The 101,999-nt window shown below is 42.5% G+C and overlaps 5 protein-coding genes and 1 pseudogene across 11 annotated transcripts; 3 read left to right on the top strand and 3 right to left on the bottom strand.

The window, feature by feature from the left end:
- Positions 1-5,471: 5,471 nt before the first annotated feature.
- Positions 5,472-16,287, top strand: LOC311500990 (annotated as a pseudogene). Its single transcript, XR_014699997.1, has 12 exons — positions 5,472-5,611; positions 6,944-7,093; positions 7,210-7,361; positions 7,453-7,630; positions 7,717-8,295; positions 8,376-8,642; positions 12,088-12,298; positions 12,360-12,535; positions 14,499-14,648; positions 14,773-15,193; positions 15,281-15,868; positions 15,949-16,287. The product of XR_014699997.1 is annotated as an uncharacterized misc_RNA (transcript).
- A 3,600-nt stretch (positions 16,288-19,887) lies between these two features.
- Positions 19,888-23,938, top strand: LOC311501016 (biotinidase-like). Of its 2 annotated transcripts, XM_084562664.1 has the most exons (7): positions 20,054-20,153; positions 20,215-20,390; positions 21,257-21,406; positions 21,523-21,674; positions 21,766-21,943; positions 22,023-22,601; positions 22,682-23,938. In XM_084562664.1, exons 2-7 carry the CDS (start codon positions 20,337-20,339, stop codon positions 22,952-22,954), a joined length of 1,386 nt encoding a protein of 461 aa, XP_084418790.1. In that variant the 5' UTR covers positions 20,054-20,153; positions 20,215-20,336; the 3' UTR covers positions 22,955-23,938. The 2 variants fall into 2 exon arrangements, with proteins under 2 accessions (XP_084418789.1, XP_084418790.1); XM_084562663.1 differs by having other exon boundaries at positions 19,888-20,390.
- Positions 23,939-24,920: 982 nt separating this feature from the next.
- LOC311501015 (biotinidase-like) lies at positions 24,921-28,991 on the top strand (the record flags this gene model as incomplete). The annotated part of the gene is given in 6 exon segments (XM_084562662.1): positions 24,921-25,422; positions 27,269-27,418; positions 27,543-27,716; positions 27,718-27,963; positions 28,051-28,638; positions 28,719-28,991. Coding segments are annotated over 6 exon segments (1,650 nt in total). The 5' UTR covers positions 24,921-25,203.
- Positions 28,992-29,075: 84 nt separating this feature from the next.
- ankrd28a (ankyrin repeat domain 28a) lies at positions 29,076-48,354 on the bottom strand. 2 transcript variants are annotated; one of them, XM_084562661.1, is made up of 29 exons: positions 47,937-48,354; positions 40,337-40,420; positions 39,413-39,491; positions 38,183-38,253; positions 37,518-37,718; positions 37,355-37,442; positions 37,119-37,261; positions 36,875-36,982; positions 36,683-36,787; positions 36,160-36,238; positions 35,881-35,995; positions 35,551-35,633; positions 35,413-35,476; positions 35,112-35,180; positions 34,845-34,985; positions 34,636-34,747; positions 34,498-34,524; positions 34,077-34,151; positions 33,096-33,297; positions 32,864-32,951; positions 32,599-32,716; positions 32,290-32,509; positions 32,106-32,193; positions 31,941-32,024; positions 31,709-31,857; positions 31,542-31,624; positions 30,601-30,683; positions 30,428-30,519; positions 29,076-30,325 (listed from the first exon to the last, which is right to left on the bottom strand). In XM_084562661.1, the coding sequence occupies exons 1-29, from the start codon at positions 47,961-47,963 to the stop codon at positions 30,027-30,029; spliced, it is 3,177 nt and encodes a 1,058-aa protein (XP_084418787.1). In that variant the 5' UTR covers positions 47,964-48,354; the 3' UTR covers positions 29,076-30,026. The 2 variants fall into 2 exon arrangements, with proteins under 2 accessions (XP_084418787.1, XP_084418786.1); XM_084562660.1 differs by lacking the exon at positions 47,937-48,354 and adding an exon at positions 42,412-43,151.
- A 425-nt stretch (positions 48,355-48,779) lies between these two features.
- Positions 48,780-64,576, bottom strand: fam133b (family with sequence similarity 133 member B). 3 transcript variants are annotated; one of them, XM_084563262.1, is made up of 14 exons: positions 64,253-64,576; positions 63,344-63,441; positions 61,944-62,022; positions 61,263-61,382; positions 61,141-61,173; positions 60,871-60,945; positions 60,364-60,474; positions 60,249-60,287; positions 60,020-60,112; positions 51,282-51,431; positions 50,424-50,723; positions 50,139-50,312; positions 49,387-49,530; positions 48,780-49,224 (listed from the first exon to the last, which is right to left on the bottom strand). In XM_084563262.1, exons 1-14 carry the CDS (start codon positions 64,274-64,276, stop codon positions 49,099-49,101), a joined length of 1,566 nt encoding a protein of 521 aa, XP_084419388.1. In that variant the 5' UTR covers positions 64,277-64,576; the 3' UTR covers positions 48,780-49,098. The 3 variants fall into 3 exon arrangements, with proteins under 3 accessions (XP_084419388.1, XP_084419389.1, XP_084419390.1); XM_084563263.1 differs by lacking the exons at positions 48,780-49,224; positions 49,387-49,530; positions 50,139-50,312; positions 50,424-50,723; positions 51,282-51,431 and adding exons at positions 55,575-56,301; positions 56,470-56,520 and having other exon boundaries at positions 64,253-64,575; XM_084563264.1 differs by lacking the exons at positions 48,780-49,224; positions 49,387-49,530; positions 50,139-50,312; positions 50,424-50,723; positions 51,282-51,431 and adding exons at positions 55,575-56,301; positions 56,470-56,520 and having other exon boundaries at positions 60,023-60,112; positions 64,253-64,572.
- A 2,939-nt stretch (positions 64,577-67,515) lies between these two features.
- On the bottom strand, positions 67,516-101,688 carry cdk6 (cyclin dependent kinase 6). 2 transcript variants are annotated; one of them, XM_084563265.1, is made up of 8 exons: positions 101,525-101,688; positions 100,312-100,656; positions 96,444-96,579; positions 90,522-90,689; positions 76,252-76,361; positions 68,389-68,439; positions 67,934-68,069; positions 67,516-67,806 (listed from the first exon to the last, which is right to left on the bottom strand). In XM_084563265.1, exons 2-8 carry the CDS (start codon positions 100,533-100,535, stop codon positions 67,654-67,656), a joined length of 978 nt encoding a protein of 325 aa, XP_084419391.1. In that variant the 5' UTR covers positions 100,536-100,656; positions 101,525-101,688; the 3' UTR covers positions 67,516-67,653. The 2 variants fall into 2 exon arrangements, with proteins under 2 accessions (XP_084419391.1, XP_084419392.1); XM_084563266.1 differs by having other exon boundaries at positions 100,312-100,842.
- Between the last annotated feature and the right edge of the window lie 311 nt (positions 101,689-101,999).

A 101,999-nucleotide genomic window follows, 5' to 3' on the forward strand; every position in this document is an offset into this window, starting at 1 on the left:
TCTGGAACACAAACTAGGGGTCATCAGAACTCTTCAGCACAGTGCACTGTACCCACAAGACTGGATGGTAAGGAGAAGGAACAGAAACACATCAAACGGACACTCAAGACATGTGGATATCCCAGCTGGGCCTTTCTTGAAGGCTCAAAAAGACATCCCAGAAAGGACAGAGAGGAGGAGAGCAACAAAAGGAAGAACATCGTCATCCCCTACGTGGCTGGGGTATCCGAAAAATTCCAGGATGCAATAATTTTCAGAAATGACGGCATTCCAGTTTATTTCAAACCAGGGAATACACTTAGGCAAAGACTGGTCCACCCTAAAGACAAAACACCCAGGTATAAACAGAGTAAAGTGATGAATGCTGTTCAGTGCAGTGAGGAGTGTACAGACTGGTACATTGGGGAAACCAAACAACTCATCCATAAATGCATGTACCAACACAGGAGAGCTGGCTCATCAGGAAACGATTCAGCGGTCCACCTACACCTGAGGGACAAAGGGCACTCCTTTGAAGACAACAATGTCCAAATCTTAGCCAGAGAAAACCAATGGTTTGAAAGAGGAGTAAAGGAAGCTATCTATGTCAGACTGGAAAAACCTTCACTAAACAGAGGAGGGGGACTGAGATTTAATCTGTCATCTGTTTACATGTACAGTTTTAACTTCTGTCCCAAAAAGTTTCAACCTCATTCACGCCTTGACTCTGGATCCTTTGACAGACAAGGGTCGTTAGAGCACCATTCACGAGGAAGAGGACGGGGACAAAAACAGTCACCCCTCAACGACAGGTAAGTACACAACAGTTAATGGAAATTAGCTGCACCTGTTTCTGGTTGTTGACACAACAATCAAGTTTCAGTAGGAGTTCCTATTTAAATCTCGAACTTCCCACCAGTCCCCTAGAACTGAAGAAGCTACTCGGATGAGAGGTGAAACGTCTTCTCAAAAAAACTCTACGTGTCCAGTTGCCTTTTTTGGAAGCTTTTTTTGGATATACCATGAACTTCACAGACAGACAGACAGACAGACCGACACACACACACACACACCGACAGACAGACACACACACAGACTGACAAGACACACACACAGACCGACACACACACACAGACATAAACACAGCATAACAAAATAAAACAAAAATAATAATAAAAAAAAAACTAAAATAATGTTCAAACTTTGTCCTTTATAATGTTTTGACTTTTGCAATATTGAATATAACGTAAAAACACCTCAACAAATCATCGGTACAAAATTGTTTTTGAGCGACACCGTAGCGAGAGCATGTCTTGATGTTTCTACATCTGGTCGACTCTTGCTCTGTCTTATCATTTCCTGCATATTATTTTCTGACTGTCTGATATATTTTCTGCCCATGCCAATTAAACATATGAAAAGCACCCCCCAAAAGTTTATTTTTGAAAATTTTATACATTAAGAAGTTTCTAACCACACACGGTACACTTAAACAAGAGTTTCTGTTTATACTTGGACCTATTTCTTTGAGTTAATGAACTTACAATTTGCTTATTTTTATTCAAGTCAGTATCTTTGAGTTAAAGCTGGTTAAGGACCACTTGGTTTAGACTGAGGTCAAATGCGTGGTTGCTCCATCAAGGACACCATGTTGTTATGTGCGGTCAAGTGTGCATGAAACCAGGCTACGGACACAATCCTATCACAAGTCTTATCTGTAAGTGGGCCTCTACATGTAATGTTTGGTGGTGTTATGCCATACTTTCACACTCAGCCTTTACTATAAATATTCAATGCTTTGGTTATTCTCCCAAAGTTCCCTTCCAGTTCCCATCTTAAACTGGGCTGGACAAAAAATGGGGAGACACAGGTTAAACATAAAGGTTAAAAAATTTATTTAAATGATAAAGTCAGGTGCTCGCGGTTACCCAAATTGAGTCCTGCCCACTAAGGTACCTGCAGAAAACAGACAAGCAACAAAACAACGGGTGAACACACAAAACAGGTCCTACGGCAGCAGGCGGCCATCACACTGATAACAGGTTTACGGCCGGGCCTCTATCGCATCTCTATTGGTGGTGTTGAACGTACTTGAAAAATCAAAAAAGGTGATTCTCAATCTCCTGCCGGGCTTTTCCAGGTGAGAGAGAGCTCGGTGTAGCAGGAAGATAACGGCGTCGTTTAAAAACATTTATTCTTGAACAGGAGCCAACAACTGTACACAGTGCCACTGTTTATTTCCCACAGTGGTCAATGTTGACAACTAACGTTAGCTGGCCCATAATCGTCTTTACTTGTGACAGCAAGCAACCTGGTTGGCAAACTTAAGCATCAGCAACTGACAAAGTGCATGCTGTCTGGACTATGACAACATTGATAGTAACTGGATGCAGTTACACAACAAGTAAACTCGGTTAACCTTTCGGAAAGAAAGCAGTTAACAGTTGCTTCCCCTTATTCTGCCTTATTTCTTTTTCTGGTACCCCGATTTGTGTTTTTTGGACAGCATGAGGACAGTTAGCCTCTGGGTCATTCAATCTGTGCTCACTGACGTACTTGTCACCGGCCGCTGTCTATGCGCGGATTAAACCATTTTGCGTCTCCAAGAGGGGGCCCCCAGAATGTCCAATATGTTGGGAGGGCTGTGACACAAAGTCCACTCTCTCAGTTGATGTTATCAATATTTTTGAAATACATTATGACACCAATTAATTGGAGCCCCCCCCCCCCCCCCCCCCCCCCACAAAAAAGGGCCCTCTCCCTACTCGGGCCCTGGGTAGTCAGGTCCCCTTTTCCCCCCACTACCACGCCCATGCTGGATGACTGACACGGGTTAATGAGACACTTAATGGAACGCAGCCATCATTAAGGTTATTAATTACACCTGTGCTTTTTCTGCAAACAGGAGTCAAGATTGCCGCCGAGAAAAAGTGGGATTGTGCTGATACCTGCAACTGCTTTAAAAAAAAAAAAAAAAAAAAAAACATTTGTAGTCAAGTTACATGATTTTTTTTCACCCATTTTAATTCAAATATTCCTAATGACGCCAATGTCAACACAAATCAATTCTCAGATTTCTGCTGGCTGTCATGAGCAACAGCCTCTTGATCTCCTTGCCACAACGAAGTCCATGTTTGAGCTATTTACATTTATTTCTGGGGTTTTCTTCTCAAAGAGTCTTCGTCCGCATTTTTCCCACCGGGTCGATTAGGATAACAACCCCCATTGCAGCCAGACCTGAAAGGTAAACAGATGGCAATGGGTAATGTCCAAAACAATGGGGGGTGTCAAAAAAAAAAAAACCCGGGTACAGTTAATTATAACTTACTTGCAGCAAATGTGATTTGTGCCACTGCCCACATGGAGGTAGGTCCGCCTCGAAGAAGAACCGATTTCCGGGCTGTGTTGTACACATAGGCCCCAGACAGAAACAAACCACCGCCGGAGATGAGTCTGCAGCTCCAGCAGTCCTTGAGCTTGCTGGGATTTGACACGGAGGCATCTGCTTTTCTTTTTGGCGTCTCTGGGACTGTTGGCGTCTCTGGGACTGTTGACATTGTCCTCCAGGGTGTGTGCTAATGCTAATGCTTAGCTACAACGAGGGCTGAAAAACATGAAATAACAAAAAACAAAACCCTACTCAGTTTCTTTAATAAGTTCAAGTAAGTCACTCAAACCTTGCAACCTTTATCATATTTTAACATAAGTCCAACTCTTGCCGGTTCTTCTTCTCCTTCTTCTTGTTTGTATGGTAAGGTCGAAATTAGAAAAGTAATTCCGGGTTGTAGAAAAATGCTTCCTGTGTGGTATTTTCAAAATAAAATGTGTGTATGCGCAGGTGACAGTTGTACGACGGAGTATTAGGGCCACACATGAAGAAAAAAATTTTTTTTGCCATGACGAGATTAAACTCGACATTTCGAAAATAAAGTTGAAATTAGTTCAAAATAGTTTGGAGAGAGAGCAACCGCTCCACAGGATACCCGCACTGAATCCAGAATCAGACAATTGGCCGACGATTCAACACAATGCCTTGTGTAGATCAGTGGCCCCCAACCTTTTTTGCGCCACGGACCGGTTTAATGTCAGACAGTATTTTCACGGACCGGAAGGTGTAGCAGATAAAAACAAAATAAAATGATAAGACCGGCATAAAAACTGTAGTATTTTCTCTAAAATAATAATAATAATAATAATAATAAACGTAAATCCACTGTGTATTCATGTGCAACTTTATTAGCAGCGTCCTCATAACGTAACACTAACAACAGAACATGACACGAGTAACATCCTCTCTGGTCGCTATGGTAACGTTAAAACATGCCTTCAAAATAAGACACACCACAAAAACAAAAAGTGCATGAAAATACTAGCTACTCACAATAGCACTGAATCAGTGGTAGCCCTGAGCTTGTTTTGCTGCAACAAGACGGTCCCATCTTGGGGTAATGGGAGACAATGAAACCCGAAGTGTGTTACTTATGACCAGTGTGCTTCGTAATTTTTTTTTGGTTGCTGTCACTGCAGAAAACCCTGCTTCACACACACAAGATGTCGGAAATGGCAACAGCGTTTTCAATGCTGTTGTGGCGATCTCGGGGTATTCTGCCATGACTTTAATCCAGAACACCGGCAGAGTTGTTGTCTCGAACAGACGTTTAAGGCCCCAGTCATTTGCGATCTCGGGACGTATCACATGATCTAGTCTCGCGGCCTTGACATGCGTCAAGAGTGAGTCATAGGCGGATGTAATGGAGAGAATCCGGTCATTTTTCAAAATAAAACATCATTCAGCCTCAGATAATAAATCAAACGGAAATAATGGAAGTTATTTATTATCTCTGTGCGGCCCGGTACAAATAAATGACCCACGGACCGGGTTTGGTCAAACTGTACTTCAGAATCGGGTTTAGCAATAAGGAAATCCTCGCTCTTTTAGCGCAGAACCACAGTGTGGTGATTAGTGTAAGGACGCTGAAAAAGTTGCGCTGAAAACTTCGTCTGTTCAGAAGGAGAAATCATACAAATTTGGAAGAATGCAGAGAAGACATAATGTCGAGATTAAAGTCGACATGATATTTCAACTTTATTCTCGAAATGTCGAGTTTTATGTCGTCATGTGGCGACTTTAAAGTCGACACGTCGAGATTAAAGTCGACATGATATTTCAACTTTATTCTCGAAATATCGAGTTTAATGTCGACATGTCGAGTTTGATCTCGTCATGGCAAAAATATTTTTTTTCTTCATGTGTGGCCCTAATACTCCGTCGTACAGTTGTCACCTGCAACAGTTCACAACCCACATCTAAACAACACAATTTCGCAAGAGCAATTTCTTATCACATCAGTACTTCTGACCTCTCCTGTGCGCTGGTCTTTACCAGTCCGCCTGGGTAAGCTCACACGAAGACATGATGATTTTGTTCGTTGCCACTTTAGTCAGTGTTTATTTAGCCCTAGGTCAAACGGATCATGTTGTGGACTCCTCAACGTATGTTGCTGCCGTGTACGAGCACAGAGTAATTCTGAACCCGGAGCCTAATGTCCCTCTGTCCCGCCAAGATGCTCTAAAACACATGCAGAAAAATCTGGATATCTACGAGGAGCAGGCTGCCCTAGCCGCCCAGCAGGTATTGTTGTGGACTGCATTTTTCCAGACAAAAATAAATAAATAAATAAATAAATAAAACATATATGTAACACTAGTATTTATTCCCTAGAAATTATTCATATTGATCATATTACAAATTTCAAGATCCTTACTGTGCCAAAAACCTTTTAATATTTATGTATGAAATGTATGTTTGTTTTATGGCTTTAATTTTTCATATCACCATTTTACCAAGCTACAACTTGGGACTCCTTAACCCAGAACAGTCTGGTAGTGATGAGTCATGCGAAAAAGAGCCGACTCTAAGATTCGATGCTTGGTAGTGAATCAGAAGAGCCGACTCTCCACTATTTGTATTTATTTTTTTCCTTTTGCTCATTTCATCTGTGCTGAGGACAGGGGAAGAACTTTGTTTTGATGGGCACGTCATGTTGACAGTCCTAGTGTCAATGGGCCAGTTAGTGTGAGGACGTGGGGATCATACCATTATGCAAAAGCAGCAGTGAATAGGGCAAATACTCATGGAGAGAAGAAAGCTTAGGCATCTGATTTTTCTCAACGCCAATATGTGCTACGGACATTTATACCATTTGTTTACTGGTTCTGTTTTTGCTTGTGTGGATTTGATTGCAGTGTTTTGTTCATTTGTTTTCACAATTAAAGTTTTATTGAAATATTAAATAATAGTAAGAATGCTGTTGTAACAGAATAACTGCACAAAATTAGACAAATATTAGGCTTCTCATAAAAACATTGAATGCAAAAGGGCTTATCAACACACAAACCATATGTATTTGCTGTGTTGGACTAAAATACTATAAATGATATAAACTATATTAAATAAAGAGCCGGGAGCCGAAGCAAAAGAGCCGGCTCTCAGAAAAGAGCGGAACTTCCCATCAGTAATGTCAGGTGATTTTCACCACGCGATGGGCATGTGATTTTGATTGCGTGGGTCCTTGGGAAGTTTCAGTCTGCTCACTGACGTTTATTAAACAATTTTTAGTTTATCTTTCCCTCAGTTGTCAGTGATGCAAGGAGACTGTGACTTCACTGGACAAGGCTCACTTGTCCCAGTAATTGGTTTTCATTAACAATTCCCTCACTTTTCAATACTTTAAAGCCTTTTTTATAGGGTCCCCACCTTCTTTTTTTTCATTTTATGAGACACTGAATAGTGGAAAATACAAGAAGAGTCTTAAGTTTGCCAGAGATTGCAGCTATTTACCCAAATTTGGAAGACACGCTCTAAGAATCCATTTCTCACTAAGAAACAAGAACCTTTTACTTGTGATAGCTGGGAGTGTTTCATGTGTTTCCCCTCTGCTCTGCTTTGACGTCTCACATTCAGGGTGCCCAGATTATTGTGTTCCCTGAAGATGGCATTCACGGTTTCAACTTCACTCGTTCATCCATCTTTGGCTACCTGGAATCCATCCCTGACCCCCAACAGGAGACCTGGAACCCTTGCACAGAGCCGGGCAGATACAACAACACAGAGGTTCACGGTTCATTTAGCTCTGATGCACGTTGTTAAAACTTCTATTAGGCTGTTCAGTGCCACAACACGAGTGTGTCTTACAGTAAATCATTCAGCAGTTGGTTTGTGTCTCACAGGTTCTCCAGCGACTCAGCTGTATGGCCCGTCGTAACAACCTCTACCTGGTGGCCAACATGCCTGACGTCCAGACCTGTCCTCTGAAGAGTGACCCCTCCTCCTCCTGTCCCCCTGATGGACGCTGGCAGTTTAACACCAATGTGGTTTTTAGGTCAAGTATCGGTCATAAAGTATAAATCTTGGAAGTGCACAAAAAACTATTTCCCGTGTGAAATATTAAAAGGGTACCTCGTTTTGTACAGGTCAGATGGTCAGCTGGTGGCACGCTACCATAAAAACAACCTCTTCTTTGAAGAGTCCTTTGACACACCTCCACAACCTGAAATCATAACATTTGATACACCTTTTGCCGGGAAGTTCGGCCTCATCATCTGCTTTGACATCCTTTTCCATGAACCTGCAGTTACTCTAGTGGAGAGGGTAAAAAGAATACTCAAAACTCAAGATATGCATCCAACTTTGCTGACTTTCCTCTCTTCAGCATCTCTTTGCATCTTCTTTTTCAGGGTGTCCGTCAGCTGATCTTCCCCACAGCCTGGATGAACGCGCTCCCCCTGCTGGACAGTATCCAGTTTCATCGAGCGTTCAGTCTGGGTGCCAATGTCATACTGTTGGGTGCCAACCTTCGTCATGACAGACTCCTCATGACAGGAAGCGGCATCTACACCCCTTTGTCTGCCACCTACCACCACGCCTATAAAGGTGACCCAGAGGAGGGTAAGCTGCTGGTGGCCAGGGTGCCAGTCTTAGATCCACTGTGGGTGGGACAGAGTGCAGCCACAGAGAAGAAGGGGACAGGAAGTGGTGTGTCCACATCCTCAGTGGCTACAGAGTCTGGATACTGCCACCACGACAGCTGTGATTCTGCAGACCGTCGCTCCAACCCCACCTTCATCTCCTCCATGATGCATGACCCGTTTACATTTGTGCTCTTAAACGAGACCGCGGGGGAACGTCATGTGTGTAATGGCACTTTCTGCTGTCACCTGCATTACAAGTGGTTGCCACAAGCCAACAGTAAAGAGCTTTATGCACTTGGTGCATTTGCAGGATTACACACCGTCGACGGTCGCTACGCCCTGCAGGTAGGAGTGAAAGAGATTTTCAGCATTTTAAACTGCTTTACGACTCTCGTCTCATTTATCAACCAAATCTCTGTCCACAGGTATGCGCACTAGTCCGCTGTGCAGGGCTGGAAACCAGCTCCTGTGGACAGGTGGTGGAAGAAGCAGAGTCTAAAATGGACTTCCTGTTGGAGGGAACATTTCAGACCAGATACGTGTACCCATCAGTTCTAACTAGCCGTATGGTCCTGGAGCAGCCAGGGCATCTGGAGAAAACTGAAAGTGGGAGAGTGACCATGAAACACTGGAACATGACTGCTGGCCTGGTCACCGCCTGTCTGTACGGACGCATGTACGACCTGGACAATGAATGAACAGCTTTGTAACAGTGGTGTGGCAAAGAGAGGAAGCTCAAAGTCACATTATCCTGTCAAATAAAGACTAAAATAAATCAAAAACGATTATTGTTATTCATCTATTACTTAATTCTTTACAAACATTGCACCAAGTAGCATTCATCCTCTGCCTGAAAGTTGCATATTCCTAAAAAGGCAATATTATCGCATTCCTCTTTCTCTCACATACACACACATTCACACACATTCCCACAGTGTCAGTCACTTTCCTCTGTCTCCAGTACAGACCACAGACATCAAGTAGTTACAGCATCGCTAGTTAACTATTCCTTGGGCCACTCGTTCAGGTCGTCAGTCAACTGACTCCAGAAGCAGTACAGTAAATGGGTCTTACATCCACCTGCTGTCAGAATCAAGGATTCACTCTCCACTTTGAATAAATACACAGGATTCAACAACTTTCTCTCCTAGGAATTGAAAAGTGGTTCCTCGTCCTCGGTGCAGCATCACCCATGGTCTTGATTGACAGTCACCCGTGTCTGCTATGATCACTCAAAGAAGAATTTTAATTCAAATATTCCTAGTGACGCCAATGTCAACACAAATCAGTTCTCGGATTTTTGCTGGTTGTCATGAGCAACGGCCTCTTGATCTCCTTGCCACAACGAAGTCCATGTTTGAGCTATTTACATTTATTTCTGGGGTTTTCTTCTCAAAGAGTCTTCGCCCGCATTTTTCCCACCGGGTCGATTAGGACAACAACCCCCATTGCAGCCAGACCTGAAAGGTAAACAGATGGCAATGGGTAATGTCCAAAACAATGGGGGGTGTCAAAAAAAACAAAAAAAAAACGGGTACAGTTTATTATAACTTACTTGCAGCAAATGTGATTTGTGCCACTGCCCACATGGAGGTAGGTCCGCCTCGAAGAAGAACCGATTTCAGGGCTGTGTTGTACACATAGGCCCCAGACAGAAACAAACCACCGCCGGAGATGAGTCTGCAGCTCCAGCAGTCCTTGAGCTTGCTGGGATTTGACAAGGAGGCATCTGCTTTTCTTTTTGGCGTCTCTGGGACTGTTGGTGTCTCTGGGACTGTTGACATTGTCCTACAGGGTGTGTGCTAATGCTTAGCTACAACGAGGGCTGAAAAACAGAAAAAAACCCTACTCAGTTTCTTTAATAAGTTCAAGTAAGTCACTGAAACCTTGCAACCTTTATCATATTTTAACATAAGTCCAACGCTTGCCGGTTCTTCTTCTCCTTCTTCTTGTTTTTTTGTTTTTTTTTTGTTAGTTTTTTTTTCCAGTTTGCCATCTTTTTTTTTTTTTTATTTGCAATTTACAAAATACAAGCAGAGGTAATATTCATACAACAAGAAACAAAAATAATGTTGTCAGATACCGAACAATAATTAAATGATAATAAAATAAATAAAACAGAAAAAAGGGGGGTACGTGAGGTCAGATCCTTCCTTATTTAACATGGTGAAATCAAAAACCAAAAACCGACAGCCAAGGAGCAAAAAACTTAAGGGGAGACATGGATTAAAACAACAAAAAACAAGATATATCATCATAAAGCTTTCTTGCTTTTCCACAGTGCATTTTCTTCAGAGATGAAAAAAAACTATTTAAAGTCATTAATGAAACACATAAAGGAGGGCTTTGTATGTCTCCACTTACAACAATGAATGTGATATTTACCCATAAGTATCACCACATTAATCACATCAGTAACTGCTGGGTTCAGACCATCTAGGTAGAAAAGAATATGGAACATATCAAACGTCGGAATGTCAACAACCTTCAGTAATATCCAATTTCTAATGTCCAACCAAAATTTCTTCACTATAGGGCATGAAAAAAATAAAAAATAAATGTTCCAATGTTTCATCATTAACTCTACAAAAGGTGCAATGGTCCACCTCAAACTTAAATCTTCGTTTGAGAAATTCTGCAACAGGGTAAACCCCATTGATTATTTTAAAGTGAGTCTCTTTAACCTTTGGTGAAATAGTCCATTTTACGAATTTAGAATGTGCTTTAACCATACTGGACTCTTGCAGCTCCTTATTGTAATCATGAAACATAATGGATTTCAGAACAGCACTAATGTATTTGTTAGTACACTTTTTATCATTTAAGTTACAATCATTTATCACTAGATTCGGCAATACAGGACTAACATTTGAATACATTAAAGTGTTTTGAATTAGCTGAATCAGCGGTAAGGGAATTGCTCTATAAACTTTATTATAGTCCTTTTGTGTACATATCAGATTAAATTTGCCTACAAAGGTCATATAATCCATCAGGTTACCATTGCTATCTAATAATCAGTAACAAACAAAATGCCCTTTTAATACCAGTCACATTTAAACATAAATTTTTTTATTTACTATAATCACCCTGTTATTCCACAAAGTTGATCCATGAGGAGTAAAGTTATGAGTAAATATCATCTTCCAGTACTGAAGAATCTGTCTGTGGAAGTTTGACAACTTAACAGGAATCTTGTTGACCTCAAAATCACATTTTAAAAGAAATTCAAGTCCTTCTAATTTTTTAAACAAGGACCTTGGAATATGAAACCACATAGAATTTGGCTGTGACAAATTTGCTTTTAACCAGTTTAACTTAAAGGTTCCAACCACTGATTCAAATTCTAAAGCTTTAATACCACCCTTACCACATTCTTTGACTAGTTGTGATCTTTTAATTAGGGCCGGGACTTTAACGCGTTAATTAAGATTAATTAATTACACAAAAATAACGCGTTAAACATTTTTTACGCATTTTAATCACACTTATTTTTGCACCGCGGAACGTTTCTCATTGGATGAGTTTCGGCGGACCGATTATACTGGAGCACCAACTAGCGTTCATTACTCCAGACAACAACCACAGTGAACATGAACGAAGAAGCTGATGAGACCGCTTTGGTTGGCCCTGTGGATGGGAAATTTCAGTCATTATTCAATGGTATACTAAAAATTCATATGAAAAAAAATTACTTCTCACTGTTCTCAGGTCAAATATTTATATGCGATTAAAATGTGATTAATTTCGATTAATTAATTACAAAGCCTCTAATTAATTAGATACATTTTTTTAATCGAGTCCCGGCCCTACTTTTAATATGAGTTTTGTTTTTCCACAAAAATTGAAAAATAACTGAGTTAGCTTTCTTAATATTATTTGAAGATACATATAAAGACTGACAAGAGATTAATTTAGAAATACCTTCTGCTTTAGATAGAATAACTCTACCAAAAATAGTTAGATCTCTAGTTAGCCAATGACTGAGAGATTTCTTCATAACAGTTACACACTTAGTAATATTAAGGTCTTCCCTTCTAATAATGTTTTTAGATATCACTATTCCTAAATACTTTACTTCAGATTCAACTCTAACTGAGGCTCTTCTTCTTGTTTGTATGGTAAGATCGAAATTAGAAAAGTAATTCCGGGTTATGTACCAAATGCTTCCTGTGTGGTATTTTCAAAATAAAATGTGTGTATGCGCTGCAGGTGACAGTTGTCACCTGCAGCTCAATACACAGCAACAACACACATCTAAAGAACACAATTTCGCAAGAGCAGCTTCTTATCACATCAGTACTACTTCTGACCTCTCCTGTGTGGTTGTCTGATCCAGTCCGCCTTGGTAAGCTCACAAGAAGACATGATGATTTTGTTCGTTGCCACTTTAGTCAGTGTTTTTTTAGCCCTAGGTCGAACGGATCATGTCGTGGACTCCTCAACGTATGTTGCTGCCGTGTATGAACACAGAGTAATTCTGAACCCAGAGCCTAAGGTCCCTCTGTCCCGCCGAGATGCTCTAAAACACATGCAGAAAAATCTGGAAATCTACGAGGAGCAGGCTGCCCTAGCCGCCCAGCAGGTATTGTTGTGGACTGCATTTTTCCAGACAAGTAAATAAATAAAAACATAAATGTAACACTTGTAGGCTATTTATTCCATAGAAATGATTCAAATTGATCATATTACAAATTTCAAGATCCTTGCAATGCCAAAAACGTATTTTTAAATATTTATGTATGAAATGTATGTTTGTTTTATAGCTTTAATTTTTCATATCAAGATTTTACCAAGCTAGAACTTGGGACTCCTTAACCTTAGAACAAATGTCCGGTAGTGATGTGTCATGCGAAAAAGAGCCGGCTCTAAGTGCCGATGCTTGGTAATGAATCAGAAGAGCCGACTCTCCACTATTTTTTATTTTTTTTTTCCTTTTGCTCACTTCATCTGTGCTGAGGACAGGGGAAGAACTTTGTTTTGATGGGCACGCCATGTTGACAGTCCTAGTGTCAATGGGCCAGTTAGTGTGAGGACGTGGGGATCATACCATTATGCGAAAGCAGCAGTGAATACGGCAAAGATAGGCTGAGAAGAAATCTCAGCCTATCAAAGCTTATTCATCTGATTCTTCTCAGTGCCGATAAGGACATTTATACCATTTGTTTACTGGTTCTGTTTTTGCTAGTGTGGATTTGATTGCAGTGTTTTGTTCATTTGTTTAGCCAATTAAAGTTTTATTGAAATATTAAGTAAAAGTAAGAATGCTGTTGTAACAGAATAACTGCACAAAATTAGACATCTTCTCATAAAAACATTAAATGCAAAAGGGCTTATCCATACACACACTAGGCCTATATATATTTGCTGTGTTGGGCTAACATACTAAACTATATAAACCATATTAAATAAAGCATGGGTGCTCATTACTCGATCACGATCTACCGGTAGATCGCGAAGGTAGTGTGGGTAGATCGCGTAACATTGAAAAACTTTTTTTAGATGTTAGTCTAAAACATTTATCTGTTGCACCTCCAAAACAAACAGCAAGACAAACGTTCATCTTTATTTCTTTTTACTTTATAGTTGCAACATGCCCTCAGTTCAGCGGCACACCTTCAGCAAGAGCTCAAAACTACCTTTCTTAAAGAGACAGCGCTATTTTTCTAAAGGTGCAGTGCACCAATTTTTCTTGATGAAAATAAAACCAAAGATGGATAGGGCTTTTAGCACTGTAGCAACAATTAATATGACAATTAATGTGACTATATATATATATGGGTAGATCACTTTGACTTGGTCATTGTAAAAGTAGCTCGCAAGCCAAAAAAGTGTGGGCACCCCTGAAATAAAGAGCCGGGAGCCGAAGCAAAAGAGCCGGCTCTCACAAAAGAGCTGAACTTCCCATCACTAATGTCAGGTGATTTTCACCACGCGATGGTCACGTGATTGTCATTGCGTTGCTGTCTGAGTTGAGTGGGTCCTTGGGAGGCTTCACTCTGCTCTCTGACGTTTATTAAAAAAATTATAGTCCCTCTCTTTCCCTCAGTTGTCAGTGATGCAAGGAGACTGTGACTTCACTGGACAAATCTCATCAATCCCAGGAATTGGTTTTCATTAACAATTCCCTCAATTTTCAATCATTTTAAAGCCTTTTTAAATGGTCCCCCCACGATATCTTCTTTTTTCATTTTATGAGACATTGGGAAATTTCTCTGTTGCAGCAGCAATGTACAGGCATTCAACCATACATAAATATAACAAGAGCTAAAAATCAACAATGAAAAGAATAGAGAATTAAAAAAAAGAACAAAATGTATACACAATATCTTCAAAAATTATAAGATAAGTGAATAAGTGAATAGTAAAAAAGTTAAATTAGAATGCAATGAGGTGTACTGAATTTAGGTAAGATTAAAAATTTACAACCAATAACCATTATAATAATCCATTTCTCACTAAGAAACAAGAGTGTAACCTTTTACTTGTGATAGCTGGGAGTGTTTCATGTGTTTCCCCTCTGCTCTTCTTTGACCTCTCACATTCAGGGAGCCCAGATCCTCGTGTTCCCTGAAGATGGCATTCACGGTTTCAACTTCACTCGTTCATCCATCTCTGGCTACCTGGAATCCATCCCTGACCCCCAGCAGGAGACCTGGAACCCTTGCACAGAGCCGGGCAGATACAACAACACAGAGGTTCACGGTTCATTTAGCTCTGATGTTGGCGAGCGCGTAGTTGAGACTTCTGTTAGGCTGTTCAGTGCCACAACACGAGTGTGTCTTACAGTAAATCATTCAGCAGTTGGTTTGTGTCTCACAGATTCTCCAGCGACTGAGCTGTATGGCCCGTCGTAACAACCTCTACCTGGTGGCCAACATGCCTGACGTGCAGCCCTGTCCTCTGAAGAGTGACCCCTCCTCCTCCTGTCCCCCTGATGGACACTGGCAGTTTAACACCAATGTGGTTTTTAGGTCAAGTATTGGTCATAAAGTATAAATCTTGGAAGTGCACAAAAAACTATTTCCCGTGTGAAATATTAAAAGGGTACCTCCTTTTGTACAGGTCAGATGGTCAGCTGGTGGCACGCTACCATAAAAACAACCTCTACTTTGAAGAGTCCTTTGACACACCTCCACAACCTGAAATCATAACATTTGATACACCTTTTGCCGGGAAGTTCGGCCTCATCATCTGCTTTGACATCCTGTTCCATGACCCTACAGTTACTCTAGTGGAGAGGGTAAAAAGAATACTCAAAACTCAAGATATGCATCCAACTTTGCTGACTTTCCTCTCTTCACCACCTCCTTTGCATCTTCTTTTTCAGGGTGTCCGTCAGCTGATCTTCCCCACAGCCTGGATGAACCAGCTCCCCCTGCTGGACAGTATCCAGTTTAATCGAGCGCTCAGTCTGGGTGCCAATGTCACACTGTTAAGTGCCAACATTCGTCATGACAGGCTCATCATGACAGGAAGCGGCATCTACACCCCTTTGTCTGCCACCTACCACCACGCCTATAAAGGTGACCCAGAGGAGGGTAAGCTGCTGGTGGCCAGGGTGCCAGTCTTAGATCCACTGTGGGTGGGACAGAGTGCAGCCACAGAGAAGAAGGGGACAGGAAGTGGTGTGTCCACATCCTCAGTGGCTACAGAGTCTGGATACTGCCACCAAGACAGCTGTGACTCTACTGATTCTGCAGACCGTCACTCCAACCCCACCTTCATCTCCTCCATGATGTATGACCCGTTTACATTTGTGCTCTTAAACGAGACCGCGGGGGAACGTCATGTGTGTGATGGCACTTTCTGCTGTCACCTGCATTACAAGTGGTTGCCACAAGCCAACAGTAAAGAGCTTTATGCACTTGGTGCATTTGCAGGATTACACACCGTCAACGGTCGCTACGCCCTGCAGGTAGGAGTAAAAGAGATCTTCAGCATTTTAAACTGCTTTACGACTCTCGTCTCATTTATCAACCAAATCTCTGTCCACAGGTATGCGCACTAGTCCGCTGTGCAGGGCTGGAAGCCAGCTCCTGTGGACAGGAGGTGGAAGAAGCGGAGTCTAAAATGGACTTCCTGTTGGAGGGGACGTTTGAGACCAGATACGTGTACCCATCAGTTCTAACTGGCCGTATGGTCCTGGAGCAGCCAGGGCATCTGGAGAAAACTGAAAGTGGGAGAGTGACCATGAAACACTGGAACATGACTGCTGGCCTGGTCACCGCCTGTCTGTACGGACGCATGTACGACCTGGACAATGAATGAACAGCTTTGTAACAGTGGTGTGGCAAAGAGACATTATTATTTGACATTATCCTGTCAAATAAAGACTAAAATAAATCAAAAACGATTATTTTTATTCATCTATTACTTAATTCTTTACAAACATTGCACCAAGTAGCATTCATCCTCTGCCTGAAAGTTGCATATTCCTAAAAAGGCAAAATTATCGCATTCCTCTTTCTCTCACAGACACACACATTCACACAGTGTCAGTCACTTTCCTCTGTCTCCAGTACAGACCACAGACATCAAGTAGTTACAGCATCGCTAGTTAACTATTCCTTGGGCCACTCATTCAGGTCGTCAGTCAACTGACTCCAGAAGCAGTACAGTAAATGGGTCTTACATCCACCTGCTGTCAGAATCAAGGATTCACTCTCCACTTTGAATAAATACACAGGATTCAACAACTTTCTCTCCTAGGAATTGAAAAGTGGTTCCTCGTCCTCGGTGCAGCATCACCCATGGTCTTGATTGACAGTCACCCGTGTCTGCTATGATCACTCAAAGAAGAATTTTAATTCAAATATTCCTAGTGACGCCAATGTCAACACAAACCAATTCTCAGATTTCTGCTGGTTGTCATGAGCAACGGCCTCTTGATCTCCTTGCCACAACAAAGTCCATGTTTGAGCTATTTACATTTATTTCTGGGGTTTTCTTCTCAAAGAGTCTTCATGTCCCCATTTTTCCCACCGGGTCGATTAGGACAACAACCCCCATTGCAGCCAGACCTGAAAGGTAAACAGATGCAGCAAATGTGATTTGTGCCACTGCCCACATGGAGGTAGGTCCGCTTCGAAGAAGAACCGATTCCCGGGCTGTGTTGTACACATAGGCCCCAGACAGAAAAAAAACCCACCGCCGGAGATGAGTCTGCAGCTCCAGCAGTCCTTGAGCTTGCTGGGATTTTACACGGAGGCATCTGCTTTTCTTGTTGGCGTCTCTGGGACTGTTGACATTGTCCTACAGGGTGTGTGCTAATGCTTGGCTACAACGAGGGCTGAAAAACATTAAATAAAAACCCCAAGCCCAAGCAGCTCAGCCTTTTTTGGCACCTCCTTGGCCTTAGACCAACGCAAATGTACTGCCAAGTCCACCAGGTCTGATTTAGCAAACTGACCTAAAGTGCTACGAGATGGTCGCTGGAGGACCTCCGAAACCAGTGTATTACTGTGCTCAGTATTCATGTTAACCATCAACCTAAACCATAACCAGTGCAAACTTCATGGATGTCTTCTAAAAGAGAAAACAACAAGTCACCAGTACACAGCCACAGAGAGATTGAGTGACAAAGGAGCGGCCCTCCTAGCTTTTTAACCCAAACCAAACTAACTGCACCCTAGTCTTCATGTGCGTACTGGCGGCGGGTATTTATGCACCTTAAAACCATCTGTATTGGGGAAGACAACTTCTCTCAGCCAATACTCCAGGGTGCTCCCGAGACAATTGCTGCTAACCGCACGGACAACACACAAAAACAACAAACAGCCCTGCAAAAAAAAAAAAAAAAAACAGAGCAACCCCTCCTTGTGAGAGAACTGCCACTTCAACCTACATGAGGGACAGAACTGCTCCAGCTACAACCTCCCCACAGCACAGAGAGGACCACACCATTTACCCCGCTGGTTAACACTACACACAAAACCAAGCCACTGTGAGCCTCCCAATTTTACTGCCACGCAAGTGCCAAACATTGACACTCCCAAGTTCAAAATCGGACGAGCCCCCACTTGTTACGCCCAGCTCGTTGGAGAGCACAACCAAATGGGGAGAACACACAGCGACCACTTAATTTAATCAGAAATTTATTAAACAAAGAGTCAATAGAACACAACCAAATCAAATAAACAAATCTATGCTGAGGTGCCTGGATGCACCAGCCAGCTGGGAGAGAAAGAAAGCCATCTTGGAAGGGCCATGCCTTTATAGATGGCCACAGGTGAGGTGGATCTCCTTAACGAGGTGGGAGGTAGCAGGCAGAGAACCTGGGAAGGGAGGAGCACAGAAGCCAGCAAAACACAAAATGGCCCAGGGCCATCACAGTTTCTTTAATAAGTTCAAGTAAGTCACGGATTTTTATCATATTTTTGTCATAAATCCAACTCTTGCCGGCTCTTCTTCTCCTTCTTCTTGTTTGTAAGGTCGAAATTAGAAAACTAATTCCAGGTTATGTACCAAATGCTTCCTGTGTGGTATTTTCAAAATAAAATGCGTGTATGCGCAGGTGACAGTTGTTACCTGCAGCTCAACACACAGTTCACAACACACATCTAAACCAGTGTTTTTCAACCGGCACACTACTGTGCCTTGAGAGATCGTCAGGTGTGCCGTGGGAAATTATCCAGTTTCACCTAATTGGTCTAAAAAACATTTTTTGAAAACGAATTAATTATTACCTGCAAATAATGTGCCATTGTCAAGTGTCTGTGTGTATACATATATATGACTTTTTTCTTTGTGTTTATTTGATTTCTTTTCAAGACAATTTGACAAGAATGACTTTATATTATTAATAGGTTACAGAGTTTCATTTTTTGGTTTAACGTTTTTGGTTGGTGGTGTGCCTTGTGATTTTTTCAATGAAAAAAATGTACCTTGGCTCAAGAAAGGTTGAAAAACACTGATCTAAACAACACAATTTCGCAAGAGCAGCTTCCTATCACATCAGTACCTCTGACCTCTCCTGTGTGGTTGTCTGATCCAGTTCGCTTGGTATATTTAGTCTTTTCTATTTTAATAACAAAAAATATTACTGTTATACAAGCAGTGGTTTAACAAATTATGATCAAGACAAGATAAGATAAGACATGTTTATTAATCCCACGTATGGGAAATTTCTTTGTCACAGTAGCATGGAATTTGGCAAAAAGTTACCAAAAAGACACAGATACAAAATTTTGAAAAATATATATACAAAAATTAACAATACTCTGAAGAAATATATAGAGAAAAAATTAGATTAGAAATATAAAGACATTCTGTATATACAGTGTGGTGGTGGAATAAACTTCACAAATAAATAGTTGCTTAAACTTTGAGAAAAACAAAAAAACAAACAATGAGTTGGTGAGGTAGTGGTTCGTGCAAAAAGGCAGTGCAGAAAAAGCAGATTAATTTGTGCAAAAGTACAGTTTTTATTGACTCAGGCTGGTGTTGTACAGCCTGATGGCAGCTGGAATGAAGGACCTGCGGTAGCGTCCCTTCTTGCATCGTGGATGCAGCAGTCTGCTGCTGAAGGAGCTGCTTAGGTCTCCTACAGTCTGATGCAGTGGGTGAGAGGGGTTGTCCATGATTGATGTCAGCTTGGCAAATGTCCTCCTCTCACCCACCTGGCACCTCCTGGATGGAGTCCAAAGAGCAGATCACATGCATTCAGGGGAAACATCAGTGTTATAGACAACACATTTCCACGTTGTTTAGTATGCTTTAATGTATTAACAGATGTAACAGTAATTACAAATTCTTATGTCTTGTGAAATAAGTAATGTTTTCAATTATGCATGTTTCCTTAATTATGTAGAATTATAAACCTTAATAAAAAATAAATGAACGCGTTAGAAAAAACTCCCCCTCCCCCGTACAGTTTTCATGAATATTGAAATAAGGCATTGACACTAAAACCGTTTCTTGTACCAGACTGTAAACATGTTTAATATTGCTGTAAAGTTGGGCATTTTAACATGGGGGTCTATGGGGATTTGCTCCCTTTTGGAGCCAGCCTCAAGCGGTCACTCGATGAACTGCAGTTTTTTGGACTTCCGCGTTTTCTTCAAACCCGGAGGTTGCCGCCTGAGCTCAACACGCAGTTCACAACACACATCTAATAACTAACACAATTTCGCAAGAGCAGCTTGTTATCACATCAATACCTCTGACCTCTCCTGTGTGGTTGTCTGATCCAGTCCGCCTGGGTAAGCTCACAAGAAGACATGATGATTTTGTTCGTTGCCACTTTAGTCAGTGTTTATTTAGCCCTAGGCCAAACGGATCATGTCGTGGACTCCTCAACGTATGTTGCTGCCGTGTACGAGCACAGAGTAATTCTGAACCCGGAGCCTAAGGTCCCTCTGTCCCGCCGAGATGCTCTAAAACACATGCAGAAAAATCTGGATATCTACGAGAAGCAGGCTGCCCTAGCCGCCCAGCAGGTATTGTTGTGGACTGCATTTTTCCAGACAAAAATAAATAAATAAATAAAAACATAAATGTAACAATTCTACAGAAATTATTCAAATTGATCATATTACAAATTTCAAGATCCTTGCTGTGCCAAAAACTTTTTAATGTTTGAAATGTATGTTTGTTTTATGGCTTTCAGTTTTCATATCACCATTTTACCAAGCTAGAACTTGGGACTCTTTAACCTTAGAACACACTAATGTCCGGTAGTGTTGACAGTCCTACTGTGGGCCAGTCAGGTGTGAGGACGTGAGGATCATACCATTATGCAAAAGCAGCAGTGAATAGGGCAAATACTCATGGAGAGAAGAAAGCTTAGGCATCTGATTTTTCTCAACGCCAACGGAAGCGGAACTTCCCATCACTAATGTCAGGTGATGTTTACCACGCGATGGTCACATGATTTTTTATTGCGTTGTTGCTGCAGTTTCAGTCTGCTCACTGACCTTTATTAAAAAAAAAAATTAAAGTCAGCTCCTCATTTCCCCTTTTCAAACAATTTCATTTTTAGTTTATCTTTCCCTCAGTTGTCAGTGATGCAAGGAGACTTCACTGGACAAGGCTCACTTGTCCCAGGAATTGGTTTTCATTAACAATTCCCTAAATTTTCAATAATTTTAAAGCCTTTTTTAAAGGGTCCCCCCACGATACCTTCTTTTTTTCATTTTATGAGACATTGCATATTGGAAAATACAAGAAGAGTCTTCAGTTTGCAAATATTTTGCATTTGCTCTAACAATCCATTTCAAGCTAAGAAACGAGAGTGTAACCTTTTACTTGTGATAGCTGGGAGTGTTTCATGTGTTTCCCCTCTGCTTCAACGTCTCACATTCAGGGTGCCCAGATTATTGTGTTCCCTGAAGATGGCATTCAAGGTTTCAACTTCACTCGTTTATCCATCTCTGGCTACCTGGAATCCATCCCTGACCCCCAACAGGAGACCTGGAACCCTTGCACAGAGCCGGGCAGACACAACAACACAGAGGTTCACAGTTCATTTAGCTCTGATGCACGTTGTTAAAACTTCTATTAGGCTGTTCAGTGCCACAACACGAGTGTGTCTTACAGTAAATCATTCAGCAGTTGGTTTGTGTCTCACAGGTTCTTCAGAGACTCAGCTGTATGGCCCGTCGTAACAACCTCTACCTGGTGGCCAACATGGGTGACGTGCAGCCCTGTCCTCTGAAGAGTGACCCCTCCTCCTCCTGTCCCCCTGATGGACACTGGCAGTTTAACACCAATGTGGTTTTTAGGTCAAGTATCGGCCATACAGTATAAATCTTGGAAGTGCACAAAAAACTATTTCCCGTGTGAAATATTAAAAGCATACCTCCTTTCGTACAGGTCAGATGGTCTGCTGGTGGCACGCTACCATAAAAACAACCTCTACTTTGAAGAGTCCTTTGACACACCTCCACAACCTGAAATCATAACATTTGATACACCTTTTGCCGGGAAGTTTGGCCTCATTATCTGCTTTGACATCCTGTTCCATGACCCTACAGTTACTCTAGTGGAGAAGGTAAAAAGAAACTCCAGATATGCATCCAACTTTGCTGACTTTCCTCTCTTCAGCATCTCCTTTGCATCTTCTTTTTCAGGGTGTCCATCAGCTGATCTTATCCACAGCCTGGATGAACGCGCTCCCCCTGCTGGACAGTATCCAGTTTCAACGAGCGTTCAGTCTGGGTGCCAATGTCACACTGTTGGGTGCCAACATTCGTCATGACAGACTCCGCATGACGGGGAGTGGCATCTACACCCCTTTGTCTGCCACCTACCACCACGCCTATAAAGGTGACCCAGAGGAGGGTAAGCTGCTGGTGGCCAGGGTGCCAGTCTTAGATCCACTGTGGGTGGGACAGAGTGCAGCCACAGAGAAGAAGGGGACAGGAAGTGGTGTGTCCACATCCTCAGTGGCTACAGAGTCTGGATACTGCCACCACGACAGCTGTGATTCTGCAGACCGTCACTCCAACCCCACCTTCATCTCCTCCATGATGCATGACCCGTTTACATTTGTGCTCTTAAACGAGACCGCGGGGGAACGTCATGTGTGTAATGGCACTTTCTGCTGTCACCTGCATTACAAGTGGTTGCCACAAGCCAACAGTAAAGAGCTTTATGCACTTGGTGCATTTGCAGGAATACACACCGTCCACGGTCACTACGGCCTGCAGGTAGGAGTGAAAGAGATCTTCAGCATTTTAAACTGCTTTACGACTCTCGTCTCATTTATCAACCAAATCTCTGTCCACAGGTATGCGCACTAGTCCGCTGTGCAGGGCTGGAAACCAGCTCCTGTGGAAAGGTGGTGCTAGAAGCGGAGTCTAAAATGGACTTCCTGTTGGAGGGGACATTTCAGACCAGATACGTGTACCCATCAGTTCTAACTAGCCGTATGGTCCTGGAGCAGCCAGGGCATCTGGAGAAAACTGAAAGTGGGAGAGTGACCATGAAACACTGGAACATGACTGCTGGCCTGGTCACTGCCTGTCTGTACGGACGCATGTACGACCTGGACCATGAATGAACAGCTTTGAAACAGTGGTGTGGCAAAGAGAGGAAGCTCAAAGTCACATTATCCTGTCAAGTAAAGACTAAAATAGTCTGCCTGGGCACCGGCGCCGGTTGAAGCTGGCAGCTGCTTGCAACAGCTCCTACTCTATCTCTCTTTTTTCCGAATTTAATTCAGTTTTTGCTTCCCTTTTTGTGGACATTACTTTTGTATATACTTTTTTCAGACAGCATTGCACTTTTTTAGTTTTGTTTTTTATTGGGAGTCTTGCCATGGCCAAATATTTTTAACAACATCCAGACCATTACTATGCAGGAAGCTGGCGGCGTAACTATGCGAGAAGCGGCCAGCGTACACATTGGTTACAGGAGGGAGCGGCTGATCGCCCTGCGTGATGCTGTGGTTTTCCCTCGGGATGGACATGGGATCCCTCCGGAGATGCTTCGTGGGACCCGCCGTGGATCCCGAGCAGGAAAACTACATCAAGAAGAGAAGAGACGCTTCACTTTTCAGCGCTGTTTTCTCCGTAACCATGGGCAACGTGAGATCGCTGCCATATAAAACATTCGAACTGGCCGCACTCTGCAGGCTCTGTGGTGGCGTTGGCCATCCTGTGTGGAATGGTCTGGAGCAGTGGGATCGTGGAGAGGGAAAGAAAGAAGCTGGATAAGATCATCAGGAAGTCCAGCTCTGTCCTGGGCTGCCCCTTGGACACGGTGGGGGAGGGGGTGATGGGGGAGTTCTGGCTGAACTGTCCTCCATGCTGGACGATGAGTCCGGCCCCCCTCCATGGTGAACTGAACGGACTGAGGAGCAGCTTCAGTGGCAGACTGCTTCACCCTCGATGTGTGAAGGAAAGATACAGAAGGTCTTTCCTTCCTGCTGCTGTTAGGCTCCATGGCGAGCACTCCTAATATGTCCAATATGTCTATTATCTGTTCTATCACAAACTGCAATTTCTCCATTGTGGGACTATTAAAGGTTTTCTTATTCTTCTTATTATTCTTATTCTTTACAAACATTGCACCAAGTAGCATTCATCCTCTGCCTGAAAGTTGCATATTCCTAAAAAGGCAATATTATCGCATTCCTCTTTCTCTCACAGACACACACATTCACACACATTCACACAGTGTCAGTCACTTTCCTCTGTCTCCAGTACAGACCACAGACATCAAGTAGTTACAGCACCGCTAGTTAACTATTCCTTGGGCCACTCATTCAGGTCGTCAGTCAACTGACTCCAGAAGCAGTACAGTAAATGGGTCTTACATCCACCTGCTGTCAGAATCAAGGATTCACTCTCCACTTTGAATAAATACACAGGATTCAACAACTTTCTCTCCTAGGAATTGAAAAGTGGTTCCTCGTCCTCGGTGCAGCATCACCCATGGTCTTGATTGACAGTCACCCGTGTCTGCTATGATCACTCAAAGAAGAATTTTAATTCAAATATTCCTAGTGACGCCAATGTCAACACAAATCAATTCTCTGGTTGTCATGAGCAACGGCCTCTTGATCTCCTTGCTACAACGAAGTCCATGTTTGAGCTATTTACATTTATTTCTGGGGTTTTCTTCTCAAAGAGTCTTCACGTCCGCATTTTTCCCACCGGGTCGATTAGGACAACAACCCCCATTGCAGCCAGACCTGAAAGGTAAACAGATGGTAATGGGTAATGTCCAAAACAGTGGGGGGTGTCAAAAAACGCATAGGCCCCAGACAGAAACAAACCACCGCTGGAGATGAGTCTGCAGCTCCAGCAGTCCTTGAGCTTGCTGGGATTTGACAAGGAGGCATCTGCTTTTCTTGTTGACGTCTCTGGGACTGTTGACATTGTCCTACAGGGTGTGTGCTAATGCTTAGCTACAACGAGGGCTGAAAAACATGAAATAAAAACCCCAAGTCCGTTTCTTTAATAAGTTCAAGTAAGTCACTCAAACCTCACACGGGTTTTTAATCATATTTTTGTCATAAGTCCAACTGCTGCCGCTTCTTCTTCTCCTTCTTCTTGTTTGTATGGTAAGGTCGAAATCAGAAAAGTAATTCAGGGTTATGTACTAAAATGCTTCCTGTGTGGTATTTTCAAAATAAAATGTGTGTATGCGAAGGTGACAACTTGTCACCTGCAGCTCAATACACAGTTCACAACCCACATCTAAAGAACACAATTTCGCAAGAGCAGCTTCTTATCACATCAGTACTTCTGACCTCTCCTGTGTGGTTGTCTGATCCAGTCCGCCTGGGTAAGCTCACACGAAGACATGATGATTTTGTTCGTTGCCACTTTAGTCAGTGTTTTTTTAGCCCTAGGTCAAACGGATCATGTCGTGGACTCCTCAACGTATGTTGCTGCCGTGTACGAGCACAGAGTAATTCTGAACCCAGAGCCTAAGGTCCCTCTGTCCCGCCGAGATGCTCTGCAACACATGCAGAAAAATCTGGAAATCTACGAGGAGCAGGCTGCCCTAGCCGCCCAGCAGGTATTGATGTGGACTGCATTCTTCCAGACAAGTAAATAAATAAAAAATAAAAACATAAATGTAACACTTGTATTTATTCCATAGAAATGATTCAAATTGATCATATTACAAATTTCAAGATCCTTGCAGTGCCAAAAACGTATTTTTAAATATTTATCTATGATCATAGATAAATGTATGTTTTTTTTTATAGCTTTAACGTTTCATATCAAGATTTTACCAAGCTAGAACTTGGGACTCCTTAACCTTAGAACAAATGTCGGGTAGTGATGTGTCATGCGAAAAAGAGCCGGCTCTAAGTGCCGATGCTTGGTAATGAATCAGAAGAGCCGACTCTCCACTGCTTTTTTTTGTTTGGTTTTCCTTTTGCTCATTCATCTGTGCTGAGGACAGGGGCAGAACCTTGTTTTGATGGGCACGCCATGTTGACAGTCCTAGTGTCAATGGGCCAATCAGTGTGAGGACGTGGGGATCATACCATTATATGAAAGCAGCAGTGAATAGGGAAGATACTCATGGAGAGAAGAAATCACATCAGCATATCAAAGCTTATTCATCTGATTCTTCTCAGCGCCAATATGTAAGGACATTTATACCGTTTGTTTACTGCTATTGCTAGTGTGGATTTGATTGCAGTGTTTTGTTCATTTGTTTAGCCAATTAAAGTTTTATTGAAATATTAAGTAAAAGTAAGAATGCTGTTGTAACAGAATAACTGCACAAAATTACACATAGGCTTCTCATAAAAACATTCAATGCAAAAGGGCTTATCCACACACAAACTATATTTGCTGTGTTGGGCTAACATACTAAACGATATAAACCATATTAAATAAAGCAGGGGTGCTCATTACTCGATCACGATCTACCGGTAGATCGCGAAGGTAGTGTGGGTAGATCGCGTTCCATTGAAAAACTTTTTTTAGATGTTAGTCTAAAACATTTATCTGTTGCACCTCCAAAACAAACAGCAAGACAATCGTCCATCTTTATTTATTTTTACTTTATAGTTGCAACATGCCCTCAGTTCAGCGGCACACCTTCAGCAAGAGCTCAAAACTACCTTTCTTAAAGAGACAGCGCTATTTTTCTAAAGGTGCAGTGCACCAATTTTTCTTGATAAAAATAAAACCAAAGATGGATAGGGCTTTTAGCACTCTAGCAACAATTAATATGACAATTAATGTGACTATATATATATATATATATATATATATATATATGGGTAGATCACTTTGACTTGGTCATTGTAAAAGTAGCTCGCAAGCCAAAAAAGTGTGGGCACCCCTGAAATAAAGAGCCGGGAGCCGAAGCAAAAGAGCCGACTCTCACAAAAGAGCTGAACTTCCCATCACTAATGTCAGGTGATTTTCACCACGCGATGGTCACGTGATTGTCATTGCGTTGCTGTCTGAGTTGAGTGGGTCCTTGGGAGGCTTCACTCTGCTCTCTGACGTTTATTAAAAAAATTATAGTCCCCTCTTTTTCCCTCAGTTGTCAGTGATGCAGGGAGACTGTGACTTCACTGGACAAGTCTCATCAATCCCAGGAATTGGTTTTCATTAACAATTCCCTCAATTTTCAATCATTTTAAAGCCTTTTTAAAGGGTCCCCCCATGATATCTTCTTTTTTCATTTTATGAGACATTGAATATATTCAATGTCTCATAAAATGAAAAAAGACAATACAATAGTGGAAAATACAAGAAGAGTCTTCAGTTTGCCAGAAATTGCAAATATTTATCCAAGTTTGGATGACAAGCTCTAATAGATAGATAGATAGATAGATAGCTGGGAGTGTTTCATGTGTTTCCCCATATGCTCTGCTTCGACGTCTCACATTCAGGGTGCCCAGATCCTCGTGTTCCCTGAAGATGGCATTCACGGTTTCAACTTCACTCGTTCATCCATCTCTGGCTACCTGGAATCCATCCCTGACCCCCAACAGGAGACCTGGAACCCTTGCACAGAGCCGGGCAGACACAACAACACAGAGGTTCACAGTTCATTTAGCCCTGATGTTGGCAAGCGCGTAGTTGAGACTTCTATTAGGCTGTTCAGTGCCACAACACAAGTGTGTCTTACAGTAAATCATTCAGCTGTTGGTTTGTGTCTCACAGGTTCTCCAGAGACTCAGCTGTATGGCCCGTCGTAACAACCTCTACCTGGTGGCCAACATGCCTGACGTGCAGCCCTGTCCTCTGAAGAGTGACCCCTCCTCCTCCTGTCCCCCTGATGGACGCTGGCAGTTTAACACCAATGTGGTTTTTAGGTCAAGTATCGGTCATAAAGTATAAATCTTGGAAGTGCACAAAAAACTATTTCCCGTGTGAAATATTAAAAGAGTATCTCCTTTCGTACAGGTCAGATGGTCAGCTGGTGGCACGCTACCATAAAAACAACCTCTACTTTGAAGAGTTCTTTGACACACCTCCACAACCTGAAATCATAACATTTGAGACACCTTTTGCCGGGAAGTTTGGCCTCATCATCTGCTTTGACATCCTGTTCCATGAACCTACAGTTACTCTAGTGGAGAGGGTAAAAAGAATACTCAAAACTCAAGATATGCATCCAACTTTGCTGACTTTCCTCTCTTCACCACCTCCTTTGCATCTTCTTTTTCAGGGTGTCCGTCAGCTGATCTTCCCCACAGCCTGGATGAACCAGCTCCCCCTGCTGGACAGTATCCAGTTTAATCGCGCGCTCAGTCTGGGTGCCAATGTCACACTGTTAAGTGCCAACATTCGTCATGACAGGCTCATCATGACAGGGAGCGGCATCTACACCCCTTTGTCTGCCACCTACCACCACGCCTGTGAAGGTGACCCAGAGGAGGGTAAGCTGCTGGTGGCCAGGGTGCCAGTCTTAGATCCACTGTGGGTGGGACAGAGTGCAGCCGCAAAGAAGAAGGGGACAGGAAGTGGTGTGTCCACATCCTCAGTGGCTACAGAGTCTGGATACTGCCATCAAGACAGCTGTGACTCTACTGATTCTGCAGACCGTCACTCCAACCCCACCTTCATCTCCTCCATGATGTGTGACCCGTTTACATTTGTGCTCTTAAACGAGACCGCGGGGGAACGTCATGTGTGTGATGGCACTTTCTGCTGTCACCTGCATTACAAGTGGTTGCCACAAGCCAACAGTAAAGAGCTTTATGCACTTGGTGCATTTGCAGGATTACACACCGTCAACGGTCGCTACGCCCTGCAGGTAGGAGTAAAAGAGATTTTCAGCATTTTAAACTGCTTTACGACTCTCGTCTCATTTATCAACCAAATCTCTGCCCACAGGTATGCGCACTAGTCCGCTGTGCAGGGCTGGAAGCCAGCTCCTGTGGACAGGAGGTGGAAGAAGCGGAGTCTAAAATGGACTTCCTGTTGGAGGGGACGTTTCAGACCAGATACGTGTACCCATCAGTTCTAACTAGCCGTATGGTCCTGGAGCAGCCAGGGCATCTGGAGAAAACTGAAAGTGGGAGAGTGACCATGAAACACTGGAACATGACTGCTGGCCTGGTCACCGCCTGTCTGTACGGACGCATGTACGACCTGGACCATGAATGAACAGCTTTGTAACAGTGGTGTGGCAAAGAGAGGAAGCTCAAAGTCACATTATCCTGTCAAATAAAGACTAAAATAAATCAAAAACAATTATTTTTATTCATCTATTACTTAATTCTTTACAAACATTGCACCAAGTAGCATTCATCCTCTGCCTGAAAGTTGCATATTCCTAAAAAGGCAATATTATCGCATTCCTCTTTCTCTCACAGACACACACATTCACACACATTCACACAGTGTCAGTCACTTTCCTCTGTCTCCAGTACAGACCACAGACATCAAGTAGTTACAGCATCGCTAGTTAACTATTCCTTGGGCCACTCATTCAGGTCGTCAGTCAACTGACTCCAGAAGCAGTACAGTAAATGGGTCTTACATCCACCTGCTGTCAGAATCAAGGATTCACTCTCCACTTTGAATAAATACACAGGATTCAACAACTTTCTCTCCTAGGAATTGAAAAGTGGTTCCTCGTCCTCGGTGCAGCATCACCCATGGTCTTGATTGACAGTCACCCGTGTCTGCTATGATCACTCAAAGAAGAACTCTGAATAAAAACTTCAAGTACAGAAGGGAAAACACTTAATCACCTGGTCCCGTAAGATTCACCCTTCCGTTTTGGGCTTTTCTCCAGTAGATGTTTTTCTAGTAAATACGAGGGAAAATCTTTGAAAATGCTTTAAACCATTCCAGCAAGTATCAGCTAACAGGAGTATAATTTAAAAAGGAAAAACAACACTGCTTCAAATTTAAAAAGACACTAACCAGTGGTCAGGTTACTGACCTTACAGTGATAATGAAATCTGATCTGAAAAAAATGTGGTGTATTCATTTACATTTTAGTTCATTATATTTTACCACATGGGTATGCACCTTAAGGAAACAAGCATCTGGTTTATTTTTAGAGTTGAAGAGGCTCACCTAAAAATAATCTGCCCTATTTTTTTTTCTTTCTGAGTCTCTTGTCAGTGATCTATTAAGGCTCCTGAGTGGCTGGCTAGCCTGCCAGTGTTGTGGGGTTCTGTCCAATAGTCCTCAGTACGTCTCTGAATCCGAGTCATTCAGTTCATCGTCCGCAGAGACAGAGGACAGCGGGCGCTCTGGCCTGCAGTAGGAGGCATGGTCAGGTCTCAGCGGGGGTGGAGTATCAAAGGCCACACCTTTGGAGATGTGGTTGGAGGTGGGGTGGTGGTTGATGACTGTTTGAGTAAGAGAGAGGGCGGGCAGAGTTGCTATGGTGACCATGGGTGAGGTGGGCATCATGGAGTTGAGGATGAGGGCCAAGCAGTCGGCTACATCACGATTGGGAGCGCAGGCCAGAGCTGGAGTGTAACCTGGGGATAAAAGGAGCGTGGGAGAAATAATACGTTTATATTTCACCCTAGTAGTACATCTCAACAGTGAGTACATGCTAAACCAGCGAGATGAATGCTGACCGTTCTCGTCCACCGCCAGCACACTGGCTCCTTTCCCCAGCAGCTCCTGGACCACCACTGTCAGTCCCTTCCTGGCTGCTACGTGCAGGGGTCTGCAAGCAGAGGGAGAGACACTTAGAATAAGTCCGGTCTGAGCTCCACTGGTCACAACTTCGGAGAACTACTGTACATACGTCTGGAGAGCAGCGTTGGTGCAGTTGATGAGGTTCCTGTCGCTCATTTTCTCCAGAATCAACAAGGCACTCGTCTCATGACCCTGACAGGAGCCGAGAGAGACGAAGTGATGGACAATGAACACAAAGAAACTCATAGATGCCTCGAATAAACACAGCAGAGCTGCTGCATCGTAACCACTTTAAATTTAAAACTGACATTAATCTGTTCATATGTTCTAGTAGTACTGTTTATAGTGATAGAGCTGTAGTATAGTAGTGCCTTCTAATACAGTCTCCATCGTACTCACAAGAGGAGTCCATATGAACTTATATTCACAACCTTTTAAGTGGAAATTTCTGAAAACTCCCAAGTTCAGAAGTTGTGGCGTGTTTGCTGATATTTGAGACATTTTTGATAAATAATGTTCATTGTTCTTTCTTTCCATTTTCCTACATATGTTAATGCTAGTAAGTTTGTTAAATTGCCAAGTCTCTGTTGTTCTTTTTTAGGACAACTTGTGGAAAGCCTTCATTAAAGTATCACAAGATTATTTGGATGAATTGTTCCATAAACCAAAGGAGTTTTAACATTAAAGATGTGGCAGATGGTTCGTACTTGTCAGGTTATCGGCTGAATCATTTGTCTTGACAACAACAACAACCTGTAGTCTGAGGCGCCCTGAAAAGCTAGCAAGCTGCCAGTTCAGCTGGTTATGTAGATAGCGTGTTGGTAGAAGCTTACACCATCTTTGTAAGCGACTGAGGTCACATTTAAAAATCGCCTGAAGCTTATAGTCTTTCATCACAAGACGCTGAGTGATTCAGTGCCACACCTCATTGGATCAGCAACAAACGCATAGCTTGAAGCCTGGCAAGATGGACTGTCATGTGACAAATCTCACAGGACTCCAGCTGCCTGGCAAGGTAAACATGAAACACAGTCTCTGAATAGTCGTTACCTTGCTGCAAGCCAGATGTAAAGCTGTGTTCCTGCTTGTGTCCTGCAGTGCCAAATCTGCTTTGGCGCTGCTCACCAGCACCTCTGCAACACATAATTGAAGATGATCAGATGCTAGAAACTAAGGCTAATAGTTTATCTATGTATGGGCAAGCACTGTACACTGACCCACAGCGTTGGTCTGTCCGTTCAGAGCTGCCATCATCAGTGGCGTCATGTGCGTATGTGTGTCTGCAACATTTGCCTGGGCTCCATGGCTCAGAAGAAGGGAAACACACTCCACATGGTCAGAAAAAGCTGCAGCATGAAGGGGGGTCCTGCATCAAAACCAACACGGTCAATGAAAAACAAGCTTCTGGTTAAAAATGAACAAAACTGACAGCAGGTTTCATCCCCTCACCTGCCCTTGGAGTCAGTGGCGTTGACAATGTTTGCACCCAGGGAGTCGATCAACATCTCAGCCACTCCCTCGTTATCATTCATCCTGAAAGACACAACACACCCTGTCAGAAACCTTTGGAACACATCTTTCCTCAGGTAAACATTCATGTAAACAGTGTCTTACACGGCACAGTGGAGCGGGCTGAACGAGTTGCCTTTTATCTTCCTGAACACATCTTGATCTAACAACACCTCCACACAAGCATCATACCCTGGACAATCAGCACACAGGTAGAGAGAGAGAGAATCAGATACAGAACAGAGATGTCGACACGTTTGTGAAGCATGTCGTCGTTGTGTTGCAGTACCGTTGTAGCAAGCCCAGTGTAGCGGTGTGTAACCCTGGCCGTCAGTGAGGTGTGCCTGGGTTTGTGAGGTGCTGTTGGCTTGCAGCAAGGCACCCAGGACACCCACACGGCCGCAAGCAGACGCCAGGTGCAGTGGGGAGCGGCCCCTGATGTCCTTCACGCACACACTGGCCCCCCGCTGCAGTAGAGCCTCCACACAATCCTCCTGGCCTGTCACAGCCTATGGGAAATAATTGGTAAACATTAAGAATTATAAAAAAATCTGTGTTATAATGTATTAAATAATTAGATGTAGATGTGGTTTCTCACCCCTCGGTGTAGTGCTGTCCTTCCCCAGCGGTCCTGATTCTCTACACTGGCTCCTTGACTGAGCAGAGAGTACACACACTCTGTGTGCCCACTGAGCACTGCCAGCATCAGAGGAGTCCTGAACACGGTGTACAAATATGGCAGTAAGACTGTTTATTTTTCATTTCAGCTGAAACCAGTTAACATCAAACTAAGTGGGATAACACTCTCACAGAAAAGCCTCCAACATAAGTCATTTTGTCTATGCACACACATACACACTCACTGTCCGTTGCTGTCTTGTGCATCCACATTAATTTGTTGGTCGTTGTTGCTCAAGAGCAGGCGCAGGCACTCTGGGTGTCCATTCATAGCTACGGCAGACAGACACATGCCGGGGTGTGACTTAATTTTTAAGGCAACAGCATGTTTGATTTTTCAAAAAACAGAAAATTTTCCATGAAATCATCTGATTTCTCCATTTGTGTGTCTGTGTATGTAGCATCCCGTATGGGTACCTGCAGCATGTATGGCTGTCTTTTTGTGTATGTAATCACAGGTCATGGGTGAGGCGCCGTGGTGCAGAAGAAGGGAGACACACTCCTGATGACCCCTGGAGCAGGCCAGACTGAGAGGGCTCCGTCCCTCTGTGCTGCGGACGTCCACGTCCAAAAGGGACGACAAGAGCACCTCTAAGGCTCCACAGTGTCCATGGTAAGCCTGGATGGAAGACACACACAGACAGATTTATTTAAAGGTGTTGGTAATACACGGTACGGGCTGTTTGTGGAGAGCACAGATCCTGTATCCATTGCATCTCTGTCATTGGTGGAAAAGTCCGTCAATCTCACCTAAAGAGTAACAATAGATTTAGCTTAAACGTCCCCACCACCAGCTTTTTTTCCCTCAACCATCTGTCTCAGAGTTATAACACAGAGCAACGACAGAATGCTGTTAAAAACCCCAAGAGTTAAAGCTCAGGACTGTGTCGTCACACGTTGGAAAAGTGGGTGTTGTAAATTCATCTCTAAAAGAACAGTGCAAGGCGAGTGCAAATATATACAGTATATCTGTCAAAGTTTCTACACACACACACACACTTTCAAATCTCAAGTTTCAAGTTTTTATGAACATAATGCGAAGCAGTTTTCAGACGACTATTTGCAAGGTATCAATCCAGGAAAGTGAATACTACACTGGATCTAACAAATCTGAAACTGAAAAACAGTTTGAGTGTGTGTTTTTCAGACTTACAAAACAGGCAAAAGTAGGCTTTTACAAAATAGTTTCAGACTTGCAAGACGTTTCTTCTGTCTTTAGTTTTCAAGCTTTCATACACCGAGCTAAATGTTCCAAAACATTTTTTTGCTGTTTCGAAATTTTGGCATGATCTTAATCCCATAATGGTACACCATCAGTGATGGCTTGGCAGTACAGTCACACATTGAAATGTTGGGTTTGAGAAAGACATAAGTACACTGATACATCCCAGAACTCACCGCCAGATGGAGTGGACTGACTGGGGCTTGGCTCTCTGAGTCACTCAGGATGTCTGTTCCCGATGTCTCCATTAACTGAAACAGAAATATGGTTTGCACATTACTCATTCAGATCCAGGTTGGCAATATATAAGTCACGGCCTCATAAAAGTTGCACAGACATGGTCTCCACTGCTCTGTGTGCTCTAAATTTAATGAAAGGCAGCTCACATGGCATCAAGAATTCTTTCCAAAAGGATATCCCAAATTTTTTTTTTTGCAAAATGCATACACCAGTGGACTGTGTAATGTTGTAATATAAATACGAATAAGAACAGGTTTCTTGCAGTTGTAGCCACATCAACACAACAGAGAGAGCTACATACAAGCAAACAATGGATAAGTTCAGGGTGCAACACTGTGATTGAAATATTTTTCTTACCACATCAAGAGGAGTCTCACTTGCCATCTGAAAGAAGAACAGACAAAGACCATTTATGCTCTCATGACAATAGTGTTTTTTTTTTTTAGGTTTTCAGACATGTACAACATTTTCCCTTAGTGTAGGAGCTGTACACACCAGTTCTAGGCAGAGTGTGCGTCCATAGGCTGAGGCATAGTGTACCGCACTGTAACCCTGTTTGTCTCTCACTCCTGGATCGGCATCGTTCCTCAGCAGGTACTCCACACATCTGACAAAAACGGTAGAGATTTCAGGCATTCGGATTCTTTCATACACTTTGTTCAAATTGTACAAGTCATAGTTACGTATCAGAGAGCAGAACTTACTTTCCATCAGTGTCAGCAGCAGCAGCGTAGTGTATGGGGCTACATCCTCTCTGGTCCAGCTCATTGACGCTCGCCCCAGAGCCCACCAAGGCAAACACACACTGGTAGTTACAGTTCGCGGATGCATAGTGTAGTGGAGCCCTGGGAGGGTCAGACAATCCATATCAGCCATTATTTACTTTAGTGAGGATTGGCTGTCTACTCCGAAAACTGGGGTTCAAGCAGCCACATCAGCTCTATTCCTGTAACTTGATTCTGACATTATACCTTCCAAAGTTGTCTCTCCTGTTGAAGTCAGCTCCTATGTTTAACAGCAGGTTCAGACACTCCAGGTTTCTGGTTGGAGAGATAACAGTGACTTATTGTCCTGACATATCAAGGAGCAGCATGATAATTTACTGCCTGGAAAATATTTTTATAAATTTCTGTTCATTATAGCACAAATTTGATTTAGAGAACACGAAAAGAAAGGGGGAAATGGTCATATGGTGCTAAATACAGAACAAAGAAACCAGAAAGAGAGAAGCTCAAACAAAGTAATGATAAAGCAGTAAGCAGGAATTATCACCCTCCAGCTGCAGCAGCGTGTAGACAGGTCCTTCCAAAGTCATCAGGGGTGTCTACTGCGAACCCTGCACAAACATGCAATCGGCATCAATTTGGACATCAACTTAGAATGGAAAGAATGGTTTCAACATGAACGTACCTGAGGACAGCAGCTTCCTGCAGCAATCTGAGAAGCCGCTGAGAGCTGCCAGGTGGAGCGGGAACATCCCATGAATGCCTCTCCTGGAAAGATGAAACGCAGAGAAGACAAGTCATTACAAGACATGAGGGGGTCAGGAGTTCAGGAGTACGTGGGAGCATTTTTTAATGACAAAAAAAGAATATGAAAAGAAGATGAAGAATGGTTTATCTTGTCTGTAACAAATCAGACACCAAACTGCTCAATACTGATACATGCTTCTCATTATTAAAGCGCAGATTATATAAAGTGGGAAGACAGACAGATGGCTAAATGTCAGTAGTTACTAACTTGGCGGCATTGGCTCCGTGTTTGATGAGTGCTGTGATGATGAGCTCATGACCATAGCGAGCAGCGATGTGTAGGGCTGTGTTTCTGCTCTTGTCTTCACAATCAATCTCAGCTCCTGCACGCACATAAATAAAATAAATATGTATGTTAAACGGCTTTAACAGACGCAAAGCTGATTACGCAACATACAGTACACGCCACATTGGCGACTGCTACTCTGATATCCAAACTAATTTGAAACTATGCATGAAACAGACAGCACACAGCAGGGGCTCTCACCATTTTGAATGAGGGCCTGGGAGCAGGAGAACCTTCCATGTGTAGCTGCCATGTGGAGGGGAGTCTTACCATCCTTACTCTGGACAAATGCATAGAGAGACAGGGGAAAGACAGAAAAAGAAGGTTTTTAGGTTTACATTTTAATGCTGCAGTACCTGTAAACTGCATCTGTGTAGGCAGCGCATCACATTTTAGAAACTTAGACTGAACACTAGCTTTCTTAAATCCCCTTGTGGACCACACATACACCCACACACATAATCCCTGAGCAGCTTGCTGCCTCAGGGAGTCATCCCTCCCCCTCCATCCTCCATATGGCCTTGCATCTTGAGGCTGTGGGGACCCAATATCAGTTTCCATCACTGCTACCAAAGTGTTAACAACACAGTCTTTTCAGCTCTCTGCTAGATACTAGGACACATAATGCTAAGAGCTATGGGCATGTATGTTGAATGTGATCTAACCTTAGCTCCTCAGCAAAATCTGAGGGTTTCAGTGTTTGTATTGAAGTTTATGGACACACCTGCAAGTTGATGTGTGCACCATTGGCCAACAGCAGCTCCTGGCACAGCGCCCCCTGGCGTGACGAGGAAGCAAAGTGGAGAGCGGAGAAACCCCTCTCGTTCACCTGAAACAAGGCAGCAAATAACACCGTTAAATACGCACGGTTACCACACACACACACTGTCCAACACAGACTGATCCGCACACAAACCTGGTTAACGTTGGCCCCTGCCTCGATGAGCTCACCGACCACCACATCCTGTCCATTGTAACAGGCTAAATGGAGTGGTGTGTTGCCATAGGCATTCAACTCGTTCACCTATGCAGACAACAATCCGTGTTTATGAATGGGTTTTCCAGGAACATTTAAAATCACTTGTGTATTTACAGATTATGACATTAAACACATTTTAAGGACATTTAAGGAGACAGTAAGTGTATGAGAGTGTACTGACATGGACACCCAGACCCAGCAGGTAGTGCACTGTGCTGCTCATGCCGCTGGAGGCGGCTGCGTGGAGTGGTGTATAGGCCTTCTTGTCCTTACAGTCGACCTCAGCTCCACTGGCCACCAATAACTTCACTACCTCCAGGTGACCTGTTAGAAAAAGGTTGAGAAGGAGAAATACAGTCATTACGGATGAGTCACTTTGACACATTTATTTAAATGACTATTTCAACCATATCTTACCCATGTAGGCTGCCCAGTGGATAGCTCTCCTGTCCTTCTTGTCAAATGCATTAATGTTGGCTCCTCTGGACAGCAGCAACTTCACCATCTGACACGTAAAATCAAATTAAATGGGCACTGATGTATGTTTCTCGTATTTATATACAAGATTAAAGAGACCAACCTCCACATGTCCACTGAAGGCAGCGTGGTGCAGGGCAGTGCGTCCTGCCCTGTCAGACACGTTGACGTTGCTTAGCAGCGGGACCAAAGCCTCGGCACAGCGCACTGCCTTGTTGCTAGCTGCTACATGGAGCGGCGTCTGCCAGTTCTTGTCCCGAGCGTTCACATCTGCACTGTGCTTTAGCAACACCGCCACTGCATCCTGAATACAGAGCGAGCATGAGTCAGATTGAGCAGACAGAGGGTCGATTCGGTAACGTGTCTCAGTTGTCTAATAAAGTACATGCCAGTGTGTGCAGGTGGCTCTGTGGGCGTTTAGAAAAATTCTTTGCTATTATTAGGAGTGTTTCATACTGGAAATAGCACAGAGAGGCTGAAACAACACAAGTGCTGTGTTACTTTGGGAATATTGCACAGTACCAGTTTGTAGAAATCTGTCAATCTAATCATAACCGCAATCATTTCCCCCAACTCTTTCCAGTATCTTTTTCCTGGTATGTGCGCTTTATGAGCCATCAATATTGGACTCTGAGAGGAGTTGTCCATTCTATGAAAAGCTATGACAACTTAAAAGTGAGAGTCGTCTCACTTTACTGCTTGTAGCAGTTGAGCTGCAGCAGAGTAATCAAAGTACATACAAGCTTGTGTGATTGTGTAATGTGTTACCTCACTACAAGAAGCCACAGCTCGGTGAAGAGGAGTCAACCATTTGTTGTCTTTGGCATTAACTCGGGCTCCTCGAATGAGAGAAGGAGATTGAGAGATATGTCAACAAAGGCAGACACCGTAAAGTCAAACATGGTCAAGGACCGGGACAACCTAACTGAGCTAAAGGGCAATTTTGGTTTAAAAATTTCTTTTACGTAACATATGGGAAGAGGGATGAGCCAACATCGAATGGAAGACATAAAACTCCCATGATCCTAGTTGGCACAGCTCAGGGGTTAAAATAGCCCTGAAGCTGCACCTGTTGCTCGCTCTTCAACCTATTGAGAAACACTGAATGCACACACACACACATTCAACTCTGATCATGGGCTACGCTAGTGTATACCCCTTCTCCTGATGTGTTTACTTCAGAGGAGGCCAAAAAATACCAGTATCAGATGAAGAATCACAAGAAAGGCCACCAGTCATAAGCAAATAGCCACTGAGCAGTGAACATGACACAGTAACTACTGAACGAAACAGGGAGCAACAGGGAGGAAAGGAAAGATGAGAAACAGGCTGGCCCTTTAAAGAGTTTAGGAAAATAGGCACATATTTAAAGGGGCAAAGGTAAGTTACAAGGACACAAGAAACATTGCCCTAATTTAAACTGATTTGGCATTGAAACTCAAAAACATGTGTTTTGTTTCTGGGGAGTGAGGAAAGAAACACCTTGTTCTTGTATCTTGTTTACATTTAAGTTTCAGGTCTCAAGAATGTTTTTGACACAGATCCTCATCAACTAAGGCAGATCAAATTTAAGAATGAACCTCATGCCTGTACGCCTCCAACTAGTTGAGCTGCATCTATAATATATACGTTGTAAAGACTTTGGAAGGAATTTAACGCAAGGTATCAAGTGAATTTTTTGCTGAAATGGGAATTATCATGCTGTTGACATGCACTGTATGTTCCAGTATGAAACATGAAATCTTCACTTAAACATCCAAGAAGAGAATGAACTATTATTAGATGTTAGTGTGAATTGTTTTATGAATTATATTTTTGGCAGAGGCATATAATTCTTACATCAAAATAGACCAAGGTAATAGGAGAGGTATGTAAGAAAGAATCAGGACTGGTTGTTGACAGGGAGTATATATGGATGAGTAAGCTCTCAAGCTCAATTGATACAACAGGTTGACAGATACTAGATTGTGGCTACCAGAGCTGGTTTGTAGCGTTTACCTGAGAGGATGAGAAGTTCAATGATCTCAGCGTCGCCCAAGTAGGCCGCAGCGTGCAGCGGCGTCCGCTTCTCATTGTCCTGGGAGGACGTTACAAAACAAACACAGATGTAAGCACGGACATTTATTTGGTCATACAGACACACGTACTGAGCGTGTAAACATGTCACATGACAAAACAAAATCTATAAACCTTATAGTGTTGCAGACCACAGGGAACATGAGACTAAAGCCACAAGGAGAAAAATGTTAATCGTCTGTTCACTCTTATTCTTCACTTCACTCCATCACTTCAACACACCCCAGTGCTTCACCCCCACATCTCTGTCTCGCACAGTGCAGTGGAGAGCAATCAGCGGAGTGGAGCTATAAACAAACGTCACGTGACTGCAATAGGCCCGGGCCAGGGTTGCTGACACCAGGGTTACTCAATGTGATGACCCCAGCACTATAGACCCACAGGATGAAAAACAGAAAATAGAACAACATGGGGTATATAAACGGAAATATGTTCAGAAAACTAGGGGCACGCAGTGAAAGCAGAGGGAGCAAAAAGGAGAGGTCAGGTGAAGGTTATGATCTTAAATATCTGAAAGGATAGAGCATTATGTGTCCCGTCTGGTTGACAGCTACATAACATGGGGAATGTAGGAAGCTGCCAGAAGGTGCACTCAGTCAGTCAATCGATCAATAAAAACCCAGATCAACTGTAGCCTGCCGCCTGACTGCTGCTCTCCTGGCTGTTGTTTATATGCCACGTCGTGTGTGTGAAGTCACAGTGACAAACGCGCAGGGATGCAACAACACTCCATCGCAGCCAGAAGGAAATCAGCAATCTAGCAATCACGCAAGCAGTTTTGTACGTGTGAGATCTTCTTCCAGGAGCCAAAGCCAATCATCCTGAAACAACAAGTGCGTGACTTACCTGAATGTTGACATCCTCCTTCTTGAATATGAGCGAGCGAACTTCATCTGGGTCCACGTTGAAGATGGCTCTTAACAGAGATGGCTTCAGAGACGAAAAATAAAAAGAGGAGAAAATGTTGATGTGCAGCACTAGATCTTAAAATTCTCATGGTGGTAATTTTCTATGCTGACAACTATATTATCAGTGAGGTTTATGAGAGTTACAAATACTCTGTGCTTAGACACGCAGACAGTATAATCCTGGGACAGGGAGACTGACATAGGTCACAACTGGCTTTATATCGCCTATTTGTTTACAGCATTCAGCATGTGAACATACACTGCTAAGTAAATGTGTGAGGCGGTCTGTGAGCTGTGCTCTCTTGCCACGTAGTGTGGGAACAACTGACTGATGGAAGAAGGCAGTGAAAAAAAATTATAATGAAAATGAAAGAAACAATAAAACTACCTATGAATAGGGACTCTCATAAACACTAGAACAAGTTGAACGTGTTATACAAGGTGCGCACGGCCGTGGGAACAGCTCACCAACTTCTTCAGACGATGGCAGCTGCAACTGAGCGAGGGCAACACGCACACACACAACATTTCTCACCGCAGCTTCATCTATGCACGTTTGCATAAATGTAAACAGTTGGGATGTGAGCATGGTGCTGCCTGATACTGAGAGGGATTTGCAAAAGCTGTTGCACTGCCGTCATAATAAACCTTTAAGAGGTATCGATGGGAAACAGAAAACCATGCTCCCGTTTAAATTACAGGTTACCATTTTAAGCTAACAATTAAATTCTAAATGCAAGGTTCAAAATATAGTTTTGCTGTGATGTTTTCTTATCTGTAGTACAGTATGTCTGTTTGTGTTTGTGACCCTTGTGTCTTGCATAACAAATATAACCCTGAACGCTGGTAAGAATCAAAGTGAAAGTAATTAATCTACCACAGAAGAACCTTGACTTGCACTTTGTATTTTTTCCCAACATCAGCCTAAAAACACGTCATTTTCACATGACACTGCATTTTTGTTAGAGAGCTTATATTTGGTATTACAATACAGTATGCTGCTGGACAAAAAAAACTGCAGTACCCTGACGTGCTAGTTCCCGTGACCTTGATTATAAATTACTACTTGAGAAACAAAGAAGTTCGATCATGTGTAATTCTCTTCTCTTTATTCCATTACTAAATAAAGGCTTTTATCTGGGGAACAACAGCATGATTGAAAACATAAATAATCACAAGATGAGACTGATTTCAGAGAAAACCTCGAGAGATTTCATATTTCAAAGCTAAATTACATAAAGCTGCTGTTTGCTCTTCTGCCACCTATTGCATGTATACGTCTACTGAAGCACCATGTCTGTCTCATTGATAAAACTGTTTCACATACAGACCTTTTCACAAGAGAGGCCTGCCAAGTTGATGTGCGATTCTAGCTATGCCATTCAGTATATGTATATATATATTTAGTACGATATGAGTGGAACTATGCAAAGCACTATGATGTCAACCTGCACCATATTCTCAGCCACTCTATTTTCCCTAAGCCTCTCTCATTTCGACCCAACTAAAAATAAGTGGGCCTGACCAGCATGTCGGCGTCTGTCTCATCCCTGTTACACTGATGGCCACTGAAACAATGTCAGATATTGTTGAAGGTAAACACGCAACATGAGCACAAACGCTGTCATCGCAGCTGGCACATCTACTCTGCGATACTTCAAAGGGCAGCTTTCATAATATGAAGAGACCTATTACTGTGTTTCAACAGAAGGATTACCTTTTAAAGGTCCAACACTGGACCAGGCTTAGCTAATTATCTGTACAAACCAGTAGTCATCTCATATAGCAAGAGGGGTATACTTAGCATCAGATAACATGTGTTGGCAGAGTATTGTCTTTTTATACAATGGAACTTGAGAGTATATACTTCAGCACAGGTTTAAACTTCAAAGCTAGGTATGAGACGCGCAGCGGTCAGCATACTCCATGAACATGGATAAACCTGCACCGAAACACAGACTCAGCAAACTCAAATTTGATCAACGATGAACCGAGCAGAAGGGCCCATCTCACCTTGTCGTCCTGAGCGGCAGCCCTTCGAGAGGCATGATTGGATCTGCGGTCTGGGGATGATTTGAGCAGAGGAGGTGGGGATGAAGAAGAAGGTTCATCCTCTTCTACCTCCTCCAGCACCACAATACACACACGGCTAGCCCGCTCTGACCGCATCGGGAACAAACACTCGCGCACCGCGCGATCACTCACACACACACACACGCTCTCACTCACTCACACACATTAATACACAGTGTTCCTTCTTACATATGTGCACAATCCAGGAGCACAAAGGTCACCAATAAATCCCATAAACGTGGAGTTTTCCTCGTAAACAAACAGCGCACATCTTCATGTAAAATCCAATGGGAAATCCAGCTCGGTCTTCTATCTGTCTGTGTCGCTTTTCTGCATGTCTCTTCTCCTCCTCTCTCTTCTCTCTCTCTCTCTCTTTCTCTTCAACACACACTCACACTATCTGTGAGCAGCAGTAGCGGAGACGGCAGGGAATTCCTCTGCGTAATGGTGGCGGTAAGAGGCATGCGGCAGAAAGAGCCTGTGCTGCCCAGCAGCACACAGGAAGCTACATATCCTCACTGCTGAGCTGCAGCCAGTAACACACACGCGCGCATTTGATGGACGCACACGCGCACACAGACCCTGTGATTAGCGCAGACGGGGGCCATAGCACCAAATGCATATGTGAGTATGCATCGCTCATTTCAGGCAGACTGCTGAAGCCAGCTCTTTCAAAAGAGACAGGGAGGGAGGGGGCGGGGAGGGAACGAGACAGAGAGAGAGAGAGACAGAGAGAGACAGAGAGAGAGAGAAAATGAAAGGAAGGGGGGTGTATGGATGGAAGTGGGGAAAGAAAGAATAATAGTAGGCAGGTACCAAGAGCACTACAGCACAAAGAAAACTGAAGATGAATTGACCAAAGCACATTCAGACAGAAACAGAAAGAGAGCAGAGGACAGCGATGGTTTCAAATTGACAAAGGACAGCTGGCAGAGAAAATAAAAAGAAGTGAGGGAGTGCTACCACACTTTAAGTGTAATAACCAAATAGGAAGTGTGATGATGGTTTTGAAGTAGAGAAAGAGGAGCAACTTTACCTATTCTTCTTTTTTGAATATTCTACTACCTTCAGCACCCAATGTCGGGTTGTTTGTTTTGAGCTTCAACACTGTCTTGATATCCGAAAGTTTACAACTGTATCATGTGACCATTTCTGTTTTATGGAATGTAGTGCTTATCCAACAAAGCTCTAGTGTTTGTTATTGATAGATAGATAGACAGATCTATCTATCTATCTATCAATAAGTAATCATGTGAAGCACTAAAACTTATGTTTTGTCAAAAGTCTGAGGTGCCTAAAAAGCTGTATCCAACATAGCATGCTAAAAACAAAAACATGTGTACCACAATGTGGTGCTGTTTTTAGAAGTTGTTAAATAAGATTTAAGAGGTCTGCATGTTCATAAAGTTGGTGCTAAATGGGTGCCCTTTCCTTTCCGAATGTGAGAGAATAACAGAAACTGAATACCACATTAGTGTGTGTGTGTGTACATGTATGTGTGCTCCAGTATCCTCTTTGGTGTATCGGTGGCATAGCTTCAAAAGTCCCCATCTCCTCATTATAAAACTGGAACAAACTGGCTTTGTTAGAGAGCGCGAGGGTAGCTAACAAGACCAGTCTGTGCGTGCATGTCTGTGTGTGTGTGTCCCAATCTCCTTCACATTCAACACAGATCCTAAAAAGAGCAATCTTGCCAAGCCACACAACCCCATTAACTCAGAGGGAGGGATGGACTAAGGGAGGGCGAATGAGAGAGAGCGAGATTCAGTTGGATGGAACCTACGTTTGGAGTCTAATGGCCTTACCATTTAGAAACTTAATAGGAAACACAGCCTACAATGTTTCTAATCCTACAGTAGTTCAGTTGGCATTACAAATTTGCATAAACAAATAATTATGCTGGGGAAGTATATAAATAAACAATGAATGTTTTGTCTTGTCTTGTTTTAGTTCCTATCACTGGGGATAATCTTCACAGCACAGCCCGAAGATATTTAAGAAGCAGATTTGTTGTAACCTGTATTCCTGTCTAAGATATTATCTAGACCCAACAACAAAGCTAAACTGAGCTGGGAAAAAAAAACCCACAAAAAAAACACCCAGAAGGTGAACCATATTTCACCACAACCACAAGAGTATGCCCGTGACAATATTTTCACAAGCACAGTTTCAATATAACCTACTCACTAACCTATAAAAGACCCGGAGCGACAGTGCGCCTGTGTGAGTGAAAGTATGCAGGCTTGCACTGACCTCTGCTCTGACCCTTCGACAGGATGCACTGTGTGTAATGTAATCCCAGTACAGATACACAAAGGCTAGCAAGTGCCGGCGGGTGGATGTGCACGGGGCAGTGAAGATGCTGACATCAAGGGATTTCCAGGCTTTTAAAGATCAACAGAGGGCAATCTGTATAAAAGCTTTCGTGCTGTGACACTACATGTACGGTATGCACACTATGATGAGCTCTAACTGAATGAAACCCACAGTGATATAACTTCTAATGGACCAAAATATACATTCTATTTTATTCCTGTCAATGTGTGTTCATTATAATTTATAGTTAGTGTTAGTTAGTTGACATTTCTAATTGGTATATTTTCCATTTTAAAATGATTTCGGTGGCTTGGCAGTTTGTGCTTCAAATGTGAACTGGAACATCAGCTCTGCCTACCTGCACAGCCACAGTATCAATGACACATTTAAAGGTAGAGTCAGCTGTTCCAGTCCAACACAGTAAATAACACAACCCTAGATCTGTAAATGGGGAGGAAAAAACAAGTAAAACACCACTCCAACCAACCAACAATTTGGGAAGTTCATGCTCATGCACAGGACAAGGGAATGGGAGAACAGGAAGACCAATCCTTAGCAGAAGAGAAACAGTAAACCTGACACCCTCCACAACAGACAGAAGGCTGTGAAACAGCCCAAGAGACAAATGTAAGACAAATCTGAACTGAAATACAAGGGCTATGATCACACAAGGTCTATGAGTCTCGTTTAGATCTGGGAGGTTTTCTACCAGTGAAGAAAAGCATGAAGACGGATGCAGGTGTTGCTCTATTTCTGCTTGACAGAACCAAGATACGCTGTTGTTACGGTAGTATTGGGAGAGTTGTGTGAGTGTCGCTGTCCAGCACCAGTGTGCTGTCTCTTCCTCTATTTCATGTTAGTTTTTGCAGCAGCAACTGCACAGGCAGTTTGCTAAGCTGACTGGTTGTGTTTATTTTGTTTCTCAGGAATGACTGATTACACTTTTAATGGGTAAGCTTGACCTTAAAAACAACGGGAACTTAAAGCAATGTTGCTATATGTACTGGGAACATTTCACTAGTGCACAAACAAATGAGGAGCAACATGACGCTAAGATCCTCTTTGGCCATCAGTCTGATACATGGACCTAGAAACATCTGTGAGGTCCAAGACAAGTAAACACATAAGGAATTACAATCCAATATTCTGCATCTATGCTCCTGACTGACTGTCATTTCTCTCCTTAGGACCGCATATCGTGGTTAAGACACTGGGGCATGTTCCTAAGCAACATGACGCCCTCTAGAGGACAAACACAAGCCACTGCCAAAACTGACACTGATTCCTGTCTCCAGATGGGCCCTGTAAGAGTGACTATTTTTGTCCCTTTGTCCATTTCTCTGTCAGCAAGCGGTGCAGAAAACAATGAACAGAGAGGGGGATCTAATCGCACACACTCTTCCGTTTGTTGCGTGCCGGCCGACTGCCCAGAAGACTGGTCAGTCCAGGACAGGCCACGGAGCAGGACAATCGCTGACCCACTTTGTATGTAATTTTTATGTTTATATCAAACTCTACAGAGCTACAAAGCTCCATTTTATTATACACATTTTAGCCGATTCAGAATCAACACATAACATGACTTTTAAACATGGTTTTCCTCTAATCATCCCATTAATGTGAATTACAGATAAGGAATGTGGCGTGTAGAATGTAAAAAAAAAAAAACACCAGTTATCGGTAGCTTAAAGTAGCTTTAAATGCTGTGTTGTTTTCTTTTCTGATTAAAAGTTAAAGGACAATTTCTCTCAGTTTAATGATGAAGAAAAAAAGAAGAATAGAATTTAAATATCATGTAACACACATTTAGATAAACAGATAGATACTGACTTGCCTATTCATTATGTACACTGGTGAAAACAAATGCGTTCTCATACACCGGTCCTGCTTTATATCTTATCTTCATGAACGTTTGGTGTTCAGCGTTTGTTTAAAATAACTGAGAGCTGTTGATTCAACTGTGTTTTCATTTTGGGAGGCTGTGGTCTGTAGTGCGATTGAATTGTATTTATACGAGTTGTAAACTCTTTGAATGTTGAATTGCATTTGTGTTGTACCGACACATATTTCTATTATTATGACAAACCCATTTTAGTCAGCGGGCTAGGCTAAACAAGAGAAACACTTTTGCAGGACATTAGAATGCATGTATAATAAATGTTTTGTTAGCTTTTAAAATGTATTTATAGCATGTGGACTCTACGGGACTGGCTACACTTAGCAAAGAGGTCCAGACGCTTAGAAAAACAAGAAAACAAAAGCTCCTTCAACAAACAAAATGAACTGCTTGACTAAAACAACAATGATTATACCCACTACTTGGCTACTGATGAGTGTCCTCACGGTCCTAGTGGTCCCAGCAGCTGATCTGACCCTGAGGACAGTGCCCAAGTACTGAACACAGCTGTAGACTTAACAGCCAGCACCACCTGCTATTTCAGTCTAACAGCCTTTCTTATGTCCAGCAACAGGTGACTGCCCATAGCTGCCCTGAGAAAATGTGCCGGGAGCTCAGACAGACAGCTGACAAAACGAACACCTTGGCCAGAAAATCGGCCTGCACTCGGTTAATTCAGAAATATGCAATCCACTTTAAGATAATACGTGTCACTGGGTTTAGGTTCATATAATCCTGCTGCGTGTGATGATGTAGCCAATACTTGTCCAAGTTGCTAATTAACATTAGCAGAGTATGGGAGTTAGCCACCCGGATAACCTCGTAGTCATCCAGCTGTGTTCATCGGTCCATCACCACGACACACAGCAACAGTCAAAAACACCGGGAAAAAAACGACAAACGACCGCGTTACCGCTTATATGACATTAAACTCCTTTTAATTAACTAAGTTAAGGCAACAGGTGAAGTTAACATGCTTCTGTCGGTAACTGTTTTTCTGTTTACCGTTAGCTAGTTGGCTAGCATATGAGATGTTAGTTGACTTAACGGGAACGATGCAACATTAGCCTAGCCTTTATTTTTACATATACCGGCCAGGTTTAAGTCACCATTAAATACCCGTTTGCATTAAGCTGTGAATAAAATAAACAGTGAACGTGGCACGGTGTTAACGACGTTTGTTCAAGCATTCGTGTAAACTGGGGTCAGTCAAAGTTAGCTAACTAACTATTAGCTAAATTGCTAACGTTACCTGGTCTTGTATCTTCAGCACAGCCATATTCCCCGAGTAAACCCAAAAAGGAGGCAGTAACTCGCCCGGGGGTTACTGTAAATTAACCGGGGGAAGAAACCGAAAGGGAGCAGACGCTCCGGAGTCAAACAGGGCAGCTTCCCCCCTCTTCCTGTCATGGACAAACTCACCACATTACGGGAGACAAAAGACAGAATGGGAAAAAAGGGACCGAAACACGATAGTGAACAAAGTGCAGTCATCAAGACTGAGTGACTGGCTGGAGCGATTAGTCCAGTCATCAGAAATCAACAGAAGTCCCTAAGTTTCCGATATTTTCATTAACATTTAAACTTACGTGTAGCTTCATGCACTTTACTGCAAATTCCCATTTGTATTTCCCATGCATGAGATTTGATTGCCCCCTCCCCCATTAATATAATATTAATGTTATCTTATCTTATCACATTAACATTCTAAGATTCATTTTCTGTTTACATGATGGTATAATCATAAATGCTTTTCGTGTAGTGTGATGCCAACTTTTAAAACAGAATATTTGACTAAGTTACAGATGGGGAAATATATAGCAGTACCCAAACTTGAATCTGAGCCAGGTTTCATTAGATCCAATTCTAGGTCTGACTTTTACTGCACTTCAGTTTTAATCTGTTAACAGCAGAATCTATCCGTTGTTATGACTGCACTTTGACTGCATTGACCTGAAGGCCTTTCATTTGCAAAGGGATGACTTATTAAACAAATATACACACAGACAATTTAACCTGAAAGTCTTTTCAGTAGAAAACTGTCTTTAAACAAAAAACAATGATAGTAAAAAAGCAGAGACGACAAAGGAGGAAAAACATTTCCATATTTTATGTTACTTTTCAAAACAAAAGATCATGAATTGATTCAAGGTTTGCATTAAAAGTCCAAGTTAAGCATTCATAAGATATTACACAAGTTGCAGTAAACCCTAGTTAGTGCAGTAAAAAGCAAATAGACAGTGGATATTAGGGTTAGGGTTGCGCTCTAATGCAGCGGTAAGCGTGCTGTTTAACCATTAAGCACCTGATTCTGAATGGCGGGTTAGTAAGTGTTCTTCAGTGAGGCAAGAAAGGATCGTGTCAACAGTGTGGGCTAAAATGAAAACAAAACTGGCACAGTGAACATTGCGTCTTCAGATTTCGGCAGGTTCCTGTTGTCTAAAGGGGATCTCATAGTACCCGTTCCTGCATGTCGAGGTACCGGGATCGCAGGTGTATCCATACTCACAGCAGTGCTTCCCATCTGCACAGCACGTCCCCTGAAATCAGTACAGGTGTCGTGGTTAGAACAAAATGCTAAAAAATTGCTCCACCTAAAGGTAGTTTATGGTCAGAACCCATACAAACATGTTGATCATTTAAAGTTGTGTGCTTCAGACCCTCTTCAAATCAAAAATTGAATACAGGTGAAGAATTCATACCAGTGGGTAAGGACAGCAGTTCCACTCCCCACTGGATCCCTTGCAGCAAGTTGATGTTTGTCGGCAGAAATACTTGGAATCACATCGAATGACTCCAGCATTAGAAAGGCCGCTGCTGGCTTCTGTTAGAGCTGTCAGTGGTTTCTGCAAAATGGAACAACATACAGTAACTGGAAAGATGATATAGACGTCAACTTTTAAATACAAATGGCTAACTTGTCATCCAACATTTTCATACATGAGCAACATTTATTGTCCCAAACTGCCAGATAAGTCAAATAATCGCTCTCCTGTGGGAGACGTCTATCCGTGTAAACGCTGCTTATCGGGCTGCTGCTAACTGTGTCAGTCTGCAGTCGCTGACCAGGGAGTTTACACTTGGCCTGTCTTTTTTTTCGCTGATCAGTTGAACGGCTGCCTGCTGCTGTCACCAAGGTTTACAATAGTGGTGAAAGTGTACCAGCAGTAAAGCTTCCGGCCATAAAACCAAAACTGACCCAAAAAAACAAACAAATATTGTGAGGTCATCGCTACGAGCATGTGATTGTTTGTAGTGCTTTCATTGTTCTAACTAAACATTAACTAATCTGCTTTATCAAAACACCGAGGGTGGATTTCAGTCACATGACAGTGGCATAAGGAAACAAACCCACAACTGTCATAACATTTTTTTATACAGGTTTTCCTATATGTCCTAATTGGGTGTGTCCTGCTGACAAGTGAAGACAACAAGGGAAAAAAAACCTTCCTACCTCCTCCAAGCTGCTTTTGTCCTCTGCAGCCGAAATGACGGAGGCAGGGACTGAAGACAGAGCTCGTCTGGAGGTGAAAGGATACCACAGGTTTTGCCTTATGCAGTGCGTGTAAGTCAGGTCGCAGTCGTAGCCATAGGGACAACAGTGGTAGCCATCCAGGCAGCACCTCCCCTACAAAGCACACATTCTATGTCATCAATCAATATACCACGATTTAGCTCTTAGTTAAATTGATGTGATATCAGCAGTCGGTTAAAAAGGACTGTCATTAGGTGAACTTACAGGATAATAGGGACAGCAGAACCAGACGCCTGTTGGGTGTCTGCAGCAAGTAGTGCGATCAGGACAGTAGTGCAAACTGTCGCAGTGGACAACTGTACTCTTTTGGTCCGAGACGAGGCTGTTGTCGGCCTCCTCAAGGGGAACTGCAGCTAGATCTGGGGTGCTTGGTTCCTGCACAGCCTCCTTCTTCACCATGGGTATGTTCTCCCATGGCTGGTTTTCCCTGTAACACATCTTGGTAACCAGGTTACAGCGAAATCCTGAAGGGCAGCAGTTCTCCTGGTCGGCGCAGCACACGGCCTGGAGAGGACACGAGTAAGAATGTCAGCGTTTAACAACTGCGTATCAAGTTGCTGTCCTGGCGGCAAATCCAGTGAATAAAGCTGAAACAAATGCAACTGGACTGGCCCAAGCAAGTGGCCTATTCAGTTCTGTTATATGACGTTAAGTTTTATTGGGAACATGTTTTGGTGGTGTCCGTCTGAAACTCACATGACTAGGGTTTGCATCGACCAGATACTCACTTATTATTAGAGGAATTTGGAGTTACTGAAGGAAACAAATTCCTCCAATAACAGGTGAATATCTGGTTGTTACAAACCCTCGTCTTGTGAGTTTCAAGTGGGCACCACCCGCGCATGTCCCTGCAATAAAAACCTAAACCCTCCATTGTTCCTTCAGAACACAAGCAGCTACTTGAATATGTTGCAAAACATTTTGTACAAGACAAACCGTACAAGTCCAGCTGCCTTTGTTTCAGCTTTGTTTGGTTTTTGATATAACATGAACTGGAGGACTGAGAAGCCTCACAGATGCACGGATGACAGGTTACACATTGTGTGAATACACTGGACTTACCTTTGGGTACGGACAGCAGCCATACCCTCGTCGAGTCTTACAGCAGGTCGAGGTATCAGAGCAGGGGGTCCCATCAGGGCAAGTGATGGAGCAGAAAGCACGCCCCGTCACAAACACACCGACCAGCAGCCACAGAGTGAGCCTCAGCATCTGGAGGAGATAGTGGCAACACAAACATGCTTTTAGAACAGCGGATCCATTGCAGTTTTTAGGTTAGACTTCCCGACATCAATCTGAAACAGTCACAATTCTGTTCACTTTGTCGCTTAGAGTTTCAGTTTCACTTCACTCTAAGTTTCCTCGCACTCAAAGCAACCTCACTGTGCAGTCGTGATTAATGGAAGTTGTGGCCGTTTGCTAAAGAGCTGCACTGATTGCAGTTAAGATTAGATTTTGAAAAAGCTCTATATCACTTACCTTTCTCCAGTTGAGTGAACACACAGCTTCCTGTCACACGACTCACACATGGCTTTTTATAGAACAGGTTAGACACTCCCACGGAACAAAATCAAGGCGGCATACTTTCTATCACGCCCTTAGGTCCTGTGACTGTTAAGATTGCGAAAAGTGCAACAGTGGCTTGCCTAAACTGTCAACACTTGGCTCTCTAATGGAGGCTTTGGGGGTTTGCATTGACTCAAAGATAAAACAGTTTATGTCATTTTAGTTTATGAGCTCGCATTAACCTTTGATACCTTGCATTGTCTCATTCACAAGACCTGCATGTAGGCTCTTATTCAAAAACACTCCTGCTGGATAGATTTTTTTGAAAACTTCATTCTCAGAGTAGGTGGTAGTTTTCTATGAAATTCACTCACAAATCTTGATACATGAAATCTATTTAAACAGATATGTGAGGTAGGAATGTTTTCCTTCTACTCAGTTTAAGAGTGAATAATGTTTTGTTTTTTTTGTCCCCTAGATTTATTTGGCAGTTTCATCTACTTGTTACTAATAAAGTGTAAAATGCTCATGTCAACCAGATAATGTGTTAGAATGCTGCCCCCATGTAAAAGCATTTCATTTTGTTCATTTACTGTATATGACAGGGACAGTCCAAGCTGATTAACATGAAAAATCACAAATGTTAATGAGCCAAATCCAATTTCTATCTTTTGTAGCCAGTTTCCAAACAGGCAACCTAAAATTTGGATCAAATGATAACATTCAGGTAATCATCCTAAAATACAGCATACTAAGTATTTTTACTGTTCAATACTTCATGTGTATCAGTCTGAGATTACATGAATGGAAAAAGGACACTGTGAGAGAAGGGATTCACAAGAACTGCAAGTTCAAGATGACTGGAGAAACATACACCGGTGGAAATTAAAGTGAGTAACACTGATTATCTCGTTATCATGGCTCCTGTCAGTGATATATTAGGCAGCAGGTGAGCATTTGGTCCTCAAAGGTGATGCGTTGGAGGACAAATGTAAAAGTGGAAGATCTGAGTGACTTTTGGGCGACTGTGTCAAACTGCAGCTCTAATGGAGGGTTCTCGGTCTATAGTGGTCCAAAGCAGTGAACTAGCAACAGCAGCTTGTAGCTCATAAGCACACACTGCGCATTGCAGTTTGTTTTGTTTGTTTGACAGTCAGTCTGGTGTATGAATCACATTCTTTGACATCAGGCGGATTGCTGCGGATCGCTTATAAAAGCCGACTGTGGAAGTTTAATGTTCTGCTGAGAGGCGTTGGGACCTGTCAGTCATGTGGATGTTACTTTGACATGCACTAAGGATTGTTGCAGAACATCATTCTAGATCTTTGGCAGTTGCAACCGGATACCATGTAAAACTGGTTAAGGAGTATTTGAGGAACAAAACACCAAGATGAAAGTGTTGACTTGACCTCAGAATTCCCCAGAGCTGAATCCAGTCAAGCAACTGTGGGATGTACTGTCCGAACAAGTCAGATCTATGGAGGCCTAACCTTGCAACTCATAGGACTTAAAGGATCTGGTGCTAACGTCTTGGAGTCATCCGAGTAGCTTCTTCAGTTCTAGGGGACTAGTGGGAAGTTTGAGGTTTAAATAGGAAACTCCTACTGAAACTTGCTTGTTGTGTAAACAACCAGAAACCGGCGCAATGTTGAGGCTTCGGTCTTCTTCCACATGCACCAGACAGTCCAGGAAGGCCAAACTATCTCCGCTGATGCCCTACTGAGTGAACTTGATGTTGCTGTCCACTGCATTGATGTGCCGTGTGAGAGACTCCACCTCCTGTGTCTTGATTTCAACCCAAGTGTCGTCCACGTACCTGAACCAGTGGGGTGGGGGTGTTTCCTGTGAAGGAGTTCAGGGTTCTGGTCTCTACCTCCTCCATGTAGAGCTTGGATCGGTAACACTGGTGACCCCATCACACAGCCGTGTTTCTGCCTGTAGAATCCTCCATTAAATTGGAAATAGGTGGTGGTCAGGCACAGATTGAGCAACACGCAGAGTTGGTCTGGGGTGAGGTTGGTCCTACCGGCCAAGGTGTCATCCTTTTGTAGTCTTTCCCATACTAACTTTTGTGGCTTCTCTGGCACGTAACATAAAGGAGCTTATGAGCTCTCATTAACCTTTGATACCTTGCATTGTCTCAATAACAAGACCTGCACGCAGGCTCAAAAACACTGTTGCTACACTGACATGGATTTTTATTTTTGATGTGATTTTTTGAAAACTTCATTCTCAGAGGAGGTGGTAGTTTTCTATGAAATTCACTCACAAATCTTGATACATGAAATCTATTTAAACAGATATGTGAGGTATGTTTTCCTTCTACTCAGTTTAAGAGAGAATAATGTTATTTGTTTTTGTTATTATTTGGCAGTTTCATTTACTTGTTACTAATACGTAAAATGCTCATGTCAACCAGATAATGTGTTAGAATGCTGCCCCCATGTAAAAGCATTTCATTTTGTTCATTTACTGTATATGACAGGGACAGTGCAAGCTGATTAACATGAAAAATCACAAATGTTAATGAGCCAAATCCAATTTCTATCTTTTGTAGCCAGTTTCCAGGCAAAATTTGGATCAAATGATAACATTCAGGTAATTATCCAAAAATACAGTGGACAATAAAACAATATGAAGAGCATACTAAGTATTTTTACTGTTCAATACTTCATGTGTATCAGTCTGAGATTACATGAATGGACAGAGGACACTGTGATGACTGGAGAAATATACACCGGTTGAAATGAAAGTGAATAACGCTGATTATCTCGTTATCATGGCGCCTGTCAGTGATATATTAGGCAGCAGGTGAGCATTTGGTCCTCAAAGGTGATGTGTTGGAGGACAAATGTAAAAGTGGAAGATTTGAGCGACTTTTGGGCAACTGTGCCAAACTGCGCCAAACTGCAGCTCTAATGGAGGGTTCTCAGTCTATAGTGGTCCATAGAAGGAAAAGCAGTGAACTGGCGACGGTAGCTTGTAGCTCATAAGCACACACAGCGCATCGCAGCTTGTTTTGACAGTCAGTCTGGTGTATGAATCATTTTGACATCAGGCGGATTGCTGCGGGTCACTTACGCAAGCCGACTGTGGCAGTTTGATGTTCTGCTGAGAGACCACGGGACCTGTCAGTCATGTGGATGTTACTTTGACATGCATCATGTACCTATGGATTGTTGCAGAACATTATTCTAAAACTTTGGCAGTGGCAACCAGATATCATGTAAAACTGGTTAAGGAGTATTTGAGGAACAAAAGTTGAAGGTGTTGACTTGACCAAAGAATTCCCCAGATCTGAATCCAGTCAAGTACCTGTGGGATGTACTGTCCGAACAAGTCAGATCCATGGAGGCCTAACCTTGAAACTCATAGGACTTTAAGGATCTGCCGCTGCCTTTTTCGGTGTCAGATACCACAGCGCACCTTCAGAGGTCTAGAAGAGTCCAAGCCTCAACGGGTCAGGGCTGGGTGCATTACTGTCATCGTCAATTAAAAAACAGATAAGAATGGCTCCACTTTTAAATGCAATGTTGTTTTTTTCAGTTTACTCAGTTTACTGACTTTACTTACCACAAAGTTACCCAATAAACCAGAAATATTTTTAAACACATCCTTATTTTACAGTGTAAAACCCCATCTTACACAATTTATTTCACTTTCTGTAGTCCTTTAAGCAGCAACATGTGGGATGTGCAGCAGTTCAATGGTAGACTGCGCAATTAAAACTGTACTGTGGTTTACATCACATTCGTTTGTTGGTTATCAGTTAGAGGAAATAAGATTTGCAAAGATTTGATTTGTATAAAACACCAAAAACAAGTAATCACAAGTCTCAGACCAAAGGTGTTACTAAGTAACAGCAACAAAGGCTAAAACAATACTTTATTAATGGGTTGTCATAGTTTATACATTTACACTGCCGTGTAACATTTCCTCTAACAAAACAATTATCCCTTGTATTAATGTTGACTGTGTAATTCACATTTCTTATTACAGGTCCAACTTCAATATGAGGCTGGCAGAGACATCAGGCCATCAAGTCTACATGCATGACACAGGCACCAGCATAACAGCCTCGTGTAGCAATGGAAGATGTTGGGTATGAAGCACAGGGAGTGACTCCTTGAGGTCCAGAATACTGAATGTATACTGGTCCTGTATAGTGTATAGTGAGCACCGGGCGCACTAAAATCTGCAACATCGTCGCTGAGTGCAAGAACACTGAAAAAAAATAAAATAAAATAAAATAAACAAAAGATGTACCGGTAGTTGCCACTTAGAGGGACAGGTGCCTTCCTCATTTTCACTTCACACACAGACTCCCAGCATTAAAAGTCTCTAGGTCTCCTTGTTCAAGTGTGATGCCCAAAGCAGGATGGGAGAGGTTTTTGGTAGTCAAAAGGCAAAAACGTTTCTACTGGTGAACTGTACTGGTGATTTGTACTGGTGAACGGAGAGAGCCGTAAAGGTACGGTTGTTAATCGAGCTCTGACTCTGACTGAGATGCTGCCTTCTTCTTCTTTTTTCTGCCGTGTTTCTTGTGCTTCTTTTTCCTCTTCTTCTTGGATCTGTCCTGGAAACGGCAAACATTTTATCTTTAGTGAGCCGCATGTGCTTTCGGTAAAAACCACCTTGTTAAAGCATTCTTATGTTAAATAGTCTTGATATACTGCACCCATGAAAAAATAAATAAATGTTTATGCATCACAGTTTAAAAAAGGAAATGAAGTAAATAGCTCACTGTTAATTTCTCCTTCTCCTCACTACTTCTCTTTTTCTTCTTGGCTTCAGTCTGTGGGAGGGAAAAGTTGAAATGTCACCTTGGAAACAGGGAAGTCTTGAGATACACTAACCCCTAAAAACACCATTTCCCAAAATGTTTAGCGTTTCACAATAATGGACTTTCTACAAGCATCTGCAATGGCAGTTAGACTAACAACTCAATTCTACACCAATCCTGTTGCGTATTATCTGCTTTGCGGGTCAAATGTTTCTCTTCTGAACTGTTAAGTAGAATACATAAAAAGCCAGAGGTTTTGTTGTCATGGATACATATTACTAATAATATTGGATATAGGAAGTCCTCAGCAATGCAAATTCCTATTAAAACACTGATGAGACAGGTATTTACAAAATAATAGGATTTAACAAAAGGATCTTAAACATCTGTGTTACATCCACAGCTGTGTCTGTGCTCTGGTACTGACCAACCAGTGGCGCCTGACCAGGGTTTAAAATGCCTGTCCTTCAACACTCTCCATCTCTCATCCTTCAGACTGGACTCAGCTCTCGTCACACCACAGCATTTGCCTTATCTTATATATGACTTACTTAATCCTCTTCGTTCCCCGTGGAACATAAGGCTGCGACTATTTGCTTCCATTTGGTCCTATCCTGTGCAGCATGCTGTGCTTTGCCCCACAACAGGTTTGCCGTTTTCTTATAAATGAAAGGATGTATAATACTTGTATTCTACAAGTAGTAGAATAGTTTGCAGTAGTTCGCAGGATATTACATTTTGATTACTGCTGTAGCAGCATGGCTGTGCAGTGAGATTTTCAGCAAAAATGGCCTGGGAAGAAAAAACTATTTAGAATCTTTTCATTTGTCATTCCCAGAAAACCAAATGTAAGAAATTAATATAATGAGTGATTTGAACATCATGTTAAGCCGTTAAAGTGAATTTTTAGCAATCCTTAGTGGTACTTCTAGCACCACAGCCTCTTTCTCACCTCGGTTGCACAATTGTGGCTTCTCACATTCACTGAAGTCTCCTTTGCGCAAGTTGAACTTTCAAGAACAGGCAATCTGAAAGGGCCAGCTAGAGGTCACAACCCAATGATTTGGGTTGGACACTGTCACTGATCGGTAAATATTTGAATAGTTTTAGTCGGGGGACCTTGCATGCAGATGAGTGAGTTTACATACTTAGTCATATGAAGTAGAGGAAGAAAGTAAGTATCTCAGGCTGTACTATTTATACATTTAGAATATATCGCAACACTGAAAAACTGAGATTAACCAGCGTACTGTGCATGGGTTCTAAGAGCGAAACTTGCTGGCAATGCAAGTTATGTTTTGACACCCATGGGGGTGCGCAAGCTGCCTCTAGGGGGTGCACAAGATGTAAAATGTAATGGAGCAGAATAAGTTATCTTTTTCTATCCACTGTATATGCGCACCTAGCTTGTGGCCATTCATGTCATATGAAGTTGCTGCAATTTTTCTTTAACGTTGCTGAAAATATTATAACATCTCCCCCGACTCTATCTGCTTTCTGCCTCTGAGCCTGAGCATGTCATCCATCCTCTTTGCTCTTAAAACTGGAAGCTTGTGCGTAACTTTGTTGCATTATATTGAAAATGTTAGCGTTTCAGTTTAATTCAAATGCGAGAGCGCATTGTTGTGATCGTGATTATTTTGTTATATATGTGTTCTGGTAAATTTGAGCATGATTAAACATGCCGCCTTTAATAACCCTAACCCATTCCTGTGTGATTAAGCACATCATTAAGACTTTAGGGAACAGCTGTCGACGGACATGTGCTTCTGTACTAGAACCAAAGAAAACAGCACAAAACTAAAATAAATACTGACTAAGCAAACATGCACTCACTTGCCAGTTGAGTAGGTGCACTATTAAAACTAATGCATTCTAATCTAACAGTCCTGCACTAAATGTTGGCTTTGAGAAGGCCATGGCATTCAGCATTTGTTTAAAATAACAGAACTGTGTTTTCATTTTGGAGGCTGTGGTTCATAACAGCAACACAAACTACATCCTCCAAAATGATCATGCAGTTGAATTAGCTCCTCGTACGCTGCATCAACATGAACAAGGTAAGAAGGGGGATTTAGAGCAGGGCTGTTATATATTCGTGTTCAGTGGAATATCTAATAAACTGGCAATTGTACATACAGCACTGTGAATCCGATTAAATTAATTCCTCACATTCTTGCCATTAAAAACACTAGATTAGCACAAGGCTAAAACATCCAGTGGTTTCTCAAATCTCACAAAAGCTGCAAAAAACCCTGTGATACAGAAGGAAGTGTCACAGTAAAAGACACTGGTTATAATTAACCAGTGTCTTTTACTCTCATGTGTCATTTGTACTCTCGTGATACTCTCGTGATTGCCTTCGTGGCAAAAATGTACATGTGCAAAAAACAGCCATAAAATCCTCATACGTCAGTTTTTTTTTACGATATATATGCTTGTTGTACCACTTCCACAAATTCACTAGATGCAATTAAGCGCCACTGCCCGTTTATTCCTTTTGTTCTCCCTTTAGCTATATGATCCTCACAAATCTTAATTCTGGTCGGAACTTCACTATTTTAACCGTTATTCCCTCCTCTAAATTTACTACCCTTTTTTGTCAAAACGCCCTAAAACAACTTCGGATCTGCTCAAAACTACCAACATTTCAACAGTGTTCAGATTTTTAACCCCTTGAATGCAAGTCTGAAAGTATTAGATGTTTTTTTTTTTTTTTTACAAAAAAAACAAAACAAAACGAAAAAAAACACAAAAATTGAATTACTTTCCATAAAATAAACAGTAGACGGGTGGGACTTTGGTGCTGATTAGAGTCTTGGATATGTCAAAGATTAGCAATAAAATTGATTTGATGGCATTAGTATTTTTATGTAGTGCCAGATAATCCTCTGGACAACTTCGTGGCCAAAAATGCCCCTTAGACTTCCATTCAAACCACATTATTTAATCACACTGCCATAGTAATATGAAACCATGTAATCTGTAATGTTAGCATTTAATTCAGAAGTATTGATAATTCACATTTTTTTTGTAAAGAACATTTAATACTTCATATAATCAAATTGGCATTTAAGGGGTTAAAATACTGAAAACTATTGACATATTGGTAGTTTTGAGAAGGTCTTAAGTCGTTTAAGTGATTAATGAAAAAAAAAATTGATATATTGATGTATGAGAATTTTACGGCCGTTTATTTATTATTTATTTATTGATCCCCTTGGGAGGTTCCCACAGGGAAACTGACATGGGTTAAGATAATGAAGTTCTGACCAAGGTTTAAATTTGTGAGGAACACATAGCTAAAGGGAGAACAAAAGACATAAATGGGAAGTGGTGCTTAATTACGTGCAGTCAATTTGTGGAAGTGGTACGACAAGCATATATCCATTAAATCCAAATGTATGGCTGAAATGCGCGATGAAGAGGTCCAAGACAAAAGTAACACTGTGGCGTTTCAGAATTTCGCAGCCTACTTCCCCTTCAGTAATTATGTAGTAAAGTCACTTACTACCTCTTCCCCCTCTGAGTCAACAGACGATTCTGAAGATGAGTCTTTATGAATCCTCTCAGCCTTCCTTTTTTTTCTTCGGACCTTCTCATCCTGATGGAAACCAGATTTACAGTGAAATTTGATGACAAAGTTTACATCTAGCATCACATGTCTATGAAACTATAACCATATACAATTACTGCCATCAAAAAAAGGACGAATGAGTTAATGAATAACATTAAATTACCTTGTCTTTGTCCCCTTCTTCCTTCATTCTTTTCTTCTTCTTAGGAAGAAAAAAAAAACATTTTTAGAACATGAAGAAGCATATGGAAATACAATAAAACAAGAAGTGCCATTACAAAAATAAAAGCCTTGCTGTCAGCATCCGATTCTTCCTCTGAACTGTCCGATGGTCTCCTGGCTGACGACTTCTTTCTCTTTCGCTTTTTCTTCATGCTCTTCTTTTCATCCTGTGAACACAAACAAAATGCGATAAATAAGTAGAGTGCTGCACGCCTTCAACAGGAGTTACACTTTTTAAAATTCACGAGTTTTAGCCGTTAACTGTAAGCAAATTAGCTCCAGATGTGACAGCTGCTCAGAACACGTAACAGTAAATCAGTGGATTCTGTGTTATCAAGCAGAACAATCATTTGTTTAAAAAAAAAAACGTTCACGCAGTCTGAATTTCAGGAGGACTGTACCACTAAAATGCAACTAACTGGTAAAGATAAAAATAGGCTCCTAAAAACATTGTCCAGACAATCTCAATAACCAAGATCTGGATTTAAAAAAAAACAGTTGTGGTCGAGGGTTAGAGAGACGCAAATAGGGTGTAAAATATTTAAAAGTCAGCTATGACTTACCTCATCTTCAGACTCTGAGGAGGAGCTGCTGGAGGAATCAGAACTCGATGAGGAGGAGGAGGAAGATGAAGAATGCTTGACCAAAACACAATGGAAGCAGGGTTCATTAGACTTAAGGCTATTCACTTGGTTGAAATTGGAACATTACATTCAGAGGGTTCAATGAGAAACCAGCTGGGAGAATGAACAGTGAATGAATGTGTGTGTGTATGTGTTTGAAGCAGTACTGTGGCTCTGCTGCACATCAAAGTACTGGAGGTCTCTCCTCACCCTGTTAAATTTCTTCTTTTCTTTCCTCTTTTTCTAAACACAAATGAAACAGAAGCCAAAGTGAGTAAAGATGCGATTTAGAACAGCAACATTTCATGTCTGATATGGGATTCATAGCTTACCTCTTTTTTCTCTTTCTTTTCATCTTTTTCTTTGTCCATCACTTTTTTGTCTCTTTCTTTATCCTTTTCACTGCCGCCCAGCAACTTCTCTCTGTTTTTTGCTAGTTCTTTCCTCCATTTCTGAAGCAGGTAGTAAAAACGCAGTGTTAAATATCTACTAACTGTTGTAATTATGGAGTGATATTTTCATCCAAATAAAAGCAGATGCTGAAAATACTCACAATTATTCATTTAATTAAAAAAAAAATAAGTTTTACCTCTAGTAACATATAACATTTACTGGAAGAACACATAGCTTTCAGCATTTGTTGTGTTGGCTCTTTTACAACAGTAATATAGACTCTGGTCAACATTAATATTGTCATCTTCACTGGTACAAAGTCCAGTAAAGGATATAACACTCATTTACCTCTATTCAAAAATATTGTAGGGCTTTGAATTTCCTAACAAAATCCTGAAAAGTCAAATTAAATAGTTTAATCATATAAAGCAGCATAAGCCAAATGTGACCCCAAGCTAACTGATAGCGACAGTGTACAATGGTTGCCTTTGGGAAGTTAATCATTTATCAACCAAGATGACATAATGTTGATTAATTAATTTATGTGATCAGACGTAGAACATGCTTGCCTGGCTGGATCACTCTAGAGGTCAATTCATCAGTACATGACGCAAACGTACCTCGTTCATTTTATCCTCAAAGTCAGCTAGTGTTCGAGAGCCCTTCTTCTTCTTCTCTAGTTGCTCTTTCAGCTCTTCCCTGATGAAGAGACAACAAGTCATTTGATCAGCTGCAACATTTGTCGACAGACCTGTGAGGTTGGAGTTGAATATACAATATCTTGGGCTGTAGGACACCTCATTTCAGTAAACTGGGTTCAGCAATGCATTTGTTTAACGCATAAGTATTTTTCAAATAGTTTCCGATGTTACAGAATAGGTTTATGAAAGCTCTTAACAAAGGATTTGAAGTTAACTGCAGAAACTAAACAGTGTTCAGAATGCTTCATTCTTAAAATCAACTCCAGGTCTCTAACAAGGATACCACAGAAGGCTCCATTACATGACGGAAAAACACTTCTTTAGCCGTTTATGAGACTCTCAAAGTTCATCAGTGTGAGTCCATGCCTTTTACTTTTACTTTTTCTCTCTCGCTCTATATATATATACATATACTTTTTTTTATTCAGCTTTACAGAAGGACAGAGGTCTCTCTACAACGTATATTAAATCAAGGTGGGAAAAAGATGCTAACATACGGTTAACCGATGATGACTGGCTAAATATTTGCAGGACAAATACCTCTAGCTCCGATCTATGGAGGGAATTCACCTGGAAAAACATTCTAAGATTCTTTATAGCTCCCAGAATCAAAAGTTTACAGACCAATAACCCAGGTCAAGGACGATGTTGGAGAGGGTGTGGTAACGTGTCAGCTGGCCACTTTCACATATTCTGACGTTATAGCAGCAATTGAGTCAATAATCAATTTGCAGCCTGATCTCAGTTTCAGTGTTATACATTTAGGAAACATACCGACTGAAATAACTAAACAAGACAGATACCTATCACAACTATAATTGGTAAGTAGCAAAAAGGCAATAACCAGGAAATGGCTGAGCAAGGAGTATAAAAATCGCTCTGGATCATGAGCTCCTCTCTCTCTGTATAAATATACATTTATTATGTTTGTTTTTGTTTTTTTTCCCCTGGTGACCTTGTGGACTGCACGGAGGTATTTTGTGTCACTGTGGACTTAAATGGAAAACTGTGGGTGCATAAAAGCCCCTAGACCCGATCCGTCAGCCTGATTTCTGTCAGCCCTTTGTTTTGAACAAAGCCTGCCATTGTGTAAATTACAATCCAAGCCAATTCTGTTACACTCAAGCATATTCTTTATGTATTTTAGCCCATTAGATTATTTCTAGTTCCAAATGTCTGTTGGGAGAACCGACTACAAAGCTGTACGTTTCATAGATAAACCACAAAGTATGCAAACAGCAGCGGATATTGACGACTGGGAGAGAGACATCAGTCTGATGCATGTTTATGTCCACAGAGCAGATCTGTCCTTTACGCACCATGTTGGTCGGGGTCGGCTTAAATAATCCTGTATGGATGGTCCAGCGTTCTGCACTGGCCCTCTGGCTCGTGCAGCAGCAATGGGGTTAATGTAAGCCTGAAACAACAAACAAGAGGGCATATATATATATATTTTTTTTCCAACACGTTTTTAATGGAGGTTACTGAAATACACTTATTATTATCATCATGCACAGAAATTTCACTGTATAATAAATAATATTACAAGCGCATTAAAAATTAGATTTAAAGTAGAGATGTTATATTAGAATACATGAGTTTTAGCTAGTTGTACCATATGAAGTAACTAAAAGAAGTCAACACAACCTCCCAGACAAGCAGCACCGTTGGCCACGTTAACATTTGGAAAGCACGCAGCTCATGAGCAACATCACTGTAGCTAATGTAGCATTAAAGCTAGCCACTATCACTGGCCAAAAACGACATGGTACCGAAGCTAATACTGCATATTGTTACCATTAATTTAGTAGGACCCAGTTAGTGTTTCTGAACTGCATACAGTTTATGTATGTATTGCATGATACAGCTGCAGGAAACACTAAAAAACACTACGCAACATTAGCACGCCAAAAACATAGCAAGCTCAAAATGTTGACAGCTAAAGCTAGCGTTGCCTGCTTCAACCGTTTGTCACTTCAACAGCAGCAGGCAAATATAGCCCAGACTAGAGCATACAAAACAATTAAAAGACAAGCATGTTGTGTTTCCAAATACATGTTTAGCCACTGTACAGGCCCAGCATCTCAATACATAACGGACACACACAGTGGCTAGCCGATGCTAATTGCTGCGCTAAAGCTAGCTATTTGTGTTTATCTCAGTCAGTTTCTCAGGTGTCACGGCGAAATAATTCCCAAATTGTATTCAGGTTATGTAACGAAACTCACCACTCGATTGTCTCTCTTTCCCATATCGAGTCAATGAAGGGTGGAAAACGTCCAAAAGAAAGAACAACCATTAGTGTTACCTTGCTAGCATCGACCTAGCCACTTCAGGCTTGTTGGTGGAAGCTACGCGACTGCTGTGTTGCTTCTTCGCCTGCACTGGCGGCAGCTAGCATACCGGGTGTTGCAACACTGCCACCTACCGTAGACAAGTATCGCTGCAATATCTTGTGGTATAAAATAGAATCATATTGTGGAGAAAATACAGAATGGAAAAAATGCAAGTATTATGACCACATATGTTTTGTGCTGTGCTGCATTCACACACATTCACAAAAGAGTCCAAAACAAAATTCATAAAAAGCTGCTTTTTATTCAGCTGGTGCAACACAATAATAAGACACCAATGCATTCATACAGAAGTATAATGCCGATTTTGAGTGATATGATGGATCAAGCTGTTGTTGCTTTCAAAACAATGAAAGTTCAAGAGTGGACATCAGTTCAGTTGTTATTAAATTGAAATGCATCGCGCGCCTGGTACAAGAAAAGCATACAGTGATTGTATTAACTGTAATGAGACGAAAGCAGCCATTGTTTTAGTTGTAAACGTCTACGCCGCCTAATGTTTTTGTAGCTTTCATTGCATTGTACTATGCACCACTTCCCCAGAATTGAGCTGTTATAAAATAGAAAATTCACACAGTGTTTAGTTAATCCGACAATTACACATGTATTTTCATCGTGTTTGCCATCTAGCAATGAAAAGTTGCAGGCAAAAACAGTTTATACAGGCAGTTATCTTCAGACAGTAATAACTACAGTAACATATATATTTGATAAATAGGAATGACAGTAGACTATGATCAAAGATCGTGAAACAGCTTGAAAGAAAACCTGAAGGAGTTGTAATGTGGTCATTTAGTAGCCCAGAGATGTGCAAACTGTGCCCGAATGGTTCGGACGTCCATAACAAGAACCTGAGAAAGTTAGAGAATGTGTCTGTATGTGTGTGAGTGTGCTAAACAGCACTACCTGTTAAGAAAACATAAACCAGTGTTAAAATGTTACTGTTCTGCAAGAACTACAACATACAAAAATACAACTCTGCATAAATTGCCTTTTTCCTTGTTGGTAAAAAAAAAAAAAAAAAAAAAAAAAACTGATTTGGAATACAACAGCACATTTAAAAAGCAAAACACTTTCCACAAAATATTTGTGCATTATTTCATTATCAAAACTACTGTAGAATTTGTAGTCACTCTCAATTCATTAAGCACCCACTGAACTCACCCAAAGGACAAAATACTCTTGCCTTACGACATTCCACCGACCATCGCTACGCTACGTCTATCCATTTTTACGACATATCTATGTGCTGACAATGCTTGTATCAAAAGTTTTCTATCATTACAGCTTGCGCTTTACAGCTAGCGCAATACACCGTACAGTACCAATGCCTATCCTTTATACATTCCTTTCATTGTCAAACTATTCTTACACAAACTCTATAGACGTTAAAAGAGTTGGTGTAATTGGTGTAAGAATATTGTATGCCCCAGCATCTTTAATAAAAAAAAAAAAAAAAAAAAAAAAAAATCAAGTAACAAGCATATAAGACTTGTCAATAAAATTAAAATTAAATACACAATATTGGTGACACAATACTATGCCAAATGTTTCCATGTTGAATAGTGCTGGTGGGATTTTCTCCACCTATTGCAAGCCTGTGCATTACTGTTTCAGTTGGATGGTAAATCATAATTGGATTTTATAATTATAAAAGCACATGATGGTAGACTAAAATGTATCACAAAAAAAAAGTCTAAAAATAAGTGGCAGGAACATTTCTGAGTTCTTTCATCATTGTCTCAGCACCGTTATCAGCCCGTTATGATGAGTTCCTTGAAGAGTGCAGAAACCATTAGAATCCCGCTACTGGTCTGCAGTTACTCCGGACATCCACGAGGTGGCAGCAATATTGTACGTAAAACTGGAATGATAACGATATGGCAGTGAGTGGCTGGCTGGCTTGTGAGGCCTAATAAGGTTTCAGTGATTACATAGGTACATAAGCGTGCTCGTGTCAGAGGCAGTGGACACGCTAAATGTTGTGTACGTATTTGTGAATGTGCTTCTGTTTGTCACCTCACTGCGCACACCCTTAGTAAGCATTTAAGGCAGGCGAAATCCATGCAGTCCACCTGCGGCTCTTGTCCGGTCCCCCCTCTCAATAGGGCTCCTCCAAGGATAAACACTGGTCATAAGGAGTCCGTCCGCCCACCTCTACCAGTCAATCTGAGATGCAAGTCCATTTGCATTGTTACACAGTCAATTATCAACATTTCACGACCTAAAAGCAGCAATTACAACAGTCCATCAGTTCATGGGAAGAGGTGCATGGTTCAGGGGGAGAGCATCTGTGTCATCTGTCCCGAAGCTCCCTCTCTTTCTGTGTACATCCTTGGAGCTTTGTACATTGGCGAAAAAAGCACTCCCCCTCCTTGGTCTTTGATTCATATTCAACATGAGACCAGAGTTAATTAAGCTTTTTGACACCGATTATCAGAAAAAAAAAAGATGGCATATCTTAAACGATAACCCTCTTAGTTATGACACACTTATATCAACTGATGTAGGCAACGGTTGCCAGTGATGATCAAGATATGATTTTTTTTTTTTTTTTTTTTTTTTAGTTAAATGAACTTTTATCTGGAGGGTCCAGCAGCTGACATAAACTTAATGAGAAGGGCAGCTGATGTCTCCTGGCTAGAATTATAGTCAGCTAATAAAAAGAAAGCCACTATTATAAAAAAAAAAAAAAAAAAAAAATCTCATGACATGTCTACTTGCATTTGCCAAAAACCGTAAGGGATGCAGCAAAACAAGGATCTGGTCTTTTTCACCAACACATGCTAAATGCTATGCAAAGCAGGGTGGTGGCAGCATCATGCTGTGGCGGCACATCTTTGCTGCAGGCTCTTTGGGATTTGTGAGGATCAGTGAGTCAAATCAATGCAGCAAGATGAAGAATAATGTGTTTTTTTTCCAAGCAAGGAAACAAATTGCAGTGTAAATCTTAAAGCTGCACAGGGCAGGACTGACAAGTGAGCATCCAATATGCCAGACTGATTCAGGCCTATACACCCAGAATCAAGACTGTCAGCTGCCCCAAAACATTTTCTTGAGAGAGAGAATTCTTCTATAATCGATTATTTTGCATTTTTACTTTTCCGCGGATTTGTTTTCTCTTTGAACTTGAAATCTTCTCTGTTGATCAGTGTCAGAAATCTTTATTCATGTTCTTTGACTTAACGCTCTAGAAATACTATAACACGAGAAACGCCAAGGAGGGGGTACTGAGAATACTTTCTATGGACACGACTGAAGCTGAATCGGGACCATCAGGCGGTCCTCTCCTCCATAGTGGGCTTGTTGCTGGGGATGGGCTGCGCCGCGTAGACGCTTCTGCTGTGGCTGTCCACGCTTTGAAAGTAGGGGTGACTCAGAGCAGCGAAGGCCGATATTCTTCTGGAGGGGTTGAAGGCGAGGAATTGCTGAAGGGAGAGAGAGGAAAAAGCAGATGAGATAGGACGATGGGACGCTAACAAAGCAAGTGGCACACAATGAAAACACCATGGCCGTGATTAACTTATACTGGTTTGAACAGAGGTTCACACCCACCATTAATAAAGCCCGTCCTTGCTCATCCATGTCTGGAACCAAGTCTTCTATTGGTTTTGGGGGCCGGGGTGTGAAGGCACTCTGTGGTAGGGCCACTTCCTGGGGCCAGTCTTCTGCTGAAGGGACTCCAACAACACTGAGGGAAGATAATGGTCATCAGTGCCTTCATCAACAGCAATGGGCACATTAGAGGTATAACTGTGGCAACGATATACATCCTTAAAAAGGATAATTTACAAAAAAGTAGAGGTGTCCACTTCAGGAAAGATGAAGGAAAAATGGAAAGAATCCACACACTGGATTTGTTTGAAGTTTCCGAAGTTTTATTGCACCGACTTGACTGATTTATATGAAAAGACCGGTGTCCGAATACCACTTTCACTTCAGTCATCCTCCACAAAATCTAAGATATAAGACCTCAAGAGGAAACAGGAAACATAGTTATTAATACTTACTCAAAAATCTTTCCCAGCTGATCAACATCTGAGTTTCCTCGAAATAGCGGTCTGTGAAAGACAAATTAAAAACAGATGAGTTTGAATGACTAACGCTTTCAAAACATGTTCATCAATCAAATATCATATAGCTACAGAAAGCCCTTAAAATGCGTTTTGGTTTCAAGTGTTAAGCTGGGATTCTGTCCCTGCTTCAGATGTGCGTTTTAATGCTCACTTTCCCATGCCACACAGTGCATGAACAGCCCAGATATATAAGCTTTTGGCTCAAGGCAAAGAGGAATGTGTGACTCTGATGTGAACGTTTGAAGTAGCCACACACTCGCAAGCTCCATCTCGTGGAGTCGGGATTGTGGAGGAGTGTTGGTAGTGCCACTGGAGGCTGGCGGGAGGGGGGAGCGGGGTGGGGATGAAAGGAGGGAGGAGAGCAGCAGCAGGGCTGCTGGTGGTTCCTGTGGCTTTGGGCCGTCTTCGGATGCCCGTGGGCGGCCGTGCCTGCCCTGGCACCCGCACAGATTCCAGTAGTCATCATCAGCACTAGCCCGCCGGTCGCCGCATGAGACAGAAGAGGCCTATTTATCCCTTGTGTGTGTGTGTATGCATATATGCTTTTGAGTAGGAAATTGGGAAGGAAATGCATGTGAAAGAAAAGTTGGATTATTCTGAGAGAGAAAGAGTATGGGAACTTCCTGTTTAAGTTATGCTGAAAGGAAATGAGACGTGTTGTAGTCAAAGAGAAATCTTTTGATGGCACAACACTTGGACTAAAATTATATTTCTAAATGTGTCGCTTTCAAAATTGCAGTCTTTGTTTTGTTCAACTTGCTTAAGACGGTTAGCCACCAGCAGATGTCAATGTAATGCAGGATACTATCACATAGGTGTGCTTCTATGGATGGGTGTATGCACTCCATGTCCAGGCCTCAGTATAGCTCAAGTGCACCCCACTCAGCTGAAGCCAACAGAGACTGGCTAGCCACCATGTGCTCCCTGTGTTTTCCCTTTTTGCAGGAAGCTTTGCATAGCTCAACACCCACACTTTCCTACAGACTCAGACACTGGGAAATTAGTCACACAGGGGTGTTACGCACATTTCTACAGTGACAGCAAACTCTCTGTCACATGCTTCAGATCGGAAGTGGAATTAAGATATTGTTTTGTCCCAGTTATTCAGAAATGGTATCCATATCTAATGGATGTCTTGGTGTTTCTTTACACTTGCGCCACCGCTTTAGACATCTGACTTTGAAAGAGGGCCACACCACATGCGCAGGTCTTTCAGGGTAAGCATTGCGCTGAAAGCCATTTAAGATCAGACCAAACCAGTTTCTGACTGTTGCAAAAGAAAAGAAAAAAAAAAAAATCACCTACTGCAAAGTTATCGTGCCAAAACAAGTAGGGCTGATAATTCCAAGAGGTCCATTTTTAAACCTGGAGTGGTTTGTTGGTTTGCTGGAAGGGGATAACTGGATTCACATAGGGCTGGCCACTGGCATGCACACACAGTCAACAGGCGAGTGCACATTTGCAAGTAGTCACAAAAGTATGTACAAATGCACACACACGAAAAGGGATCGTTTCCCACTTTTAGATTTGCACGTGGACATGCATATGCACACACACAAGTGGTGGCAGTGAAAGGACAGAGACAGGGTTGGGACAGGCAGCTGAGTCACGCTTCCTTTAGTGCCAGCACGGCTCTGTCCCACATTCCACTGAGACAACCTCTGGAATGTGTGTGTGTGTGTGTGTGTGTGTGTGTGTGTGTGTGTGTGTGTGTGTGTGTGTGTGTGTGTGTGTGTGTGTGTGTGTGTGTGTGTGTGCGTGTTTGCACGTGAGAACCTCAATCCGTCTGAGTGGAACTTCCAAGAGAAATGTGTGTTTTGAGCGGGGCTTCTTAAGCATGAGTCAATATAAACTGCATGGGCACCCAAAGCGGCGCCAAGCGTGGATGGACGGTACATGTGTGCGCGAGCTTGTTTTAAATGCATGTGCATGCAAGCGTGAGCTGCTGAGGATTTATCAATCGCGTTCCAAACTGTGAGAAAGTCAACACGGATGTGGGGCCTCTCCCGCACCATTAACGCAACACGTCCAACCTTTTCGATAGGAGGAATGTCAACAAGCAACCGCTTTCTTTCTCATTCCCCTCAACCATGACTCACTCCGACACTATTCCAGCCATGCAGATGCAGACTTGCATGATGTTTGCTCAAAATTCCTCTGACAACAACTATTCTGGTTGCAGTACACAGTCATTAAAAATGGCTCCAAATCCAAAAGCACGCTTGGTGATGAAAGCCAAGAGAGCGGTGCTAACGGAAAACCTTTGGGTTTCAGACTGGATTTTTACTTTCGTGAGCTGCGACGTAACTCATGCTTAATCAATCCCAAGTCAGCATCTACATGTTGCTCCTTTCATCTGACCAATAACAACCAGAAGATATTCAAAACAAACCAAAGCGGCGACTCTACGCATTGGATAAAGCATCCAGTCAATCGGTTCATTGAAATGATTGCCAATAAAAATCTCAATTTATTAACTGTGCATCAGACCGAACCTGTTCATACCCATTCTTGGCTATTCCACACATCCGTTTTGAAGAAAATTAGACACTAGGTATTCTGTAAAGCGTTTGAACCAAGACGTCTGGTTTCTTGTTCCTGAGCTGTCAACGATTATAATCTTAAACTCAACACAACTGCAAACTAATAAACAGTGCTCCCTCGTCTTCTGTTGTTCTGCACTTTCCCTAAATCGCTCATTTGCTTTCTTTCGCCGCTTCTCCCAGGTGCCCTTTAATCTCTGACAGGTGGCCTTTTAAAAAGCCATCTTAATCACCTGCAGAGAGGGAGAGAGAAGGAGAGAGACATGGAGTGTACGTTCTGTTCACGGCCTTCAAAGAGCTCTGCCTCGCCTTCCACCTCAAGGCAAAGTTGGACAGGTGCCAGACTGTGAAAACGCACACATATAAAGCTTTTTACAGCTCGTTGTGGCAGGGCGAGAGACGAAGTATCCTAACCCCAGACGACACACTCAGACTGCCCACTGCAATCAGGTTAGGGCCGCCAGCAGATTGGCTGCTTTTAAAGGAGCACTGAAGAAAACAGGGACCTCTGGTACATTTCATACATGTTCATGACGTGTGTGCACGCGTGATGTATGAGGTCCAATCAGCATTTCCACCATGACCTTGCCAGAAGCACGGCAGAAAGTAGCACGCCACTCACCTCAATGAGACCAAATTTAGAGCGAAGCATTTTGGTGAATAAATTAAAACTGGCGGTCATACTCTTGATACAGCCACGTTGTCAAGATTTCGTCTTTCTTTTTAACGTGTGAATGAATTGGACGTGTGCCCTTGTTTGCTTGCCTGAAATTGCCCTTTGAGGGAAGTAGTTTGAACTGAAATGACGCGGGCGAACCTGAATGAAAACAATAGAATATGATATAAATGACAGTTTATAAGCAAAGCCGTTGCAGATATCAAAGCCTTCTCTGGCAAACTTCAGCTCATGCCGTTACATCAAAAGCAGATCCAGCTAATAATTCTTTTCAGAATTCCATTTGATTTAATCATTAAGTCTATAAATTGTCAGAAAAACTAAAATAATAGCTTCAGAAAGCTCACGCCCGACATAGTTTACTATGACAATAAAAGACATCACTGACTTCACTATTAAATCGTCTCTACTCTGAAGATGCAGAAAGAAAATAAAAAGCAGAAACTGATTTACAAGAAAAAGGTTTCGATGAAACCAATTGCAACTCAACTTGAGCTCTGACATTTCATCGACTACTGATTAAACTATGACAGACATACCAAAATGTTGAACGCAAACATGCTGTGTGGTAAATGACAGCTGAAGCCGTTTCTTCACTTAACTGGGTCACATGTGGCAGTAATGGATTATCCTCGGTCTTGCTCTGTAGGAAACTAAGTATATCAAAGCGGATCCTGTCCTGCGTCCAGACACTCAAACGAAGACACTCTAAAACAGATGATGCACTACAAGCTGCACTAATGGTGTCAAATGGTATAATGTGCTTCGACATCAGATGAATGATATTTTCTTTTGCTAACGTTCAGCTGGAAGTCATATTTAGTGAAATTAATTAGCTAGGTTGTTCACAAACTTACGCTGACTTTGGCTGTAAATTGTAGCACAGTCTGGCTAACATTAACGTTAGACTAGTGTGTGGGAAATAAACAACATTAACTAGAAATAGGCTTGGGGGAAAAAAAAATCACAGAATCAATATTTCATCGATTTGTGCTGTCAGATCTCGCAAGGGCAGAGAGAAACAGGCAAGTCGGCGACAAAGTAAATTTTCTTTTGATTTGTGTATTTGAGAAATGTCAATTTATTGTCAGATTGACTTGCAGACATATTTTGTTCAGCAAGTATGCCTTTCTGTGCTCACATGGACTACTCTCAGGGTGCATGCAACCTGTCGCTAGTCTCTTGAACCCATGTGACACGGATACGAGACGTAAGTGTTAAGTGCACCGTTTCATTTCTGAACTTTCTCTGACTTGAAAGTAGAGATCTTGTCTGGCACCATGCAAGATTCTCACATGACACCTCACTAATAAAGCTTGAACCAACAACCCACACCCAAGAACAGACTCAACAACACCGGATGGCCGACATCTTTTGCCTTGATACCAAACATAATTACTATTTTATCTAATTCGTCCAGGGTTTACTGTGCAGATGACCGAAAACATAAAACTTCTTCGTAAGGTGTTGGACCCCCACAAGCTGTCACAATAGCTTCAATGCATCACTGAACCATTTTCCCCCAGACGAGTCTAGATTTCCCCCAAGGCGTTCAGCTAGATCGATCATTCAGAAAAGTTTCATGCTCATAAAAACCCATAGGGTGACCTCCTCGTGCCCTTTTTGGAAGCCTTGCTGACATGATAGCCTGGTGTCACCTTTCGCCACAAGAGTCTATACAGTCCCACAGTGTCGTTGGGTTGTTGTGCGCCGTTGTGCTTGTTGGGGTGTGAGGACGGTTGGGGAAGGAAGCAGGGCTGCTCCGCCTGGCACTCAGCCCTACCTCAGAAAAACTGTTCTTATCTACTATGGCACACACCACCACGGGCCATCTAGACCTCAGTTTACTGTCAGTTACAAGATATATTTCTGCACGTCCCAAAACACATAAATATTAACATCTGATGTCGTATTAATGCCATGCTGATAAAATATATCCACACTCTTGTGTTTTTTTCCCCTTCCATAAAGAGGCAGTTGAACCTTTTTTTTTGAAAAATGGTCCGTTATTAGCTTGGCTCTCCAGTGTGTGAAGTTCGTTAGACCACAAACTGACAAATACCTACAGAAAGAAGTAGAATCTTGACTTGCATGCTGCAACCACAGCAGGCAGCTTGTGTTACTGTATTGGTTTGATAAGCCAACCGAAATGTGATTGCTCACTGCGCACAACGCATCTGACAGGTGTCATTTGAGGAAAAGATTACTGGTTTAAGAAACTCCCAAAAGACCGAGTGATTGCAGTTAATGGATGCGCTCAATTTGTCTAAAATTTTTTTTTAAAAAAGGTAAGAAAAAGTAAACAAATTCAAACAAAAAAAACGCAAATAATCGCATTCTCCTGTTTTTGAAATTATTTCGGGATGAAACGCAACACCCAACACCGAAGTTTAGACTTTAACGGCGTACCGTGCGCCGTCGTAAATGCTAAAAAAACTCAATCTCATGGGAATAAGAGATAACAGATTGCCTTTATTGATGCTCACTCGAGTGGAGTCACAAGGACATGATCATGTGAGCGGTGTATACATCCCTGTAGGTCTGATCATAATCCGTAGTTTTAGCAGGAAATATGTTGAAAGAGAAAAAATTTCCAGTGGCAGGGCCTCGCATGGCTCCAAGAAATGGCTTCTTGCCTGCCCAACTTTCAAGACAATCTCCTTAAACAATATACTGTATTTGGCTGGCATTTGGTTGAGCTGTATTGTAAAATTTTGTGCCTTCGGTTTATGCCATTTTCTGTGAGTGCACACAGTGAATACAGCTGCGAGATCGATTAAGAGCCAGCCTGTGTACAGCGAACATGCAGTGCTAATGCAGGTCAGCGAGCATGGGCCTGTTCCGTGTTAAAATAGAAACGACCGCCAATTTTTTTTTTTTTTTTGTCAACGAGTCAGTTGCAAGTGGTTGACGTGCAAACATCATGTGTGATTTGATTGTAAAAGCAGAACCGAGAAAATACACGACATAGTATGAAGAAGTCCATTGATAATGAAGATGCGAGGGCAGTGATGGCCTGGTTCCTGTGCTCCTGCATGGTGCTCATTGAGGAAATGCTTTATGGCTGGAAAAAAAATAACCAAATCAATCATATCATATAGGAACTGGACCGTGCGGTTACACCATGGCGGCAATGAAAAAACACCCTGCAAGAACGTAAATTAAAATGGCTAACAGCACTGTTTAATGACATGACAGGGGGCCAGAAAGGCAAAACCTTTGAGGACAATGGCTGCCAGGACGTTGTAAGAGCACCTGACTCAGTTGGGAGAAAGTCTCTTTAATGTCTGCGGAAATATAAGATGAATAACAAGCATTTAAGGAAGATGCTCAGAGTGTCGTGAGGGGATACTTGAAACAGCAAATGTGGTCAAGGTGGAAAACCGGGTCATCCAAAAACAGTTTGAGGAGATCAGTCCTTTAGATTGAGGAGAAATAATGCTGACCTGATCTCACCTGACCTGAATGTGTCACTAAGATTATTCAAAAGCGTTGTAAATGGCTGCTCAAAGAGAGAGGAAGATCTGGTTCACCAAGACGAGACTTATCATGAATGTGTGGGCTCAACGTGCAGGTGGCTATCAAGGCGATAGGTTGATGGAGCTTCATGGTAGAGATACCTATTTCAACTTTGGCTCACGTGGCGCCGGAAGAACAGCCTTCGAACGGTTGCCAAGTACAGCGGAAACAGCAAGAAAGAGCATAGCATGAAATATGACACTTCTACCAGCAATCTGGTACGGCTTACCTGACCGAGGTCATACCATAACCTACTTTTGATTCTACTCAGAGAATCCATTAATCACTATGCAGTATGGGACGTTTAAAATATATTTTTTAGAACTTGTGCTGCCATTTTAAGCTGGTGCAGGCAGTGTCCAAGCAGGGTTAGCATATTGAGCGTTTTGATTATATTTTGGATTTGTAATGCGCTACAGTGGCGTAAAAGTGGTGTGAAAACCGTCCTCTTCAACGACGTACATGCTCAACTAAACAGCTGCCAAATTAAACCTTTATAAACATAATTTAGTGAAGATTAAACCAATGACGGTTTACAACAATACTGGACTGAATCAACCAATGACGCAGAGATGATACAAGCACAAAAGATTAGCACTGTGCCTCTTGTAGATAAATATTTGACTGCGTCTGCAGGACTTTTGTGTATCAAGTGTATTCAAACTCAAAAGCTAGCGTTAAGACCAATATTATCTCCCCCGCTTTCTCTGCCATCCTGAGGGGAATGTGCACAAAAGAAAATATTGTTGCTTTTGGCAGATGATGTTATATCCTGTATTCAAGAACCAGAAAGTCCCTTCACGCTTCTTAAAACGGCCATTACTGTACATCCCTTGGATCACAAGTTCAAGCAGCCCATTGAGCTGTCATGGTAAAGATATTTTAGTCTGAATATCAGGCTAAATCAGCTGTGCCTTTTTTTAGATAGGGGAAGCTGGAGATGCTGATGTGAGATTTTTTTTAGGCAGTGGCCGGTTTGATAAGATTGAGGAAATGCGAGACATTGGACTTCTGAGTTTTGAGGTATGAAGCCAGTCTTTAGTTCGGTGCCGCTCTCACCTTCTCCTGAACATCTCGGCGAAGATGCAGCCGACACTCCACAGGTCCACTGGTGTAGCGTAGCTGGACTGAAGCAGCACTTCTGGGGCTCTGTACCAGAGCGTCACCACCTGCAACACACACAGGACAGCAGAAATAAAAAAACATTAATACATTATTGTTAAAAGATGCAGGACAAAAATCACTTGCCAGCAGCTCTTGGTAAATGTGACCAATCTGGGGGGGAAGGAGGGTCATGTACACTCACTCTCACACATAGGGTTAATGCTTCTCTGCCCCCATCTTGGGCTTACGTAAGACATGAAATCATATCTGGCAGGACGCGTCTCCCTGCTTTGGTGTACCCACATCACACAGTCTTTCCACAGCAATCCACCACGGACGTGCAATACTGTACATTTACAGTATATATGCATACTCGTGCAGAGTGCTACCCATTACAATACCGCACAACACATTTAACTGCATTAAGGTTGACAGATGACATGTGCATGTGAAATGATAACGGGGTGACTGATAGCAACCACCCCACCCTGCTCCTCCTTCCTGCCAAAACAGACAAAAAGCACTTCCTGTCTTTCATCAAACAATCTTGCACCCACCTGAGGTAGGGCGGCAGCCATTTTGTGCCACTTCACACCAAGCACCAGTTTCCAAATTTGTCCCTGTAACTCTATTGGGACTTCTGAGAAAGTGTGTGTGTGTGTGTGTGTAGTCGTAGCCTGCAGGAAAGCAGCAGCATTGTTAACAGCTACAGTAGGGAAAGCCTCCAGACAAAACTCAGTGACCCCTAGTAAGAGAGTGGACTGGTTCCAGGTGCTTTCCTAAACTCCAAATTTTTCCAACAGCTCTTGGCTGAAGTTCCTCCTCCAGGCACTGCTGAGTGCTTATCTGGATCTTAAGAGTCTGAGGCGAATGTTTGTAAGCAAAAGTGTGCAGCATCACCTACATTTCTTTCTTGGCTTTGCTAGTTGGGACCCTCAACATGTGTACGAAGAAACAATGCCCCCATTTTTTAGATGTTGTCCACATGCTTAAATATGCTCTAACAGGTAATGTGCGCTTAATGATCCTTATGTATGAGTCAGCAGTCAAGAATCTTTATGGTTTGGAGAGAGGGTTTTGTTTCAGTATTGTGCACAGTGATAGAGTGAATTTAATGAACTCTAAAGGCTCTTTCAGGGCAGAACTTACGCACATAGCCAGTGCCGATGCGACCCACTTATACGTGTGCGCTTGTCAGTCCGACTTGCTCTGTAAAAACGCGAGCCAAACGCTAGTCGCCACTGTGTCTTTTTTGCCAGTCGGGTTCATTTTTGTTTCCACTTCCTGCTTCACTTTCAACAATGGTGACTGAAACTTTCGTCTGAGTCATACAAATGTTTATATCTCTGAACGTCCTCAGTTAACCTTTCCTCAATGTGTTCCATCTTTATTGATCCTAAACAATCAATTTGAAAATTGCAGAGATGGAGAAGCAGCCAGATAAATACTAAAGCGGAAACACGCTACTACCAAGCGGACCAATCACAGCTCTGTAGTTACATTCATTTCTGGGGAGGTGCACGTCAGTTACGGTGCTAGGGTCTGCGCTGTCGCCGTAGCTTTTGCATCAATTTCACACACAAGTCTAAACCACCTATTAGATACTGGTAACAACTATCAAGACCAAATATCTAAAAAAATTGTTGATTGCATAAAACCTTGCAGCAACGTTCTCTAGATAATGAATCTTGAATCTCACCACCGTGAGACTGCTTTATGACCAAATGTCGGTCGACCACTTTTTTTTCGCAGACTAAAGTACCTCCAAAACTACTATAAAGTTTTGTACAAATGTGAACTTGGTCAAAACAGTCTCAAGGTGGTGGTGTATGAAAACACAGTGAAAAACCAAGTATGTACAAAACTAACAAGATTCTGACTTCTTTAGCTGTATTTTCTGTTTACTGCAACAATAAACAGACGTCAGCACTGTCATCATGAATGCCCATAACAACATTTGGTGTGGTCATTACTGGTGAAGTTTCACTAGCGACAAAAAGGCTAGTTTGCAACTAAATGTTCCTGATAATTTCAATGTAAGAGAATTACTAGTTTTTCTTATCTACTTGTAATATTAATGGTAATATAAAATCTACTAGTGACAAAAAACTATCTGGTCTATTATAATCCAACTACTTCCTGCAATATTGCAATGGTTAAATTATTATTAGTAATTTTTCATTACCATCGTCCTCAAAGTTTCCTGCCTGGAATTCCAGGCCAAAGGGATGTTTTATACATGATGGCAGTACAAGAGGAAGTCTCGAATTTCTGAGGTGAACTGATCAAACATTACCTCAAGCTGAAAAGTGAGGCCATCGACAGAAATATACACTGCTTGGCCAAACAAAAAGTCACCACCAAAACAAAAGGTCACCCACTCTAATATTTCATTGGACCGCCGGTTTGATTACAGCACGCATTCACTGTGGCACTGTTTCGATGAGCTCCTTTAATGTCACCAGATTTATTTCCATCCAGTGTTTCATTCATTTTTCACCAAGATCTTGTATGGATGATGGAAGAATCTGACCACTGCACAAAACCTTACAAGCACATCCCAAAGATTCTCAGTGGGGTTAAGGTCTGGACTCTGTGGTGGCCAATCCATGTGTGAAAATGATGTCTCATGCTCCCTGAACCACTTTGAGCCCCATGAATCCTGTCATCTTGGAATATGCCCGTGCCATCAGAGAAGAAAAAAATCCATTGATGGAATAACCTGGTCATTCAGCATATTCAGGTAGTCAGCTGACCTCATTCTTTGGACACATAATGTTGCTGAACCTAGACCTGAGCAACTGCAGCAACCCCAGATCATAGCACTGCCTCCACAGGCTTGTACAGTAGGCACTAGGCATGATGGGTGCATCACTTCATCTGCCTCTCTTCTTACCCTGATGCCCCCATCACTCTGGAACAGGGTAAATCTGGACTCATCAGACCACATGACCTTCTTCCATTGCTCCAGAGTCCAATCTTTATGCTCCCTAGCAAATAGAAGCCTTTTTTTTCCCAGTTAACCTCACTGATTAGTGGTTTTCTTAAGGCTACACAGCTGTTCAGTCATGAACAAACATAGTCCTGAGTTCTACTGTTGTTTTTCTTCCATTGATTTCACCAAACGTTTAAGTAATCGCCGATCATGATCAATCAGGATTCTTTTCCGACTACATGTCTTCCTCGAAGACAATGGTTCCCCACTATCCTTCCAGTGTTTAATGCGTTGGACAGTTCTTAACCCAGTTTTAGTAGTTTCTACAATATCCTTAGATGTTTTCTCTGTTTGATGCATGTCAATGACTTAACCCTTCACAAACACATTAACATCTTTTTCACGACCACAGGATGTGTCTTTCAACATGGTTGTTTAAGAAATGAGAAGCTACTCATTGCATCAGTTGAGGTTAAATAACTTGTTGCCAGCTGAAAGATAATCAGCCATGCAGTAATTATCCAATAGGAGGCTTGTACCCGTTTGGTTAGTTAAATCCAGGTGACGACTTTTTTTTTTTGGCCAAGCAGTATATAAGAGGAATAAAAAAAGCTAGGTCACATTTGATCGTCTTAACTGAATGACACTATTAATAGAGCCGGGGGCTGCATTTTGCAGATGTGTGATACTTTCTCGTCTCTGCTTCCTGCTTCAGTGGAAATGGTGCGGAAGTTGAGGCTAGTTGGCTGAGATGCGTTGGTTGAGCCATGTGACCAGATGTGTACTGAGAAAGAACAGACCAACTGTTAAGGTCATTGAAGAATTTTAGAACAGTGAAACCTCAAAGAAAATCATGAATGGATGTTGCACATATCATCAGGTTACACGTGGAGAAGAAACCCAAGAGTGCATTTCTTTAGCTCTGTATGATTTATTCTTTAAAAGGTTTTTGTTATAGTGCACGTGTTCAGTTTAACATCTAGTTCGAGTATGTGACATTTCCACTGCCCCATAACAAGACATGGCATTGCCACATTCAAATGCATGTTGTCATTTTAAAATGTGAATGGATGCATACTTGACATACGACCCTTATGACCCTTGACTCTTGCAGCTGCAAGGCAAAATGCAAGCAACTTCAGTCAACTGCATGGATTTGTCGCCTTGCAAACTGAAGGCTCATATGAACACACACATTAAGCCTTCTAGGAAGAACCACAGACCTAGAGCTCGTGGTATATCCGCCTCGGTGCAGTGTAGTTATTCGAAAACCTGGCCACAACTGCAGATTAAAGCATATACATATAACACATGCATGCACTCGCTTACACACACTCACACACACACCGGAAGAAAGCTGCATTAAGGTTTATTTCAATCTGAAATTACACCCTGAATACTTGCATGCCAGCTTGTAGCTGTGTATATGGTAAGGTGCCCTTTCATTATCTATCTGCATTGAAGAATAGGCCTGCTGTTATTCTGTATTTTTCTTTTTTTTCTTTTCCTTTTTCCAACTTGACTACTTTGTCTGCAAAACTCAAGCCGGCATCCATTTGTTCCTGTTGAAGATCATTTTATAAGAAAACGTGCACAATATGAGGAAATCTGTGATGTTAGTAGTGCAATGACAATATGTGATTGAGTAGCAATATTGAAGGATGCCTACATTTTCCTTGCTCTTCTCTCCGAATCGTGTTACCTAACCGTGCCTCTAAATGACAATCCGCATGGCCCACTTACCGAAGGCTCCATCTAATAGGGCAACTTTTAATTGTATTTACACGGCCTGCACCTCTGCATAACACGGAGGCAAGTTACTGGATTCTGTGCAAATTCAGCCATCACTGCATTTCGGGGTGGTGATGGCCATATTGCGATGAATACACAATTTACTTGCGAATTCCAGCCCCGGATCGTGTAAATGGCTACCCCTCACATGGCTTAACCCAAACATCAGATTCACAGCCTTAGGGTGGGTTGGATTTTCATTTCCAAACAGTCTACAATCAGCTCTGCTTTCCAACCAGCAGTCCTCCCTCCTTCCTGCAACCTCTTGCTCCTTCTCTATAAAACGCTTCTCTTTCTCTGACTGTTTCTGTAAGCCCCTAAGTCCGTAAAACACACATGTCTGAACTGCAGTAAAGCCAGCACTTGGAGAGCCTATAATATCCATGAATGGATTTTGATCACACACACATAGTTTCACACTCTCCATAAAGTACTGCAGAATGTTATACTAAATATCTCAAACCTATTATCTGACTCGAGGCCCAAACACACCACTTAATAACCATTTTCACAGAGATGATTATAACACATGTCTGTTGTAAAAGGACATTCCCCGATTGTAATGTTCCTTTTTTTGTGTGTCCTTTCCCCTCCTCTTCTTCCGACCACGTTTGCATTCCTTCTTCCAGTCTCCGTTTCTCACCCTTCTCATTCTCTGTTCTGCTTCACATATCCCTTCATTACCCTCTCCTGCTTGCCCTCCTCTGCACAGGCTGCATGAAAATAGAGATTCAGACCCATGCATGCAGTCCACTGGACAGTCAGACCTAAACTGTGCACAGTCGCTCATCAGTCAACTGCTCTGCATTTTCAATCTGTCTCTGCGTCTATCTGACACCCTTCTTCCCTTTGGCATGGGAACATGCCAAAGGGAATGGTAACAGAAAACCCAGAGGAGGTCAGATAAAGCAAAATGAGAAAAAAAAAAAAAAAGAAGAGAGGGAGTTAGACTGAGAGACATAGAGAGTATGTGAGGCTGACTCCAGATTAAAGGACAACATTCTGTGAATTCCTTTCTGCTGAGAGCATCCTCCCCCTCACCACCACCACCATCCTCCTCAGCCCTCGCTGCCTGCTCCCTCCTTCCCTCTCCCCATCAGGGAGGAAATGGCTTCTCCTGCCCCAGAGGACCTCCAGACCTCCGAGGCCAGACCTCCAAGCCCGTCCGCCTTGCAACATCCGGACCCGTGTTACCAGTGCACTGTGCATGTACAGCGGACCAGCATGACAATAGGGCGCATGAATGCGAGTGTGGGGGCGTTTGGTTTGTATTATGTGCGAGCACTTGCACGTGACTTAGAGAGCACCTGCTTTCGGCAGGATGAATGAGCTGCAGCGCCATGTGCTTCTGTGCGTTGGTGTGATTATCTGCAAATGTATGCAAGTTATGTGCAGCATGCATTTGGTGTTTTGGTTATATTTTCCAGAATCGGTCATTATTCTTATCAGTAATTAGATAATGTATTCGCCTAATAAAAAGCAAGCTTTGACAACTTCATTTCTCCAGGTAGTTACTATTATCAACAATCACACAACTCTAAGAATGCACAGGCTGTTGTCATTGAGAGAAACATTTGGTCCCAAGTTTATTTAAAGACATCCAGGGTGACTGTCAGCCAACTGAAGCTCAGTAGAGGCAGAGACAATAGCTATAAAAAAAAAAAAAGAGGCAAATCTACCACAGAATGACTTCAAAACATTAACCCAAAGTTGTAGAATGACGTCAAGCGAGTGGTTAATATCAGACCCTGAGAAAATGGCTGTGCGGAAGCAGCTCTTTAAGAACGATAGCACTAAACTGTTCGTCAAAAAATATTAGAAAAATCTACACTAGTGGTAAAAAAAAAAAAAAAAACTCTTCCATGAGCGCTCAACTTGGCTGTTACATGATCCCCACATCATTACTCATCCCATTCTCCTCAACTCCGGTGACATTTTTCTGTCTCTGTGATCCTCCGAGAGGGACCATCATAGTGACCCGATGCCATGAGGACAACTGAGGCCCGGGACTTAAGGCTGCTGCAGCACCAGAGGCACTGGGGTTGATGGAGCTTGGCTGGGGGCCCATGTTTACATTCCCTCTCACTGAGGAAGCCCAGGATGAAAGAGCGCCACTGCACACACACACACACACACACACACACACACACACACACACACACACAACATGCCCTCTACGCACACATGCACACTCATAGACAAGTGCTTTAAATGCACTGCAGGCTAAATTAAGTGCTGTAATTGAAAGGAGCATGATCGGACAATTGAACCTGCAGGAATGACCAAACGAAGCTGAATATAGTGCATTGCAGTTAATTCTCCCTCGTAATTGGCTTCGAGTCTTAAGTATGAATTTGATTACATTCCTGAATGCAATCCACCCCAAATTAAAGCCTTCCCAAGTGAATCTCAGAGGGAAATGGATGGAGGCTCCAGAGTATATAGGAAGGCCACATAAGGGAGAAGCAGAGCGGATGTCCTAATAATAAGCATAAAACTATGCACTCAGAGTACAGTGGAGCGGAGGCTGTGATGTTGTGTCTCCGGAGAGGCCCCATTCGAAGCTCCAGCAGTCAGCCATGTTGTAAACACCATTATTTCACTCCTCCCTTACTTTCCCTCTTTCTGTCTCTTGTTCTGCAAAAAGGACCATTTACAGTCCCAACAATAGCGCTGCCCGGCGCCAAGAAAGGAAATAAGAAAGGAGAGAAGATTTAAGAGGGAGATGAGGGGGTAAAGGTAGATTGAGACGGAGGCTGTGGGAAAGAAGAGAGCTCAGAACTACAGAGCTAGAAAGAAAAGTGCAAGAGCAGCACACACAAACTGTATACAGTAAAACAGGAAAAAAAAAGGGGGCACTGCAACTGTTGCCAAAGTATGCACAGCGTACAGGAATGCAGCACGGGGCCCTCGGCGAACGAAACAAAGACAGCACAGTCAGTGGCTCTCTCTCCCCAGTGCTACCACATCCGCACATCATTAGCTGGAAAATTCCTGATATATGCTGTAATTTTTTTTTTTTCTCTTTTTTTTCCTCCTATTCCACTGGCTGTTGCTGGTACAGACGAGGCTTTAATATCCAGGTGACCGTGCGTGCACATGCAATGCATACGCACGCACCGATCAGTACCCCCTTTCCCCACCTGGAGCATTGCCAAGACGGCAATTAATACAGTGGAGTGAGCAGCAAAGGAGTGTGTGAAAGGAGCGTATCTGCTGGATACATTAACAGGGGGTCCACATGTGGACTGGCGGTGTGTGCAACATTCAAAACTATATGATCGTCTGTGCTTGCTGTGTATGTAGCATACCCTTGGTCATGCATGTGTGTGAACTGTGTTTGCTTATGTCAAACCGGGGCCAGCCCCTTTGCTCCAGCCGGCTGCAGTCAAAGCACAGAGGATGACTTTTCCTTTTTTTCCCATGTGGAGCCGTTTGAGGAGATATCTAAACATTCCCAGAGTGCGCTGCACGTGCTCTCCTGCGTGCAGTGCAAGGGTTTCTCCTCCCTCCCTCCCTCCCTCTCCCTCTCCCTCTCTCTGCTGCCTGCCTGCCTGCCTGCCTGCCTGCCTTTCTGTCTGTCCAGAGTAGAAACACATTGTCTGGCAAAAGAGCAAATTCACAGACATGACCGTCCAGTTCATCCATGGTCATCACTGAGTAGCTTCGGTATTCCACGGTCTCCGTTGCACTACCAACGCAAGCGCTCTGCTGATGCTCGTGGGTAGTTTAAAGTTTTAAAATGTTTCTCTTAATTTATTATTATTATTTTTTTGAGTGTTAAAGAAAGCTTACTTTGAAAATAACAGAGAGAAACATCAAGGTTTGCCAAAGTTAAGGTAGCTCATTTGCATGATCGTCGCTATCGTAGCCGGTTATCATAGCACGCCACAGCTGAGAACACAATTCCTCCACACTTTCCCCTGACCTACACCAACAGATTCTAACCGATATTCATAGTGAAACAAGGGCGCAATGAAAGGAGGGGGGATATTTTCATTGTGAAAATGCAAATCTAGTCTGAATAGTCAGACTGTTCTTGAAAGTCTTATATTGTAAAAGCCTGTCTGCTGTTTGAGCGCGGGCAGGAAATCTGGTTTCAATTTGTTTAATGTCGTCTGAGATATGGGTGTCTTATTCTGGTAAGAGCAGTGGGAGGGCTATGAGCAGAGGGAACTAGAGTGGAGAGTTGGGAAAATACCTTTGATCAGGTAATGCTTTCACTCCTCTGTGTGTTGCCAACGACAGAGTTTACAAGAAACAATGACGGTAACAGTACAGACGGAAGATACTATTCAGCTAATGCTAATAACATCAACAATGGCAAATGCAGTTATGAGCAAACAGGTCTTCTTAGTCAGGACTTAGTCAGGACTTCAAAGGATCTGGTTTGAAGAGTGGTACAACTCCCCCTTAGCTATTGTGTCACCCAATAACAGACTTGAGATAAGCTCAGAAAAAAGGAAGAAAAAAAACATTTTTGCCACTAATAAGCTTATCCTGTCATCCCTTGTAAATTAGGGCAACCCCTCAGTGTATTTTCATTTCAAACCAGAAAAACACAAGAGTCTGACATCAACCGGCAACATAAAAGTCTGTTGGCATTCCAAATCCAATTTGACGGGCAACGACATGCGCATGACATGCATGAGAGTGTAAACTAATGTGTTTCATGGGACCATCCACTCAGCTTTGTATTACAACGGTCACCAATACAAAGAAGCCCCCCCCACAAAAAAAAAAAAAACACCAAACACCTCAGCTCTAGATGAGGGGATACATTTACCTATGAGCTCACAGTTGTGAGTCCTCCTAAATGAAGCTGGAATCCTTTTCAAAACCGTTTACAGAGGAACACAGATCTACTCTGTCGATTAGCAGGGCAGCATTGATCACTTACTTAGACTGTCTACAAGGATTGGCTAACCTATATATGAAGCAACACAGAGGAGTGAAGGTACAAGAAGTGCAGACTGTCGTCTCTGGTGTTGTTGTTGAACTTTAGATCTGAACTTACAAATTTAAAGGCAGCTTGGACTAAACATTCATCAGTCTTATGCATCATTTTCACTGCATGGTATGGATCTACTCACTTTGCTAAATTTAGGACGGACAAATTAAGTAATTTGTCCAGAAGTTTTAGGATATATGGGTAGTTTGTTGGTTATTCAGCTATTTGTTCAAATGTGTCCAAATACCAGGACCTGGATGTTGGTTGGTTAAGTTTTCACACTGTATTAGGTTACTTCCGTGGTACTGCAGCCTCTTTGGGTTGCATCCAGTATTAAAAGGTTGTAGTATTTATTCTAAATTCAAGCAACATAAAAATAAATAAATTTCCCTTGAGTCATTTGGCAGAAATGAGATGTCACTGAAACAGAAACTGAAAAATCTCTCCTCTCTTTCCTGGTATTTCAGATTAATCCATCAGCTTTTCCCCATCTGCCTGTCACTCATGGCAGTACAATGAGCCTGTAGCCAGACCGGGGTCATTAAAAAACCATCAACAAAGCAACGGTCCCCCAGGGACTGCCAGGGGCAGTCTAATCTGGACCCCTGTACCATCCCAATGGGTGGTCTCCCTCCCTCTCTTTTCCTCTCCCTCTCTCTCTCGCCTCCAAGGAGGGTGAAATTATGCGACATGATCGGCGGGTGATGCCGATGGGGCCATCAGTCAGACGCAGCCATGCATGCACCCGCAATCCATGCCACATTTTTATACACACATGCGCACGGACCATGGTTTTTGTCAATGACATATTAACAACCCTGCGTGTTGCTAGCTGAGAAAGCAAAATCATCACAAAAAGAGAAGTTCAAGCAATGCTGGTAAATCATCAGCAGAAAGTACAAGAGTGCCATTTTCAGTTAGCAACGCTGGAAAAAAAGAGGAGTGAGGGACTCTTTGACAGTTTTATGCAAATGCTCAATTCAGCCATCTTGTCATTCTAGAAGTGCTAAATGAATCACTTTGAAAGTGAGAAAGAGTTGTCTCGTTCGCTTAGGCAACAGCAGTTCTCCAAAGCCCATCTGTCTGCCAGTAACGGTGGCATTAGGTGACTAAATAAGTAACTGCTGGTCTGTTGGGCAAAGGGGAAGATCCTCTTAAACAGTGTGTGTATTTGTGTATATGTGTGCAGCATACTGTGTAGATTACGTGCTTTTATTAGCAAGAGGAAACAATGAATGGATGAATGGAGACGGTGTGTGTGTGTATGTGCGTGCGCGCGTGTGTGTGTTGGACTGATAGGGGGATTCCAGACACAGGGACATTCATCTGGAACCGAAGATCCCGTGCTCACGTTGCAGCGCTCCGGTGCATGCACGCACATAGACGCGCGCACTCACACGCGCGCACTCACACGCACACAAACACACACACACACACTACCTCCATCTCATTTTTGTGGCCCAATCTGTATAACCGAGGAAGGAAATGAGTGTGTGAGAGTGTGTGCAGGGAGACTCACATGTTAAGTTCCACTGTGAGAGTTTCAGGGACTTGAGAGGTGAATTCCCGGGTAAGCGTTCCACCCTCGACTAAAAGAGTCCCCATCTAGTCATAACGAATATAACATCTACTCAGAGATGAATCCTCCAATGAAACCACACATACACAAATATTGTGTAACACTATGTAAATGCTATGGTTAGGCATGTCATCCACTTAGCTGCGAATTATCATCAATCAGTATGACAAATTACAGATATTAACTGAGAAAATACTTATCTCAATCATAAAAAATTACCCTCAAGAACAATACTGAGAAACTTCAGTTTACATCTGAACTACAGTCATTAGTCAAACAGAAACAAGTTTATTATTATTATTTTTTTTAATTCAAGTCACAGCCTGGCTAAGCATTCATCAGTAGTTTCTCATAACTCCTGTCTTAATAATAAAAGTTGCACTTAAATCGCTGCCACAATTCATCAGTTCATCAACAACGCCATCATTACGATTCAAAAGCGAACTTAATCAAAATAAATTCCAATTAACGTTCCAATTCATCGCATATTCTCCTTCGCCAACATTTCGCTTTAATCTGTGATGTGTTGTCTGGCGTGGGCTGCTGAGATCCTCAAGAGTAGTTTTCATTTCACATCTTCAGTGTAATATAATAATATAATATATTCATATAATAAATCTAAAATGAGAAAATGTTTTAAACTTTTTTTTATTTTTCAGGCCGAGTGAGCAACAGTAGTAAGGTACTGATCTAATGCGATGAAAGCTTTATAACTAACTAGAGATCTAAAAATCTGCACTGAAGCTACATTTTTCTTTTTTTTTTGATTTGTGTAATAAATAAAGTTTCTAATAATAACTTGGCTTCTGCTTGAGTGAAATAAGATATCAGGATTTCTGCTGCTGCTAGATTTTATGTGGTCAAGGGCGTCGTAAAGTGGAAAATCACTCCTCTGGGTTTCACCAAGGAGAGCTTTCACGGAGTCACTGTGATAACATTTGCATGGCAGTTTTGTTTATAACCAATCAGCTTACTTGACATGCATGAAAAAAAAAAAAAGATAATGGTATGAAGGGATGAGCACCACTTTTGCATCCACAATCTGGCCTGTTCCAAGTTTTGTTGTGCAGTGACACCGACACGTGTCCGTTGCTGGGAGCAGAATAAAAGTTTGCATTGTTTCCCAAAAGATGTTTATATTTACTTTAAATGCACAGACATTGCACAATTGGGTCAACCCGAGGTAAGTTCCCATGAGCTTTTACAACTTGACGTAACATGAACTCCAGTCACTGTGTTTATTGTCTTCCAGTTGGTCAAGTGATAATCGTTAGGCCAACATTAAAGCCACACTGGAGGACTTTTACATTAAAATTAATGTCTGTTGCATTTGAGCACTTGCCAAATTAGCTCTCACAGTGCCGAATTAGCCTATTGGCATCAGGTCAACCTCTCCGTGTTATTGTAACATGGCAGAGTTTTAGATCTGGAGTCTGCAGTGACTATCATGTGGCGGTGCACTGGCCACTGGGACTAGGCTGCGGCAACTGGGAAAATGGCTAACTTATGGCAAAGAAAATAAAATAATAAAATGAACCAAGAAGCATCCAAGAATAGTTTCTGAAGCTGTAGCTAAAACAACAGAGAGTCTAAACAAGGAAAAGAGGCAACAACAAGAATACTATGGAAAGTCATTACAAAAGTTTCCAGGTCAATATTCTGTTATTTAGGTGTGTAATAGCTGCAACGCTAGCTGGTAAACACTAAACTACTAAATCCACATTAGCAAGCTAACTACGGTTTTGCAAAAATAACGTCTCTTACCCAAAAAACTTGAACACTCAAACATGGGTCGATGCAAAACCAATGTTGGCCAATGACACATTTTCTTTCCTCTTAGGTCGAAGCTGGGTTAGCTTAGCTCTTATCATTCGGGCTGTACCACAGCCAGTTCAAATATACCATATCTTGTGTGCTATCTTGTGGCCCATCAGTGACGTGTTCACATGCATACATCGCACATATGTAAGATGCATGCAGGGGAACCACTTGCCTGGTGGGGGAGACAAAAAGTTCTGCACTAGCTTAAACACAGTTCTTTTCTGTCTTTATTTTATTGGTTTAATTACATCTGTGCCTTTACTAGTTTCAAAGTGAAGCAAATAGAATATGTATTGAGGTAAATTTCTTCTTTAATGAGTCTTGACACGATGCAAGTAAACCGAAGACGTCCAGACAGGTTAATTAGTAAACGTGCTAAAAGACATGAGTGCACTTATCCGCAAAACCTTTAAATAAAGGCGTATAAAAAAAAAGGTATTGAGCTACTGATGCTGCCTACCTTGATCTTAAGTCTCATCTCTCCTTATTTCAAGCTCTTCCAAAGACTCCTTTCAGCGTCTCTCTTTCTATATTATCTGGTCATCAGAGCCCCAGAGCTCCACAGTTAGACATCAAAGCACCGACAGCGGGAAGGGAGGGGTGTCTGTCTTTCCTCGTCTGTTCCATCCCTGTCTGCGACAGCCACTGAGGGATTCCTGAGACAGGCCACGGGGGCCCTTGGCTCTCACTTTACACAGAGAAATCCTATCATTTGGCCCAGTTCAGCTGCGCTACCCGCTGATGCCCTGTAAGTGCCCGCTGCAACACATTAGAGGCTTTTCATCCAACTCTCTGGGGACGGGAGGGAGGTTCAAGGCGGTGTGTGTGACTGTGTGTGTGTGTGTCTATCAAAAAGCCTTGATGACAATGTCGGTGTGAGTTTGAGTGAGGTATTTTTTACAAAGATCCCACTGAGTACACATTCTAGGACTGCTTGGATGTTTAATTGTGTAAAAGCAAGATGTCATTGAGCGTTATCTGACAGTGATTACAGCTTGTAGAAAAAGGCAGTTGACTTAAGAGGACATTTTGACAGAATACAATTAAATTCTTGATTGGTTTGGGTTTTGGTATAAAATAGCTGTTGCTATTCACTCTTACTACTGAATGGGACCTGCTGAGTTCAGATGTACAACAACATAACTCACCACAGACGTGAGCGCCATCTGGAAGCTGTAGATGCGGGCTAGACCAAAGTCGGCCAATTTGATCTGTCCTCCGCTGGTGACCAGGATGTTTTGGGGCTTCAGGTCACGGTGAACAACGCGGTGCGAATGCAGGAAGTCCAGCCCCTGGAGCAGCTGGTACATCATATCCTGTAAGACAACAAAAGCAAAAGGAGCAGAGAGAGTGAGTGATGGATTCTGTACGTTTTAGAATATCATAGAGAACATTTAAGGTCAGTATAAAGTGGTATTTCCTTAGCTCAGGCCTAACTGCCCTTGCAAAATGTCAAAGACAGATGGCTTCATACCCACGAAAAAAAAACATGCTTGTTCATTCCTCTGACTAACCATGCAACAAAAGGCCTGAATGACAAGACCCCGCAGTGAGAATCTCTGTATAAAAGCCGAGACACTGTGGTACGGAGGGAGTTAACCAGAGGAGGCCTGTGTCTTTTCTTGTCGAGTGTGGCAGATGTTTGATAACTGACACACACAAACACACACACACACACACACACAAATGATAGAGGCAGAAAGAGGCCCCTGCTTTGTACAAGCACAGATCCCTGTTACTCAGCAGCTGTCCTGCTTGAGTTAATTGGCGCTTGCGCTTTTTCTATGCCCACAAGCTGACCTCAGAAATGGCCATAGGCGCTGCATCCACGACACACTAGCAAAAGTAAAACTGGCGTGGGCAGGAATGAACTATGTCAAAACCAGCTTAGACTTGTTCTTTTCCAACCGAAATACACTCAAACAGGTCCCACACCTGTAAACAAATAAGACCTATTACAGCGGATTATGGCAAGGTAGTTTTGGCAGGGATGTGGTTTGAAAAGTTTGATGTATTAAAGTCACGTCAGAGGGAATTTCAGATTTCAGACCTGATAACAGAAAGAAAAATCTGTTGGAAAACCAACTGCTGTGAAGGGGTGGAGATAGGTAAAGAGAGATATTTGGCAGCTGATAGGCTGCGACGCTGGGTGTGTGGCATCCAAGTATGTTCAGCGCTGCCTAGAAGACAGATACTCAGCCCTATCTACACACACCCCAAAAACAACCCCAAACCCCTTCGCCAAGACCTCACAAGTGACATGGACCTGAGCCCGCAGCTCTATTCACTGGCCGACCAGCTGGTGAGTGAGTCAAAGGGGTCTGCACACTCAAGCAGAAAACATTAGCAAACGGCGTGGGGCTGGCTGCTGCGCTGGTCATGGAGGAGGAGACAGGGCACCCCACACAATACTGTGGAAATGAGGAGCGATGTGAGTGTGTGTCTGGCTACACAAACAAACTGTATGTCCCCCTGGGTTGGTGTAAAAGTGATAGGAGTATATCTCCATTTCCATTTGTGTGTGTGTGTACAAGCATGCACATGTGTGAGGGTGCCCTCTGACCAAGGGCAGGCAGGATGCATAAACAGACCTTCCTTTCTACATCTCCATCCAGCCATGACCTACTGTGGAGGGCAGCAGACTGACAGGGCCAGAGGACAGAGGCAGGCAGTTGGTTATTTTGTGTGTGTGAAGGGTGGGGGGCGGTGACACAATAGCACGCCCCCCACCCATCAGTTCCTCTAAGCTTTAAATAGCCATTTCACCATGCTTCCTTTCAACAGCATTTCCTAGTAAACACTAATTATCTCAGAAGTGTGACTCTTGGACAAACACACAAACAATCTTGGCCTCCTTGGCCTAAGTGCCATCTTCTCTGCTGTATCAATTACACACGCACACAATTAAGTAATAACTTTAAGAGTTTGGGATGAGTTTGAGAAAGAATTTAAGCATCCTCTGCAGTGAAATAGAAGAGGCCATGCATAAAGGTGACAATATTAATGCTACTACTAATTTTAAGACCACAGGGTAAGGACAGTGTTTTACCACACTAAGAGTGGATTCCAGAGTCAACGAGACTCAAAAGTTGCTCAACCCACAACTGTCTTCAACTGGCAGCACTTCAACCAAAAGCCCCACAAACAACTTGGCAAGAAGAAAACAAAAATCGCACAAAAAGGCAACAGACCTGGCCGTGAAAAAGCAGGAGGACCAGAAGAAAAGTAGTCAGCCCACTGCAAGAAGCAGTCAAAACATGGCTTTCTGAGTGCGCCTCCTTTTCTGATGCAAATGTACCAGAGGCGGCCATATTGTTTATTGTAGCTGGGCACAATATGGGACATCTGCCGGTTAGCGTTAGTGTAATTCCCTCCCCATGCTTCATTAACCTCCCCCTTCTTGGGCCCACAGAATGGAGTTGTGGAAGCTTGGGCGATGGTGGCGGAGGAGGGTGGGTGAGACCCAAGCGCTGGCCCGGCTGAGGAGCACGGCGGCTAGGGCAACCCGGCTGCTTGATGTCCTTCCAGCTCATTTGATTCCTGGAGGAGGGCCTCTTTCATCAATGACCATGTGGTGGGTCTTGAGTCTGGGTGGTGGAGGTGGGGAGCTGAAGTGGACAGGCTGGATGAGGGTGGGGTGTCTGTTGCTGGGGGTAGATCGGTTTTGAAGGAAAGTTTGCCTCTTCTGTTTGGTTTTGGGCATTTGGCAGAGGGGACATTTTTTTTGAAGGTCAATGCACAAAGTGAAGGGTGACACTCGTGTATATATATTTAATCAGATGGGCACAGTTTTGGAACTTTCGGGACTGGGGTCCACAATTGGGAGTTATCTGGTATTGTCGATTGCAACTAAAGTGGATAGGGGAAGAGGGTCATTTTGGGGTTACTGTGCAGTGTCCACTGTCCTAGAAATAATAGGGGATGGTGCCTATACTGTGTTGTCACTCCTCGTCCTTTTGTCCTCTCAAGGCTCCAGCTGTGAGGATGTTAGGAGAAAGCAATGGCAGGGAGGGGTGTCTTTATGGGTCAGTATGCTTGAAATGAAGAGCTTGTGTGATTGCTGAGCAACGTCCGAAACCGACACCTCCAAACCTTTCCAAAGTTAGAATTGCAAGGGTCTGCATGGGGTGTATTGTTTGACAATGTGCATAACGTTCTGAAATGGACAAATCCACAATCAAGCCCACCTCAAGCAGTGAGAGGCCAGGTGTGCAGAGTTAAGGAAGTACACAGGATTTAAGCGTCTTATCGCTTTCCTTCCCATGGATATACAGTTGTAGTACAATCAAGCAGAACACCATGGGCGCCTTTGAAGAGAGGCGTCTAGTGTCCATAAGCAGATTTGCACATTAAGAGCAATGATGGTTGGATGACATGATATACAGGTCTTCAGCACGTTAAGGTTTGTTTGTAGACTAAATGTTTGTTACAGCGAGATAAGGGACTAATAGACAAGTTACATTATGTGGATTTTATGTACTATATCAATAAAACTTCCAAACAGATCTTCCCAACTGGTCACTGGAAAAGAGGGGTTTCATCTAATAATCATGGGTCATTCTATTGTATATTTGGGCCAATGTGATAGTTTGTTCACTTGAGTTGAAATTTTGCACAGAGGGCATTAGTTTCTAAGTGACGTAAATTTTGTCAGTGAATGTTCAAGAGAATCTATGTGGACATGCGTGTACCCTCCAGTTTGTGCCGCTATGATGCAAAAGACCTCAACTGTGCATGCATCCTCCAGAGTAGACTAGAAAGCCTGGCTAAAAAAAAAATGTCACCACCTGGATTTAACTAAGCAAATAGGTATGAGCCTCCTATTGGATAATAACTGCATGGCTGATTATCTTTCAGCTGACAAGTTATTTACCCCAACTGATGCAATGAGTAGCTTCTCATTTCTTAAACAACCATGTTGAAAGACACAACCCGTGGTCGTGGGAAAGTCTGTTTGAGAAGGGTCAAATCATTTCATGCATCAAGCAGAGAAAACATCAAGGAGACTGCAGAAACTACTAAAATTGGGTAAACACTGTCCAACGCATTATTAAAAACTGGAAGGATAGTGGGGAACCATCGTCTTCAAGGAAGAATTGTGGTCGGATTACTTAAACGTTTGGTGAAACCAAATCAAAGAAAAACAACAGTAGAACTCAGGGCTATGTTTAATAGTGAAAGTAAGAGCATTTCCACACGTACAATGCAAAGGGAACTCAAGGGATTGGGACTGAACAGCTGTGTAGCCTTAAGAAAACCACTAATCAGTGAGGATAACTGGGGGGAAAAAAGGCTTCTATTTGCTAGGGAGCATAAAGATTGGACTCTGGAGCAATGGAAGAAGGCCATGTGGTCTGATGAGTCCAGATTTACCCTGTTCCAGAGTGATGGGGGCATCAGGGTAAGAAGAGAGGCAGATGAAGTGATGCACCCATCATGCCTAGTGCCTATTGTACAAGCCTGTGGGGGCAGTGCTATGATCTGGGGTTGCTGCAGTTGCTCAGGTCTAGGTTCAGCAACATTATGTGTCCAAAGAATGAGGTCAGCTGACTACCTGAATATACTGAATGACCAGGTTATTCCATCAATGGATTTTTTTCCTTCCCTGATGGCACGGGCATATTCTAAGACGAAAATGCCAGGATTCATCGGGCTCAAATTGTGAAAGAGTGGTTCAGGGAGCATGAGACATCATTTTCACACATGGATTGGCCACCACAGAGTCCAGACCTTAACCCCATTGAGAATCTTTGGGATGTGCTGAAGAAGGCTTTGTGCAGTGGTCAGACTCTCCCATCATCAATACAAGATCTTGGTTAAAAATGAATGCAACACCGGATGGAAATAAAACTTGTGACATTAAAGGAGCTTACCAAAACAATGTCACAGTGAATGCGTGCTGTAAACAAACCTAAAGGCAGTCCAAAAAAATATTAGAGTGTGTGACCTTTTTTTTTTGGCCAGCAGTGTATAAACAGACTGCTTCAGCTGTAAAAACTGTGACCACACAAAACTTAAAACTGTAAGTTCCCACGTACATTTGTACTTCAATAGTGCTGCAGTAGCACATTATTAGCAGCCTAACATGAATAGCAAAATCACCACCACACCAGCCCGTCCGTAGAAAAATACCACACTCGGTATCAACTTCAGAACGAGCGCTGGGAAAGCCTCAGGTGTGATCCACCTGACTCGTCTACGCTTGCACAGCATCCCACCAACACTACGGCTCAACACAAAACTTTCACACATGAACCCGGCCCTTGGGTGAAAACCAACGGTTACTGTAGCACCAGAACTTCTCTGTTTCAAATTTGACACTTCAAACTATGAGGCCCCTTCTGTCCAAAAATAGAGATATAACTTTCATAATATTGTTTGTGGTTCATCTACGGACCTCAGGGTGAAATACGATGAAGAGATTTCTAAAGGGGGATTTGTGTGGGAAATATTAAAATAAAAGGAGACAGTTACAGAGGAAAAGAGTTGGCGACACATCCACTTCCGACCTTTTGGCAAAGTGTAAGCAAACACTCGGCGGGTTTATTTAACGTAACAGAGAAACTGATAAGTTTAGAATGTGTTGTACTTAATAGAATAGCTGACCCGGAGAGGAGGATCGACTACAAATACAGGGATCAAATTGAGTCGCCTTGGTTCTTGAGCACAAAGGGAAGATTTAGAAACTTGGTTCTCTGTCTCCATCTGTAATGCTGCGTAAAGTTGGAGGGTAGAGTGAAAATAGAGAAGGCCGGGAGCCTCTAATTTGGAGCCCATCTGCCACATGTGCTGCCCTTCAAAACGCCCCGGTAGCTCTGATGTTGGAGGGAACTGCTCTCTGTCTACGGTGGCTCTGGCCAAGGAACCATAGAAACATGGCTGTGTTCAACCAATGCTGAAGCCACATAGTATAAGCCAACAGCTTTCTTTATACTTCAAATAGAAACTGAAAGTAATATTTGTGTCTAAGAATATCATTTATGTATTTTACGTTGATGTTTTAATAGACAAGCACATAATGTCACCTTAAAGACTCTGCCGTACTTCCAGACAACAACAGCAATGGTTACCTTGATGGTCTCGGGCGGCACTCCGGGGTCGGGGGCCTTCTCCAGGTAGGTAGTCAAGTCCTGATCCACGTGCTCAAAGACCAGAGTTAGTTTGGTTTCCCGGTCAGTCCGGGATACTGTACACACATCAAACAACCTAGAACGGGAGAACAGGTGGACAAGATCAATATAATTGATTTAGTGGGGCTCGCTGCCAGACAAGCCAAGAGTGCATCTGCATAACATCCCAGCGTTGCCTGCATGCGGTTTCATTACAAGAAATATTTACATGTTGCCTACTGTATACCATCACTGCATCTGAAAATCCTCCCCGTTTCATTTGGTCATTCCTTTATCATAAACTTAACTCTCTGGCCTAGAGTAGGTTGTAAATTCTGATTTCATAAGGTTATTATATTGCAAATATTTTAAGTATCGATTATAACAAAGGCTAATACAGACAGAGCAGTTTAAAGAATAAAGGGAAAGATTTCATACACCGCAATGTCAATCAAACGTGTAATATTAAAAGTAGTTGGTTTGGCTTACTCGAATGTAAGCATGTGTGTTTCCTGCTATGACAAGTCAACACGTCAGCATGAGAAAGTTGCCTATTGTACCAGCAAAGGTAACAAGGCGCAATGTACACACCGTCTTGCTTCTCTAACTTCTTAAGGTTTACATTCAGTTATGGATCAACATGGCTGCTTTGTCGTTTGGCGTCGTAAGTCCTCAGCCAACAATGTGAATCCGGACTCCCCCCCGTCGGGTATTTTTTTTTAACTTACAGGGTTGAGAACACCATTTCAAGCTACTCCTAAAGAAATCTATTACTTTTTATTCAAAGCTTTGTTAAATTTTAGAGCATCAAGCCGTAAACACCGGCGTCCATGGTGGTGGTGTTTCACCAGGCAACCAACTAAGGCCAAGAATCCAGATTATGTCGGCGGACCTGCCAAGGCAAGCTTTGATGAAAAGCTGGGGTGAAGAAAAAAAAAAAAAGCTATCCAGTATGTCCTCTTCAAAGAGCTGGGGACCACAAGCGGCATTCCTCAACCAGCTCTATGACAACTCTCGATACTCTATGTGGAGTCTAGTGGACGCCGCGTGCAGCATCTTTCATTGTGACAACACAGGAGACGGATAAGCCCCATCATGGATCTCCATCACACACATGTTGTATGATGTATGACCTTCAACTAATACAGCCATTTAAGGCATTACTATATTGCTGAATATAAGATAATTATTGGAACGCTGGTGGATGTGAATGAGCTGACATATGTTAAATTCTGTGGGGTTACTTAAATCTGGCTTAAGCTGCATCCATAAATTTACATCTAAACTTAACGCAGACCTTTCAGGGTATAAACATAATTAACTGAATGAGTAGACATATTCAACAAGGGGACCCGAGTTAAAATAAAAGCAGTAATAGTCCTTGTTGGGGGCCACCAAGGTGTCAATGGTAGCATTCAGCCTCGAGATGTCAATACTCAAGAAATGAGATGAGATACGGATACCTGAGAGGACACACCTATGATCATTTCAACCACTTTAAGGGTCATTTTATTCTTATAGTGTTACATTTGCTTAGTGTCACACCAAAATATTTCAGCTCCAACTAATCTGCATGAGCCCTTTGAAATCAAGGCATGGAAAGAAATGCCTAAATCTCGCTGGAAACTCTTTTATTCCAATCCAACGAGGCACCATGTGTCCATGCCAACACCCTTGTAATCAGTGGACTTGAATATGCTGAAGTGAGTGAGAGGCGATTCGTTCGAGGTATTAGTACTGTGCATGATGTCACAGAATAGAAGGCGCCCTCCTCCTGAAGCGCCGGGGTTAAACGCCCCTCACAGCTCGATTGTTGGACCACAATGGGGGCTCTCAGCAGACACTGAACATATGGAATGAATAATGGGCCTCATTACAAACATCCAGGGCTTGCCTGGAGTTGCACACAGAAGGCCCACAATGCACTTTTTCTGGCCTGGGCCGTTTGGCTATGCTAGCTGGCTAAACTGGAAGGGAGTGTTGTTACTCTCATTGATGGCTTTCGCTCTTGAAATAACTTATCGTGACAAAGGTTAGTGCATTATATTTAACTATATAACACTTTCAAAAGGAGTGCACAATTCAATCAACACATAAAACTGATGTTCACTGACGTAGCCGTCTTCCTGTGAAGGCAAACCCCACTGTGGTCCCTTTTAGAGAAAAACACATTATCCTCCATTATTCATTGATACATTGGGGAATTATTGTTGGAGGCACAGGGGCACTGGCCATGCTACTAAAACATCCATTTAGAACTTCCCCTTCAATCCCAAAGCACTCAATATTCCACAATAAAACAAGTACAAGGTCAGACCTTGGCTGGTATGACGCAGTATCTGACTATTGCCCTTTGACTGAACAATTCATTACAAAACTGAGAGAAAAATGGCATCTGTGTGCAGGGCAGACTGTAGCGGAACGAAAATGCTGGAATATATGAAGCTTGATTGTTAAAAGCTACTAAAGAACAAACAAGTGTCGCATTTAGGTTACTTTCAATGAACACGGCTACTCCAAAGATTTTAACCATGGAGATCCATTATTGTTTGTTTTTTTAAAACCAAATTTAAATAATGAATATAAAATATATTTAATATTTGGTTTAAGGCTCTATTTGATCAAATCATGACTGATGTTTGCAGAGGATTAAAACAAGCGAGACTGACCAATTTATTCATGGTTGAAGCCTTTTAAATGAGAGTATTTGCAGTTTATGTCACCTTCTATTGTAGTAAAGTGAAGTTTTTTTGGTTGTATAACTGCTAGCAAGACAAAACAAGCAATTTGATGTCTTCAAGAACTTTTAATACTCCCTTTACTGAATATAACTGAGCCATGTAATGACACCTGAGGTCATTTTAATTTCTAAAGAAGCTTGAAGTCTCATTTTGTGGTAGTCAACATTACTTCAGTTGGATGTTCACAGTGCAGGCCGTGGCAGAGTTTGACACAAGAAGCAGATGTCCAAATCCATCTGCTTACAGTGAAACGTTTCTACATGAGCTCACATAGAGTCTCAGCTCATGAATTTGTAACTAGCTTAGGAACTGGTCTTGCTCCAATACACAACTTATACCGGTGTCACGTGCAGGATTCCCGCGTTGCACAGTGAGAATCGTCCCTCACTGGAGGTGGCGACATCTAGTACCCGGCCATTTTGAAATATAACATGTGTGTGCATATCAATAAGTGTTAGATCTCCGAAAGATGGAAGAGACGTAATATAATCTGAATCATTTCTCACCAGCTTTTCTCAACTTTTTTTTTTTTTTATAATGTAGTGTGAAAACTACTTGCACAAACCCTTATGGAATACAAGAGGCATGCTAACTGAATGGTATTAGAGATTTTGCAAAAAAGCGATGGCTAGAGTCTGGAAAAAATGTGTATACTGGCAGTCCCCACTTCCGGAGGGCACATGAAAAGACGTGTGCATGAGGTGATCAACGTAGCATCGATGGCATCAGTGGAGTCAACCAGTAAAGATGACCAGAGGCAGGGTTTCAAACCAAACAGGAAGCTAAAAATGTAGATGGTCTGACTGCGAGGCCGATGTGCACGCTCACAGTGACAACAACCAGTGTGCTTTCCTGCACATTTTCGTACCGTCAGCAGAAAACGGCCATAGAACTTCTTCAAAACATATAGGCTACAAGTAGCCTATGAGTGCAGCTCTGCTGGTATAGTTACCAAAAAGGAAGTAGTGTGTGTCTGGTCTCATAGGTAGCCTACAGTTTCTGTTATGCTCTCTCTCTCTCTCCCTTAAACTTACATACACAGTGTACACACAGCAGGCCGTCTACCCACCTCTGCCCCCTTCACTTACCTGACAACATTGGGGTGCTCGAAGGCTTCAAGCTGCCTCAGCACCGCCACCTCCCGGATGGTGGAGAGAGGCATTCCCTCTTCCTCCGTCTGGACACGAACTCTTTTTAGGGCTACAAAGCGTCCCCCGTTCTTCAAATCTCTCGCCTTGTACACTTTCCCGTAAGCTCCTTCTCCAATCTCGGCCACAGGCTCATATTGAGTACCAATAGTTTCTTTGTCCATTTTTGCAGATTTTTTTTTCCTCGTCTCTTGTTGAAAATATTGCGGGGAATCCCGGCGAGGGTGAGCCAGAGTTTCTCTCACAAAGGCATAGTCTCAGAAAAAAAGTCGGCACGTGCAATGCCTAGATGACAGGGAGACACAGATGGAGGAAGACACCATCTTTGTCAGATTTGGTCAAACTTTGCTCCAGGTAGGCAATAACAGGACTGTCATCATGTTTTATTCCGACTATCAAAACCGCACCGCTGCGTCCCAACTTCCACTCCTCCTCCTTCTATTACGCACTGCAGCTCATGTCCTCCTACCTCTGACACAAAATAATACAAAATGATTCAAATTAAACAAATTTACACCACCTGTGTTTGACAAAAAAAAATAAAATTTAAAAAAGAAGCTAGCATTGCATTTTAATTAATCGTCTCGCGCACTCAGGAATTCGCTCCCGCATGCAATGTTGTTAAAGTTCACGTGAGCTGACTTTAAAAGGACACTAAGCGAGACATTTTTTTTTAAAAAAGAACGCACAAAAACACAGCGCAAACCTCACACGGCGAGATGATTTATGTGAACAAGGGCAGAAAGCGACCACTTTGCCCTGCTGTTTTATCAGTTTCTCTTTGGAGAGACGCAAACTTTGCGAGCACGTGGCTGCATTGTTTCAACTTCCTACAGAAACAGCCCATTTAAAACACTGTAAAAGTCGCTTTCCGACACAGAAATCGTTATAAATGTGTAAAACAATGCGTTAGCTGAGTTTTAATGATGTTTTTATTTGCCTGGGTTGCTTCCTCTAATTTTTTCCAATTTAATTGTGCGAGGAGGCAAATGGGCTAAATAAAAAATGGCCTAAATTCTAACAAATCAGGGAAGTGCTCGTGCCTCCGATTGAAATGTTATTGTGCCGTAAAGCAACATTTCTAGCCTCATAAAGACATTTTTTGATATGAAGTGTTTGATATGAAATTCTGCACAAGTGTGCCCACTTTTACCTGCTTTTATGTTGTCAATAAAAATGTCGCAACGTCGGCATGCCCCGATAAAATGCAGAGGAGGGTTCGTGTCTCAAGGTAAAACTCCTCCATCAAACGCATCCCTGTCCACTGTCCTCCATGCGGGGGCCACACAGGTAGTTGACGGTGCAGGCTCTAACCCCCCATCCCTCAGACTGCACCAGCCCAGGCAGAGACACACTCAAGCGAGGGAGAGAGAGGGAGGGGAGGAGGAGGAGGAGGAGGAGGAGGTGGAGGGCCGAACGAAAACTCACACACACACTCTCACTGCGAGTTTGTGTGGAGGGAGATGTGGAGGGGACGGGGTGGTTGGGGAGTGTATGTGCGTGCGGGGAGGGGGTCATAGGACAAAGGCAAACGCGTGATATAGCCCTCCAAAACCACGCTCTTCTTTGGATTTTCTCCTTTCTTTCTTTCCCCTTTTTTCTTCCATATATCCGCGGATAGGCCCATG

Source organism: Chelon labrosus, assembly GCF_963514085.1.
Source record: "Chelon labrosus genome assembly, chromosome: 16".
NCBI lineage: Eukaryota > Metazoa > Chordata > Actinopteri > Mugiliformes > Mugilidae > Chelon > Chelon labrosus.

What these genes read in the sequence shown, in the direction of transcription:
- LOC311501016 (XM_084562663.1), top strand. Translation starts at nt 20,172, where the DNA reads ATGATGATTTTGTTCGTTGCCACTTTAGTCAGTGTTTATTTAGCCCTA. An exon ending in CAGTTACTCTAGTGGAGAAG is followed by an intron (nt 21,944 to 22,022) that starts GTAAAAAGAAAC and finishes CTTCTTTTTCAG; the next exon opens with GGTGTCCATCAGCTGATCTT. An exon ending in ACGGTCACTACGGCCTGCAG is followed by an intron (nt 22,602 to 22,681) that starts GTAGGAGTGAAA and finishes CTCTGTCCACAG; the next exon opens with GTATGCGCACTAGTCCGCTG.
- ankrd28a (XM_084562660.1), bottom strand. Translation starts at nt 42,567, where the DNA reads ATGCGGTCAGAGCGGGCTAGCCGTGTGTGTATTGTGGTGCTGGAGGAG. An exon ending in TGCTGGGTCTGGGTGTCCAT is followed by an intron (nt 36,983 to 37,118) that starts GTCAGTACACTC and finishes TTGTCTGCATAG; the next exon opens with GTGAACGAGTTGAATGCCTA. An exon ending in ACCAACGCTGCTCTCCAGAC is followed by an intron (nt 30,520 to 30,600) that starts GTATGTACAGTA and finishes CTCTGCTTGCAG; the next exon opens with ACCCCTGCACGTAGCAGCCA.
- fam133b (XM_084563262.1), bottom strand. Translation starts at nt 64,276, where the DNA reads ATGGGAAAGAGAGACAATCGAGTG. An exon ending in TTGAGGATAAAATGAACGAG is followed by an intron (nt 61,383 to 61,943) that starts GTACGTTTGCGT and finishes TACCTGCTTCAG; the next exon opens with AAATGGAGGAAAGAACTAGC. An exon ending in CCTCAGAGTCTGAAGATGAG is followed by an intron (nt 60,475 to 60,870) that starts GTAAGTCATAGC and finishes TTGTGTTCACAG; the next exon opens with GATGAAAAGAAGAGCATGAA.
- cdk6 (XM_084563265.1), bottom strand. Translation starts at nt 100,535, where the DNA reads ATGGACAAAGAAACTATTGGTACTCAATATGAGCCTGTGGCCGAGATT. An exon ending in GAGCACCCCAATGTTGTCAG is followed by an intron (nt 96,580 to 100,311) that starts GTAAGTGAAGGG and finishes CTCCCGTTCTAG; the next exon opens with GTTGTTTGATGTGTGTACAG. An exon ending in GCCGAGATGTTCAGGAGAAG is followed by an intron (nt 68,440 to 76,251) that starts GTGAGAGCGGCA and finishes TGTCTTTCACAG; the next exon opens with ACCGCTATTTCGAGGAAACT.